Genomic DNA, 144,179 nt, shown 5'->3' with positions numbered 1-144,179 from the left:
AGAAGGTGGAGGAGAAGAAGAAGAAGAAGGTTGAGGAGAAGGAAAAGAAGGTGAAGGAGAAGACGAAGAAGGAGAAGAAGAAGGAGAAAAAGAAGAAGAAGAAGAAGAAGAAGATGAAAGTGGAGAAGAAGAAGAAGGAGAAGTGAAAGAGAGAAAGGGAGAGAGAGAGGACGTGTGTTCCAGTGTGAAAAGAGAGGAGATAGAGACAAGACGACGAAGTAGGGTGACTCCTGTCTCTAAGAAATATGACACCTCAGAGGTCCCATTAACTCCTCGTTTCCATTAGACACCTATTTTCCCCTTCCGCTTCCTTCCCCCCCACCTCCCCCTCCTCATCCTCCTGCTTCTCCTCCTCCTTCTCCTCTTCCTCCCCTTCCTCCCCCCTCCCTTCTTCCTCCTCTCCTCCTCACACAACGCCCCGTCCTAATTGAATAAAAGGTGGCCCGCACCATCATTGATTTTTACCTAGCAGTCGCCATTTTGTTCGAGCGGATTCATTTTTGCTGGTTTTTGGGAGGGTGGGGGACTGGGGGGGCTCCAGGGGATGGTTCCCCGCCGGAGATAAGCATAACATTATCATTATGTTACTTGTGTGTGTGTGTGTGCGTATGTGTGTGTATTTTTACACCGTTGCTGTATAGTCACTTCATGTGTATGCACGTTTATGTACGCATGCAACACGCACACATACTGTGTGTGTATATGTATGTATATTATATATATATATATATATATATATATATATATATATATATATATATATATATATACATATATATATACATATATATATATACTGTATATATATACAGTATATATTATGTAGAACATACACTGTATATAATCAATACGTAAACAAACACACATACGTATATATATTAAATATTTAATTACGTATATAAATATGTATATACATAAATATGTATATATATAATATATACTATATATATAAATGTATATATATATATATATATATATATATATTTTAAATGGCGTACATATAGACAGAGATGTGAAGGTATATAATCCTGCTCATTTCTTTGTAAAAATAAAAAATACGCAATATAGAAACCTTATGTAGTTTCATATTATTTCATATATAATTATTAGCATTATTATAGCTCAGAAGATGAACCCTATTCATTTGGAACAAACCCACAGGTTCCATTGACTTGAAATTCAAGGTTCCAAAGAATATGGTGTTCATTTGAAAGAAGTAACAGAAGGTAACAGGAAATACAGAAAGAAGAGATAAATTAATAGAAAAAAAATAAATTAGCACATTAATAAAAAGGCAGGTAAAAATGTAAGTAAATTTTGAAATATAAGGAGAATTGCATAAGGGTTAATGAATTGTATCTTCGCTTGAACTTCTGAAATTCCAATTGCACAGCATCCTCTGGGAGACTGTTCTACAGTCCAGCGGTGTGAGGAATAAAGGACCTCTGGAACTGAGACGTTCGACAGAGAGGCACATTTACTGCACATTGGTGCTGTTGTTCAGCAAATCTGGTAGCTGTCGACAGCTAAAGAGAATCAGGAATCAATTGTGAACGTGAAAGATCTCTGTTAAAACATAACTTATGAGAAACTGACAAACAAGTGACCATCCGTCGATGGTCCAGGCAATAACTGCTGATATTAGGAAACAGAAACTTACCACCAGGAACCACTCTGTCTAAAAGAGATAAATCTCTAGCAAAGGAAAGTCAAATGACCTAAAACAGGTTGCTTTGATTTTATCAGTTATAATATATAATGGCTTTACGTACAATACCGAAGGATTTCTATAAGTTTTTCCTGTAACCAATTTTCGTCAGCTTTTTTGGCAGGTCACCAGAATTTTCATTTTGATTGATCCTAATTAGTTTTCTGTACAAGAAAACTATTGTGCCGTCTTTGTCTGTCCGTCCGCACTTTTTTCTGTTCGCACTTTTCTGTCCGCCCTCAGATCTTCAAAATTACTGAGGCTAGAAGGCTGCAAATTAGTATGTTGATCATCCACCCTCCAATCATCAAACATACCAAATTGCAGCCCTTTAGCCTGAGTAGTTTTTATTATATCTGAGGTTAAATTTAGCCGTAATCGTGCTTCTGGCAACGATGTAGGGCAGGCCACCCACCAACGGGCCGTGGTTAAAGTTTCATGGTCCGCGGCTCATACAGCATTATACCGAGACCACTGAAAGATAGATCTATTTTCGGTGGCCTTGATTATACGTTGTACAGAAAACTCGATTGCGCCGATTTTTACTTTTTTTTTTTTTTTAGAAATTAATTAGCCATAAGAACCAGTTATTGTTCTGCCATTTGCTTTAGCTCATATTTTCTGGGATATGGGTACTCTAATATTGGAAAATCAGCTGTGAATAAATTCCTCGACTAAAGAAGGATTTCATGTTAAGTCTGTAAAGGATAACGCTCAGATTTCGGTTAAAGTTTTTTTTTTACTATAACAAAGTTAGAGTCCAGAAACAGATTTCAAAAATCATTTCCATGCACGAAAAAATGGAATATGACAACCTAGATAAGAACAATAACATTAAAATCCTCAAGCAGTGTCACAGGCTTTAAATCATGATCGAACAAAAAATATTTACTTAGTCTCAGAGAGCAAGAATATAAACTCCACTTCCGGTAGCTTCATTATCATAGGAACTATAGCGCCTTAGTGACGTAGAGCAACTCAACGAATCATGCCAGGTACCTCCTTGATATTGTTCATAATAGTTATGCAGGTTTCCCTTGGCTTCTTGCGACCCCCTCTCCACGCGATAGCCAATTGATTACGTCCTCATGACATACCCACATCCGTCTCCTTGAAAATGTAATCAACTTATCCTCAGTACTCAGACTCAAAGGTTCTCTACACCAATGCTGTTGCTGTACGCCACTGAACACCAAAGATATTTCTTCATGCCTTTGTCTCCCAAAAGCTATCCCTGTACATCATTGTTGAATCATGATTTTTTTTCTTTTTTGTCATAAACAAAGATGTAATATTACATCCACATTGCTGTGAGCATGCCCATGGACTATATCTATGACCTGTTGCGAGACAGTTTACATTAAGTTGAACGATGAACCGATCAGATTTAGTCTTTCACTGCTCTCTTGAATCTCGAGGATTGACGAGTCGATGCTAGCAATAACTTTTCCAGAATATTAAGATAATATCTGGATGGTAACTTCCCATTAACATATAAGCCTTCTAAGTCTAAACTTTTGTCGCATCTGTCTTCCTGTGAATGAGAGTAAGTTTTTTTTCACCTCATGTATAAACGTGTCAATCAGTTCCCACACCTCACCAGGTGCTGACATCAGCGATATATTATCCGCAGAATCCGCTTTGCGAACCTTCGTCCGTCCTTCCTTTCATCAATTTACTGCTTTCAGGGATGATAATAAAAAGATATAATCACGCTCAAGCAACCAAACGAGAAAGAATTACGTGGATTCTTGGCATAACGATTTATCAGAAGACTGAAATGAAAATATCAAGTCAAAAATTACATTGGAACATTCACCTCTCTCTCCCCTGTTCTGTAGCCGCCAGTGCAGAGAGAAAATGCAAGTAAATAGGTTAAGAGGTCCTTTCTGTCCAAAAAAAAACACCAAAAAAAAGATCCAGCCTTTTCAGAGATTCAGATAGATTTGTCTAGAGACCAAAGAACAGGTTGTCAATTTCAAAGACCAGGTGGAAGTTTCACCAGAAGAGGTCCTTTCTTTTGCCCTAACAGAAGTTTATTTTATAAACCAAAGTATTATAATATGTCCTTTTCGGAAATAATATGTCCTTTTCGGAAAAGAAAGTTAAGTATGCCTTAGTTTAGCCAGACCACTGAGCTGATTAACAGCTCTCTAGGTTGGTCCGAAGGATAGAGAGTTTTTGCCGTGGCTGAGAACCAGTTGGTTGCAAGTAACAGGACCACCACAGTTATTGTGGAATCGAACCACATTATACCAAGAAATGAATTTCTATCACAAGAAACAAATTCCTCCATTTCTTCAATGGTGGTGGGACTCCGCACGCGAGACCAGATACAAGATTATTAGACACCGGAGCAGCTAGGACTCTGCTGGCAGCGAGTTCGAATCTCCGACCGGCCAATGAATAATAAGAGGAAATCATTTCTGGTGATAGAAATTGTTTCTCGCTATAATGTGGTTCGATTCACAATAAGTTGTAGGTCCCGTTGCTAGGTAACCAATTGGTTCTTTAGCCACGTAAAATAATAAGTCTAATCTCCGGGCCCCCCTAGAGAGCTGTTAATCAGCTCAGTGGTCTGGTTAAACTAAGGTATACTTAACTTAAGCAGATGAGGTCCCTTTCCAGATACCAGGTGACAGACTTTTCTCCAAGAGACCGAAGCAGGAGAGACCAATTTCAGAGAGCGGGTTGAAGCATCTGGGGAAGACGAAATGAGAAGAAGTCCTTATAGACGTTACTTAAGGGTCTTTGCAGCGTCCCTTCGGCCCCTACCTGCAACTGCTTTCTTTCCTTTTACTGTACCTCCGTTCATATTCTCTTTCTTCGAACTTACTGTCCACCCTCTCCTAACAATTGATTCATTGTGCAACTACGAGGCTTTTTCCTCCTGTTACACCTTTCAAACTTTTACTGTCAGTTTCCGTTTCAGCGTTGAATGGCCTTAATTGCCCCAGTGCTTGCATGTATGCCAAAAATCTATAAATCAATCAACAATAAGGGACCATTTAAAGCTTCTTAAAGATCTCCTTAAAAAATCAGACATAAGTATAATCACAAGACCGAAGCACAGAGGGTCTTTTCAGTGATCAGGAAAGTGGTGACTACGCCGAAAGGAAGTAAAAGATCGTATATATGTATGTATGTATGTATATATATATATATAGATATATATATATATATATATATATATATATATATATATATATATATATATATATGTGTATATATATATATATATATATATATATATATATATATATATATATATATATATATACTGTATGTATATATATATATATATAAATATACGTATATACATATATATACATTGTTTTTTCCTTGCGGTAGTAGTAATTTAGGATTGGTTCACATAAGCTGCAAGATGGTGGTCACTTCAGGAAGCCGCTCAGTTATTTCAGCTAAAGTTACTTTGACATAAAGATGTTTTTTCGTGGACTTGTAGGGCTATATCTCCCAAGACCCAAATATTCACCGCATATAGCTAAAAAGTCCTACCATAAAGCAAAACTTCGACTACGACCCTTGGAATAATCTTCCTCATATGTATTTCATAATTCGACGTTATGGTAATTATTTTTTTTATTTGGCCACTGTTCGTGCTTCTTGTTGCTTTCACATTTAGATCTTTTATATTCTAATAAAACAAGTAAAAATGCACCGAAGTTTCTTCGGCTCAATCGAGTTTTCTGTACAGCCGATATAACGTATAATCGAGGCCACCGAAAACAGATCTATCTTTCGGTGGTATGGTATAATACTGTATGAGCCGTGGGCGAAGAAACTTTAATCACGGCCCGTGGTGGCCTATCCTATATCGTTGCCAAAAGCACGATTATGGTCAACTTTAACCTTAAATCAAATAAAAACTACTGTGGGTAGAGGGTGCAATTCAGTACGTTTGATAATTGGAGGGTGGATGATCAACATACCAATTTGCAGCCCTCTAGCCTCAGCAGTTTTTAAGATCTGAGGGCGGACAGAAAAAGTGCGGACAGAAGAAAGTGTGGACAGAAAAAGTGCGGACAGAAAAAAGTGTGGACAGAAAAACTGCGGACGGACAGACAAAGCCGGCACTATCGTTTTATTTTACAGAAAACTAAAAAAACGACGCTTAGCAGTAAAATAAGTGATCGACTTAATTTTTTAACTTTTCATACTTCTCTATTTTATTTTTCACAAGGAGCGTAAAAGTTGTGCTGTAGGTTAAACGAAGAGCTCAAAATTGAGTAGTCGTAAGACTGAGAAACTACCGGTTGACTAATATACAGAAGGAATTAAATTCTAGGGAAAAGTATTTTGGCAGCAGAGCGTGACGTCATCTGAGGACCAACGACCTCGCTTTCTGGCATCGTTTAATATCATTTTCAAACAAAGCTTCTCGATTTTGTATGTAGAGGTTATATGCAGAATTGTCTGGTTCACTCAAGAGAAAATTTAATTCAGTCGCAAATGTCGGGGAAAAAAAAGTCAAACAACACCTTCATGATAAAATCGAGATTATGAACCTGGAGATAAATCCAAATCTTTTTTAGTTTTCTGCAAAAGAAAAATGTTGAGAAAAATGTCTGTCCGTCCGCACTTTTTCTGTCCGCCCTCAGGTCTTAACAGCTGCTGAGGTTAGAGGACTGCAAATTGGTATGTTGATCATCCACCCTCCAATCATCAAACATACCAAATTGCAGCCCTCTAGCCTCAGTAGTTTTTATTTTATTTAAGGTTAAATTTAGCATGATCGTGTGTCTGGCAAAGCTATAGGACAGGCCACCACCGGGCAGTGGCTGAAAGTTTCATGGGCTGCGGCTCATACGCTGTACAGAAAACTCGATTGCGCCGAAGAGACTTTGGCGCATTATTTACTTGTTTTTAATTCAGATTCCGATGGGGCAGGCACCTCCAAGCCTTCAACTACCTCGGTATCGAAGAAACAAGAAAGAAAGGCGGGGGGCGGGGGGAAGAGTGATGTTTGACCTTAAAGGAAACGATTGAAGGATGTAATAATTCTTGTAAGTTTTGGAGAGTCTTCTGATCATGAATGACCTTCCTCGCTGGTTCATTTGACCAAAGGGATCAGATCCAGGTCACTGCATCCGGAACGAAACCCTTGAAATATACTTCAAGGTGGAAATATCCTCGAAGATTTGCCGAAGAATATACTTTATAAAGAAGTCATCACGTCTCCCTGGCAACAATGCCAAGGTATATTGGAAGCCACAAAGGAAACTGCACAGTTCAAGAAAACGACCAAATAAACCGTTCACATGACTTCACTCATTCAGCTGTATACTAGAAAGGAAAGAGCATTTCGCCAAAAGCTCATTATTATCAGACGGTAACGGTAACGAACGAACAGCAATTGCTTGAACGAGATGTTATCTCGGAATAGAGATTCGGACTCAAATCCTCGAACTTGTGGGCGAAGTCCATTAATGGACTTCCTTTTCAGGACGGGTCTCGTTTTGGATAGCATTGGCCGTCTAGGTCTGTAAAAAAAAAAAACGAAAAGTATCATATTTACTACCTGTTTACCTGTTTATTTGTTTGTTAGCCGGACTGCGCAGGAAAGTTAATGTAAAACTTTGTACGAAATTTCCTTGGGGTAGAGGGCTTTTAGGCTTCTGCACGGGGAGGGGGCAACGCGTTGTCGCTCTGTGTATCAGAAAATGAAAAGCCAAATACATTGCAAGACAAATTTTCTAATATCATGTACTCATTACCGTCATTATTATTATGATCACCATCGCCTCCAACGCCGTGTGACGCCAAGGACCTATGTATCACCGATTCAACAACCTAACTACTGTATTAGTGATTGGTAGCGGTAGCAGAAGTAGTGCAGTAATGATAGAAGTAGCAGTAAAATATAGAATTAACAGCAGCTACCATCCCAAGGAAAGCAACTTTTACGGAAGAAGAAAAATAGAGGTAAAGAATGTCCACAAAAAAGAAGTTTACCTTTCTTTTACTATTTTTTCTGAAACGAGCGATTACGGGAACCTTCCATGGCTATCAGGACCTACTGAAATCTACAGAGATCTTTGCAAAGGACAAGTGTCACGTATTACAAGTTTCTAGCACATTTACACACACAAAACACACATTTATACACTAACGTAAGCCTATTCTTGACCCTTGGATGAGCTTACGCCTAAAGGGCATAGCCTTCCTGTTCTCATCAAGTCTTTTGTTATAAGGTTTTTGCCCCATGCCCTTGATTTTTTCTTCTGTTTATTTTAATATTACCCTTTGTACTGTAGAGTATGCCGCAACGAACCTTTCAAAGTATTCCAGGTAGGACAAACTAGATGCGATCGCCACAGTCATATTGCTACAATCGACCTAACTAAGCGGTTAGGTCAATAGAACCTCAATGGGTTTTTAACAAAGCTCATCTCACCCCAAGTGTCTAACCTGGTACCCCTTGATTGCAAGGCGAGAATGTCATCGACACACTTGTGTGTGTGCGTGTGTGTGAAACCCGCAATGGTCTCTTAACTTCTCTACTAAGACTAAGATCAACATGAAGAACCAAATGAAGAAATTCTGACGCCCTTGGCATAATTCGAGGCGGCCCAGTACTTAACTGTAACCTAATTATGATAATACCTTGTGTGGGTTCGAACCCTGCCATGGGTTTCATATTTGGATCTTGGGCTTAGGCTCTGTAGTCCCACCGTATCCAAAAAGTGTAAAGCAATCGACAAGTTAAGAGGTCATTGTGATTATTAGAAACACGTATATATCTGATAAAAAAGTGATCAGGAGGCTCTGTACACATGCGCGCGCACACACACACTCAAATATATATACTTATATGTATGTATATATATATTTATATATTTATTTATATACGTATATGTATACATATATATATATGTAAAGTAAGTAAGTATACCTTAGTTTTACCAGACCACTGAGCTGATTAACATATGTAAATATATATATATATATATATATATATATATATATATATATATATATATATATATATATATATATATATATATATATATATGTGTGTATGTATATATGTAAATATATATATATATATATATATATATATATATATATATATACACACATATATATATATATGTATATATATATACACATTAGCTCGTACTGTATTTATCAGGTATGCATATACCGAGCTGGGAAGCACTGTGGCACCGTGTGTCTGAAACACGGAGAGGATGCGTACGAACGCGCAGGAGAGCGCGCTCGAGCGCTACTAATACCTTTGTTTGGCAGTGCCGGGGAGCTTTTCTGGGACATTAATCACCGATACAGATGAGACATTCATTTCCATTGTATGAGTTCAATAGATCTATTTACATTGCCGGTCGCAAACACCTGGACGCTTAATTAACTTTTGTCATTCATTCCGTTTATGCCGGCGATGATTTCGCATATTCATCGCTTTGATGCTTCATCTCTTTTATTTGTCTCTAATCCTGCTTTTTGGACGGTTTTTCCAGCTCTCCTTTTTTTTCCACATTTTTATTTTTTTTTTTTTTTATTTTTTATTTTAGCGGGCGCGGATGTTTACGGGTTCGACCCATTATCTCGTGCTTCGTTTATCTCTAATCCTGCTTTTTATCGGTTTTGTTCCAGGTTTATTTATTTTTATTTATTTTTATCTTTATTTATTTATTTATTTATTTATTTATTTATTTTAGAGGCGCGCGCGTGTTTACGAATGTCAAAGAACCCGAATTCCCGGGGCGGCGTGTTTTCTCGAAGTGACACGTTTTCAACTAAGGTCGAAAGAGTGAACAAAATCGAAAATTTATCCGAGTTTATGATAAATCAGTCTTCAAATATAGGAGTCAGTGATATTTCAACGCCATTTATTATTATTAGCGATTGGGGAAGTTTCGCCTTTTTTATATATATTTTTTCGTTTAGTTTTACTAACCGGTAACTTTTGTGACGCAGTGGGGGTGGGGGGGGGCGGGGAGGGGTGGAGCGACTTAACAGTTGTTTATATGATATGAAGTAAAAAAAATAGTTTATTGTTTATTGAAGTGGATTCAGGTGATAAATATACGGCTGTGTTCGTATGTATGCCCTAAGTAGTTATGAGTTTGTATAGATATCTAATTAACGATATGCACAAATATATATATATATATATATATATATATATATATATATATATATATATATGTATATGTATATATAATACATATGTGTGTGTGTACAGTAGTATGTATATATATATATATATATATATATATATATATATATGTATATATATATATGTGTGTGTGTGTGTGTTTGTAAAAGACATATCCCCTAATTATCAATCTTGAAACCTTATGCGGATATGCCCCCCATAAAGCTTCTATTTAAAGTCTTAGCTCATATCTGCACAGACTTTCCAAAATGATATAACATCTCACCTTTAATTCATATTTAGGTCCTTTCATTAATGTTCCCCGCAACGCCAGTCTGAGGTACACCAACTACTCAATCCGTCCAGTACAGTTCCCGAAGTTGAACTTGACTTTCTCTTCTCACGATCAGCGTCAATTCTTCTTCTGGCATTTCTGTATATTTCCATTCACTTCAGTCTGTCAAGAAAGAAAAAGTCATATAAAATGGCTCATGCTTCCTAAATATATCTTATGTACTCTATTTATATCATCTAAAATAGTTTGTAGGCATAGGATTTATAGGCCTCAAATTCTTAAGTACTGTTTACTATGCCTTGATTATAAGGTAATTTTGGATGGCGGAAAGATGATGCTCATGTAGGCCTATTACTGTAAACATGATTTTCAAGCAATTTTGAGCTATTAACGTCAAAACAACGTAAGAAGATGATTCATGCAGCCTTCTTTTTTACAAATATAGTTTGGTCTGAGTTCTGTTTAAAATGGCGGATGGCTTTCCAGTCATCTGTCATAGTGAATCGCGCTTATTTGTCAATATTCCTCCTGTCCAAACAAAGAGTTATTTTCCTGAAGTCGATTCCCTTGGTTAGCCAACGACGAAATTATGAATCATTTAGGAAATTGGCCGGAAATGCAAATAACAAGTTGCGGAAATTCAAGCATTGGTGGAGCCAGAAATTCTCGCTTGGAGACAATTTCGCGATGATTATTTTGTTTTTAAGGCTCTCTCTCTCTCTCTCTCTCTCTCTCTCTCTCTCTCTCTCTCTCTCTATATATATATATATATATATATATATATATATATATATATATATATATATATATATATATATATATATATATATGAAGTTTATAAACCTCTTCCTCTTCGAGGACTAGTTCTGAAACTGACTAAAGTTGACTAATAACCAATTGTAAGGACATAATTTACTGCTTAGATCTACAGAAACGTCCTTTTTGGTTGGGCTGAGTCCAGAGATCTACAGCAGGTCCCTTGCTCCCTTTCAAACCTCACCTCACCTCCAGGTTACCATCAACAGCAGTTCGTTTTAAACTGAATGTGGATCTCTGAACATCATGAGATTCTTAACATCTTACTATTTGGTGGTTCGGTGGTTAAAAGATAGTCAGCTAGCCTGGTTTGCAAACTATCTTTTAGGTACAGATAGAGTATTGACTATTATTTAACATAATCGGGGATATCACTAAGAATGAATATTGACCCTTATTTAATATATCATCGGAGATATCAACAAGAATGAGTAAAAATCGCAAGTAGAGTAAAGTCACTGAGTGCTTACGAAGTGACGAAATCTAATTCCCAAGGGCTGATTTGAACTCCGAATATCCGAACCGGTGCCAGAATTGCAAGCTCCTTGAAGAGGAGATTACATTATAAAACAGAAATTTAAAAAAGAAACGAGAGCTGGAATCGCAGCAGAGAAAGGAGAAGTGTTTGTGTTTTATAAAGCATGATAATTTTCCCTCGTCCCTTCTTGGTCCCACAACTGACGGAGGAGGTCATGCAGTCAGTTTGGTCCGTCCATTTAACTCTGTCTAGACAGAAGACGTGCCAAAAAGTTAATGATACTCTCCAGTGAAATTTTGTGAAGGATTTGGACAGATGCCAGGACACTGTCGCCTGAATTCCAAGAAGGATGAGAGCCCGCATTCAAAGCCGGCAATTTTTTGTGAACGTTTGCAATCCCCGCGTGTTTTCCAGTGATGCTTTATTTTATTGAATTGATTATAGAATCTAGGCCAACGGCCAAGCACTGGGACCTATGAGGACATTCAGCGCTGAAGCCGAAATTGACAGTAGAAGGTTTAAAAGATGTAGCAGGAGGAAAACCTCGCAGTTGCACTATGAATCAATTGTTAGGACAGGGTGGAAAGTAAGATGGAAAGAGAATGAGAAATTGCAGCAAAGGAAGGACGGGGTAACAGCTAGGGGCCGAAAGCACGCTGCAAAGAACCTTGAGTAATGCCTACAGTGCACCGCATGAGGTGCACTGGTGGCACTATCCCCCTACGGGGGCTTCATTTTATTAAGCGGGTATTATTTAATTTTCTTTTTCCCCTATCTGTCACTATTATCATCTTGTCTACATATCCTTGCTTGTTCTTCTCCATTGGGTATGCGGTACTCGTCTTTGATATGGACTGAGGAACTAAATCTCCATAAGCAGAAAAAATATTGAATTCTTCAAGCAGATTGATCATTTCTTCAAACTGAATAGACATTTCTTCAAAAAAAATTAAGCAACAATTTCTTCGAACATAATTACCATCCCTCTGAACAAACAACCATTTCTTCGAACAGTGATCACACACACACACACACACACACACACACACACACACACACACACACACACACACACACACACACACACACTAGCTGGTTTTGTAAACTGCATTGTGACCCAGCTAAGGTCATATTCCTAAAACATTCCCTAAGTTCTTCAACTGATTTTTCAGAGCCTTGTTGTTAGTGACAGCTAATTAGTGAATTAGTTATGATGAGTAGTTGAACCGGTGTCTTGTGCGACCGCAGAATCAAAATAAAAGTCAAAGGAAGAGTGTATAAGACAGTAGTGAGACCAGCTTTGATTGATGTATGGAGCAGAAACATGGCCGGTAAAGAGAGTGCAAGAGAAGAAATTAGATGCTGTAGAGATGAAAGTGCTCAGGTGGATGTGTGGAGTAACAAAAATGGACAGGATCAAAAATGAAAGAATAAGAGGAACTACTAAAGTCGTAGAACTATCAAAGAAGGCCCAGGAAAGAGGACTGCAGTGGTATGGCCATGTGATGAGAACGGGTGAGACATACGTAGGGAGGAGAGTGATGCAGATGGAGGTGCCTGGTGGGAGAGCAAGAGGAAGACCGAAGCGAAGGTGGACGGTTGTAGTTAGAGAAAAAGATGAAGAAGAAGAAGAAGTAGTTTAACCAGACCAGACCTTGAACCAGACAACAAGCCTAAGAATCTCGGCGTTATTGGTCATTCGGTAAAATGTGAACTCGTAGCTAAAGGAAACTTAAGAATGTATGGGGTGAGGGATCTAGAAAGTATGACCTGCGCCGCTCGCCTTTGGGCTTTGTAATAACCCATTACCTCTTGCACCAGTTCGCTAAAGTTTGTTACAAGTCTTATCGTCAACTTAGATTGACGTAATTTTACATAAGATCTCTTGCAAAGTAATAAATTAAAAGAATGGGTTAAAAGAGTGAGGGTAGAAGAAGAAGAAGAAGAAGAAGAAGAAGAAGAAGAAGAAGAAGAACGTAAAAAAAGAAGTCTTTGGAATTTGGAAACTTTCGTAAACAAGAACAATCGGAGACCACAAACCTCCACCAAAAGGCCCTCTCTCTCTCTCTCTCTCTCTCTCTCTCTCTCTCTCTCTCTCTCTCTCTCTCTCTCCCCAAAAAAAATGTCCTTTCCTATCACTCCCAAAGTCTAATCAGTTGGTGCCACTCACCAGACCCACATTGTGGTCAAATTTTCGTTAAAATACACACGTAGATTTTCGCGTAACCTTATTAACAGACAGACAAACAACTTAAACAAAGAGAACTAAAACCATAACCCCCGTGTCGGAGGTAATACAAAAGTAAAAGCAAAAAAAAATTCCGGCTTTTATTTCATATGACAAGAAAAAATCAGGAAAACGGAAAAGAGTTGCAGGAAGAGAAAAGGAAGGAAGGAAGGAAACGGAGAAGGAAGAATAATGGCTATAAGGAGGAGAAACTGTGGTAGGAGGAGGAGAGAAGGAAGAGGAGACGAAGGAAGAGGATAGAGAGGAGACAGGATGAAGAATTGTGGAAGGTGGAGAGAAGAGAAGAAATGGCTCCGAAGAAAAGGGAAGAGGAAAGATGAGGATGGAAAAGAAGATGAAAAAGAGAAATAACAGGGTGAGGAGAAGAAGAAGAAGAAGAAGAAGAGGGAGCAGCAGCTGGAGGAGGAGGAGGAGGAGGAGGAGGGGGAGGAGGGGAACCGAGATAAAAATGGAGAGGTGAGAGGGGAGATATTTGCATTAATTTCTTCCATTAATTAAAACGTGGCTTAACAGATCCCGTCTAGATTCAATCTGATAGAAAGAGAGAGAGAAAAAAAAGAGATAATTTTCTTCCATTTGATGAACTCTAATTACCTTCTTAGGAGAGGGAATTAGTGGTGAATAACGATTATCCATTTTCACTTTCATATCAGACTTGGGAGGTCGGGATTATGATTATTACTTTTTTTTTTAAGAGGGGGCTTAAAGGAACATATATATATTCTCTCTCTCTCTCTCTCTCTCTCTCTCCCTCTCTCTCTCTCTCTCCAGTATGCTCTTGCGTTTGTATGTCTGTCTTTTTACCCACTTTTCCACTTTATTCCTTTATTCTTGCAGATAAGCCAGTGCATAATATATATATATATATATATATATATATATATATATATATATATATATATATATACATACATACATACACACACATATATATATATATATATATATATATATATATATATATATATTTATGGATAGATCAGTAGATAGATAGATATATGCATATATGTCATTTAGAATGTTTTCTGCTAACACCTTCAGATATCGAAATAAGAAAGAGTGAATTGCGAGAAACAACTTTCCTCTCCTTTTCTATTTGTTATTCCCGTTAGATAAATTACTAAAGTCGTGTTTTTTATATATTAAGGTCATCGAGACTTTTCGTCTCATAACAGTAGTTAGGTCAAAAATGAACACGCAGAAATGCTGCCCTTACTAATTTTACTAGTAAGATAATGATAAAGATTATTATTATTATTATTATTATTATTATTATTATTATTATTATTATTATTATTATTATTATTATTATTATTATTATCCGTGGTTGTCGTGTGATCAGTAGTATTTGTAATAAAGACAACTTGAACTACTTATATCAGTTACGTTAGTAGTAATAATAGTAGCAGTAGTAGTAGCAATATTAGTACAACTAATAGTATACTACTGCCAGTCTTGTTGACATAATCATTATAGCCATGTTGTCAATAAACATAAAGGCAACATTTTCTTCTAGAAAGGACGAATCTTATTACAAGAATTGTAAACAATCCAAATATTCTATGAAATCTCCTCACTGCATATTTTCTTAGAAATTTTCACAACACTTCATAATCTTAGAAATTTCTAGACACCTTAATATCATCAGAAATCTACACAGACTTTAATATTCGTAGAAATCTTCGCATTCTGCATTATTCTTAGAGATTCTGCACTCCCTAATCATTTTAATAATCTCCAAACACTTTGATATTCATGGAAATCTCCGCATTTCTCATTGAAATTTCTGCACTCCTAATATTTTTGGTAATCACCACACACTAATATTCATAGCAATCTCCACATTCCCCATTGTCATTAGAAAATTTCTGCACTCCCTAATATTTCTGAAAATCTTCACACTCCTTAATTTTCACAGAAATCTCCAAACACTTTAATATTCATGGAAATCCCCGAATTCTGCATTGTCTTAGAAATTTATGCGATCCCTAATATATCTAGAAATCACACCCTTCAGTATTCATACAAATCTCCGCATATCATTGTTCTTTGAAATTTCTGCACTCCTTAATATTTTTAGTGATCAAAACACACTTTATTATTCACAGAAATCTCCGCATTTCCCACTTTCATAAAAATTTCTGCACTCCCTAATATTTCTAAATATCTTCACACTCTTTAATATTCATAGAAATCTCTAAATTCCTCATTATTCTTAGAAATTTCTGCACTCCCAAATATTTCTAGAACTCTTCACACTCTTCAATATTCATAGAAATCTCCGCACTTCTCATTGTTCTTAGAAATTTCTGCACTCCCTAATATTTCTAGAAATCTCCACACTCTTTAATATTCATAGAAGCCTCCGCATTTCTCAATTTCTTAGAAATGTCTGCACTCCCTAATATTTCTAGAAATCTCCACACTCTTTAATATTCATAGAAATCTCCGCATTTATCAATTTCTTAGAAATTTCTGCACTCCCTAATATTTCTAGAAATTTCCACACTCTTCAATATTCATAGATGTCTCCGCATTCTCATTGTTCTTAGAAATTTCTGCACTCCCTAATATTTCTAGAAATCACCACACTCTTCAATGTTTATAGAAATCTCCGCATTTCTCGTTTTTCTTAGAAATTTCTGCACTCCCTGACATTTCTAGAAATCTCTACACTCTTCAATATTCATAGAAATCCCCGCATTTCTCACTGTTCTTAGAAATTTCTGCACTCCCTAATATTTCTAGAAATCTCCACACTCTTTAATATTCACAGAAATCTCCGTATTTCTCATTGTTCTTAGGAATTTCTGCACTCACTAATATTTCTAGAAATCTCCACACTCTTCAGTATTCATAGAAATCTCCGTATTTCTCATTGTTCTTAGAAATTTCTGTACTCCCTCATATTACTAGAAATCTCCACTCTCCAATATTCATAGAAATCTCCGCATTTCTCATTGTTCTTAGAAATTTCTGCACTCATAATAATTCTAAAAATCACCACACTCTTTAATATTCATAGAAATCTCCGCATTTCTCGTTTTTCTTAGAAATTTCTGCACTCCCTAATATTTCTAGAAATCTCCACGGTCTGAAATATTCACAGAAATCTTCGTATTTCTCATTGTTCTTAGGAATTTATGCACTCACTAATATTTCTAGAAATCTCCACACTCTTCAATATTCATAGAAATCTCCACACTGTTCAATATTCAATGAAATCTCCGTATTTCTCATTGTTCTTAGAAATTTCTGATCTCCCTCATATTTCTAGAAATCTCCACTCTCCAATATTCATAGAAATTTCCGCATTCCTCATTGTTCTTAGAAATTTCTGCACTCCTAATATCTCTAGAAATCTCCACACCCTTCAGTATTCATAGAAATCTCCGCATTTCTCATTGTTCGTATAAATTTCTGCGCTCCTTAATATTTCTGGTAATCTCCACACTCTGCAATATTTATAGAAATCTCCGCATTTCTCAATGTTCTTAGAAATTCCTGCACTTCCTAATATTTCTAGAAATCTCCACACTCTTCACTATTCATAGAAACCTCTTCGTTTCTCATTGTTCTTAGAAATTTCTGTACTCCCTAATATTTCTAGAAATCTCCACACTCTTCAGTATTCATAGAAATCTCCGCATTTCTCATTGTTCTTAGAAATTTCTGCAGTCCCTAATATTTCTAGAAATTTCCACACTCTTCAGTATTCATAGAAATCTCCGCATTTCTCATTGTTCTTAGAAATTTCTGCACTCCCTAATATTTCTAGAAATCTCCACACTCGTCACTATTTATAGAAATCTCCGCATTTCTCATTGTTCTTAGAAATTTCTACATTCCCTAACATTTATAGAAATCTCCACACTCTTTAATATTCATAGAAATCTCCGTATATCTCATTGTTCTTAGAAATTTCTGTACTCCCTAATATTTCTAGTAATCTCCACACTCTTCAGTATTTATAGAAATCTCCGCATTTCTCATTGTCCTTAGAAATTCCTGCACTCCCTAATATTTCTTTGTTCTTAGAAATTTTTGTACTCCCTAATATTTCTAGAAATCTCCACACTCTTCAATATTCATAGAAATCTCCGCATTTATCAATTTCTTAGAAATTTCTGCACTCCCTAATATTTCTAGAAATCTCCACATTCTTTAATATTCATAGAAGTCTCCGCATTTCTCATTTTCTTAGAAATTTCTGCACTCCCGAATATTTCTGGCAATCTTCACACTCTTTAGTATTCATAAAAATCTCCAAACACTTTAATATTCATAGAAATCTCCGAATTCTACATTGTCTTAGAAATTTCTGCGCTCCCTGATATATTTAGAATCTCCACACCCTTTATCATTCATAGAAATCAACGCGTATCCCATTGTTCTTAGAAATTCCTGCACGCCTTAATATTTTTAGAAATCTACGCCCACTTTGATATTCGTAGAAATCTCGGCATTTGCAAAGTTCTTAGAAATTTCTGCACTCTCAAACATTTTTAGAAATCTCTACACTCTAATATTCATAGAAATCTCCGCATTCCTCTTTGTTCTTAGAAATTTCTGCACTTCCTAATATTTCTAGAAAATCTTCACACTCTAATATTCTTAGAAATCTCCGAATTGTATATTGTATTAGAAATTTCTGCACTCCCTAATATATTTAGAAATCTCCACACTCTAATATTCATAGAAATCTCCCCTTATCTCATTGTTCTTTGAATTTCTGCGCTCGTTATTTTTAGAAATATTCACATTCTTTAATGTTCATAGTAATCTTTGCATTCCTCATTGTTCTTAGAAAGAAATTTCTGCACTCCCAAATATTTTTAGAAATCTCCACATTATGTTTTGTTCTTAGAAATTTTCACACCTCTTAATATTCTTTTAAAATTCTGAATAACTTATTGTACTTAAAATTTCCACACTCAATATTCTCAGAAAAATCCGCACTTCTTACTAATCTTACAAATTTCTGCGCTCCTGAGTATTTTTCAAAATTTCTAGATTCATTAATATTCTGGGAAATCTCCGTACTTCCAATGTTCCTAGAAGTTTCCACACTTCTTAATATTCACAGAATCTCCACACTCCTTTTGTTCTTAGAAATTTCTACATTCCTTAATATTCTTAGAAATTTCCACATTCCTGAATATTCTTAGAAACTTCCACACTCCTAAATATTCTTAGAAATTCCCACACTCCTTAATATTCTTAGAAATTTCCTAACTCCTGTATTCTTAGAAATTTCCACACTCCTGAATATTCTCAGAAATTTGCACACTCCTGAATATTCTTAGAAATTTCTACACTCCTGAATATTCTCAGAAATTTCCACACTCCTGAATATTCTCAGAAATTTCCACACTCCTGAATATTCTTAGAAATTTCCACACTTCTGAATACTCTTAGAAATTTCCACACTCCTTAATATTCTTAGAAATTTCCAAATTCCTGAATATTCTTAGAAATTTCCACACCCTTAATATTCTTAGAAATTTCCACAGTCCTGAATATTCTTAGAAATTTCCACACTCTTTATTTCTCTTAGAAATTTCCACACTCCTGAATAGTCTTAGAAATTTCTACAGTCTTTAATATTCTTAGAAATCTCCACACGCCTTATTTCTCCTAGAAATTTCCGCACTCCGTAATATTCTTAGAAACTTCCGTATCCATAATATTCTCAGAAATCTCCGAACTCCTTAAGATTCATAGAAATCACAACACTTCTTGTTCCTCTTTGAAATTTATTCACTCCGAACACTTGGAAATTTCCAAAATCCTTAAATTCTCAGAAATCTCTGCACTCCCTAATATTCATAGAAATCTCCACACCCCTTATCGTTCTTAGAAATTTCCACACTCCTTAGATGTCTACACACTTTTGGATGTCTATACATTCTTAGATGTCTGTAAACTCTGCAATATTCTTAAAAAATTTCCCACACTCCTTAATATTCTTAGAAATCTCCACACTCCTAATTGTTCTCAGAAATTTCCTCGTTATTTAATTTCCATAGATTTCTTCACGCCCTTCGTTTTTAATGGAAATTTTCACACTCCATAAAATTCTTATTTAGCACTCGATAATATTCGTAGAAATCCAGCACTTTTTAATATTCATAGATATCTCCACACTCCTATTGCTCTTAGAAATTTCCACACTCCATATTCCTAGAAATTTACACACGCCTTAATATTCTTAAAAATTTCCACACTCTTCAATATCCTTAGAAATTTCCACAATCTTTAATATTCTTGGAAATTTCCTCACTATTTATTACTCTTAAACATTTCCACAGTCCTTAATATTCTTAGAAATTTCCACACTTTAATATTCTTAGATATTTCCACACTCCTGAATATTCGTACAAATTTCACACCTCTTAATATTCTTAGAAATTTCCACACTCCTTAATATTCTTACAAATTTCACACTCCTTAATATTCTTAGAAATTTCCACACTCTTTACTATTCTTAGAAATTTCCATACGCTTTAATATTCTTAGAAATTTCCACATCCCTTATTTCTCTTAGAAATTTCCACACTCCTTAGTATCCTTAGTAATTTCCACGCTCCTTAGTATTCTTAGAAGTTCCACTCTTTAATATCCTTAGAAATTTCACACTCCTTAATATTCTTAGAAATTTCCACATTCTTTAATATTCCTGGAAATTTCCACACTCCTGAATATTCTTAGAAATTTCTACACTCCTTAATATTCTTATAAATCCAGCACTTCTTAATATTCTTAGAAATCTCCACACGCCTTATTTCTCTAGGAAATTTCCACAAACTTTAATATTCTTAGAAATTTCCACACTTTTTAATATTCCTAGAAATTTCCACACTCTTTAATATTCTTAGAAATTTCACACTCCTTAATATTCTTAGGAATTTCCGCACTCCTTAATATTCTTAGAAATTTCCACACTCCATAAAATGTTCTTAGAAATTTCTACACTCTTTAACATTCTTAGAAATTTCTACACTTCTTAATATTCTTAGAAATTTCACACTCCTTAATATTTTTAGAAATTTCCACGTTCCTTGATATTTTTATAAATTTCCACGCTCCTTGATATTCTTATAAACCTTCGCACTCCATAACACTCATAAAATTGACACACCCCTTTTTGTTCTTAGAAATTTCCACACGCCGCTATATTCTCGTAAATCTCCTCACTCTTCAATATTCTGTAAAAAATCTCTGTGCTTTTTTATTTTTTGTAAATTTCCACACGCCTTAATGTTCTTAGATGTCTGTTGAATTGAAATTAATTGAGCTGAATCCTTTATTCCACCTATAAGTCATATGTTTATAAAGTATAATTTAACATTCATTAAAAAACTTTTTTTTAAGTCTTAGTAAATTACATAATATAAAATAATTATTATAAACTAGATATCTAATTGTTTACTTTTATGACTCGCTACAAATGAGATTACTCCGCAATATTCTTAAAAAATTTCCACACTCCTTAATAATCTTAGAAATCTCCACACTCCTAATTGTTCTTAGAAATTCCTCCGTCCTTTAATTTTCATAGAAATTTCCACACTTCTGTCACTCTCAGAAGTCTCTGTGCTCCTTAATATTCACAGAAGTCATCGTTATATTCTTATCTGTCGCCAGGTCTTTACTTGAGTTTTCAGAGAATACCGGGAGAATAACATCCTAACTTTTAAGACAACAAGTAAAAAATGCGCCGAAGTTTCTTCGGCGCAATCGACTTTTCTGTACGGCAGCTACACTGTATAATCAAGGCCACCGAAATCAGATCTCTCTTTCAGTGGTCTCGGTATAATGCTGTATGAGCCGCGGCCCGTGAAACCTTAACCTGGGCCCGGTGGTGGCCTGTCCTAAATCGTTGCCAGAAGCACGATTATGGCTAACTTTAACTGTAAATTAAATAAAAACTACTGAGGATAGAGGGCTGCAATTTGGTATGTTTGATTATTTGAGGGTGGTTGGTCAACATACCAATGTGCAGCCCTCTAGCGTCAGTAGTTTTTAAGACCTGAGGGCGGACAGAAAAAAAGTGCGGACGGGCAGACAAAGCCGGCACAACAGTTTTATTTTACAGAAAACTAAAAAAGTGTATAAATATGTTTTTTGTTTTTAATTCTGTCGCGTTTTGACCGATATGATAAGGCTCCCAAAATCAAGCCAGGGCTTCCATCAGAAGAGACGGGTCCAGTGATTAGTAAAATACAGAGAAAGGCAGAGAATTCTGAATTCTAGAAGTAATCATACCCGCTGAACCCGGATTTTACCACTTCCGTCTTCTTCTTCCCCTCTATTTTTTAATCTTTGTAATTCTCACTTTTTTTTCCGTTTGCCCAACAATTTTTCCCTTCCCATTTGTCTCCCCGTTTTATTCGGGCCTGGGCCAAAACGTCAGCAGGAAAATGGAAGTGATCCAAATTTCGGATAGGCCAAATAACATGATAAGCACTTTGGGAGTGAAAAGCTAATCAAACTTCAGCAGGAACTAATGCCTTCCAGATTAGGAAAAATGACCAGAAGTAATAGCCGAAAGTTAATGAGCCTCAGCAGGTAATGGAAGACTTCTGCATTTCGAATAACGTGCCAGAATTTTGAGAGGCGGAAAACGATCAAATATCAGCCTTCTGAATTCCGAGTGACTCAATCAAAGTTAAATGGAATTTAGGGAATCGAGTGTGTATGAAAGGAATGTCTTTCAGATTTGGGATAATTTAGTTAAAAACAGCAAGAATTTTGGAAGCCAATTATCTACATAACAAAAGCCTTGTAGTAGATTGGAACGACTGACTTAAAACTAACAAATAATTAGGATCTTCCTTTGATAATTACCCCCAAGGGTTTTCAGGGGTCGTTATCTAGGACTAATATTTCTTGGGGTTATTATCTTTATGATATTTACAGTCTTTCGTTTATGTTTTTACGGTCATCCCCAACGGGCTTGTACTAAACACGCGGCAAAGGTGGATGCATACCGGGTTAAAACCCTTGGGGGTCACTGTCTAGGAATGATCCAATAATTATGAAAGCCAGTTCATTCATAAAACAAATACCCTTCTCGTATGGAAGCACTACTAATAAGAAACCAGCCCTTATTGAGGGGGTCATTCAGAATGTGCCCTCAACAGGTAGCATACGGTCTTGGACCGATTTCACGCTGCAAGATTTTTATGAGATTCTTCGGTGCTCGCCCTTTCACAAACAAAAATCTGAAGGTCGGACGAATGGCTTCAAATGATACCTGCATTATACAGATATTGGTTCCTGGTTATTGTATTGGAGAATTCAGGAATTCAAGAAGGTTGTCCGGCTTTATTGTAGCCCAGTGTAACTCGCACTGTATTCCTTCGTGGATAATTGCATGTTTTTTTACTTGTATAATTGCATGTTTTCCTTAAATGCTGATAACATCTCTGGATAGTCTTATTCGATTCCTCTATATAGATATTATTATGTCCCACTTAGAGTGACATCATCAAAATTGTTTGGAAATGCGCGTATTAACTCTGGCACGAGAGTATATGCACTCTTGCTGGTCCCGACTCGGATGTAAGAATAAGGCTGAGCTTAGGGTTAACGCCGTTTCCCATAAAAAAAAATTAAATTTAACACGTTCTGAAGAACTAAGTAAGTCCATATTCAAATATTTAGAATAAGGCCCTTTGGCAAGACTCGACATACGTAAGTTGAATGTTGATTTATATCACTGATGGCATTCAGAACGATTTTATTGCCTTGTTAACATAATGACTAAATCATGGAGAATATAAACAAAACGGCTGACAGAGAGGAGAGTGAAAGATTGGTTAAAAACTTAATTTTGTAATGTTTAGGACGCACCGTATTTCCGATTGTAATAGATCTGTTTCTAGTGGGGAAAAAACGCAGACTTCTTTCTCCCTTTATTGTTTTGGTCACCACTAATTTATCGCGAAGACGAAGTCGCTTGATAATGTCACAAAATCGAGAAAATCTTGTCGTGACTAAAACAGTAAACAGAAGAAAGAAGTCTGTATATCTTTTACAGGCAACTGACCCATTAGAACTGGAAAACCATCCATACGAAAATTTATCAAAGAAAATAGAAAATTGTTGATGCCACTGGGGCACTTCGCCTTTCGTGAAAATACGCCGGCATTTTTGTAAAGCTGGAACGAAAGATGAATATATACTGAGAATGGTACACACAAACACACACACACACACACACACACACCTTACACATACACACAAAAACACATACACACACATATATGTATATATGTATATGTATATATATATATATATATATATATATATATATATATATATATATATATATATATATATATCTATATATGCATGTGTGTTTGTGATATATATATATATATGTGTGTCTGTATACGTATGTATATATCTATTGTAGCATGTATGCGTAAGCCAGCATAATAGCATACGAAAAAGTCTGAAATCTAGACTGACACTATTTGTTAATAATAAATGACGTTCACTCGTAAGTTACCTTACAAAAATAATTTTTTAAAAAAATATTTCAACGGAATTCTCAAGGAAGAATCCTTGAAACCCAATTAGCTTCCCTAGATGAGAAGACTCGCACGTAGAATAAATATAGAACAAAGAGACAAACGCAAAACAAACAACGAAAACAAACAACTCTCACCAACAACTCTCACCAACAAACAAAAGAACACGCTTTGGGAATCTGGAAGAAATATTAATCTGCGTTCGAATGGATCGTTTTACTTTAGGAGACGACGGATTGTCGTGCAACGCTTTCGTGAATAGTCAGTGATGGTTTGTTTAATTGAGTTGCGAAGAAAATCCCGCGAGAAATAAATTGTACATAGGTTTGGTGTTAGATTTATAAGTTCAATATTACAGAGGGGCGTGCGTGCAGTGCGTGTTCTTGGCCGATTAAGGAAGAAATATATATATATATATATATATATATATATATATATATATATATATATATATATATATATATATATATATATAGTATATATACAGTATACTCATATATATATATATATATATATATATATATATATATATATATATATATACACATATATAATATTATCACATTACCACAGGTGAAAAATACACACCGTCTATTTGTCACCTGTGGTAATGTGTGATAAATGAATCAATGTACAAAAGTGATTATAATCATACATATATATATATATACATATATATATATATATATATATATATATATATATATATATATATATATATATAGTTTCATTATTTAATTTAAAGCGTCTTAAATTAATAGATGAATAGGAAATATGTCAATTTTGAGATGCAAGGATTAGAAAATGCATAATCTCTGGAAACAGAAATCTCTCTCTCTCTCTCTCTCTCTCTCTCTCTCTCTCTCTCTCTCTCTCTCTCTCTCTCTCTCTCTCTCTCTCTCCTCTCTCTCTAAGCCCATTTATAGAAGCTTTTTTATTTAGATACAGAACCCAATTAGGTTAGCCCGAAGAAATTAAGGCAAAGATAGACTTGCCATTTGAATTATGGAAGGACATAAGAGCCGGGGAACACGTGATCAGTGAGAGAGTCCCAGATCTAGGAAGAAACTTGGCTTTGGCCTTTTTAAATAGGTCATTTCATCAACGCTTCAGAACATCAAAATTCGAATTCCATCTTACGAAGGAATGGTCTAAGCAATATTTAGATATTAAATTATACTCAGCCGGAAAAGTAGATCGAATAATTTTAGATTTTTAAATGACATAAGATTACAATTTTATTAAATTAAAAAAAACTGTCAGAAATATTAACAAATTATAAATAATTCCACGATACGTTTAGCGTGAAATGATGACTAAAATATTATATTTGTTAAATGCCTCGTAGTACATTTTGCTAATTATAACACAAATATTGAAATATTTAAAGTTCAAACGGTTGCATTTTTCTATGACGTTTCATTTGAAATACAGTATCTACATTTCTAAAAAAAAGAAAAATTATTAAATTTGCTAGAATAATCTACCAGTAATATTTAAGTATTTCAATAATGCGATGCTAAATTTTGATGAAAAAATATATAAATAAGAAATATTCACACGTTCAAATAGCTTTGCAATACATTTTGCTAAAATTTATATCATGAATACTTATGGTTTTGTATTTAAATAACTTTGTGTTAAGTTCTGCTAAAAATGAATTCAAAAGTATCTAAAAATTCAAATGTTAGGATCACTTCGCTTTGCATTTAGCCAAAAATAATAGATTTTGCTAAGAAATGATAGCAAAAAATATACAAATATTGAAATAACATCGCTTGAAATGTGCTGAAAAATGCTTTTAGGGAATATCTTAATATTTTGGAAAACATCGCCTTACGGCTTTTTTGGAAGTTCCGTCAAAAAATATTTAAGCGATTTCGTATGACACTGCTAAAGTATTATGTCAAAAAACATTTGAATGACGTCACGTTACGTCTCGATGTCGACGATCACAATGAAAATACCTCTTCACCCCCCGTATTACACCTGACAGAAATATCTAAACGTGCAGAGGAAACCTCTCATTAACTCTTCCTTCCTGCATCATTGCCTAAACAATCAAATGATATTGACAATCACGGCGAAAAAAAAAAAAAAAAAAAAACACTCCCGGCGACTATATCATGGAGGCCGACAAAGCACTAATTCGATTGTTATCTTAATTACACCTGTCGCCGAACTAATTACATCTGTTTTTTTTTTGCCAGAGAAGTAACTCGGCGATTTTAATTTCCGCGTCGCTTCGCCCAGGGAAATGATTGCGTGTTTTCTCTTCCCTTGCGGAGGTAAAATGGGCGAGAAATTTCTTCTTGACATTCTTCGGCCTGTCTGGACGGGAGGAGGAATTGGGGGGGGTGGGTGGGTGGGGAAAGGACAGAAATGTTGTCGCCCGTTGTGCTGAAATGATGTTTGTTGTTTGTTTGTGTATGTGTGTGTGAGAGAGAGAGAGTGTGTGTGTGTGTGTGTGTGTGTGTGTGCGTATGTGTGAGAGTGTGTGTATGTGTGTGAGTGTGTGTTTGTGAGAGAGTGTATGTGTGTGTGAGTGTGAGAGTGTGTGTGTGAGTGTGTGTGTGTATGTATGTGTGAGAGTGTGTGTATGTGTGTGTGTGTGTGTGAGAGAGAGAGAGAGGGAGTGTGTGTTTGTGTGAGAGTGTGTGTATGTATTAGAGTGTGTGTGTATGTGTGGGTGAGAGAGAGAGAAAGAGAGAGAGAGTGTGAGAGTGTGTGTATGTGTGAGAGTGTGTGTATGTGTGTGTGAGAGAGTGTGTGCATGTGTGTGTGTGTGTGTTTGTGTATTCTTGTTTTTATTTCTACAGCGAAGTGATGTGCTATCCGTCTGTCTCAAAATGCTATTGAAAAATTTTAATGAAATTTTGTCGAGGGGCGAGTGGAAGGCGAAGTTATGTTTACCAGAGCCTGTCTGCCTGTCTGCCTGTCTGCCTATCTGACTGTCTGACTGTCTGACTGTCTGACTGTCTGACTGTCTGACTGTCCATAAAATATATCAAAACTTACAGTGGTTGGTTGAAGAAACCTTTTGGACAGGTAAGGTAGGGGCCAAGGAGGAGTCAATTAGATTTTGAGATCATTTTAAATTAACGAAGTTTTTTTTTTGTGTAGATATATGCGTTCTGAGTGTTTATAATATTTTTTATTGTTTTATAAATCATCTCTCTGTATGACATTTTTTGCATAAATTGATCTTTTTTATTGCTGATTGAGAAAAAATATAAAATAAATCTTTTATGGTTATTTTTTCTTGTTCAAAATGCAAATACATATGTATATTATGCATATATATATATATATATATATATATATATATATATATATATATATATATATATATATACTTATATATATATATTTTTTTTTTTTTTTTTTAACTAGTTCCCACGGATTAAATACTAGTCCACGTCAACATTGTTCCTCTCTGTTATGTTTCTATACTCTTAAAAAATTTTTTCTCGTTTTAAAATCTGAGTCTACTTTTAATTCTGTTGTCTTTTTAATTTATAGCTACCAAACGGACCCTGAATGTCAGCATTAGCTTTTCCTTAACTAGCACACTTTGCAATCATTGTCTCTCTCTATGTTTCTTTATACTTTTATGTGTAAAAATTTTTTCTCGTATATATATATATATATATATATATATATATATATATATATATATATATATATATATATATATATATATATATATATATATATATATATATATATATATATTTTTAAAATCTGAGTATATATATATATATATATATAAAATATATTTATATTCTGTTGTATTTAATTTATAGCTCTGGAAAATGGGGATATAGGGTATATGAAACGTCAGCATAATAAATATACATTATATATATATATGAAATAAAAGGAATTATATATATATCCCTAACTCGATGCTATTTATATATATATATATATATATATATATATATATATATATATATATATATATATAACTCATGTGCGTCTGTCTGCGAACACCTACCACTGGATCTACGTATACATAAATGAGAAAATGGATTCTTTTTTCCAACACTTGAACTTTCACCATCAATTAGCATGAGAATAATTCATACGGCAGCTGGAGTCCTGCGATAAATCAGTCGACCAAAGCGCCCAGACAATGCGTCAGCTACTGAAGCCCATTTCTGCTCATATAAATAAATATTCTGAGTCATTCAATAACCCCCTGTCCAGCCTATGTGATTTAATCCTTTGACGTTTCATTAACCAAATAATAATAAGGGAACAAGTGTTTCAATATAGAAGTACAAATAGAAAGACAGTTTTTTTTTAAATTAGTCAATTTATGGAAACAATTCCAAAAACAAAAGAGAGGTCACGGAAATGTATTGCCGTTTTCAAACAGTTTCTTTTCATATAAATTGTTACAGCACTGACCATCGTTATAGCAACGCCAAAATGTAGAATTCCATTTACCAATCAATTTTAAATTTATTCATTTTATTAACATGCGTTAGAAATGAACAATGCCAAGCGTTTTCTAATTTTATTCCGTTTTGGCATTTTCAATTTACACTAATTATCTCTTTTATGCATAGACACATACACAGACATTTATATATATATATATATATATATATATATATATATATATATATATATATATATATATATATATATATATATATATATATATATATATATACGTGTATTTATATAAATAAATATATATATATATATATATATTGTATATACATATCTGATATATATACTTATGTATGTTGTATATACATACATGTCATATATATACATATACATATATATATATATATATATATATATATATATATATATATATATATATATATATATATATATATATATACAACTATATATATATATATATATATATATATTTATTTATTTACGCGTGCATACATGTATATACAAATCAACACTGCTAACTAATTCCAGTGCAATGCTCTGTATTCTAAAGTATCAATTTGTAAAGAATTCCAGACAAGATTCTTTGACGTTGAAACTAACGAGTTAATCGGCGCCATTTTAATAACTATGTTTTTCTGAGCATACGTTTTAGAGATCTGTATTTTCCTAACTCATCTTTGCGCAGTGTTTATCGGACATTATCTGACACTCCACCTGGCATAACTGACATTAGAATAAGATTAGTCTAAGTTGCAGGGGTGATAAAGACTCAAGGGCTGCACTTAGTGATTAAGATCGTATCTTTTTATTACATTAAGTCCCTGGTAAAAATTCATATCTATAAACTATAATCCATGATCTATTCTTACCCCAGGGTTGGCTTCAGCGAATGAAAAAAATAAAGGCCCTTGGTACATTTATACTGTGACTGATATATATGCATAATGTATACATACGTACACACACATATATAAATATATATATATACATCTATATATATATATATATATATATATATATATATATATATGTATTTAGATAACCTATATAGTATATAATTATATAAATAAATATATATATCTATATATATGTATATGTATATATATATATATATATATATATATATATATATATATATATATATATATATATATATATAGATTTATATATATGCATATAATTATATATATATATATATATATATATATATATATATATATATGTATGTATATATATATTTGTGTGTGTCTTTGTGTTTACAGTGCGAACACCCAATCGTCCATATATACCAGGAAAGCAGAGCAGAGCAGCAGCAACGCAAATGTAATTTAAATTCATGGGGCATTTTAGAATTTCCCAACATAATGCAAAAAAAGAGGTTTTGCCGGAGCTAATGTTAGCAACATACATTTAGACTCATTTATGAAAGCTGGGAAAAGCGTAATAGTTCCCCTCTAAATAAGTACGAGCTAGATGCAGAGAGAGAGAGAGAGAGAGAGAGAGAGAGAGAGAAGGGTGAAGGAAAAAAGGATAGAGAAAATGAAGGAGGAGAAAAGGATGGAGAGAGTGAGAGGAAGAGAAATAAGGATAGAGAGGAGTAGAGGAGGGGAACAAGGATAGAGATTGGAGGGACGGAGAGAGAGAGAGAGAGAGAGAGAGAGAGGAGAGAGAGAGAGAGAGACTAGAGAAAATATATAGATTGCCTGTAGATCGTTTCCACCCTTCGTCGAAGAGAGAGAGAGAGAGAGAGAGAGAGAGAGAGAGAGAGAGACTCCAATCAAAATGGCGTTCATTCCATAAGGCACTGCAGACGTAACTCGAAGCTATAAAAAAAAATCGCTTTTGGTTAAGACCAACCATTTTGTTATCACCGTTATCAACCTGTTTACTAATAGAGCCTGGATTATAATCTGCCAAGCATTAATTATAGCTCTTAATTGCGAATAATTATAAATCCTAATTGCAATTCAGCGCCGATAAGCAAAAACGCCCCTCGGCGGTTTCGAGCAAGGGAGGTAATTGAGGTAATATTATCGGGAAATCTCTTAATTGCCACTCGAAGCAGCCCGTTGAAATCTATAAGTTTTATCTTAATTAAACAATGTGGATTTTCTTACCGGCCAAAGGCGCCTACGGTGCATGATTACGCTTGTGATGGGTTTTTTGTTTTCAAAATGGGCTGTCAGATGGGAGCGATATACCTGTGAAGAGGTCATTTGGTGGCTTTTTTTCTTAGCAGCTTTTTCTGTGCTGGATTGAGGTTATGATGGTGATGATGATGAGAGAGAGAGAGAGAGAGAGAGAGAGAGAGAGAGAGAGAGAGAGAGGTGAAAAGCAGTGCTCTGTAAAAATTTAAAAGTAAAAATGTTCAGAGTGAAAGCCAGCTCTTCAAAAATAAGAAAGAAAAAGTGTTTGGGGAGAGAGAGAGAGAGAGAGAGAGAGAGAGAGAGAGAGAGAGAGCGGGTGGAAAGCAGTGCTCTGTAAAAATTTAAAAGTAAAAATGCTCAGAGAGTGAAAGCCAGCTCTTCAAAAATAAGAAAGAAAAAGTGTGGGGAGAGAGAGAGAGAGAGAGAGAGAGAGAGAGAGTCTGAGAGAGAGAAAGAGAGTTAAAAGAGAAAATTAAAAGAAAAGCTAAATGGTGTTAGACAGATAAACAGAGAGAAAGAGAGAGAACAGTTTCTCCTAAAGACATTAAGAGAGAGAGAGAGAGAGAGAGGGTGAACAGTTTCTGCCAAAGACATTAAAGAGAGAGAGAGAGAGAGAGAGAGGAGGAACAGCTTTTAGTAAAGGCCGAGGAAAAAAGCTAAAATCAATATCAACTGAATTTTGCCTCCAGTCAGGAAAAAAAAAGGCTCGGAATAACCTCCAAATATATTACCCCAATGTATGAGCAATGCCCTAACACCAGTAATATCCCGAGGGACATACATTTTAACGTCAATTTGATTGTTTGAATATTACATTTCATTTCATCCCGAAAAAAAAATGGCCTTTTTCCCGCCTTTATTTCCTGTCATCCCGAGAGAGAGAGAGAGAGAGAGAGACTGGGAGGCTAGGCTGATAACCGCCAGCAGTTGGCGGGAGTTTAGGAGCCTATTCAAACTTTCATGTCTCGCCTTCCTTATGTATTCTCTCGCTTCTGTTTCCCCTTATATTTTATTTCCGCATCAGGCATACTTCATACGGCTGCTAATTATGGGGCAGACCATAAAAAAAGGAAAGTCCCGGAAGGAAAACTTAATATAGTGGCGTCGTTTCTTTCTCCGATGGAGAGGGAGATGACTGTCTAATTGCGCACTTGATTTCCAGGGCGCCGAACGTCCATGCACTTTACAAACACACACACACACACACAGGCGCACGCAAGCACGCACAGGCAGGCACAAAATGCACCTGCTATTATCGCAGGAGACATGCGGCAATTCAGCAAAGTGCATGTATTCATGAGCTTTACATTCAAATACCCCGGGGTTTTTTTTTTATTTTAACACCCCCCGAGCATGCTCTAGCAGTCAACTTCATGCACACGGTCTTTGTTGGTATGCGAAGGGGAAGCATGCAGTAAAAACAGGCGCACATGCACAAGCTTATCATCGCCCTCCCCTTCCCTCCGCTACCTCCCTCCCTTCCTCCCTCCCTCCCTCCCTCCCTCCGTCCATCCCTCTGGCTGGCACCCTTTCCAGACCCCGCGCTCTCCCAACTCTCTCTCTCCTCCTCTCTCTCTCTCTCTCTCTCTCTCTCTCTCTCTCGTTCTTTCAGTTTGGGGCGTGTCATTTTAGATACACAAATTGTAATTGCTTTCGTTGTTACAATCTCTCTCTCTCTCTCTCTCTCTCTCTCTCTCTCTCTCTCTCTCTCTCTCTCTCTCTCTCTCTCTCTCAATCGCGCCTTCAGGATAGGGCGTGTTATTTTAGACAAGCAAATCATTATTTTCGTTATGATCACTGTCATTAGTGTTATTGGTGATGCTGTTATTTTGAAGACTCATCGCAATGACTGTTGTATTACCTAGAGTATTTTCATACAGAGGCCGACGGCACGGACAACCAGGAGAAGCAAGAGGAAAGCTTGAATATATAAATTGTTATTCTAAAAGAATTCAAAACAGCAACTCCGATCCCAGGGACGTTACGTACCGTCCTGATGCATAGATATATAGGAGCCAGGGTTTAAGAGATGCCTTAGGCTGGACATTGAAAGTCCAAAGTTGTTACACACAGAAAGAGAAATAAATGAACATATTTTGCTTTATTAATCGATGGAGATTGATATGCATTGTCTTCTAAGGCACTTTCAAAATGAACATTTTTATTTTTCCGAACTTCCTTTTTTTCGACATCTTTCAGTCAATCAATCAACTAATCAATGAATCAATCAGTCAGACAAGCAGATCATCAATCAGTTTTAGGTAGATACGCATCAATATTTTGATAACTGAAAAAATTTCAGTCAAGTAATTAAAAGACAATATAAATTTATGCCAGCTACTTAAAGTATTTAAACTACAGATGCAGGGTCTTGAATTTTTTGCTGACTTTGAATAAATTTTCCCTTAATTTTAAAGGACTACACTAGTTTTCCTATTTATTTAAATGCTCCGATTAAATTTGTCTTAGAAACTGAACTGGGATAGAGGTATGCAATAATGTATATATATATATATATATATATATATATATATATATATATATATATATATATATATATATATATATATGTATAATAATATATGTGTATATATATAATATATATATATATGTATATATATTATATATATATACATACCTCTATCCCAGTTCTTATCTAAGACAAATTTCAAAGAGCATTTAAATATATATATATATATATATATATATATATATATATATATATATATATATATATATATATATATATATATATATATATATACATACCTCTATCCCAGTTCATATTCTAAGACAAATTTCATGAGCATTTAAATGTGTGTATATATATATATATATATATATATATATATATATATATATATATATATATATATATATATATATATATATATATATATATATATATATATATATATATATATATATATATCTATACATACCTCTGTCCCAGTTCATATTCTAAAAGACAAATTTTATCGATCATTTAAAAATATATATATATATATATATATATATATATATATATATATATATATATATATATATATATATATATATATACTATTATATATTATATATGTATGTATATTTAGAATATATATATACATATATATACATATATATATAAAATATATATAAATATATGTAATTATATATAAATATATATACATATATGTGTGTGTGTATATATCGACAAGAGGTGTTCTCGGTGTTTGAATATTAAGAAGAAATTAACTCAATATTCAGTTATATAGGAATAAAAACTGGCGCAATATGAGACTTCTGTGTAGGCGTATGAAGTGGCTGTTTTGAAAGTTTCCTACAAAGTAGACACAACCACGAATTACCAGTTTATGTATGAAAGCAGCCGTCATCTTTGGCTTTATTTTTCGTCGATAAAAATATATATATGTATATAATACATATAGATACATGCATGTATACATGCATATATATATTCATAAATATATAAATATATATATATGTGTATGTATATATATATATATATATATATATATATATATATATATATATATATATATATATATATATATATATATATATATATATATGTATATCAGTTCCGAAGAACTGGTTTTTTTATGTAGGAAGTAAACGGAAAGTATACATATACACATATATGTGTGTATGCGTATGCGCGTGTGTACTTCCCTTGTACTTCCAGATAAATTCCCCGTTCTTTAGAATCGACACTGCAAGAATATCGACAGAAATTGATGATATTAACAATTGCGTCCTCATGAATTTTGCCTTTGCATTGTGCTTGCATGAGATTTATTGACTTCGGATTTTATTTGTAGTTAAACTTATTCTCTTGCTCTATATTTCTCAACTTTCGTTCCATCTCCCCTTTAAGGAGAAACTCTTAGTCTTGCCATCTTGGCTTCTCCAAAATGCATCGTACGCTCGCTCTAGACGGAATTTTGACAGTTTTAATCATTTTGATCAGTAGGTAAGTGAATAACAGCAGTGCCATTCATTTGCTTATTCACCAAGCAAAATTATAATGATACATTTTTAATATACTTTAACTCGAAGCATATCATTTGCAGCCAGTTTTACCTCGTTATCAGATTAGGATTCGAGGTTTTTTTCCACGTGTCTATAACCGAACTCTGTTGCAATGGTTAGAAAACAAATATATTTGAACACTTAACCCTCTTTCGTGAACTGCATGCTTGAAAGAACTTGTTAATGACGCAGTTAAGGAAACTACATCATTACATTGCTGATACAGTTGTAATATTATACACCAGATAGAAATCATTGAAAAAGGCCGCTCTACGTGGAGTTGAGCATTTTTAGCGTTATCGGATGTACGATGGAAAGATACGCGATAAAACAGTGAAACAATAAAAATCTATATTGTATATGCATCCGGATCTTTTTCCAAGGCACACGTACAAAAAATTACTATTTTGCTTCTGTAGTCATAAGCTAAAAGACGCAAGTTAATGTTCTCCGGAATAAAATTGAAACCCTACATTAATAAATGATATTCACTATAGATCTGGTCCACTAAATTACCTCAAATATAAGTAAATCAGAAAAAGCACATCGTAAGAGATAAGAAATAGCTTAGAAGGATAGAAAGAGAATGGAGAGAGAGAAAGGTCAATAATCATTTTGAAATATGTATAACTTCAATTCAAGTATTTTTTTCTTGTTTGAAGGTACTCAAAAATGGTTGTCATGGACAGAGCGGCGGAGAAATTTTAATATTTAGTGCCCAAAAGAATATCAAAGAAAACGTAGAGTTAACTAGGCTCATATCAATCTAATCTTATCCTGTGGACGGAAAAGTGAAAAATAAACCTAATGTATAATTTACAAGACTTCGGAAAGTGAGAGAGAGAGAGAGAGAGAGAGAGAGAGAGGCGCCGTAACCTTAATGTGATGAAGAGACTTCTTAAAAATTTTCCTATTTTCTATTCTTCTCTTCCTCCTCCTCCTCTTCTTTTGCTTTTCTTTTCTCTCTCTCTCTCTCTAAATAACTCATTAACACTGCAACAAAAATGTTCCAAACAACTGTCAAGAAGAAACGAGAAAATAATCTTAGGAATTAACCACACATTTCCTTCCAAATTGGCGGTTAATACACGACACGACTCGTAATTCACGGTAACTTGAAATGACAAAACTCAAAATAATTACTTAAAAAAAAAAAACAAGTAAAACATGCGCCAAAGTTTCTTCGGCGCAATCGAGTTTTCTGTACAGCGTATAATCAAGACCACCTAAAATATAGCTATGTTTCGGTGGTCTCGGTATAATGGTATAATGCTGTATGAGCCGCGGCTCATGAAATTTTAACCACGGTCCGGTGGTGGCCTATCCTACCGCATATTGTTGCCAGAAGCACGGTTATGGCTATATTTAACCTTAAATAAAATCAAAACTACTGAGGCTAGAGGGCTGCAATTTGGTATGTTTGATGATTGGAGGGTGGATGATGAACATATTAATTTGCAGCCCTCTAGCCTCAGTAGTTTTTAAGATCTGAGAGCAGATAGAAAAAAGTGCGGACAGAATAAAGTGCGGACGGACAGACAAAGCCGGCACGATAGTTTTCTTTTACAGAGAACTAATAAAAAGAGGGTAACTTGGACGAAAAATTCCAGCGAGAAACCTTTTAGCAGAAGAGTTCGTTAATGACATCACCTGCATTTTGCACCAGCTGTCGACTGCTCATCAAAAAACAATTTTGAAAATTCGTCACAGACTTTGCGTTATTCATCTGCGTTAGTCAGATTCATTCGGCCTAATTAATGAGTGATGTAGGATTATCTGGCGTGGCAATCATCCATCGCTACTTTCATTTCGGTTACCGAAGAGGGATAGGAGGTTTTTCGGAGTGCAAATGGCACGGACGAGGCACATTTTTTTTTTTTCTGGACTGATGAAGAATTTTTTTTTTTTTTTAAGTTTTTGAAATAATCCATTTTGTGATTTGCGTTTTCGTTGTTCTTTCCTCTAACCGGTGTAGGATGCCTTTGTTTTTTGTTTTTTTCTCAAGATAGAGTAAACTTTAGGTTTGTAAGCCATCTATAGAATTGAAAGGTATCTGAATTTTTTTTTTATCCTAATATTTGACAGAGCTTATTGATACTCTTCCCATACATCTAGAATTATTATCCATATTATTATTATTATTATTATTATTATTATTATTATTATTATTATTATTATTATACATACACAAACACACATTTATATATATACATATAGTATACATATATATACAGTATATATAAATATATATATGTCATATATATATATATTATTAAATATATGTTTAAATGTATATATATATATATATATATATATATATATATATATATATATATATATATATATATATATATATATATATATATATATAACAACATATATGCTTGCAAAACAAAGAAAAGTTAAATAAAACCCTAAATAAATAAAAAAAATTTAACACACGGATGAATAAAATCTAAATCATAAAGTCCAATCAAAATACAGAGATCAGTGTCATATCACTTCGATTCGTCACCACCTTCACAGGCTGCCCCTGGAACAAGAGCCTGTGTTGGCATAAGGCCGGCTTAACCTGAAATGCGCAATAGTCATTCATCGTTACCAGCTGATCTTAAAAAAGCACGATAACGATCATTAAGCTGTAGAAGGTCATAAGGTCATGGGTCAGGTGAAAAATCTGCAGATGAGAAAGCAAAAAAAAAAAGGGGGGGGAATTATTATTGTTGGTGATGATGTACATTAAAAAGCGAAAAACAACACAAGGAAATTATTATTATTATTATTATTATTATTATTATTATTATTATTATTATTATTGCACGAATTATTATTATTATTATTATTATTATTATTGCACGAATTATTATTATTAATCATTATTATTATTGTTATTGCATGAATTATTATTATTATTATTATTATTATTATTATTATTATTATTATTATTATTATTATTATTATTATTATTATTGCGCGTTAAACAGCAAAACCTAACGGCAATAAATTAATGTGTGTATTCTTGTACGTTAAAACTAGCGAAAGCAAGAAAGAATAAATGATAGATCAGTAACAAACAAACAGTTAACAGATAAATACACACAGACCTGACAGACAAAGAATGGCTTAACAATATAAAGTGAATTAAAAAATTAAGGAAAAATTACCTCTTGGGGCAATTTTGACAGAATAACTTTCAAAAAAAAAGAACCCTCGATAGCTATGAGAGTGAGCGCATACCTCCGCCAAGGCTTAAAGAAAGCTCCCAGGATCCGAAAGCAGATCGGGATCAATCTTTTTTGGACAATCAGGCACAGGTGAAAAGATTGACCCAGTCCACCTTTGATGGAGGTTACATAGAACATAATGTTCTACGTAACAGTCTGTCGGGTAAACACGTCAAAACATCTTGTCCGTTGTCAGTATATAATGATAATGATTAACTAAATATTCATATCATTATTATCACGGTGTCCTCTTTTGTTCCTTCATCGTTGTTATTCTTACTATTATGATAATCATTTGTGAAGTCTTCGGAAGTATTATTACGATCGTCATGCACATTTAGTTCGAAACTTTTCATCATAAGAATCGCCAACATAAACCTATAAGTCATAAGCTTTCCGCCTGCAACATTATCATAATTACAACGAATATTCTCTGAATATTTCCCATCCGTCACTCTCTTTTCCTCCTGAGCCTGACACACCAGTTCGTTGAAATATTTCCCGAACTCTCATCCGCATTGTGTTCATTCGTCTCAGTCAAATCACATAATGAAACATTTCAGCCTTACCCAAAGGCACTAGGGATTACTCTCAAATAATTATGTATGCTTGCGCAACTTTTTCTATAACTTATAACATCGTACAAGTAGGGAAAGGGTGAGAGAGAGAAAAATTGTAAACAAACTGATTCCGGAAAATGTGTCTGTTATGGCGCAATTAAGCAGAAATGTGTGACAATGATCAAGTTAAATTTAAGCGGTTTGTTTTCTATACATCTTAACTTGTGCAAAGCAAGTGGCCGTGTATGTAAAAATGTAATTTCTTACTATATATTTGTATATATACAGTATATAGTGTGTGTGTACATATATACTATGTATATGTATATGTATATATATATATATATATATATATATATATATATATATATATATATATATATATATATATATATAGTACATATATATATGTAAAATATGCTAAAATCTTTCATTTAACTGTGAGTCAAAATACACATATATGTCTATACACATGTGTATATGCATATATATGTATATATACACATATATATATATATATATATATATATATATATATATATGTGTATATTCATTACATGTATAGACATATGTGTATATTTTGCCTCACAATTAAATGAAAGATTTAGCATATTTTACATATAACTACATCACTATGCCATTTAGTCAGACCTTTCAAAAAAGCTTGGATCTTTGAATATACTTTACATCTGGACTTCAGAAGATATATTATATTACCTGCACACCTTCAAGACATTGGCACAATCTGAAACAGTCCTTTGCGCTGGAGGATGCGAAAATCCTTGGAAATATTATCCTTTAAGAACTTCCCGAAAGCTTCAAAATATCCTTCGCTTATGAAGAAGAAATCGCCGAAGGAGTCAAAAAAGGATTGAGATGACATCCTGACCGAAGTGAGAAGATCCTCGCTGTTCACACACCTAAGGCCGAGACTGTACTGTGGGTACGCCCTATGCCATCAGCACAGCCTAGCCTGCACTGAAGTCACGTAGGGCAAATCCTTACAGGCCGTTGCCACAACATGTTGCACAAAACTATTGCAAAAAGTTCCCCTTCACTCCCTGGGGCTACATTGTAAGCCTATCCTCAATAACCTCCAGCTCTGCCCACCATGCAGCTAAGCTGGGAGGGTCCTAGGGCTGCCCCCCATCCCCTGCCAAGCCCATGTCTTGGGAATGTTGCTGAGGGTTCACTTTTGGGCTTGGTTGAGGCATCATCGGCCTTAAATCTTTCTGGTACTCACGGAGACTCGACAGTGTTGACGTCAGGACAAAAAACACACCTGTTGCTGGGCATACCTGCTTAGGAGTGAGTTTTCACACAGTGTGCTTTAAAGAGAGAGAAAAAACAAGTTCAAGGAGGGACAGAAGAAGGTTTTGAGCGAATGAATAAATGAGAATTAGCTTAAAATTTCTTCACAGCTAATTCAAAACATCACCAGTCTCTGCCCAGCATTCTGTCTGGGTTCCAGTTTCAAAAGCTCTTTCGGTTGATACCGGACCCGGGTATGTTCACAACGGGAAAAAAAAGAGTGAGGTGGCCCTGATTTGCAATTTTTGGCGCACCGGCCACCCCCGGACAAAAGGATAATAAGGGCCTAACCTGCGACCCCACATGAATAATACCTTTGCGCTCCTGTTCGCGGCCGGATAATGAGCCTGGCCGTTTTTGTCTCCCAGGCCCGGGCGCGATGCAAAAACCGCCCGAATATTTAGCGAAAAGGTGATGATGAAAGTTTTCCCATCGCAGTTAGCTATACGCCCCAGCCTCCAGCCCACTCCCCACCGCCCACTTTTTCATCTGCAAGATTGTTGAGAGGTCCCATGACAAGAATGGGAAACACAGAAGCGATGGGGCCCGGGAGACAATGGCCGGAGTCTCCCATTGTGACCGTTATCAAGAGAGAACATCACTCAGACATCACCGAAAATGCCATCTATTGGCTGACCAGATTTTTACAGACAGCCACCGTGTCATTTGCAGCTGCTGTTGTCTACAGCGACTTCCACGTCATTATCACCATTATCATCGTAGCGGTGGTCTCTTTCATTGTCGCCGTCACTATACTGTAGTTATCATACTCTCTGGTAACCATTTCGATTTCATTGCCATAATGATCGTATAGTCATTATTGGCATTGTCATTTACATTGCCACTATCATCATCATCATCATCACCATCATCATCATCATCATCATAATTATTATATTAGATGTTTCCTTTATCATTATCAATGCCATCATAATAAACATCCCATTAACTAATCGTTTCACTTTGTTACCGTAATTAACATCACCAGTCCCATTAACTAAGCACCTACATCGTCATTATACATTTCATCATCATCATTATCATCGTGTAGGCCATCTCTTTAATTGCCACCATCACTATCATCAACTTTACTACAAATTTCTCTTTTATCATTATAATTATCATCAAGGTCATAGACATTTTCTCCTACTTCGTCATTATCATTTATCATTGTAGCCATCACGATAACCACCATTCTCTTCATTAAAGCTTCTATTTATATTACCATAATAACAAAGCTATTAACACCTTGATAAACAATGTCGATATTTTACCATGATGATATTCTACCATTATGATTATCAACTGCATAAACATTGTTTTAACCATAAACTTGTAAATTTTGCCACTGCATTTATTTCACCGTCACCTCTGACACCAGGAACCCCTACCAGGCTAAAAATGTGCCTTTTATATTATTGCGTCATCATTTCATTATGAAACACTCATTAAAAGGCTTTTACCATTACGGTAAGTGTCACTTCCATCAGTGAACATTTTGCTCTCAGGCTCGAAGTAATACGTTTATTTTTTTACGGCAGTTGAAAAAGTTATGCAGCAAGACCCAAAGTAATTCTGACCTACACAAACACGCACACACACACAATATATATATATATATATATATATATATATATATATATATATATATATATATATATATATATATATATATATATATATATATATAGTGTATGTGTGTGAGGTTGTGTACATATGTACATATACGTGTGTGTGTATTATAGAACACATGGAAAGCTATATAAGATACTACAGGAATGATAAATATTTCTCTTAAATATTATATATATAATATATATTTATACAATATCTTCTTGCCAATCGTATCATCATCATAATTAATAATAACAATGCCATCAAGATCACAGGGGAATAAAATGCCTTTCCTGAATGGACATTCTTATGTGAAAATACGTGAGTACCAATATTAGAAGTTCTAGAGAGTTAATTCAGTCATCTCATGCATCTTCCTTGTTTTCAGTCGCATGTAAACTGTTCAGAAGATTGTCTTTCCTTCAAAGGCTCTCCGGGAGATTGTTTTTTCATCAAAGACTATTCAGGATTGTCTTTCCCGCAAAGACTCTCTGGAACATTGCCTTATCATCAAAGACTGTTCAGGCGATTGTCATTCTATCAAAGATTCTCTGGAAGATTGTTTTATCATCAAAGATTGTCTGGAAGATTGTTTTATCATCAAAGATTCTCTGGAAGATTGTCTTATCATCAAGGACTCCATGGAAGATTGTCTTATCATCAAGGACTGTTCAGGAGATTGTCATTCTGTCAAAGACTGTTTAGGAGATTGTCATTCATTCAAAAATTCTCTGGAAGATTGTCTTATCATCAAAGACTGTTTGGAAGATTGTCTTATCATCAAAGACTCTTTGGAAGATTGTCTTATCACCAGAGACTCTCTGGAAGATTGACTTATCATCAAAGACTCTCTGGAAGATTGTCTTATCATCAAAGACTCTATGGAAGATTGATTTATCATCAAAGACTCTCTGAAAGATTGTCTTATCATCAAAGACTGTTCGGGTTATTGTCATCCTGTCAAAGACTCTCTAGAAGACTGCCTTATCACCGAAGACTCCCCGGAAGGTTGTCTCATCATCAAAGACTCTCTGGAAGATTGTCTTATCATCAGAGACTATTCAGGTTATTGTCATTCTATCAAAGACTCTCTGGAAGACTGCCTCATCACCAAAGACTCTCTGGAAGACCGTCTCATCATCAACGACTCTCTGGAAGATTGCCTTATCATCAAAGACAGTTCAGGAGATTGTCATTCTATCAAAGACTCTCTGAAAGACTGTCTCATCATCAAAGACTCTCTGGAAGACTGTCTTATCCTCAAAGACTGTTCAGGAGATTGCCATCCCATCAAAGGTTCTCTAGAAGACTACCTTTCCATCAAAGACTCTTTGGAATGTTTTCTTTCCGTCAAAGACTGTCAGGGAGATTATCTCCCTATCAAAAATTCTTCATTAGATCGTTTTTCCGTCAAAGTCTCCTACAGGGTCGCCCACTAGTACCCTGTCCACCGTAACATTGCAATTTAAGGCCCATATGCAAAAAAAATAAATGTAAGTAAAAATAAATCTTTCGAGCCAGCCCTGTGAGAGCTGATATTCAGATCACTGGTCTGGTAAAACTGCTTTACTAATAATAATAATAATAATAATAATAATAATAATAATAATAATAATAACATCCATTTGCAACCAAGCTATTGTGTCCCTCCTACTCAAAATATATAGGCTATTATTGCTATTATTTGATTATAAGCCATCTCTAGAATAATTAACATGGTAAAATTCATGCAGATATGGCAGTTGCTATAGTAGCGGCCAGGGAATCCAAAGGCCTCATTATCGTCCCCTGGCGACCTAACGGCCAACAGTGTGTCAGATTTCTTAACGGTAGGTTACCAGCGCGCGATAATGACACTTCCGGACTTGACCGTAGCTATAGGTATCATTGTATCACGTAACAAAGACATATCTATAACAGACCTCTAGAACATTTCTATTCAGGTTTTTGCAGACTTCTTATGGGTTCCCGTAAAGATACGTATCTATGAATATGCAGGGCATATCTTAGTGCGCATGTATGTGTGTGTATGTATGTATATATTAATACGCAGTTTTCTTCTGCTTATGAACAAAAAACAGATGTTCAAGATTGTAGTCCGTTCAGTTTTAGCAATACAAACTTTATGTCCTTAAGTAGATGTGCACATGTCACGAACACATGTTATTGTATGCATATAAGTATATAAGGCATGTCATTATTGGGAATTTCGGTCTTAGAATGGGCAAGAAAAAATACCATCCCTCATTCTAAGTAGTCAGAAGCATCGAAATATACCCTTGATACAAAGAATCAGGAGGATTTTTTTTTTTTCATCAAAGGCAAGTCTTCACTTTTATGTTGCAAACTGGCGTTGCAAATATCGTGGTCATGGTAAAAACACCGATTCCTACGGGGAGCCAAAAGGCCTCATAATCGCGTGCGTTTATGTTTATGTTTATTGAATTATTTTCCTTTTTAAGTTTTCTGTACAAGAAAACTATTGAGATGGCTGTGTCTGTCCGTCCGCACTTTTTCTGTCCTCCCCCAAAGCTTAAAAACTACTGAGGTTAGAGGGTTGCAAATTAATATGTTCATCATCCACCCTCCAATCATCAAACATACCAAATTGCAACCCTCTAGCCTCAGTAGTTTTTATTTTATTTAAGGTTAAAGTTAGCCATAATCGTGCGTCTGGCACCGCTATAGTTACCAACAACACAGGCCACCACCCGATCATGGCTGAAAGTTTCATGGGCTGCAGCTGAGAGTTTCATGGGCCGTGACTGAAAGTTTCATGGGCCGCTGCTGAAATTTTCATAGGCCGTGGCTGAGAGTTTCATACAGCATTATATGCTGTACAGAAGACTCGATTGCGCCGAAGAAACTTCGGCGCATTTTTTACTATTTTTATCTAGTTATTTATTACTAATTGATTGTTCTCTTGGTTTTGTATTCCTTCTTTCACATTAGATCATTCCTTTCCGATAATGATACTAATTATGATAATATTTAGGAAGAAGACCCTCTTGTACACGTGTCTCATTAACAATTGTAATCGGAGAGACGCTAATAATGATAATGCTGACGATAATAACTACGTTACAATAGTTTTGCATGAACTGTTAATATTCAAGTATAAACTACAACAGCGAACCTTATTTTTGGTAAAACGTCTTGCAAACACAAAAGTTAAACAGAAAATAGGTGAGAAGACGATTGAAGAGGTCTGGAGAGGAAACAAAATGAAAGGGAAATAAATAATGTTCCGTTCCAGTCGTTTCTGCGTTAAAAAAAAGTAATTTAACCTGTACTCACAAAGTTTCTTTTTTATATCTCTTCAATACAGGTGCGAGTGGGAGGAGCAACCCAAGAAAAACCAGAAAATGAAGGAAAAAGATTGCTGCTTCTTTCAGGTGATTTTAAAGGTAATTCATTTTGCACCTGTAATTATGTCACTTTCATATTTGTAACTTTTTTGTCTTATTAATATTGATTTCTTGCCCATCCGCCTACCAGTCGACCCAGCTGGGTGGAATCTATTCTCAATGACGATTTACGCGTCAGAGGATGAAACTCTACTTTTTCCTTTGAAAAAAAACACCAAACACCCCCGCCCTACCCGTCAAGCATCCTCTTCCTACATTTACTCTAAATGGCAAGACTTGGTGACCATTTATCTCTTTCTCCTGTCAAGTTTTTGAACTTGCCTCCTGCTTTTGTTATCCCTAATCCTTGTAACCTTCAATCCTCGAGCCACCAAGACGTGGGTCCTAGCAACCTGTTGGTAAGAAATCGGACTCACTGTTAACCATCGGCCTTTGTATTACAAAGAGAAATGACGTTGATAAAAGTAGCTACATTATTCAACGGCGGCTGAAGCAGTAGTAATAGTACGTAGTAGCAGTAGTAGGTAGTAGTAGTCGCAGCTGTATTAGTGAAGGCCTCTCCGAAGGCTATGTCAAAGTAGTAACAGTGGTAGTACAGCTGCAGTTGTTGTTGTAGCAGTAGTAGTATTATACGTTGTAGGAGTATTAGTAGCCGTTGTTGTTGTAGCAGTAGTAGTATTATACGTTGTAGGAGTAGTATTAGTAGTCTTTGTTGTTGTAGCAGAAGGGATGAATTCCACTGGAGAATATGGAGGTAACTGATGTAGCAGTTGTAGTACTTCTTACCATAACGATAGGAGTTTTCACTTGTGATAATCCGAGCAATTTTTAGCGAAACCTTTTGAAATAAATCTAATTCTAAAAAAAAAAAAAGCCGTGCAACATATACATCAATTTTGAAGGTATCAGACATTTCCAACACAAAATAGTACACTCCCTGACGTAGGGAACTAGTACAGTGTGGTAGAAACAGCTCAACCGTGGATAGAATTTCATTGAAATCGTTTGTAAACTTTTGAGATGCCGTGAGGAAACTTAAACACGTACACAACAAGCTAACTGACATAAGTGAATATATCAGCTACGTTCAACTTCCTGACGAAGGTAAACCGAAAGATAACTCTTGACAACGATGTAGAAATTATTCCTTTAATCGCCAGGAAGACTAAAATAGGCCTATGAGCCTCTTTAGCCTCCAGTGAGCCATTGAGTTGACCAATTGAGTTCAAACGATTTTGCCTATATAAGCAACAGTTTAGCGGTAAAATCAAGAGATAATGAAGAACCTGTACCAAAAATTCCATTGACTTCACATAAGGACAGACAGACTAGGAAAAAAAAGGCTTTTTTTATTTATCGGTGATTCTCTGGAGGTATAGCAAATTCCAGCGGATCTCATCAGGTTCCTTATCCCTTCAAACACCTTACCTTTTTTTTTTGGCCCCAAGATGGCTTAATCTAAACCAACCATTGTCGGTGAAGCTTAGTATTTTTTCAGTAACATCCGCACTTTGGAAAGAGAGGAAAATATTGGGCCCAAGCGCAGTTTTCCTTTGCGATTTGTTTTTTATTTTATCAGCAACCGTGATGTTGTACATGTTCGTGTCCGTGTATACAAGTAATTCTACATACCAGTAGCAATCTCAGCAGCAATATGCTAAATTTTACGAAGAAAACATACTTGTGTATATTATTATTATTATTATTGTGTGTGTGTGTGTGTATTATTATTATTATTATTATTGTTGTTGTTGTTGTTGTTCCAAATAAACCAGCATTAATATGGGAGAAGACAGTACCGCCACAACTCACAAAGATCGTTTTTGGGATTTTTTAAATGACCTGGATCTTACACATGAGTTAAACACAAGTAAAACGTCAAAAGAAAGAAAATAAATTGATGAAGACATGTGGATAAGTAGAGGAATCCTATTGTTTACAACGGAGTCCTAGAATAGCGGCTGCAAGGAAGAGATTCACACATTTTCTGGACATCCGTTTATACTTACGTCCTGAAAGTCAAACAGGTTGACGGAAGAACATGGAGTTTAAGAATAAAACGTCCGGATAATGAAACTTTTACCACTGAGAAAATAAAGAGTTGATAATACTAGTGATAACAGTAAGGCGAAGAACAACAAAAATCTAATAAAGAGTCCTGAGAAGCGGTTCCTTACCGATGGTGCAATACGTAACGAATGCACAAAGATTAAGAAGATTAAGGAAGAGAAGATGCAAGCAAAAGAAGAAGTTGAAAAAATCGAATAAAGATTTAAAAGCAAGACTCGAAAAAATAATCTCAGCGACCGACGGCGCCTTTGCAATACCCTCTGGAATGCGTCTTCAGGCGAGTCCGTTTTTCTACGAGGACAGGTCAGGGTTGAGCTCAAGTCTGCAGAAGAGGGATTGAACTCGAAAGGGGATTATTTTACTGCTTGGCTGAGAAAGGAGCCGGTTGTCCTTTTCATTGCCCGAATCTGCTTTTGCCTTGAAGAAAGGGGCAAGATAATCCGAGAGGTTCCTTGGGGATTGGAAGTCTCCTTGGAGGGTTGAAGTAGCAGCCAGCTGGAAAAGCAAAAAACAAAGATTTTTTTTTTTTTTGTTATGTCTGGGGCATGGTCTCTCGCAGTAGCTCCATGATATGAAGCTTTTCTGAAAGGAAATTTTATTTTTTTTACTGTTGCTATTTTCATTACCGTGGGTAAATACGCTAAACAGTTTAGTGTACACCCTAGTTTATTTTCCATGACTGTGTAAATCCAAATAATACCATAAGTGGTTAATTATGAGTTTCAATTAGATATTTTATAGAGTCATGCATTAGATCAAGACAGCGTCTGTGAGAAGTAAAAATGATAGCGCAGGTGAAAGAGTAGCAAGAACAGGTATGGTCATGTGGAAAGAATGGAAGAAACAAAGCTGGTGAAAAAGTTCATTGGTTAATTCAGAAATACTAGAAGTAGGAATGAAAGTGAGACGTAGGAAGATCTAGACAGACAGAGTGAAAAAGTGATCAAGAGAGAGAAAGTGTTTTCTGGAGGAAGAAATTAAATAGCACATTGTGTGTTGGGGAGAACGACGCACTGCTAATGAGTCCTTTGTACCTAAAATGTCTGATGTAGTGGATGCTTCCTGTAGAAAGAGGTCATCTACGACTCAGTTGTTAAAATATAAATGCGGCAGTGACCACTGTCTTGTTTCTCTCTCTCTCTCTCTCTCTCTCTCTCTCTCTCTATATATATATATATATATATATATATATATATATATATATATATATTTACAAGCAGGACCTCATTGAAACTGATGGTATCTAGCTGAATATTTAGTCAGGAAAAGTTACGAGCTTTCTAGGACTAACAGTCCTCATTGTTAGTCTTAGAAAGCTTGTAACTTTTCCTGATTAAATTATCTCCGTTAGATACCACCCAGTTTTAATGAGGTCCTGTTAGTAACTGTATTAATGCACAGAACAATTATGTAAATGATAAAGTTAATATATATATACGTGTATATATACATATATATACATTATATATATAATGTATATATAAATATATATATATATATATATATATATATATATATATATATATATATATATAAAACCGGTGTTCGATTCCCCAACGAGCTTCAAATCCTTGGACACCCTCGTGTGCCAGCAAGAAATTATGTATCCGACTGTATTGGGCAGCAGCTAGGCCGCGTAAAAGCATGAGGCTAGCAACCCCATCCCAGAAGACGAAGTGAGAACTAGAAAACTAATGCCTTTTGGAGCCACTTTCTGAAAAGGACTCGTGTGAGTGGTTAAGGGGTTCACGACGGAGAATGAATAAAAAAGGAAAATTAGAATTAAAGGAATGGAAAAGGAAAATAAGAATTAGCTCCTTATCAGTTAACAGTTATAAGTTTTGACAGAACTTCAAAACATAAATTTGAAAATTATTCAGAAAGTAAAAAATTATAAGGGACTTAATAAGAAAAAAAAGGCGAATGGAGAGAGAGAGAGAGAGAGAGAGAGAGAGAGAGAGAGAGAGAGAGAGAGAGAGAAGGAAGAAAGAAAAAAGAAGGTAAAAGCATGACGGGAAGAGAAAGAGATAGAATGAGAGAGATAGAGAGAAAAGGGGAGAGAGAGAGAGAGAGAGAGAGATAAGGAAGAAAGAAAAAAGGAAGGTAAAAGCACGACGGGAAGAGAAAGAGATAGAATGAAAGAGATAGAGAGAAAAGGAAAGAGAGAGAGAGAGGGGGGGCGGGGGGCATGTTAGAAAGAGAAAACGAGGCGTTACGATCAGATGAGGGTGAGGATGAATAGAAAAAAAAATGGACGAAATCCGTGTTTCTACGCCCCTACGCGTATGCGTGCGAGAGAAACAAACGAATGCATTGAGAGGAAAGAAACTAGGTAAAAAAAAAAAAAAAAAAAAAAGATGAGCAGATGTGAGGCGAAAAACGGCGGGAAAAAAATATGAAAATGATTCGGTACGCGAATATGCATCGCATGTTCCGTCCTCCATGACAGATCCCGCCCTTGTAATGTCAACCAAGCGTAATTACACTCTCTCTACTTTTCACACCTACGCGGTCCTGAGAGCCACCCGTGTCTTGGGGACGTCTACACTGTCATTTGGACGAAGGCAAACACGGCATTACGCCCTTTTCCGTGTCGACAAATGGCCGCCGGATTATGACACTTCGGTCCCTATCCACCCACACTGCAAAATAGCTGGCCACATTCACAAGAAAGAGCATTCTTGTACCCCTGTCAAAAATGCCGCTTTTTCACATTAAAGTTCCCCCCCAAAAAATTAACCTCACGTTTACAAGAAAGAAAATGTTTTTACCCCCGTCAAAAATGACGCTTTTCACATTAAAGTTCCAAATAAAAAATTAACCTCACGTTCACAAGAAAGATCATGTTTTTACCCCTGTCAAAAATGCCGTTTTTCACATTAAAGTTCCAAATAAAAAATTAACCTCACATTCACTAGAAAGATTATGTTTTTACCCCAGTGAAAAATGCCGCTTTTCACATTAAAGTTCCAAATAAAAAATTAACCTAACATTCACAAGAAAGATAATGTTTTTACCCCTGTTAAAAATGCCACTTTTTCACACTAAAGTTCCAAAAAAAAAAATAACCTCACATTTACTAGAAAGATAATGTTTTTACGCCTGACAAAAATGCCCCTTTTCACATTAAAGTTCCAAATAAAAAATTAACCTCACATTCACTACAAAGATAAAGTATTTACCCCTGTCAAAAATGCCGCTTTTCACATTAAAGTTCCAAATCAAAAATTAACCTCACATTCACAAGAAAGATAATGTTTTTACCCATGTCAAAAATGCCACTTTTTCACATTAAAGTTCCAAAAAAAAAATAACCTCATATTCACTAGAACGATAATGTTTTTACCTCTTTCAAAAATGCCGCTTTTCACATTAAAGTTCCACAAAAAATTAACCTCACATTCACAAGAAAGATAATGTTTTTACCCCTGTCAAAAATGCTACTTTTTCACATTAAAGTTCCAAAAAAAATTAACCTCACATTCACAAGAAAGATAACGTTTTTACCCCTCACAAAAATGCCATTTTTTTCACATTAAAGTTAAAAAAAAATAACCTCACATTCACTAGAAAGATAATGTTTTTACTACTCACAAAAATGCCACTTTTTCACGTTAAAGTTCCAAAAAATTAATCTCACATTCACAAGAAAGATAATGTTTTTACCCCTGTCAAAAATGCCGCTCTTCACATTAAAGCTCCACATAAAATTATTCTCACATTCACAAGAAAGATAAAGTATTTACCCCTGTCAAAAATGCCGCTTTTTCACATGAAAGTTCCAAAAAAATTAACCTCACATTCATAAGAAAGATAATGTTTTTACCCCTGTCAAAAATGCCACTTTTTCATTAAAGTTCCAAAAAAATTAACCTCCATTTCACAAGAAAATAACGTTTTTACCCTTCACAAATGCCATTTTTCACATTAAAAGTTAAAAAAATAACCTCACATTCACTAGAAAGATAATGTTTTTACTACTCACAAAAATGCCACTTTTTCACGTTAAAGTTCCAAAAAAATTAACCTCACATTCACAAGAAAGATAATGTTTTTACCCCTGTCAAAAATGCCGCTTTTCACATTAAAGCTCCACATAAAATTAACCTCACATTCACAAGACAGGTAATGTTGTTGCCCCTATCAAAAATGCCACTTTTTCACATTAAAGTTCCAAAAAAAATTAACCTCACATTCACAAGAAAGATAATGTTTTTACCCCTGTCAAAAATGCCACTTTTTCACATTAAAGTTCCAAAAAAAATTAACCTCACATTCACAAGAAAGATAATGTTTTTACTCCTGTCAAAAATGCCACTTTTTCACATTAAAGTTCCAAAAAAATTAACCTCACATTCACAAGAAAGATCATGTTTTTACCCCTGTCCAAAACTCCTATTTTCCACATTAAAGTTCCAAAAAAATTAACCTCACATTCACAAGAAAGAAAATGTTTTTACCCTTGTCAAAAATACCGCTTTTTCACACTAAAGTTCCAAGAAAAAATTAACCTCACATTCACAAGAAAGATCATGTTTTTACCCCTGTCAAAAATGCCACTTTTTCACATTTAAGTTCCCCAAAAAATTAATCTCACATTCATAAGAAAGAAAATGTTTTTACCCCCGTCAAAAATACCGCTTTTCACATTAAAGTTCCGAATAAAAAAATTAACCGCACCTTTACGTGGAAGATGAAGATTTTACCCCCGTCAAAAATGTTACTTTTCCAAGTTACAGTTCAAAATAAAAAAATTAACCTCAGACAGAAATAACTACTTTTAACAAAAAACAGGAAGATTCAAATTTCATCTCACAAATTACGAAAATATATGGATAGACAGATATTTAGATAGATTCCTGACCAGCCATATTGACGTGCGATATGAACATATTACCTCAGAAACGAAAAAAAAAAATTAGCATTTTATCTTAGAAACTTATGCAGAGATAAACAGGCAGACGGGGAGGATAAAAAAAAAGAAGGTAAACGGTCAAACGGATCTTTAAATAAGGTAACAGAGAGGAAAAGAGAGGCTCATAAAGACAGAGATAATCGGTTAAACAGACAGATTGCATCCATGTACTCATTACGTTCTCAAATGTAACAACATGGATAGTCAGGGCATTACTAAAGTAATATTTCGTAAACAGGATTGCCGTACCGACCATTACAAAAATCATTCTTTTAAGAAGAGAGGAGGCCTTAGGGATGGGCAACTCTTTACCCTTGTCTAGTCAAACCCCCAAGAACAGCTCAGCTCAACTCAGATTATAAGCAATTGACTTCTCAACTGCCTTTTTTTTAACAGTTAGGAAAAAATGCTAATTAGGAAAACGGGATGATTTTGTACACTGGAAAAAAAATGGTGGGTTTCAAAACGATAAGTTAATTACAGTCCTAAATGAGTTCTTATGTGAAAACCTAGACAAGACTGTAATATTTACCAAATGATTATTGGGTTTAATTGTTGATAAGTCTGTCACGATATTTTCTTTAGCTGTAATTTTCTTGCATAGACATGCGCTGTTGTTAGAGACATTTGCACGAAAATCTCATTTCTTTCATTCTTGAATTTGCGCTGCAATAATTATTATTTCCTCAAAAATCATAGATGATTATACAAAAATTACCAGTTAAGAGACTAGATTATAGATCCGCTCTGTTCTTTCATTATTTATCAGTTTAATGTTAAATTATTAATAGATGATTAAACAAAGATGGCCAACTAGGAAACTAGGTTATGGATGCCCTCCGTTCCTTCATCATTTATCGGCTTAATGTTATATTATATTGTTAATAGTCTTCATGGGTCCATCTCTGTTCGTCTGTCGTTTGTATATTCGGAGACCGTTTCATCAGCTCTCATTCACTGACCGGGACCCCAACCGCCCCCCCCCGCCTTTTTTTTTTTTTTTGTAGGTAACCCAAAACCTTTCTCTCAAATGACTGCCATTTCTGTTACAGCTTTTTTTTTTTTTTTTTTTTTTGTAAATTAAGTAAGCCCCACAATTCCATGTTCGTAAATTAAGATATCCAGTAGAATATTAAGGCTATGATGTTAAAAACATCCCTAATTGCAGTTAAAATCTTCAATTACAATACATTGAAGACTAAAGAACGCGCCAAACGAATATGTTCAGTTTTTTAGTCTCTATCTTATTAGCCATCAGTGATAACATACCAGTAAAGAAAAGTTCTGTCATTCAGAGCTGATTTTTATTATTTTTTGGTAGAGAACAATTTGAATAATGGATTTTTAGCCACCAGACAATAATATCCTTCCTGGACAGTGATCCCCACGGGTTTTAACCCGGAATGTATCCACCTTTGCGGCGTGTTTAGTACAAGCCCGTTGGGGATTACCGTAAAAACATAAACAAAAGACTGTAAATATCATAAAGATAATGACCCCCAAGAAATATTAGTCCTATATAACGACCCCCGAAAACCCTTGGGGTCACTATCCAGGAAAGATCCCCATAATATGTAGATGAAACTTGACAATAATGGCGCCGAGAGCACCACCATGCCCGCATTCGTGGAAACATTTTGAAAAATTCCGCTTGAAAGAAGTAGCATTTTAGATTATTAAAGCACTTCCTAGCATATAACTTTATGTTAATGATTCAAATAGCGACCCACATTAACTCAGAGGACAGATTAGTATTTTGGAGAATATTCAAAACAGTTAAACCTAATATCCAGTTTATCGCCTTAGCCAGTGGTTCTCAACCTGGGGGTCGTCAGCAATTTCGGGGGAGCCCTAGGGAAAAATAAAAATTCCTAATTATATTCGTTATTCTCTTAACAAGAGTCGCTAAGAAGCGGTTTCAAACATCTCACTGAATTATTCCCAAAATAATAAAAACCCCCTTCTCTTTCTCTCTTCTTTTTTTTTATTTTCCTTTAAATCTTGGAGTTGGGCGTGGAGGGAAGGATCAACTCTAGAGGGGGCGTGGTAATAAAAGGGTGAAGAACCAAACACACAAATAGGAAAGTCTCATTCTTGAAACTTTGGATGAAATTTTTTTTTTTTTTTTTTTTTTGTATTTACAGTTATTTCCACTGGAAAACAATGTTCAGAGGGAAGAAAATGGTTCATTAGGAACTCATATAAGGTGTCATGAGACGTAGTTACCTTTTTGGGGATGATTAATGGTAAATAAGATTTACCGCGTGCTGTTAAGCTTCATAACGTCAGTTTTAGTTACGGAATGGTCAAGTAGGATAGGTTAGGTTAAGTTTAGTTTCAGTATGGCCAGTAAAGTAATACCAGTTTAATAATTGATGATAGGTTACTTTAGGTAATGCAGAATTACTTCAGCTAAGATATGGTCAATTTCACAAAGTTTCTTTAGATTAGTCAAGTCCAGGTAAGGATCTGTAGTTAGGTATGTTATATTTGATAATGCAATGTTAGCTTAAGTAATTTATGTAGGACAAATTTATACTGAATTACTGCTTAGTATGGTTTGCTCAAGTAAAGCAATGTCAATTTAGCAAGGACAGAGTTCCTAAACTTAGCAGTTGGGGGAAGGAAACACTGATCAAACTGTTTGGTCTAAGGATAGCGGATTTCTGCAGCGAAAATATGAGAACAAATGGCCTGACAGGTGTTGAGACCGCATGAGAGGATTATGTAACACTGTAGTGTATGTCGCCCTTCTTATGCCCAGAAGTGGATTTAAGTTAAAACAAGTAAAAATGCGTCAAATTTTCTTCGGCGCAATCGAGTTTTCTGCGCAGCATATAATGCTGTATGAAACTCTTAGCCGCGACTCATGAAACTTTCAGTCACGGCCCGGTGGTGGCCTGTGTTGTTAGCACCTATAGCGGTGCCAGACACACGATCATGACTAACTTTAAACTTATATAAAATAAAAACTACTGAGGCTAGAGGGCTGCAAATTGTTATGTTTGATGACTGGAGGGTGGATGATCAACATACCAATTTGCAGCCCTCTAGCCTCATTAGTTTTTAAGACCTGAGGGCGGACAGAAAAAGTGCGGACGGACAGACAAATAGCCATCTCAACAGTTTTCTTTCACAGAGCACTGAAAATAAGCTTTTACTTTTAAATATGACACGAAGGAAACTGAAGCCCCCCTAAAAAGAACAAAAAAAAAGTTTAAGAGATTACGAGACTCGTCTGCTCAACAAAATGAAGATTAGTATCCGGCAAATTGTGTCAGAGACACTGTGTGGCAGTCGTGAACTTGAGAGTTAACTCACTTCATCAGTCTCACCCAAGCAACGTACCCTTCTCTTCTGAACTCCATGAATCACCTGAGCAGCCTCTTTTAAGGAGGCTTGCATAATGCCTAAATATAAAGTCGCCCTTATGCCAGCACCAGCTCTTATATGTGTGAGCAACCAGTGCCAATATGAAGAAGAAGCAACGTACCCTTCTCTCCTGAACTTCAGGAATCCTCTGAGCAGCCTCTTTTAAGAGGGCTTGTATAACTCCTAAACATTAAATCGGCCTTACCCCAGCACCAGCTCTTACATGTGTGAGCAACCAGTGCCAAAATGAAGAAGAAGAAGAAGAAGAAGAAGGAGGAGGAGGAGGAGGAGGAGAAGGAGAAGGAGGAGAAGAAGAAGTATCTCGTTAACTTTTACTTTTCTTCTTGTAACTGAGCGTGATTTGAGCAGTAATGCCCTCATCAGTCACTTCACAGTACAGTGGACTTTTTTCTGAGTATTTCGTGCTTCATCTGTACCTGCCACACGTTAGCCCATCGCGTCTTGCTTTTTTTCTAGAATTCAGTTTTTTCGTAGAATATTATTGCAGCAATAACCCTTTATATTTGTTTAATAATGTCTCCGTTTAGTGTGAGTTTGTTCGAACGCTAGCTTCATTCTCCTGAAATTCTTTCATTTATATGTTACTTTGAAGACATTAGTTTATTTATTTATGGTTAATTACTTTTATTATATTTCATCGCACTTCTGCTTGAGCTTCTCTCTCTCTCTCTCTCTCTCTCTCTCTCTCTCTCTCTCTCTCTCTCTCTCTCTCTCTCTCTCTCTCTCCTATTAATCTGTTAATTATCTCTTCAGCAGTCTATCCATCTGCCTCTATAGATATCTCAGCAAGACCTCCTAAGATCACCTTCTGCTGACTGTTCAAATTCCTTCGTTGGCGCCGGAGAAACCGATGGATTTCCAGCTTCGTTTGTTGATGCTATACAAGAAATATTATCGTTTTAAAGTTATATTAATTTTATTGTCAAAATTATTTACTGCATTAGTGTCATGCCATGACTTGATAGCCTCTCCGACAATCAAAATATTTAATTTAACTCAAGAAATCAGGAACAAACTCACAGGAGATTTTCCTTTAAAATACCCATGGCACTCAGCGACGTTAGAACATCAGAAGAACTTTCGAATAATTCTAGAGAATTTGTTAGCGTAATTTTCAAAATTCCTTGAATTGATTCCATAGAACTCTAGCTTTATATTTGCTGATTATATAAGCTTCTATAATTTTTCGTATAGAATTTATGGATATGTAATATAGACGCATTAGGCTTTCGAATTGCTTTTAATGAAGCCATTAAGGAATATGACTTTATTTGATAACTGGATACTCAGACAGTACTTATTCAGCTATACTCTATCCTTAATGGGTGGGTAAAGTGACTGAAGCTTACAAAAGGTGAGTGTTGTTGCAATTACAATTATTGCAATTTGCAGATGAAAAACAGTTAATGTAAAACTATAACTGGTAGATGGCTGGTATATGACCCAACCTACTCACGATTCGTATCTCTCTCTCTCTCTCTCTCTCTCTCTCTCTCTCTCTCTCTCTCTCTCTCTCTCTCTCATTATCCATAGGTTTATGTTCGGAGGCTATGATTTTGCATTCAGTATTATCTTTTATTATTTCTCCCTTAATATTAAAGTTTTATTTCTATTATTAATACATCCCTTTTGGCAGCTGCTCTCTCTCTCTCTCTCTCTCTCTCTCTCTCTCTCTCTCTCTCTCTCTCTCAAACTAATTTGCAGGCTGCTTTAAAGAACCAAACAACCTGGCGCATTGTTAACGTCTTGTAGGGTCACGAGTAGTAGTAGCCGCTTTGGCCTTTGGACTTTTAAGGAACTCAGACTTCTTGGACGAATGTTTCCATATACTAAGATAGCTGACTATGAAAGGTCCTCGTCGCCCCTTATGAACGAATATTGGTGGTTTTCCATTTTCCTTCAGTTTCACTCTTCTATCATGGTGGCTCAATATCCAGCATTTGTTGTTTATTGATGCTGGGTCCGATCAAGTTCTGTGTTGATGGATACCCATCGAGAAGTGCATTCAGCAAAAAGTGGCTGAATGCCCTGCTCACATAGGCGAAAGTGATCGATAGTTTGTAGTTTTCTGTTTTTTTTTTTTTTTTTTCTTGAGCGGTCAGGCATCTCATATTAAATTTTTGTGTGTTTGATGCATAGCGATGTCAGAAACTTATTGTTTTCTTGTTCAAGGTTATCGAAATATGGAAGACGTTTTTCATGCCCATCTCTGCCGGGAGCTGACACAGAATTGTGTATATATATATATATATATATATATATATATATATATATATATATATATATATATATATATATATATATATATATATATATATATATATATATATATATATATGATATATATATACATATATGTATACATCTTTTTATATAAATGTGGTGTAAGTTCGGTATATGTGTGCGTATATGTAAATATATATATACACATATACTTAAACACGCGCGAGCAGTATATACGGCTTATAGTGTGCTACCTCCTCTCACATTTACTCTACGAAATAAAGTAATCTTTAGGTTGCAAAGCGATTTATTTCTCCTACCGAAAATAATTGGAATTCACTTCCTACCCCTCTTTTCCTAACCCTTAAAACCTTCCTCCCCTTTCAAAAGGCCGAAGGACTATCTCTCCCACCTTTCCTCTTTTATTTTACCTTTTAGTTTTCCGTCCGCACTCTTTTCTGTCCGCACTTTTTTCTGTCCGCACTTTTTCTGTCCGCACTTTTTCTGTCCGCCCTCAGATCTTAAAAACTACTGAGGCTAGAGGGCTGCAAATTGGTATGTTGATCATCCACCCTCCAATCATCAAACATACGTAATTGCATCCATCTAGCCTGAGTAGTTTTTATTTTGCTTAGGGTTAAATTTAGCCATAATCGTGCTTCTGGCAGCGATATAAGACAGGCCACCACCGGGCAGGGGTTAAAGTTTCGTGGGCCGCGGCTCATGCAGCATTATACCGAGACCAACGAAAGATAGACTTATTTTCGGTGGCCTTGATTATACGCTGCGCCGAAGAAACTCCAGCGCATTTTTTACTTGTTTATTGTAGTTTCGCGCTAGGGCTAGAAAACACATACAGTAGATGCTTTTTAGATGATGTTCATTGATTGGCTGCACATTCGCATTCAGGACAAACAAAATTCCTTGTTACCTGTGTTCTCGAAAATTGGGCTGCGACGTGGATTTTGAGTTCTCTTACCTGAGCAGACCTTTCTTGTCATCTGATACGTTTATTCATTCGTAATAAACTACAAATGTTTAATTTTACTTTTAGCTATATATTTAGCTATACACACACACACACACACACACATATATATATATATATATATATATATATATATATATATATATATATATATACATATACATATATATATATATATATATATATATATATATATATATATATATATATATATAAAGGCGAATCCACAGGAAAATGATAGGCAGAAGTTCAGTACCAAGCGCTTCACGTTTATTAAGGCATCGTTTGTGCCTCAGACGATGCTAGTAAACGTGAAAGCTCTTGGTACTGAACTTCGCCTGTCATTTCCTGTGGGATTCTCATACACTGAAGTCACGTACATCTACTGTGATTTTTTAGCATACATATTATATATATATATATATATATATATATATATATATATATATATATATATATATATATATATATATATATATATATATATATATATATATATATATATATATATATATATATATATATGTATATATAGGCGTTGGGTCAGGTATGATACATGAACATACGCCACCGAGGGTCTAAGCGATGTCCGGCAGGCAGCCGATCGAGACTACAGGTCTACCCCAAAGCCAAATCCAAAGTCCTTCAAAGAAGGCATCGTGCTTACCCCATACAAAAATGGGGAAAATGCACGTTAAAAGAAGAAGAAGATATATATATATATATATATATATATATATTCAAAGGTCATGCGAAAAGAGCAGTCATCTTATCCATCAAAAGTTAATTAGCCAACGTTTCGCGATATTTTATCTGGTAGGATTTTCAAGGCTAATAGAATCTAAGACACTTTAACAGTACAACTTTACACTGAAAATTTAACGTATAATTACATTAAAGACACTAAATATAGAAATCTTATTCTTTTTACTATATTTATGATTATGATGTATTCAGTTTAATATATAGGCCTATGATTAAGTTTTCAGTGTTAAGTTGTATGGTTAAAGTGTTTCAAATTGTTTCAGCTTTGAAAATGCGACCTTTTTGTGATGATTATATATATATATATATATATATATATATATATATATATATATATATATATATATATATATATATATATATATATATATATATATATATATATACATTTATATATATATATATATATATATATATATATATGTATACATATGTATATATAATCTGTACATATATTAAACCACATACATACATACATACACACATATATATATATATGTGTACATACAGTATATATATATATATATATATATATATATATATATATATATATATATATATATATATATACGTATATGTATATGTATATTAACATTTATATGTTAGAAAAGCCTCAGCATCTAGGAATCGAGACAGTATGTGAAAGATAGAGGAGAATGGCGCAGTGTGTATGGGGTGTTCAACACGCTGCTGATAAGCTTTCTGTGTAGATGCATAAATCGGCTAATGCTGTGTGAGTTTTCTTCGCAAGGTGCTCATCCGATATCCATTCACCCCCTGTCAGGGAGAACGACTCCGAGTTTAAAAAATGTCTACGTTGAGGCATTGTTGTTTATATTGGTTATATGTAGCAATATCTATCAATTGCTACGTAATGTATTCAAATCTATTTCTAACCTTTTTTTTTCTGTGTTTTTTCTCTCTGTGGAAGCCAGCTGTGTGAGCTCATATCGTTTGGGCTTGCTCCGTAATGATAATATAATCATAATAATGGGAAATTAGTGGCAAGTAAGGCAAGCCCGTAATGATAATATAATGATAATAATGGGAAATTAGTGGCAAGTAAGATAAAAACTAGGTTATTTCCAAATTGGAAGGGAACATAAGAAGGCATATATAACCGTTTAATTTCAGCAGTAATCTGTACAATTCTGCTACATAGATATATTTAACTCTTCCGTGGCTTCTAAACAACCATCATTGAAAGATGACAGATCTAAGCACCTACCATTACTAGAGTTCGATTATGCCCCACAAGATTGACAGATTTTTCCAGGTCGAAACCTTTAAAACAACAATCATGATGTACAGCGCATAGCTGCATGCCCATGTTTATATGTACTCGTATATCTTTACGCATGCAGTATACACGTGCATGTGCGTGTCAACACGGACGGGAATCTGCGTGCGTGCAGGACGCAGGAACAGGAAGAGGTCACAAACGCCAGAGAGACACGACACCGTCCTCTAATTTGAAAAACATGTTCCTTACTCCTGACATTCGAGGGAACAAAAGAATCATACATTAAGGACAGTTCTGTCACACGCATAACAGGAAAGCTGTCAAAAAAGAAAAAAGAAAAAAAAAACGGGTCTCAATCGAGCAGGAAGAGGAAAAATAGATCGCTGAATGATTAGTTTTCACACAATCTTTTTCTCCGCAGTTTCTTTGCTATTATTGCACGCAGCGTATAATTATCTTCATTCAAAGCATGACGAATGTCGTCAAAGATGACAGGTGTGGAGTGTCCGAACTCCCGATGTGTCACCACCTTTCGAGCGAATGGCTCCCCGATGTCTTCGGATTCTTTTCCCTTGGGCGTTCGGCTCGGGAGGAAGAGAGGGACGCCCGCATCGTACCCATCCATCGCTGCGGCGAGTAATAGCAACTGGGGCGTCCGTAAGTGCTGTGCTTCTCGTTCGTGCTTCTTCAATTATCGCTTTGTCATGGAACGATAATGCTTTAATGACCGTAGGAAACCTCCCTTTGAAATTCGACGAATTTCCAGGGCCGCTGGAAAGAGCAAGGACCTTCCTTCGCTTACTTGGGGGGCATTTCGGGCCCCATTGTGACCCAAGGCCACTTCCGTTAGAGTCCCTGGATCTGTAACAAGTTGCATTTATGGTCACCGCACTTCTTGGACTAACTACGTCTTGCATGAGCTGGTGGTCACCCGTCCAAGTTCTTATCCGGGCTTGAATGGACAAACTTCTGTGGTAGAGTCGACAGCCTTCACTCGCGGCTTCATTATTCGGGCCTCTAACAGAGCCACTCTGTTTTAAATTATTCCAGCTATGTGTATCGTTTGCCAGAGCGGCTTTGTAGCTCGGGCTCTCGTCAAATTCCAATTGTAGAGCCGCTTTGTAAGTGAAGCTACATAAAAATTTATTTCGCAAAAGCGAATTACAAAGGATTTGTTCTATATTACGCGAATGGGAAATATATTGTAGAGGCCATAGCGGCAAAATAATGACGGGTCTGGTAATTAATTGCCTGTGATTACCTTCCTTGTATAGGTTTAGGTGCATATGCACGTATATATATATATATATATATATATATATATATATATATATATATATATATATATATATATATACTATATATATATATATATACATATATATATATATATATATATATATATATATATATATATATATATATATATATGTTTGTGCGTATATATGTGTGGGCATGTGTATGTGTTTGTATGTGCGTGTGAGTTGGTAAAAAGATAATGAGCATATATACACTTTTGAATAAAGATAAATAATAGGAGTCTAAGTAAGCTTAAAAATTCCACTTGGCAACTCCTGTTTCATATTGTATTTGTATAATTTGTATTAGACTCACTTAGGCGTTCAAGGCGAAGTCAGCATTTCATTGAGTACAAAGCTCTCTCTCTCTCTCTCTCTCTCTCTCTCTCTCTCTCTCTCTCTCTCTCTCTCATTTCTTTTATAATGATTAAATAGAAATCTTAGGTGGGGTACCAATCTTCAAAAAAGAGAAATTTTAACTACACCCACCTTCGTTTTTGAAGTGACGGTAATTTTTCACGAAACAAAGCAGTTGAGAAATTAAAACAAAGTCGCTAAGAAATGATAGGTCAAACAAGCCTTTACGAGTAAATCGCTCAACTTTTGTGTTTAGAGTCTTCTCACCAAACCGTTATTTTATCCAGACAACCAACTGACGAATATAAGGAAAACTCTCTGTAAAAACTGACTATTTCGGAATGCCGAGTAGGGGTCCATCTATGCCACAGATATAGGTTAAACAATTCTTTCATAGGTTTCAGATTAAATTGTACCTTGCGTGACAAATTCGTTCGGTCATTTAATCAACAAGTCAGAGATTACATTGAGACCTTTCTTTGTTACGTCGGTCAGTTTTTAGTTTTCTGTAAAAGAAAACTATTGTGCCGGCTTTCTCTGTCCGTCCGCACTTTTTTCTGTCCGCACTTTTTCTGTCCGCCCTCAGATCTTGAAAACTACTGAGGCTAGGGGGCTGCAAATTGGTATGTTGATCATCCACCTTCCAATCATCAAACCTACCAAATTGCAGCCCTCTAGCCTCAGTAGTTTTTATTTTATTTAAAGTTAAAGTTAGCTATAATCGTGCTTCTGGCAACGATATACGATAGGCCATCACCGGGCCGTGGTTAAAGTTTCATGGGCCGCGGCTCATACAGCATTATACCGAGATCACCGAAAGATACATCTATTTTCGGTTGCCTTGATTATACGCTGTAGCGGCTGTACAGAAAACTCGATTGCGCCGAAAAAAATTCGGCCCATTTTGACTTGTTTCTTTTTATAGTCGTAATGAAATTCCCTCTTGTGCTACATCGTAATTTTAGCAGAATTGTTAAGCATCTCTCTCTCTCTCTCTCTCTCTCTCTCTCTCTCTCTCTCTCTCTCTCTCTCTTGATGTATTCTTATTGTTCAATAGGTAATAGGTACCAAAAAAATATGGGGAACGTGACAACATAGCCCAGAGTCCGGGTTACGTTTCAAGCAAGATCTTAAATTCAGGGTAAATAATAATAATAATAATAATAATAATAATAATAATAATAATAATAATAATAACGACGGCTATTCCTTTACAAACAATCAAGCTATAAACTTCATAATTTAGTGACATTGTTCCGAAAAAAAATGTTGGCTTGGGCTTACAGTAGACTGACAGCTGTGATGGCCTGTCATAATTCGTATCGTGTGAATATATTATCAATATTCGGCATGAATCAGCTACGTCTTGACGGTAAGCTGTGTGTTGTATAGAGTGAATTGGCCCTACAAAGGGTCTGGTCCAGTGGTTCTCAAATTTTTTGGTACCGGTACCCCCAGCAATGATATGAGAGTTCTTACCATTGCCACTACCTACCCCATTCCTCTTCAGTTCTGTGAAGTTACAGTATAAAGGAGAGAAAAATAATGGAATGCTTAATTTCTGATGCATTTTATATGTCGGAAATTCATTTCACTTTTACTCAAGTCTTAAGAAATAAAGAATTTAGATTTCAGACATTATTCCTTTGACAAAAAATTAAAATTAAAGCTTGTTCCTTTTATTACAAATTGGAAGAACAACATTATTTCTTGGGTAATTAATAGAAAATAAAGACACTGTTGCTGCATTAATAATGGGAAACATGGGTATTGTTTGTCCTTTATTAAAATATCTGTATTATTTATTAATCAATTTATTTATTCATTCATTTATTGATTATTATTATTTATAAATTTACTGAATTTTACTCCAGAGAATTATTACTTTTAGAAAGTGCCTCGTTACTCCCCAGAAACGGCTCCATTACCCCACGGGGGTAATTCCCCCAGTTTGAGAACCACCGGTCTAGTCGATACTTGGATGGGTAACCACTGAAGAAACTCAAACTCGGGGGAATTCCCCCGAGTTGGAGAACCACCGGGGGTAAATGAACACCGAAGAATCTCTTAAAATATCGCAAGAAAGTTCCCGTGACTCCGCTTGGAAACCTTCGCGCCATTCTTAAGAAATTCGTCTCCGAGAAAGTCAAACCTCCTCGATTTAGTCCCCGTCTTCCGAAGACTTCGAAAACTCGTTTCTCCGGTTCGTCACGAAAGTCAGACGAGAGAACCCGAGGAACTGGAAAAGCGAAAAGGCGCGAGAGACGCCAGGACTCTTCTGAACCTGTAATAATCGGTTTCACGCTGATCAGTCACGTCGATACACGTCGTCTTCTTCTTCTTTAGCCGCAGGTATTTAAAACAACCCGACGTGACTAATCGAGATCCGTGCTGCTTTGTCGGACTCTGGGTGGTCCTCTTGGGGAGTCTCCTGCGAATTTCCGAACCTGAAATTACTTTTATCTTTCTCTCTGTGCATTATTGATGTTAATGATACTATCGTTTAGCACTAGAACCCATTCATATGTGACAAGGCAGGATTCCTTAATACCCAGAAGGGAATCCAAAATTGAAATGCCTTTTCTTTCTGTCTGTGCAATGTTACTATTAATATCATCATATAGCATCAGAACCCATTCACGTGTGGCAAGGCAGAGTGGGCGTTACCATACTAGGCAAGATTCCTTAATACCCATAAGGGAATCCGAACCTGGAATGGCTTTTATCTTTCTCTCTTTACAGTTATTAATATTAATATTATCATTTAACATCAGAACCTACTCACATGTGGCAAGGCAAAGTAGGGGTTAGCTTGCCAAGAAGATTCCATAATGCCCGTGAGTGAAAAGAATAGAAAAACATAGAATAGAAAAGTTAAAGCAACATACAACTGATAATAAATAAGTAAAAACAGATAATTAACCAAGCAAAACACATACATATGCAAGTGGATTTTGCTAATAATAATAATAGAAAAATGAAGGCAATGCATTGTAAAGCAGCTGCATTTGACATAGTTCAGTAAAATTCCACAGTTAGCCGACACTCGCTGGCATCGTAATTTTCTAAGTGTAGAGAATGCGCTAATTTTGCTTTAGCAAGCAATTACCGTCAGACTTTTGAACTAGACTACAATTTAGCGGCGTTAATGACAGCCTCATCTGTTAAACTAGTTTGTACCTAGCAGTAAATAATCAAGCTGCAGCTCGTCAGGCTTAATGGCGACGGAATTTGTTTGATCATGACAGCAGGGTGAGAAGTTTTAGTTTTCTGTAAAAGAAACTATTGTGCCGGCTTTGTCTGTCCGTCTTAAAAACTACAGAGGCTAGAGGACTGCAAATTGGTAGGTTGATCATCCACCCACCAATCATCAAACATACCAAATTGCAGCCCTCCAGCCTCAGTAGTTTTTATTTTATTTAAGGTTAAAGTTAGCCATAATCGTACTTCTGGCAGCTCCATAGGTACCTACAACATAGGCCACCACCGTGGCTGAGGCCACCACATGACAGAAAACTCGAATGCGCCGAAGAAACTTCGGTGCATTTTTTACTTGTTTTTAAATGCTCTCTGAAATCTGCCAAAAACATGCATTCTGTTACAGATTTATACGACTTTCTAACACGAACAGTTCAAGTAGCAACCTAACATGAATGACTGCAATGTTCGGTGACAATTTCTCGAAATCCAGCGTCTAGCTTCGGAATTCCATCCCAATTTTCTGTTTTCCACCTTCCGAGAATTAGGTATCATAAGTGAATCCGAATCTGACATAGCAAATATTATCTAGGTGATATCGTAATGTGCAATACGGTCACAAATAAGAGTATTTCTTTTCACCAGCTGCCAAGCCTAGGTTTTGTTAACAATAGCTTGCTTAAGATGAATGATTTTCGGATATTACAGTATGAAAGCAATAAAAACTACTAGAAATCAAAGGGGAGCCGACATCACTGGTATTAATAAGACTGCGGAAGTCAAAGAATGGTGGTCAGGTAGATCATCATCAGAGTTATAATGGACGTGAGAAACTAATTTTTGTCATGAATCCGGCAAGAACCGTGACCGGGAATCATAAAGAATACATTTATCTCCTAAATACTAATGATATTTATATATATGTATATATATATATATGTGTAATGGCGATGTATGTGAGTTTGTATGTATGTATATATATATATATATATATATATATATATATATATATATATATATATATATATATATATATATATATATATATATATATATACATATATATATATATATATATATATATATATATATACAAACTCTTTTCACATCCTCACACACAATATAAATATATTATCACACACACACACACACACACACACACACACACACACATATATATATATATATATATATATATATATATATATATATATATATATATATATATATATATAAATTTATATATAAATACATATATATACATATATTTATGTGTATATATATTATATGTATTCATGTATTTATATACATATATGTATATATATATTATATATATGTGTAAAGTTACATATAACCCGTTCATATCGAATATTTGACCTAAGGAATAATTTACCTTCAAAGCGAATTAAATAGGAAAAGACGTCTACCGTGACAAGAATTCGAACCTATGTTTCCTTGGTAGCGGCGTTTATACATGGTCGAGTTAGATGCACTTATCATACATAGTTCCCTTTGGGTGGAATTCATTCCAGTACTAATGGTATTTGCGGCTTAGTACTTGAAGGCATAAAAAATGTCGTGTAATATTGCCAACTTATGATAAATAAATAGATAAAGAAATATATATATATATATATATATATATATATATATATATATATATATTTGTATATTTTTTAAGTGTTTGTGGATGGGTGTGTGTATGTGTGTGTGGATGTGTGTGCGCGTGTGCTAACGTGTTTTCCACCGGTGAAGACCATAGGTACTGTAGAGCCAGTCTACACGTAATACGTTAATTGTTATGGGAGGAACAATAGGAAAGCCAAACGCCATAGCTACAAAAGCTCTCTTAACCATCTGTTCATGGGGGGCGGCGGGGGAAGTTTATCCCGAAAATCGATACTTAGGAAATTGCAACAGACTTTAGGATTCTGGCACGATCAGCAATCTGTCACAGCGATGAGCGGGAAATGAGCGAGAAAAGAGGGTAGGTCATTTACGTACTGAAGATGTTTGCTTTTATTAATTTAAGATTATTGTATAAAAAATGAATAATAATCACACTGTTTTAAATGTACTCGTGGAAATGTTGTAACAATACCAAACTGAGGATAAAATGCGACCCTTTTCATGAGTGTAATTCTTGTTGCATTACAAAAGACTTACTTAAGAATCCTCAAGTTTTACGAGAACTGCCGTCCTCATCGTCATTTTCAGTGTATCTTTGTAATACCTAAGATTAAGACTCAAGAAAGGGGGCCTGATTTTATCCCGATCCTTAAAGAACGTGCCTGTTCTTCATGTTCAATACCAATCTGTTCACGTCGGAAGGTTCACTCGTTTACTTGTTCACCGAAAAGAAATTTCACGTTTTCAAAAAAAAAGAAGAGAAAGAAGAAAAAAGATTGATAAACGCTATAGTTAGAAAAAGTCTGGGCAATAAATGTTATCTGTTGCTAATTGTATGCACTCAGTTATGTTGCTATTTATCATTACAGAAATCATATTCTGCTCAATTTTCCTTTACCCCGTCCAGTGTAAGACTGGTAGGAAACTTCATAACCTTCCGAATCAAATAAAAATAATAATAAAACGCAATTTGTATCCGTTGAATTATTTCGACTCGACCCTCTCTTGTAACTACCGTCATTTTTGACGGCGTAGGTACAAAAGTGGTGATGCTGATGTTGATGGCTTATTCATCAGTTTCTTAAGTTGCAACCAACCATCTCCTTGCTTAAGAGATGAATTCTTACAAGCATTCCTGCATATCCTCACTTTCATAAATACTTCAAAATTTCCCACACTCGTAAGCACTCCCACATTTCTCTGCCCTTGCTAGCACGCCCAGTTTTTTCCCAGCTTTGTAAACACCCACACTTTCCCTACGCAAATCCTGCATTCCCCCACTCTTGTAGCACTCCCACATGGTCACTCTGGCAAGCACTCCCACATTTCCCGTCCCATTCAGGCAACCCACATTCGCCACACTCACAGGTATTCCAACGTTTCAAGATCCTCCAAAGTACTCCCACAATTCCTTACGCTCACGAGAACTCTTGCATCTTCCCACCATTGCAAGCATTCCTGCATGTCCCCACGCTCGCAGTCACTCCCACATTCCCATCTTGCATTTCCCACCTCGCCGTACTCTCTCAAGCACTCCCACGTTGCCGCACTCTTGAGAGTACTCTCATATTTCTCGGGCCTCGTGAGCACTCCCACGTCGTCCAGCTCCTCCAAGCTAGCAAAGTACCCCTGGTTAAGGTAGTATATCACCCCTCCCCCTCCTCGCCACCCCTGACAACTGATGTACTCAACGTAATTTAGCTTAATACAACTTCTCCGGCAGACGAGATAAAAGCACTTTTTTCCTTTCTCTGTTTTTTTTTTTTTTTTTTTTTTTTGCTCTAGGGGGAAGGCAATTAGTTCCTTAATTGCAAGCATAATCACCCGCCTGACTTCCGCCATCGATCCTTGTCATCTTATCTCAATTGCTTCCGGAACAATGCTCTGCTTGTGGAGGCACTTTCGCTTGCAATGCCCAGGGAGAGGATGTGTCGCACCCGTTGTTGCCCCCAGGGCGGGAGGTACCCCCGGGGTCGTCAGACCTTCGTCCCGCACGCCCCAAGACCTGATCATAAATCTAAAATCAATCTATTTTCATTATGAAGTCCACTGGGACTGCCAACCAGACGCCTTTATGCAGCCCAGGCCTGACCAAAGTGAGGAAGAATGGCGGACGAAGGAGAGTGGGACTTGATCTCAGTGGACGAGCTGGACCTGCCTCTTTCAGGAGAAAAGTAAATAAGTTAAAGAAAAGATACTCTTAATGTATATAGGCAAAAGGTTCAAGTTTTTGCGGCTCGATTGCCCTGTCAGTCATTAACATTCTCTCTCTCTCTCTCTCTCTCTCTCTCTCTCTCTCTCTCTCTCTCTCTAGAGAAGACTTCAGACTTAATACATCCCGGTATCTATCAGATAACTCAAGTACCCCCTAGGAATCCTTCTAGCAGTCTTCAGGCTAAAAGTCCTCGTTCTGCGGTCGACTAACACAGCGTCGTCCCTTACTGTTCTTTCTACCTTTTTAGTTTTCTGTAAAAGAAAACTATTGAGATGGCTTTGTCTGTCCGTCCGAACTTTTTCCATCCTCGTTTTTTTCTGTCCGCCCTCAGATCTTAAAAACTACTGAGGCTAGACGGCTGCAAATTGGTATGTTGATCATCCACCCTCCAGTCATTCAAACATACCAAATTGCAGTCCTCTAGCCTCAGTAGTTTTGATTTGATTTAAGGTTAAAGTTAGCTATAATCGTGCGTCTGGCAACGATATAGGACAGGCCACCACCGGGCCGTGGTTAAAGTTACATGGGCCGCGGCTCATACAGCATTATACCGAGACCACCGAAAGATAGATATGTTTACGGTGGCCTTGACTATACGCTGTACAGAAAAAACTCGGTTGAGCCGGAGAAACATCGGTGCATTTTTTACTCATTCTCCTTATTTTTCACCGGACCATCCTCATTCCGTTCCTCTTCTTTTCCCGTCATGCTTCTCCCATACTTCATTCTTCTCCTCTGTCTGTCCTGGGGGGAGGACAATTCAAAAGTTGTCGGGAAGACAAATGCAAGACAGGTATGAGATGATTTTCTTTCTGTTTTCATGACCTTAATCCGTACTTATATGCTGACGAGTATTGTGTAAGCTTCACAATACGTTTCACTTTCTAGGTTTGTTTACAGTTTCACATTGTTATTCACACACGTTTGTAATATATATATATATATATATATATATATATATATATATATATATATATATATATATATATATATATATATACATATACATATAAATACATACATATATATATATATGATTTTGTGTGCACGTGTGCGAGATTATGTGTGTGTGTGTGTACGTGATGTTAAAATTAAAACTATTACGGGAAAACTGAAACGCTGGGCATGAATTCTGATCGGTTTCGCCTTCAAGATATCTGAACAAAGCAACGTGAAACCGGTCAGAATCTATACCCCGTGTTACATACGTACATACATACATAAATGCATACAGACATACATACATACATACATAAAGAGAAAAAACAAGCAGCAGAGGAATTTTCAAAAGCCGTGTAGAACTCAAACCAGTCTTTCTGTTTTCCAGAATTGCGCTTGACCCCGGAGGCTGAAAATGGCCTCTTTCAAATGTTAAAAAAAAAAAAGTAGTAAGATGATCACTTCACCGAGATTTAATGGCTGCGCTACATGTCATCCCAAAGATATTAAATTTCCGACAACATACTTGCAGCATTGACCACTTTTGTCATCAGAACAGGAAATGATTAGGATAAAATATGCGAGTGAACATCGAAAAAGTAATCCAGGCAGAGTAATTAACGATTAGATAAGTAATTGATAATTGACGAAATAAAGAGACTTAGGTAAGAAGTTAACTTTCGGGAGACGGAATACTCAAGTAAATGTTCCACTCCAGCTGCCACAATGGTCAACGCCATCAATATCAATAATTTTTTTTTTTTTTTTTTAAATCCGACGTATTTCGCCCCACCCACGAAAGCAAATCATTTTTAAGCACCCACCCAAAACGTAATCTCGACTTAAATTGCCTGATGTATCAGAGGTTGCCAGAGTTACGAAGAAGGAGAGGAAAATGAGCCATTTTAATTGTCCACTGATACGTAATCTCGACTGAAATTACACGATTGATAATGATCGGTCTAGGCAAGAAGAGGAAAACATCCAGAAAAAAAAGTGGCAATTCGTCTTTTAAATTCCGACATCTCTGCTATTACTTCGAAGCACCACGGCCCAAATCGCCATAGGCTTTCTCAGACAGCCGCAGCCTGCTCGGGCATATTTAAATGCGAACGATAATTTATTGCCGGTAATTCTGCCTCGCTCATATTAGCAGACGAGCGTTCGGTCATATTTCTTCCGAAAAGCCAGCGTCCTTAGACTCCACCGAGCAGCGGGAAAATTTATCATGTTTTCTTATTAATGTTTGAAGAAGGCGTTGTCTTTAGCTTGAAGGAAGAGCGCCGAATTTAACTCAGTCTCGCCAACAAAGTCTTAGTCCCTTACCTCGCCATTTTCTGTCTTAAACGTATACTCGCAAAAAGCACCGCTGCTGGAAGAGCTTGTGCCTTCATGCATGACCCAAGGCCGGATTAAAATAGGAGGGTTGAGCGTTGGGTTGACCTCCCCAACCATTAAAAGAAACCATTAACGTAACATACAGCATGCCTCAGTGGTCTGGTTCAAGCAGCAATGGCGGATAATGAGCCCTGGAAGCCATGAGTGCACATATTACCAACCAGCAAGACTTCTTCCAAATGTACTTGAGCACTGGGGACCTTTCCAAAACAACATGTCTCTCCCTGGAGTCGTCGAAAAACATTCCCTAAGGTTTAAAGTTGGTGTAAACCTAAAATGTTTTATGATTACAGTAAATTTTGATCACTTCTGGACAGACTGAAAACAATCATGCATTCATATGTGCATACAAACACGCACACACACATACCAAGTGCTTATATATATATATATATATATATATATATATATATATATATATATATATATATATATATATATATATATATATATATATATATATATAGGCCTATATATTATATATGTGTGTGTTTATGTATATATAAGTATATGTGTATATATATATATATATATATATATATATATATATATATATATATGTATATGTATGTACATATACAGTATACATATATATATGTTTGCGTATATATATGTATATATATATATATATATATATATATATATATATATATATATATATATATGTATGTATATATATCACACATTACAGGTGAAAAAAATAAGACAGCCTGTCTCTTATTTTCACCTGTGGTAATGTGTGATAAATGAATCACGTAAAAGTGATTATAATCATATATATATATATATATATATATATATATATATATATATATATATATATATATATATATTATATATATATATATATATATATACAGTTTATAAATATACGCTATGACCCATGTACAGGAAAGTCAAGGTTTGCATACTTACGCCATTAATACAATGTTTTATTATTGCAAATTCTCCTTAGACGGAAATAACACCGTCCACTTTCTGAATATAAAGACAAACTTAGATGTTGGGAAAGAACAACAAATTACTTTATTTGGGACCAAAAAAAACCCTGGAAAATGGGAATTTTATGGACTTCAATATTAACGGAAAATGTCATAACTTTACTTATCCGTACAGACGCATGATAGGATTTAAATTTGTATAATTCGCAAAGAAAAACAATGAAGGACTCCCGGACGTCCTTGAATATATTTCTTGAAAATGAAATCAGTAATTAAATTATTTCTGAACGAGATGAATAAAGACTCGTATTTAAAAAAAACTAGAGAGCGCATACCTAAGGCAGATACAAAAATATAATAGAAAACAAAGCAGAGATTCAGATCTCATTGCGAATCTAGATCCAGATTCCATACAAATCTAAGGAACATCCTTACTCGTATAATAATAATAATAATAATAATAATAATAATAATAATAATAATAATAATAATGATAATAATAATAATAATAATAATAATAATAATAATAATAAAACATTACCATATAAACAAACAAAGAAAGATATACGGTGAATAACATTCCCTTCAAAAGACTTTGTTGGTGGAGGTTATAAAATCATCATCATGTATAAAGTACATAAGCGACCATTAGGCCTATTTGAAAGCTGCACTCAATGCGATTATCATTGGCAGTACTGACAGTCAGCAATATGCCACAAATGTGTATGACCTTTTATAAGAAAATGGTATACCTTCTACTGTATTACGTTTTTGACAACGATATACATGTAGATATAATATAATATATAAAGCTATATTGGCAGATATTGTATCTATGTATTATCTATGTATTTATGTGTGTATGTATTCACGCAAATGAATAGTTGGACAGACGCATGCATGCATAAACAATTATATATATATATATATATATATATATATATATATATATATATATATATATATATATATATATATATATATATATATATATATATATATTATATAATATATATACAATATATGTATATATATAGATAGATATATATATACATAATTTATATATATACACACATATATATGTACATAAATATATATATATGAACGTATTTATGTATGTATTTATACTGATTTATTTGCTCGAATATAAAGGAATAAAATGGGTTAAAGCAAGCTCATACGTACAAAGCATGTGTTTAATTTAAGAGAGAGAGAGAGGGAGAGGGAATTTCTGTAAGGACATGCCCTCATGCCCAGCTGTTAGCACAGTCCCTTTTTTTCTCTTCCTTTTCTTCCCCCATACCCATTTTGGCAGGGCCATCCGGTCACCCTTATTTCCCCCTACACGCTGCCTCGGTAACCTGCAACAAAAACCAATGTTGCAGCGATTCTCGGGACCACGTCACGTTTTTGCCGTGGAAATTTGCATACGGTTGAATAAGCCCTATGGGATGCCCGGGCACGCAGGATGGGCCGGGAAAGAAGGTACGGCGAGGGAAAACAAAAGCGTAGGGGACAGCCCAGGGAAAAAGGGTTAGGGCCCCGTTTAGTGGGCGGTGTTCGGGTGGGGTGAGGCGGAGGGGACGGAAGGCAAGAAGTGGACTGCGTTGAATTTGCAAAGTCTCTCTCTCTCTCTCTCTAGAAAAGAGAAACAGGAGAGACTGGGCATCTCTCTCTCTCTCTCTCTCTCTCTCTCTCTCTCTCTCTCTCTTTAACGTATGCTAGAAAAGAGAAACGGGGAAACTTAGAATATCTCTCTCTCTCTCTCTCTCTCTCTCTCTCTCTCTCTCTCTCTCTCTCTCTCTCTCTCTCTCTCTCTGTTAACGTATGCTAGAAAGAGAGAAAGACGGGGAAACTTCTCTCTCTCTTTCTCTCTTTAACGTATGCTAGAAAAAGAGAAACGGGGAAACTTAGAATATCTCTCTCTCTCTCTCTCTCTCTCTCTCTCTCTCTCTCTCTCTCTCTCTCTCTCTCTCTCTCTGTTGGACGTATGCTAGAAAAGAGAAACCTTGGGGGGAAACTTAGAAATACTCTCTCTCTCTCTCTCTCTCTCTCTCTCTCTCTCTCTCTCTCTCTCTCTCTGTTGGACGTATGCTACAGAAAAGAGAAACAAAAGATCTCTCTCTCTCTCTCTCTCTCTCTCTCTCTCTCTCTCTCTCTCTCTCTACTCTCTCTCTGTTGGACGTAAGAGAAACAGAAAGACTGGGATCTCTCTCTCTCTCTCTCTCTCTCTCTCTCTCTCTCTCTCTGTTGGACGTATGCTAGAAAAGAGAAACAGAAAGACTGGGGATCTCTCTCTCTCTCTCTCTCTCTCTCTCTCTTTAACGTATGCTAGAAAAGAGAAACGGGGAAACTTAGAATATCTCTCTCTCTCTCTTCTCTCTCTCTCTCTCTCTCTCTCTCTCTCTCTCTCTCTCTCTAGAAAAGAAACGGGGATGCTAGAAAAAGAGAGCGTTAGAAAAGGGAAACTCTCTCTCTCTCTCTCTCTCTCTCTCTCTCTCTCTCTCTCTCTCTCTCTCTCTCTCTCTCTCTTTAACGTATGCTAGAAAAGAGGAACGGGGAAATTTAGAATCTCTCTCTCTCTCTCTCTCTCTCTCTCTCTCTCTCACTCTGCGTCGATGACCTCGGTAGTTGCAACGCCAATTAACAACATCAAATAAATCTCTCCATCGACGACCTGGGTAATTGCTAAGTCTATTACTAATATCAGATCAATATCTCTCTCTCTCTCTCTCTCTCTCTCTCTCTCTCTCTCTCTCAGCGTCGAAGACCTGGGTTAACTGCGACATCAGTTAACAATACCAAATCTCTCTCTCTCTCTCTCTCTCTCTCTCTCTCTCTCTCTCTCTCTCTCTCTCTCTCTCTCTCCGCGCGTTAACCTGGGTTAACTGCGACATCTATGTGTGTGCGTGTGTGTGTGTGTGTGTGTCTGTTTGTGACCCGTGCAACTGCAATGTCATTTTAGAAGTATCAGATCAATCTCTCTCTCTCTCTCTCTCTCTCTCTCTCTCTCTCTCTCTCTTTCCATCGATGACCTTGGTAACTGTGACACCAGGGAGCAATACCAAATCAATCTTTGTGTGTGTGTGTGTGTGTTTCGCAAGTCCTACAGAAAAGGGAAAATAGCAACATCGACCGAACACGATTCTCAGCGTATGGAAACAGAGCCGTAAGAGGAGAGCGAAATGTGGGACGTCCAGCGTGTGGTGAAAAGGAATTGCCCATACAAAAAGCATCTGTTTGCGAAGAGGAGGAGGAGGAGGAGGAGGGAAAAGGCTTGGCAATATGGTTAGCAAGAGCGTGGATGGACGCAGCAAAAGCCGGTACTGAGTGGGAAGAAACACTCGGTTGGGAAAGTTGCTTTCCATAGAGTAGGGTTGCAGAGGGCGCTCTCACCGGTCTTATGCAATAGAGATGATTAAAATAGATTTGTCCACTTGGTTGCGATGTATGGTTAGGATATTGTAGGATACAACGGGTAATTTTCCTTCCCTGCGCAAAGAATATTCAATAATCGAAGTCTGAGAGAGAGAGAGAGAGAGAGAGAGAGAGAGAGAGAGAGAGAGAGAGAGAGAGAGAGAGAGAGGCCTTCTGCAACATTTTCAAGGACCATTCAACCTGTGGGAATTTCTCACACGTAAAATAGTCACATTTTGAAACAGGCTGCCAGTTGAAGTTATGAAAAGTGTCACTACCGGATGGTATAAGAATAGATTTGAAGAAATGATATACACTCTTGCAATATATTGATTTCTGTTTATTTATCAGTGTCTCCTCGGATGGACCAGTAGGTCTTTGGGGCACCTCTGTCCACGTAACTTCACGCAGTCTCTCTTCTCTTCTCTCTCTCTCTCTCTCTCTCTCTCTCTCTCTCTCTCTCTGTATTGATGGTCATCTTTGCTCCGTAAATGGTAAACTCGTTACCGGGAGTTCTAGATAGGTTGGCTTTTTCTGCTCTGTCCAGCTGCTTATTTTTACTCCGTTTCGCCGAGCCGCTGAGCATATAACTCGCCCGGGCCTTTGTTGTCGTCGACGACGCATGTTCGTACTAGGGTGGAGTTTCCCAGGCTGAGAAAGCGGCGATTGATCTCGTAACTGGGGTAGATATTTTATTTTTTCTAAATCTCGACTGAGGACTAAATTTGAGAGGGACTGGCGAGGCATGTTGCCCTAATGTTGCATTTTCACAGGATGAGATAATAAGAGACTGATTTCGTAACTGGGGTAGGTTTTTGAAAGCTCAACCACAGGACTAGTTTTGAGAATGATTGACAACGCAAGTTCCTGTGATGGCAAATGTTCCAGGGATGAAAGCATAAAGACTGATTTCGCAATTGGGTTAGGTTTTTGAGATCTCTTAAAATGTTCCTACGCCGTTGTATTTCCCATGGCTCGGAGTATAAAACTTTCGTAATATGGTGAATTTCCCAGTCGCACCTTCGAGAGCGAAGGACATTTATGGTTTTATTTTTTTTTTTTTAGTTTTCTGTTAAAGAAAACTATTGAGATGACTATTTGTCTGTCCGTCCGATCTTTTTTCTGTCCGCCCTCAGATCTTAAAATCTAATGAGGCTAGAAGGTTGCAAATTGGTATGTTGATCATCGACCCTCCAATCATCAAACATACCAAACTGCAGCCCTCTAGCCTAAGTAGTTTTTATCTGATTTAAGGTTAAAGACCGCCATGATCGCGCGTCTGGCACCGCTTAGGTGCCAACAACACAGGCCACCACCGGGCCGTGGCTGAGAGTTTCATAGGCCGTGGCCGAGAGTTTCATACAACATTATACGCTGTACAGAAAACTCGATTGCGCCGAAGAAACTTCGGCGGATATTTTACTTGTTGTACTCTTACATGATTCTGTTGTTGATTATTTGTGCATCTATCCACTGATTTAAGTCTATAAAAGTGACACCAGACGAGTCACCAGAGTTTATCGCTTTCTGAACATAGGCGTCTGTCCGATTTTTCAGGGATTTTACAAAGTACCGTCATCTGTGAATGGCATACAGGCATAGAATTCATTGCAAGTTTATTAAGCACGTTACTATGGCCTCTGTGAATTTTTAATTTAAGATATTTCTGTTTAGTAATAATAATAATAATAATAATAATAATAATAATAATAATAATAATAATAATAATAATAATAATTATAATTATAATAGTTTAGCAATACAGTCATCAATATTAAAGTATTCACGGCATATGATGTCTTCATCTACACATGTTTACTTTTCTGGTCATATGTACTGTATATATAAGTGTGTGTGTGCGTGTGTGTGTGTATCTCTGTCTGTCTGTCTGTCTGTCTGTGTATGTGTGTGTGTACGCGCGAGTGCGCTCGTGTGCAAGGGATATTAAGAAAAGTTATGACAAGAACAGCACCTTAACAATTAACAACAGTTATTCATTGGGACTAATTCGCCGTCAAGATTAAGGGTACACACAACAGTGGTATTCAGAAAAAATATCCAGAATTTAACAAATTAAATACATGTAGCCTATCAGTGCATTGATAGTATATATATTCAGTGATATATATATATATATATATATTATATATATATATATATATATATATATATATATATATATATATATATATATATGAATAATTACATTAACTGAATTTCTGCTTTACTAACAACCGAGAATTGGTCAATGAGACATTGTTATTGATGAGTTTTTTGATTTTTCGTATTTATGAAAGCAGAAAAGATTATCGCAATCAGTTAGCAAGTCCTCAGCTAACTTCCGTTCAGCAAAAGCATCAGTACAGGAAAGACGTGGAAATCAATTTCCACTTCTTTCCCCGTATTGATGCTTTTGCTGTACGGAAGTTAGCTGGAGACTTGCTAACTGATTGCGTTAGTCTTTTTTCTGCTTTCGCAAAATACGAAATCAGAGCTTTCGGTATTTAAAGCAACAAATGCTTCCCGTATACCACTAGGAAAGTGGGTAGTAATTATGACAGCCACACAAAAGTGTTCCTCTTTTAACGTCAGGGATGCAATCTCATTCACTACATTCAGGACTGAGTCAGTGGGGTGTGCAGGTTCTAACATCCATGGGTCAAACGTGTGTATTCGAGAGACAACCCCTTTTTAAAAATTAACAATATCATAAACCTATATTAAGCCTGATCTGTTTTTAAAGTCTTGTTACTTTGTTATTTGGGTACCATTCTTAGAAATTTGTCATATATTAAAGTTGACGGGATTCTACATTGGTCTAGCCGTTGGTGACTCAGCTTTGGTTGTTCTCTTAGTGTCCTCATTTCCTTCGACGCCTACATAATCAAAGGTTAGGAATATTTTAATTGTCTTATGTAACTGTAGAATATATATTCCAAAGTTAAATAAGACATGTACATATATTAAATAGTCTGTAATAGAGAATGTTTAGGGCAGTAGTTCTGAAAAGCTGTTCTGGCGTTTCAAGTCACTGCAGATAATGACTCCCAGCGACAATGACACATTTTTAATCATTCCTGTCGTGCCATTACCTGCCACAATTCATGGCCATTTATATCTGTGCATGCTGTCTATGTGTATAGGGAAAACGTATACAATTACTGATAAACTTTTCACGATCCTGTAATTGATCAAAGCTGCAATGCTCTTCTGAGAATAGTCGTTATTAAAAAGAAACCAGCACACCTCTTACCACTGGTATTATATAGTAGCTCTACATCTACAGATTAATCTGAAATCTACAGATTTTTTTTTTTTGCGTGACTCAGATTTTCAGATTTTTTCTTTGAAATAGGCGAAATCTACAGATTTTTAGCAGTCTCGTCTCTAATTCCTGAAACTGACCTGCGAAATTGTAAAGTATTTAAAAACTGTTAAAATTGTGGCAATTCAAAGTAGCTTTCTTTTGTGTGTTCATCATTGCAAAGCGTAACGTAAATATTTTAGGAGTTGCGATTGACATTTCAGGCAATTTAAATACTCATGCTTCGTTGTTGTAAGGATTACAATCGAATATACAGTACATTGCTGGCAGAATGTACACAATTTCTTTAGTCAGAACAGACAACGAACTTTTAATATTCTTGTGTTATTGCGTGATGTATATCATGTAGTATGATATACATGTACGTCTATTTAGGAAGGCGAAAATCGATCCCAGAGCCTAGAAAGTCATTATGTGATTGGCTTACACGGGGTAAAAGATAAGCGCAGTGTTATGAGAGGCTGTACCAGTAATTTCATGTCTTCGAGACCACAGATCACGGACGTTTTCATTGGTTGCCTTTTTCCCAGAAATGAGTGTTTTGCGAATATGTTAATGAGGAAAGCCATCGATTCCTTTTTTTTTTTTTTCCTTACCAGTCATGCATATAACTCTGGCCTAGGACTTGCCCAACCAGGGTATAAAATGCTTTGGTAGAAGTATTTGTACTCTTCAATATCATTCTAGTTACGAATTTGATGTTTTGTGGCGAAAATGTTAACTTAAGACATAAAATTAATTATTTGCAAAGTTAAATTAGGTGGCCTAAAAACATTTTATAAAAAATGATCATTTGGAACCCAAGTCCTGCAGTTGAAAGAAGTTTTGCTGATAACAATAAAATTAATCACTAACAGGTATGCTTCATACAAAACAAATGATAAAAAATAAATAAAATTAATCACTAACAGGTATGCTTCATACAAAACAAATGGTAAAAAATAAATAAAATTAATCACTAACAGGTTTGCTTCTTACGAAACAAATGATAACATATAAATCGCGTTTTGTTTTAGGTGTAACAAACGATTTACGAAAAAGAGCAAGGTACTCTGGAAGTTGTAAGTATGACAGCAAAAAAATGAGGAGCTGCAATGCTGTTTAATGGGAAACCTTTATTTAAGCTGGGGATGTCCATGTGACAACCTCTTTAATTTTCCTAATTTGTTGTCCACAGGAATAATCTGCTTAGTACTGAATATGTTTAGTAAAGTAAAAATGGTTGCACGCTCCCTTAAATTTTCAAAATATAAAAGTAGCAGTATTGATTGAATGTTCTTTCATTTGTCCATATTGTGTGTAAAAACACGGACTATAGAGTTTATTAATTAACTGGATATCCTGCAGATTTTTTAAAGACTTGGTTTTCATTTCTTCAGATTTTTTAAAGAAAACGGTTAGATTTTTTTGGTGAAATGGTCTGGCAACACTGAACCTACTGAAGTCAGTTACCATTAACTCCTGGATGGCAGGAATTGGGACCTGGGACGTAAGTTGGAATTGGGAGTTGGAACGCAAGTTGGATTGACTATAGCAACTATTAGCAAGAACTTGAGGAATTTAGCCCAAAAGCCGTATCTGTGATGGACAGACTCTCCACTTACTGATTTTTGGATGAATGGTAAGTATAGATTTTACTGTAAGGAGGCTTAATTGATATTCTATCTCGGGAATTATTTTTGTTTTAACGAGGGGTGTGTTTACATAACCTATCGTAGTCATGGACTCCCATACTTTCCAATGCTTTATCATACTTCGCCTATTTGGAGACTGTTACGCAGGTTTTTATATTTATTATTATCATCATTAGGTATTAATCCAATTTACACATTTGTGCTCATAAGCCATTGTTTTATGCCAAAGTGGTCATTTTTTTTTTATTCGGAACTGGTCCTAGGGTGTCATGTCCTATGCATATCCCATGTTAAGGAAGTTGGTGCTATAGGGAAACTTCGTATATTTTTTTCTTTTTTTAATTTATGGATATACCCATGGTATATGCTAGTTGGATGTACGACAGATAAAAAGTAAGGTATTTTATTTGAAACCATATTAGCATTTTGGACTTGAAATACCATATACTAGTGTTTTAATGTGGGTTTTGGATGTTTCTGACATATTTCGTTAGCAGCTGAAAACCTCTAGAGATAGTGGACCCCACCTTTATACCGTAAATCCAAGAGCCCACAGCCAGCGAAAAAGTGGGGGGTGTTTTTTGGTGGGGATAGCACAAAACTAGGAAAATGCAGACATGGACCTTAATCGGATTGACAGTTCTTCTTCAGATTGAGGTAAGTTCATGGGATGTTTTCCAGCTAATATCATGCACAAGTGTAAGGCCCTGATACCCAAGATTAGGTTGGGTTAGGTGTGGTTGGCTGTCATTTACTAGTGAAAAGCGTCAGCAGTGTTCTAAGCACTCACTAAAACAGGAAAATGTTATTTTTCAGTCCAAAATTCAATTGTTTAAAGTAGAATTTTACTAGTAGTAAGTCTATTTTTGTAAGTTTTGTTGATTGCATGTGGTGTATGTAATTTTAACTTAATTTTTTGTGCAAACTGCACTCTTTTTTTTACTACTGTATCTATCTTAACGATTTTGGGAGAGGGCAATAGGAAACCTAGGGTTTTGGTATCAGGTTGGGAAAAACCGTGTTTAGTACCAGCCCTTTGGGAATGAATGCTAAAACATTAAACAAATGATAAAAGTCTTGATCTTAGTAAGATAATGGTATTAGGTATATTAAGGAGATTTAAAAGCAAAAGTATAAAAACTCCAACATCAAGTTGTGTTATTATTTTACCCAAAATTGAGGCAACTTTACCAACAAGAATTGTAAAATATACAAGGAAAAACTCAGGGGAAGCAGGTTGTAAAATAGATCTTAGGCTTTACCTGGGGGGTAGAGGACCTTTATCCCCCCCAGACCCCTTGAACTGTAGCCAAAATGTATGCCACTGGTATTTACAAGGGTTCATCCTAACCTTACCTAACTTGAGGTGCAAGATTGTGCCTGGCTGGTTAGGTTGTGGCTTTGCTTTGTTCCCCTTGGTACTGGGAATTTTATGTCTTGCTTCAGATCACTTACTTTAACAACTTTACCTTATTTTTTTTTATCTTTTGCCCACCCTTTGTTAGTGGGGCAGGTAGCATATTCTTCAGTTGATGATACAAGCCTGAAATATTTTTGTATTGTACTGTAATAAATGTGATAGCCACTTGAAATTCTAATATAACAACTAATATATGTATATACATACATACATATATTTTACATATGTATATATATGTGTAACAATTATTTACATGTATATATATAATGTATATGTATGTATATATATATATATATATATATATATATATATATATATATATATATATATATATATATATATATATATATATATATACTGTATTATATGTATATATATATATATATATATATATATATATATATATATATATATATATATATATGTATGCATGTGTGTATATATATATATATATATATATATATATATATATATATATATATATATATATATATATATATATATATATATATATATATATATATATATATATATATATATATATATATATACTAATATTATGTGTATATATATATATATATATATATATATATATATATATATATATATATATATATAATAATATATGTATGTGTATATATATATATATATATATATATGTATATATATATATATATATATATATTAGATTGTTATAATTAAATTTTAAATATTAATACATTTATACTGCATACGGCCACACACACACACACTTCTATTGTGTGCACCTACCACTGCTACAGTCTGTTTTGCATCCATTTTTTTTTTTTTTTTTTTTTTTTTTTTTTTTTTTAGCAACTTTTTGAAATACTGTAGTTCAACTACAGTCCAAATGATACTCCACTTATCTTCAATAACTATCTCTATTTAGAAGGAAACTGGTTCTGGCAAATAGATAACAAACTGGCTCAGATAGGCCCTGCTTGATAGGCTGCTCATTTGGTATGTTCCTTCAGTGTACTTTGTGTTAGGAGTATTAAAGTCATATGACTTCAGCTTTCATGCAGACATGAAGTCTTGCTTTATCTACAAAAGCTGTTTTACTTGACCTGTCATAAATCAGAACAACATATTTCTCTAGAAATTGTATATCATACTTCACAATTTCAGATAGTTGCAGGCCATTAGGCCATTTATGTAGGCATAAAGAAGTCATCTTCTTTACCACCCAGGCACAAGAAAGCTTTGTCATGAACAGGACAGTATTTGAATATACATATTTAGCAACTATCCCGTAAACTTTTAACCAGTTCCTTTCTCCCCCTTTTGGCTACTTCTTGGTGGTCTAGTCAGCCTGTGCACTAAATGAAACCAATAAATCAGTAAATGGAAAAAATTAACAATTAACATGGTTATTGTTGTTTTACCATGCACTAGTGGTCATCATACTGGGATTTTTTGTGGCTAGCACTTTTTCTTGAAAAAAAACATAGAAACAATTTTTTTTTTTTTACCAAATTTCATGCTTGTATCTAGCTGGGCAGTTCTGACCAAAAGTTAATATTTATGTGCTCCACTATGTCAGCAGCAACTTGGACTTTGTCAGCTTATTTGCATGGGGATCTTATAAGCTACTCAACTTTTACCCATATCATTGCTTCCTTTACAATCCAGTGCTTCAGTTGTGATGTAATTGAACCTCATTTCTTTCTACATTTTTGGTGTGCAGGTGTTGGAGAGATGAAAAAGTTAGTTATTAAAGCTTTTAAATTGTTCTCAATCAGGACAGGGTATACAAAATCAAACTGTTTTGTACAGTGAAGTTATAGAGCAGTACAAGTGATTGGCTGCTTCAGTACAGATGTGGTTACTGCACAAGATAGTGGTCACAAAGGGTATTTATGACAGTTATTGCAAAGGACATGAGAAAAAATACTCATCAAAGAGTAGACCTTCATATCCCTGTGTCTCCTATACACATAATCACATCTGTCTTGTCTTGCTTTCAACATGTGCTTGTAAATAGCACATATTTTGGCCATATTAGTTTGGTTCATAATTCTATCACACCTAAGTATGTCTGATGGAAAACTTATAAGGGGCCCATTATTGTTAGATTCTACTAATGCTACATGATCCAAGACAGACATCCAGAGTCCAGTTTCCATGTGTATATACAGTATGAGTAACAGCAAACCAAGGCCATGAATGGGAGTATAGTATATCAAACCATGAAGGAATCAGATTGTTATTAGAAGTTCCTCATCTGAACAGACATTTTGGGTGTCCATCTGTCTGATAAATAGCAGCCTGTCAAGTAACAAAGACCCTGCTGCGTATTATAGCCTGCACGTAAATATTTTCTATATGAAGTTACATCTAATGTTCTGTTTAAAAGATTTATTTTAAAAAAAGTATGACATATAAAATGGTAGCCAGTTAAAAAATTATGATAATGTAGCTGATAAGTACAGAAGTGCATTAAGTTGAGGTCCATTAGCAGTGGTTTTATTTTAATTGTATTAACATTGCTGAGTCATAGTTTTGATTTCTTTTGAGAAATACAAGGTTGTAGATACTGTACTGTAGTGAGAAGCAAAGCCTCTCCAAGGTGATTATCAATTATTTTTACACTATAGGGCTTGCCCAAAGGATAAGGTGAAAATTAATGCATGGTGAAATAAAAGAAGTTGAGTTGCCAGGTGGGAAAATGCCAAAGGGAACAAATAAAAAATACATGGCTGATAGCAATGCAGCTGAGGCCAAAGGGGTGCTGCAGAAAACCTGTAGCACCAAGTAGTGTTCCATACATTGTATACTGCAAGGCTTGCCTCCCTATAGGGGAACGAAATTGGGGCACACCCAAATTACATACGGGAGCATGGCATACAAATACCATTAATAGAGTGCATCACACCAAAACCTTAGTGGGAGCATGGCACACTGAGACGGGAGCAACGATGTACTGTTAACATTGGTCATGTGCATGTTCACCATAGCATGAACTTTATGCTTTGTGTACTATCATGAGTATGTAAAATATTTGCCAAATAAAACTCTCCTGGTAACTAGGATTACATATTTCAAGCTGTCCTCACTACACTCACAGAAGGCCTGTAGGATCTGAGGCTATCATAATCCTGTTAAGTGTCAAGAAATAACATCAAGTCTGTCAGGGTGAGTTGCATCAGTTAACAATCTCTGTGACCTGTGCAATAATGCCATATTGCAGACTCCCTTATCAGGTGTCCATCTCATAATACATGTGCTGGTGCCTTGACTTCTTGTATTGAGTCTATGTCTCAGGCTATTGTATCTGACGTGTCTTGTTGACTTGTGATGAATGTTTCTGTTTCAGGCTTCTGTTTGGGTGTTGTGTTTCTGTACCTGTAAGAGGTATTGTCACTCCCGTTTCAGTGTGCCATGCTCCCATTAAGGTATTGGTGTGATGTGCTCCCGCATGGAGCACAGATGTGGGTCATTGAAACACACCACCAGATCTGGAACACAAACACCCAGTCATGAGTCTTGGACAGTCATTCATCACAGGTTATCAAGAAACAAGATCTGTTATGAGTGGTCAAGAATTGGATGTCAGAACAGAACTGTACAAGAAATTAAAGAGACACTCAATACAAGAGCCAACACCTGCTATAGACAACCTGGGCACAGACACTTAATATGGGATGAGGCATATGGTCACCATGGATCACACATTGTCAACTGGTAAATCTTGCTGGGGTAGACATGATATTGTTTCGTATGATCCTTGAAAGGAACCTGGGAGCTAGAGATGCATTAGGTCTGTCATGAGAATCCGAGATAGCTAACACAACAAACCTAGTTGCTAAATAAGTTCCAGCTGGCATATGTATGACATATTTGTGACAAACAACAGCATGCAGAGCTCCAGCTATGTAGAACATCAATGGCCATTTGTTAACAGTAACAAAGTAGTTAGGTGAGTAGTACTTTTATTTGAATGCCTAGTGCCTGTGCAGCAAAGAGTTGTATACCATACCCCCCAAGGATATATCCATTCTGTCATCCCTTTTGGATTCACATACAGAGTAGCCTTTGATAAATTAATAGCAAACAGAGTAGACACTTAGGCTAGTGATCAGGGTATAAGTTCAAATGAGGATATAGTTAGACAAGCAGGACTTGAATCATGAGTAGAACTGTTATCATGAAGAGCCAGTTGGTGTACAGCATAGAAGGGGAAGTGAAGTGATAATACTTTCCAAGCAGATGGGAGCCTCATCACAGAACTAACCAAAGTATCCTTGACTTGTTGTTCATGATGAAGCTGGCATTATGCCAGCACAGGCTCTTGTTCATAGAGCAGCATGTAAATGTCCTTGACACTTCAGCCCATAGACCTTGTAAAGTTGTAGGAGCATTGTACCATCTCTGAGGATCTTCAGTTGAAAAAGATCAGATATCACTGTTCTTATTACTGCCTCCAGGCTTTACTTGAGCATGAGTGCCTCTTGCTGCTGCTAGTGTGACTGTCATTCTTGAGAGACATGGTTACCAGTCTTAAAACAGAGGAAGTGCAATACAGACACGAGGGTAACATCACAGTACATCATTATTAGTAATTGCCAAAAGTGTATGTTTGTATGGAAGTATAAAAAAAATTAGGTTCTGCATATACAGAAATCAGTCAGTTTTTTCTTAATGATCCACACAACTCTATCCTACACATTACGCCTCTACAGATGGTATCTTTTTCGTAAGAGTAAACAGAGATGGTCTCTGGTGATGGATACAGTTGCCATGAACCACAGCTGTATATTGTTACAAAGTACTTTACTGTGTTTCTCGCAGACTGAACAACATATTATACAGTATTTGGCTATTAGAGGTATCCAGATTAAAACAGTAACCTGTAATCAGTAAAAGCCCTGACCTTCATTATCTCTTCTCTACTGAAGTCTACACATAAAGTATATCATTATCAGTGGTCCTGTTTCCAGGAATATACAGTAACCTTCAAAAGCAGCCTCATACTATATATGGATACAAGTTATCTTGTTTTTCAGGAAGACCACGGAACAACACATCACATGACCTGATACATGTGTTGGCGCTGTGTTGGTCTGAATGCCTATTGGGGCGCATCTATACTCCAATCTGAATTCCCTTTACACTCTGTTAGGAAGAAGCCCATCAACGAGCACTTGCAATTATTGTTCAAGAAGCAAGACCTCACATTGAGTTGTATCATGGATTACAACAAATCATACCTGCTTCGTGAATGCACACATTATGTATTATACATACTAAATATGACCCAAGAGGCTGATTTTTTGCATCAAGAAAATGTATTCAAGTTTGGTTTAATTGTCTAAGACCCTCTTGCAAGGTGAATCAAATTGTTCATTATGAACAAGAAGCAATACTTATATGAGCACCAGAAAGTAACCAGTTTATTCTTTCCGTCATGAAAGTATTTTACAAATGATACAAGACAGAGTGAGTAGCTACTTACGAATACATCGGTGGATACAGACATGCTTCATGCTGTAGGCAACTTGACTGTGACAGATTATGTGTAGAACTAGTGAGGTCTAAATATTTAGGATCCCCAGGTGAGAAGATGAGAGAAGGGTTGGCTGCCTCCCTGAAATTTAACCAAGAAAGGAAATTTTCACAATGACAAAGGTCTAAATAATATGAAAAAAAAAAAAGCCTCAGTGAGAGAGGCATTGCATCCCAGTGCAAATTAGGGCTCGTAATGCTTAACTTAGGACTCTGTGCCTCCATAGGGCTTTATCACGGGCAGATAGGAAATATTCATATGCATAAACAATCCGCAAGTTTATGCAAATAGTCAAATTGCTACCCTTGAATCACTGTTCAGCAGAATTCAGCTGTAGGGCACAAGCATTGATACAAAGTACATCATAAACAGCAGAAGCACTTAGTCTCTAATATCTCGTGTGAGAAACATACAAGGAACTTTCCACCTTCCATATTGTACTTCTTTGGCATAAGTGCATTTGAGTGATGCTGTTATTTTTTAACTGCTGATCTTTCAAAGTAGTCCTGAGGATCAGTAGTTACACAGATCCTCCATATTTTGTTCAAAGTAATGATGGCAAGTTGCTCAAACTGTGTGACAGATCCTTAAGATACAGCCATGGCTCATTCCTTCTCCAAGATTTTCCGGAGAAATAATTTTACTCTACAAGATAATGGCTCCCCTTATCTTTTGGGCATAATCTGTTTTCATTTGTAAAAATTTGTATGCAAAAAAAGACCTGATGAGTACATCATTAACCAGGTGATCAGATGTGATTCTGGACATTTGGTGCACTTCAAGTTGATTCATTGGAAGCTGACTCCTCAAATACAAATAGTTCAGTACATGGGGTCTCTAGAAAAATTTTCTCAGTAGCTGATGAGTCACTTTCATAGGAGGACTGTTAAGTGTTCAGACTGAGACATAATCTTGTGTTCAGCTGTAAGACTAGTAAAGTTTTAAATATAGGTACCTATTATTATTTTAATAAGTAGTCTAACCAGATCATTGTGTTAATTTATTTACCTCTCACAGGGCTGGTCAGAGGATTTGTCATTATTAATTTTAGATTTTATTGATACAAGTACAACCAGAAATTTTATAAATGGGTTAATTGAAAACGGTGGAGAAGCTGCCAAAACTTCTGTAACTGATTTGTTTCCAAAACTTGACATTCATTTTCAGGCATATTATGAACATTCACACAATGAATGTTTGTTTTTGTTACTCTACAGTCTGTACATAGAGGCATTAATGAAGTGTGCTATTTATCAAATATCCACGAGTCAGTCAAGGGACTAATTCAGAGAAGTCAGAATTACTTGTATTTGTTCTAATTTTTGACTTGATTAATTTCACATTAGCCACACCACCTTCCTTTGAGTGACAGTTCCATTTAGTGTGGATTTGATAACTTTCAAATTTCTAGGTGATATACCAGAAGTTGCTCATAATATTGGTTAAGTGTCTCACAGATACCTCTACCAGAGACCCATAAAGCTACAGGTCTAACTCTGCCAACCTTATCACTCCCAGTCTAACAAGAGAACTGACTGGAGCATGTAGAGATATTAAATGTGACTCTGATTTAGCTCCCCTGCAGGGGCTGGGCTAGAAGGATTTATCTTAGATTAATGATAAAGTTTAGATTTTAAGCCAGAAGGATTTGTCTGTATTAATCATAGAGTTTAGATTTCAAGTTACGGCTTTGTAAAAAAAAAAAAAATTTCTATTTGGGAAAATTTAAAAATAGAGATTCCAACAGATTTGTTTAATGATTTGTTTAGAGACTATAGGACAGTACAGAATGGAGGGAAATCCATCAATGTTTAGCCCCTTGAGGGGAAAAATTGACATATGACCATGTATAATGATGAGTATTTCGGTTGTAAGAGGTGTACCCATCACTTTTTATTTTTTTTACATGCACTATACTACGTTACAGTAAACTTTTTTTTATTTCTTAGTAACCCCCCCAAAAAAACTTAATATGTAGCCTATGTGCCTATACTAACAGTACCCATATTAAAAATTAATACTGTTCTTTATTGTATGGGGTCATTATGTCCTCAAATACTGGTATACACCAGGGGCTATAAACCTATTCCCACATATACGGGGAGTTACTATACTTTTTTTTTTTTTGTAAACTTGCCTTAATTTTTGTATACTGTATATTGCTGAATTTACTATTTTCATAATTGTATCAATCCTCAGGGTTATTGCTCTATTGTTAGTTAGTTTAACCAAACCAAAGTGTGAAAAGACTCTACTCTTGGATGGCTGACCCAAGCAGTGCTTTAAAAATTTTATAATTGAAGAAATGAGATAAAAAATTTGATAACGGGATAAATAAAAATGAAGAACCTGGAAAAATTTTCCTTAAATGATTTTTCCAAAGCTTGATATTTCACTGTTGGTTAAAGTCTGGACATACATAATACTGTATAAGTTTTAATGTTTTGCACTGACCTGCCTTTCCAATACTGTATATATAATGTTTTGCACTGATCTGCCTTTCCTGCATGTTTAACCTTTAGTGTTGGCCTGCATTGGACATACACATGAAACTGTTTTTAAATGTTTACCATTGGTCTGCATTTTCTGTATGCTTAGCCTTTTAGTATTGACTTGCATTTTCTGCTTACACAAATTGGTTCACAAGGATTATTCAAGTATCCATAAGTCAAGTACAGGCATGATTTTAGCAATATATTAATACAAGTCTCTTTTCAGATTATCTGATTAATGGATTACTACATTTAATTCAATGTTCACATAAGTCTTCAAACCACTGTGACACTTCTTAGAAGGTAAGGGATTTGGAATATATTTATCAGTTGCATTAATATTCAAATGTTTGAGATGCATTACAGCATCTCTTGAGATCTAAGGATGCCCTGAAAGATTGTAGAGAGTAACTGCTTGTTTTGTATGTTAGGAATATTGGTTAATAATCTTTATAATCTATTAGGTAAGTAGTGTCATTTAAGTATTGGTTTCCTGGAATTCAGTGTTCATTTGAAACGATATATCACTACTTAACCAGACTATGGAGTCGTACATAGTTCTTGACTCACAGGAAGATTTATTCTTGGAGAGTAGAAGTTAGCTGGCTAGGTTAGAAGTGATCAAAGAATATAGGTGAAAAGTGGAAGGCAGAAAGTAACTGCGCCTTTGTAAGACACCAGGGTTCATGCAGACACCATGGTTCATGTAAGGTCTTTCAAGTCTGGTAGAGTATCGTACTAGCTTTTAAATTAAAACATTTTTGGTACTTATGTTTTCCCAGAATGTGTTTTACAATCAGAGGTTTGAAGAAAACTCATTAAGATAAAAAGTTTCCTGTATTCTCTTTAATTACAATTTCCCTGTAAGCTGTATACTAAGTGAATCAGTGACTGCAGATCTTTGGAAAAACAAAGTGAAGCTGTGACCTAACCTACAGGAAATTGTCAACATTCAGGGTATGTAAGAAAATTTTAAGTGTTTAAACTCCTGCACATCATTCTACAATTTATAACAGCATCATAATTGCCTTGTAAATTCCAAATAGGATCACATACACAACTAGAGTATCAAAATAGTTGCATTACTCAACTAGCAACTTGTAACAAATTCTCTATGTCTGCAAGAAAATGTTTCCCCATTTTATCTAATGCACAATTGTGATCCATCTTGGGATCCTCATTATATTTCCCCAATTACAGTCCATTAAAGAATTCAAGTTATGTCCAATAATTTTTACACGATAAAACAGTGAAGGAGCTAAAAAATAAAATTTTAAAATATGAGGATACGTGACCAACGTTTTAAAAAATATGAGGATACGTGACCAACAATGGAAAATGTACAGTAAAATCCAGTGTTCCCTATAAAAACTATTGGTCCTGTTATCACACAGATGCTGAAAAAGAGAAGAGGCCATTGGTATCGGAACCAAATAAGGAACTTAATCCTATGTCCGAATCTGTTTCTACTAGGCTTGGCTGCTTCGGTCTTGGTGCTTTGAACATGGGTGGTAGATTCTTTATGTGAACTTCTTTCTTCAGTGCCTGCCCAACATTTTGACCAACAATCTGAAAAGAATATTTTATTAACACCTTGTTTTCAGTAAACGGTTAGCCTCATCAATAACAGATTTGTATAACAGTTTAGTCCAACAATATCACAACGCCAAAGATAATCTTGGACAGTATCCCTTTCAGTGGAACAGGACCTATGCAGGGGTTTAAAGCATTTTGCATTCTGATTTTGTGAATACGTTCCCATATATTCAAACAGAAGTCACTTTCACCATATTGTGGTCATGTGGTTGCCAGCATCAAGATTACCTAGTCTTTTATTGTAACTTACCATACACATACCAGACAAACCTCAAACATAGTCACTTTCACCATATTGCAGTCATGTGGTTGCCAGCATCGTTACCTGCCTTTAGTAACTTGCCATACACATGCAGAACTCTAACTTATAGTCACTTTCACCATATTGCAGTCATGTGGTTGACAGCATTGTTACCTGCCTTTAGTAACTTGCCATACACATGCAGACCTCTATATAAGTTCCACGCCAGTGCCACCACCACAGGAGGAGTAATATAGCTTACAATGAGAACTGTTCCTGGCATGGCACAATTATGATGAAACATTCTGCATCTGCCCTTCAACCCTTCGCTGCATTGCTTTCCACTTAACTTTGATTTTTCACCATTTAACAAGAAGTCCTTCACATAAGGTTAATGAAATCTAGAAATTCAGAAAAGTGAATATAATCCATTCCATTCAATTCATCTTTTAAGAACAAGTCCTTCACATTAGGTTCAGGAAAATCTAGAAATTCAAAAAAGTGAAAATAATCCGTTCCACTCAACATCCATGGTTTGCAGGCTAAGAAACTGAAATCCTGCATTGCTTTCTACCTAACATAGCTTCACTTTTCACATTTTAAAAACAAGACCTTCACATAAGGCTCCTGATTACGAGCAAGTCCTTCACATTTGGCTCATGGGCATCTAGAAATCCAGAAAAGTGAAAATAATTCATTCCACTCAACATCAATGGTTTGCATGCTAAGAAACTAAAATTAAAAGTAAACATTTCATCTTCTGATGTAATAGTGCACTGTGAAGGGAAATTAACCTGGATCTTATGTCTGTCAAGTTTTCACAAATTTTTTTATATGTTTCAGAAGGAGCATCACAGAAACCTTTTATTGAGGAGCCAGCTTAGTTCATCACTGACTTTTAAAAAAGCAGGGAAGCCAGTTCTAGTTCACCGCAATAACTTTTAACAGGGAAGTTCATTTTATTTTTCCACACTAACTTTCAACTAGGAACCCAGTTCCACTTTGCTACATAATATTTCCAATGAAAATCAGATCTAAGTTTACCACAAAGTTTTTAACTGGGAAGCTAGTTTCAGGTTACCTCACAAACTTGAAACATAGAAGCAAGTTACACCTGAAATGCAGCTGTTGAGCATCTGTACTACAGACACTAAACAGGCTCTCTTGAGGAGCAAGCCCAGTTGTAGGGCTTTGGTTGTTTAGGTGACCCAATTGTTCAACAACTGGGATATGGTTCTTGGCTCTAGTTTTCAGATAACTGGCAGATGAAATGAAAATGCTTCAGTGTCAACATTGTGTTATGACTATTCATGAATATTGTGAGCAGTATTTCTCAAACACAGGTGAACTTGATCAGTCTATAGTGAAAGTTCCAAAATGAACACTATTAATAAGAATCCAGAGTAGCAAAGAACTGCAATAAAAAGGTGTGTTCATATAATACAAGCAGACTGAACAACTGGAACCTGAAGAGAACAGAGTCCTACAGTCACAACTTACCATAAAGCAATGAGTAAGTAAAGCCCAATTAGCCAAGATGGACAACCTGACAAAAGAAAACACCTGTTGCAACACTGAAAAATAGATTACAAACCTGTGCGCCTTCTCAGAAGAATGATTACAGAATATCAAACCCATCACAGCATCGGTAAATGCATGTCCACAGCAAATACCAGTCTCTACATGGTGCTGGATGATGAGAAATTCACAGAGATCATGCCAAGGACGAGAACTACAATGGCTAATCCTAGTTTGCTGATGTTGCAAAAATATGACATTATGTTGCTCAAACATGGAATACAGTTGCTGATGTTACAAGAATATGATATTACGTTGCTCATGAACATGGACTACAGGTTCCTGCCAAAGTAATAGAGCCGTTCAATAAATATCAATCAGCCTTTTAAAATAAGAGGCGTTACCAATCCATACGTATTATATACTCTGATGACAAGAAAGATGATGAAAAACAGCTAATTACACAGCCTTTTAAAATAAGGCTGTCTTAATATAAACCTCAACTGTGATAGGTCAGTTTGTACGGGTCAATAGTCAAGAGGCATATTTTATCATGAGAACTTCGATGATCAAAGATGAGGAAACTTCAAACTCTAGATTAAGACAGCCTTCAACAAATATTAACTATGATAACAGCAGTTCAGCTTATTAGTGTGTCTGATCCTGAACTATGATGACAGCAGTTCAGCTTATATTAGTGTGTCTGATCCTGGGACATTGAATACTGAAAGACCCTGATAACAAGATCATCTTTGCCCTGCAGTAAATATCAATTGTGATTACAGCAGCCCTGCTCAAAAGTGTCACCAATTTAGAGGTATTATACATCTGATGACAACAATCCCTTGGCCCTGCAATAAATATCAGTTGTGCACAGACATTATATATCAAGAGGACTGATGACAACAATAAGGAACAAGCCCTTGCCCCTACAGTAAATATCAGCTGTGCCAGCAACTTACCTAAAAAGGCATTATACATTAGAGGACTGACAACAACAAGGAAAAACAGCAGATTAAGATATTTCTACAATAAATTTCAACTGTGATAATGGTACAAGTAAGTGCCATCAATCCAGAGGTATTATATATCGAAGGACTGGTGACAACAAACCCTTGACCCTACAATAGATATCAGCTGTGCCAGCAATTTAGCTCACGAGATGCTATATATCAGAGGACTGATGACACTGGGCCACAAGGCACTATGATTACGCCAGCCCGGCGGTAAATTTCTAACCCGGAGGCACATCATCAAAAGTGTTAATGACAGCAAGACCACTCTGGAACAAATATCAAGCCCCTTCAATATATATCATAGTAATCCAACCCCGGAGTAAACCAATCCAGAGGCATTGACAACAAGCCCATTAGCCTTAAATATCAACTGTGATGATGATGACAGTTCTGCCCCACAAAAGTCACCAATCCAGAGGCATTATACTCTGGTGACAAGAAAGATTAACAAACAGCAAATTTAGAAAGCCTTTCAACACATATCTGTAACACAAACAGCCAGGCTTATACTCCCATGAGGGGAGGTGAGGAAAAGCATTCGACTGTGATAGCCCCTTAAATAAATATCAAGTAATAATTGGAGCAAAACTTTTTATTGCTTGATATATATCAAGTGTCACTGGTTCAGAGGTATCTATTACTGTAGTTCGATGCCTACAAAGATGAGATATAGGTAGATTTCAGTATGCTTCCAATCTTCAATAAATAGCTGAAAAAACAGCTGTTCGTAATGTGTCGCCCATCTAGAGGCATTATATAAATTGATCAAGAACAAAAAAAAAACCTGACGTCATGTCCATATCTACTCCTTTATCTCATTACCCAAAAGACTCATCTGACATATTCCTCAATTTTTTTAATATCTCATTACCCAAAAGACTCATCTGACATATTCCTCAATTTTTTTAATATCTCATTACCCAAAAGACTCATCTGAGGTATTCCTCAATTTTTTGAAGGCTGTTTTCATTACAACTGGAACCATCCATATGAAATTGTTCAGTGAATCTACAGTACTTCCAAAGAAAAACAAATCTCTAATCTTTGGTATAATGGATTATAAAATAAGTCTAATCCTTCGGGCCAGCCCTAGGAGAGCTGTTAATCACCTCAGTGGTCTGGTAAAACTAAGATATACTTACTTTATAACCATCCAATCATAGAGCAATTTTACCTTTCACTCTCTACTCTGGTATAATGAATCATAACCATCACACTTGAGACCAATGCCACTTGTACTATTTCCATGTCATGACTGGAAGCCTTCATCAAGTGAATCACATGGCCTGGGCGATTTGTTTTGAGAATTATTAGTTCATGATTATGGACCCTGGAAGATTGGTTACCATCTTCAGAATGACTGTGAACAGCTTGAGTCAATACTGACTGGATTTCCATCTACCCAAGTTGAAACCATACTGATTAGATTCCATGCCCAAGCTCACTCAAAGGGCACTTTATCTACAAAAGTAAGCACTGCTCAAGCCTCCATAGTCATGACAGCTTCCAACTGCTCACCTACATCATACCCTTCAGAAGAAGAAGAAAAATTTGCAGACAATAACCACATTCATCCCAAATGGTAACAGAACAACCAAGACTGTACTGGCTGGCTCCATGCAAACTGGTAGACAGAACTTCAGTTTGTTCCATGTACAATACTAGGGCTGTCTTCTTTTCCCAAGACAAATCCAGGTCAGACTAATAACAAGGTTGAAAATGATAAAATAAGCTGCTACTATTCTTTCAGAATCAATAGTTGATGCTGTAAACTCCTAGCAATGAGAATCTGTTTTGCAACACAGTACTAGCAACTCTGGATAGGCTAACCCTTCAGCTAATGAAGACATTTTGTCAGTCACTCCTTAAACACATTACAACATAAACTCCATGAAGAATGAACTAGGCAGTCTACCTGATGATGTCCTTGTATTGCTCAAACCATCTATAGAAATCTTCCACAACTTGTCAGTCACTCCTTAAACATGTTACAACAGAAACTCCATGAAGAATGAACTAGGCAATCTACCTGGCAATGTCTTTGAATTGCTCAAACCATCTATAGACAAAGCAAAGACTTTCGACAACCAAGTATTATAGAGAATTAAGTACCAAATTTGCTAAATGAGACAAGATCCCCTCTCGAGAGTTCAATAAATTGGTTCCAACCCACTTGCAAATATCAAATAAAATGTCCTTGAATATGCATAGGAGAAAACCACCACATAAAAAGCATGATTTTTATCAATTCAGGACTTCTAACTATTCACATAGGCAATTATGCATTGTAAAGCAGTGGTTTGGACTATTGTATTAGCATACTATTGTATACAAGGTGAAAATCATTAAAGTAAAGATGCCTCACAGTACAAGTATTAAGCTTACCAAAACACTAACATCAACCGACTGTTATACAAATAAATTTCTCATTACAAAAATCTTCCAGCAAAATATCAATAGTAACAATATTACCTCACTAACGAGTTTTCTAAAACCATCTTTCTTTGCCTTTTCAGCCTTCGTTGACTTCATGCCTGGGTTAAGATTCGACAGTCTCTCCTCAAACTTTTGTACACTTTCTTCAGTAACACCAGGAAGGCTTAGAACAACCTGTGTGAAGATACAGTGGAGTCAAATTTCTATTTCATTCAAATGTCCAAGACATGCAGATCCCTTGACAATTATAAGTCGAGTGTTATCGCTGAAATTCGTAGAACACATAAGCAAGCAGACAAGAGAAATGACATATATTGTTTTGGGTTATGAACTACTGTGGAAACAACAAGAGAGGCTGAGGTCCCATGCCTTTACAAAAGAAATTCCACATCAGTTAGTTGACCCAAATTACAGTCATTAATACAAGAGGGTCAGAATGACAACCTTTCTAAGCTCATTATGTTTCTTCCTTCATCCATTTTGTAAATTCTACTCTACAAATGCACCACATGTATAATCAATGTTTTCAATGTTTCAAATATTGTCATTACACTTAGCTTACTCATAATAACCGGATGTCTGGCGCCGGATAACCAGGGATCAGTGCTATTATCGCCAATTTTCGGGTAGCGGTTATTTTCAGTTATCGTCACACTGTCGGGAACTGAACCCCACCGATAACTGGGGACTGCCTGTATAAAGTAATCATCTAGATATTGCTAATGACATGAAAAAGTAATTACTAGTTGAAAAACTTATGAAAACATTTTCTATATCTAATTACAGATATATTGTACAATAAGTTTCTTCAATAAATAAAACTTTTATATAACTTGTATTCCATAGAGTATAAACCTTCCCTAATGAAATCTGATATATGTTTAGTCACTGAAAGAACTATACAAATATAAGTAAGGTATGAACAGTTAAACATATAATCTATGTACAGTATCCTGTACACCAAAGAGATTTGCATTATCAAATATAAATTATATGTAAAAATCCTTTACACCGCACCAGTCTATAAAGTACTTAAGATTTTCATGTTTATTTCTTTGTAATCACTAAACAGCTAAAAATAATCATGCCCTTATAAAATCTACAAGATTTAAACTGGAAACAATTTTTCCTCTTCTAAAACTTGTATCCAATGAAAACATCTTTACTACAGTAGGCTCTAAAAAATCAAATATCAAGAGTCCAAACTAGTTTGCAGGAACAAAATAAGCACCAGAATAAACCTGAAAACTTACCTCTCTTATAGTTGGAAACTGTGGTAGAAACATTTCATATACAGACAAACCAAGGGATAATAGAGCACTCTGATTAGCATCATGCTGCCCATGTCTCTGAAGTCCTTGTAGTATGGACATAAGCACTTGATTGACTGCTTGTGGGGATAGGAATTGACCTCATTGGCTTAAACTGCAATTTCATTACATAGTTAATAACTCTAAATAGACTTCAAACAGGCAACACTATCTTGCCACCATAAAGTTCTGAAGGTTATTAAAAAAAAATAATATACATTGGTTACCTTGAAAATGTTAAGGTCAACATATCTCAAACTAATAAATTTATTAACTTGGTTTTAACTTGGACTAACTCACATTAACAAACACTGGTTGCCTTAAATTTTTTGTCAGCATAACTCTGTCTAGTACTGAGTGAGAGGAATCATTAAAAACTATAGAGCTAACTCTAATAAGAAGAGAGTACACACACCCCGTGTGAATTTAGAGAGTTAACAGTAATTTCCATACAGCAATTAATTCAGTGGTCATGCTGACCTTCCTACTGTTAACAACAATACATAAATCTCAGTTCACTAGATACAAAGCACAAAAGCAAAAACCAAGTGCTTTTGAACATTCCCCATTGCTTTCAGATTCCTTAATATGAAATTCACTTCCTACTGTTTAATGATTTCAACGCTGATGGTGTTCAATGATGAGAACTTCCTCAAAGTGGCAGACAAAATTTAAGAAATAAAAAAAGTCCCTACACAAAAGTAAAATAAGAGGTTTCACTATTGTAATGTTAAGACACAACTGCACAAACTAAGGAAATTCTGACTTACTTTAAAAGTGTAGTTACAATGGATTGACAAATAGTATCACAGCCCAAGACTAGTTCACCTAATTCTGACAACATGTCATTGTTAGATGAAGATGATATTGCAATCTCCATGTCAGCATCCATTACTTCAGGAGCATCAAATGTCACTCCACGCTGTCCACTCATGAGAACAGCTTTCAATAACTGAAAATAAACATGAATTTACAACTAACATCAGCCCCACTATCTTGGAAAACTAATGAAGGGTTATTTCAAATGCACAGGACAATATGCCAACTATCAATAATAACATCATACTTAAGACTATTTAAAAAACGTAAGGGCAATTTCTTTTTCTCTTAGACAACAAGCATCAAATGGCTATCAGTAAAAATTACCTACGGTACCTATAGTTTCATTCTACTTAAACTATCTAATCTGTATTTATGGAAATATACTAATGTGCTCAATGATTATCATCATCAATATTACTAACTTCAAGAACACTGCCCCAAAATTCTGAGGTAGAGAAATCCACATCTACTGATGCACGACAACCATGATATTTACCCTAAGGTGAAGTGTGGTATTAAATTTGTCTTCATCAAAATGTTGAAGTTTTAAAGCAAATTTATGTTTTGTACAAACCACTGCCATAATTTACTGGTTCTGTTATCCTAACATGTTCGAGTTCTTTGTAAGGGTAGGACTCTCACATCTCTCACTATCCCACTTGTTATGAAACTTAAACTAAGAATAAGCAGCATCTGAACCTAATTAGAGGAGGGAAAAAAAGGATACTAATCTTAAAATTTAAATAAAGAAAGCATAATGTCAAGAATCACCAACTTACATCAACATATTCTCTTGTAAGCATTCGAATCAGCAAGTCCTCCAATATTTCTTGAACATCCTGATTCTCTTCCTGTGAATCACTTTCAACAACATTTGTTAGGTGATCCCAGCGACCACTAAGCCTTTCCAACACTGTTCAGAAAAACAAAGACAATCACCAGTCACAATAAACCAGATGATAGAATGGAATATGAATATAGAATTTAGGTCAAAGGCCAATTTCTGGGACCTATGAGGTCATTCAGTGGTCAAATGGAAATTGATAGTACAAAGGTTTGAAAGGTGTAACAAGTGGAAAACCTCGCAGTTGCACGATGAATCAATTGTTAGGAGAGAGTGGAAAGTAAGATGGAAGAAAGAGAATAGGAATGGAGGTACAGTTAAAGGAATGAAAGGGATTGCAGCTAAGGGCTGAAGGGGCGCAGCAAAGAACCCCATGAGATGCACTGACGGCACTAGCCCCCTATGGAGATAAACCACATGATAACTGAGAATATCTGTTAGAATTAAGCAAAAAATTACTAATTTTTAATCAATTTGTATTTTTCATAACCACAAACCTAAGGTCTTTATGAAGCGGAAAATCTCTTAGCGTTAGCTGGATCCGGTTAAAAACAGAACAAGGATTTGGTGGTAGCAGAATGATAGCCAATAGGGAGAGTAGGCGGAGTCCGACCTCTTTCCCCCCCCCCTCTTGCCTCGTGACGCAGCAGTTACCTTCCAGCCCAGGTATTTGTATGAGGGGTGGCATGAGGTGGGCCATTTACAAGACCTTAGGCTTGTAGTTATGAAAAATATATAATGATTGAAAATTTGTCATTTGTTCACACATGGTACATTCCTGGTCTTCACATAGGGGATATTTACTTTTGGTGGGAGGATAAAGTAAGCTTCAGAACCAACCAGAGGTTCGGTTCACCAGGGTGGACTTCCTGGTCAATGGTTAGAGCATAGGAAGGAGTTATATGCCTCTGATCTGTTAAATGAAAAATTATTTAACAGCCATACCTCTGGGCTTTGACACAATGGGAGCACCAGTCTGCACTGTGTCTAAGAAGCAGGAAAAGAACCTGTAATTGTTGGAGACAACACAATTAGGTAGCTGCCAACCATGTCCTTTTGTCAATTCCTCTCTCACCTTGTAAGAGAGAGGGTAGGATTAGCTTCTATTTCTAGAATTCGTATTGCGTAGGAGCAATCATTATAGAAATAGAATGGCTGCTCACTCACCTGTATCTAGCCAGTTCCAGCACATGATGGCTTACATCTCTCCCCTGCCCTCCAGAAGAGAAAGAAAAAAAGGAAAAGGAGGAGGCCAGTCACCCCATTCACTCTCACTTTCATAACCAACATCTTAGACAAGGGGCACTGGACGATCTACACAACTTGCTAAGCAGCCACCACCAGATCCAAGGAAAAAGTGTCCAAGGATCTATGGGACACATCCCGAAGGTAGAAGGAGGTGAAGGTCATTTGACGAACCCTTATACCAGCCTTCAGAACCCTATGAACCAACAGGTTCTTTTTGAAAGTGATGGAAGGGCCAAAGCCCCTAACATCATGAGCTCTTACATGCACTGCACTGGCATCTGCAATTGAAGAAGTACTGTATGCAAGTCTGATTACTTCATATAGCCAAGAGATGGTATTCTTGGACACTTCTTTCTTGTTCCAGCTTGTGCTAACAAGAAGTCTTCAACACTCAGGCCTGAGATGTCAAGTCCTTTTCAGATAGCTTCGCAGAACCGTAACAGGACATAGAAGTAATCCCTCTGGACTATTACTAACAAAGTTTGTCAGGGAGGGGATCGAGAAGGACCCAAACCTGTCATTGGGCACCGAGGGATTTTGAGTCTTAGCTATGAATTCTGGAACGAATCCGAAAGTTGCTGACCCCAACCCCTCGAGTGTTTAACACTAAAATAGAGGCCATGGAGTTCTCCTACTCTCTTTGATGAGACAACAGCCAACAAGAAGACCATCTTGAGAGTCAAATTCCTGTCTGATGAACCTAGTAAGGGTTCATAAGGTTCAGGCGAGGCTGTATGACCAATGTCAATCCCACTTAGAGGTTTTTAGCCTCTTTGGGACAAGAGGAGCATGGAGATTTCCCATGAGGAGGAAATATCTACCCATTTCAAACAGCAAACTATCCCTAGAGCAGCCTTGTAACCGTTAATGGCTGACACAGAAGGTAACTTCTCCCTACGAAGGAAAACAAGGAAGTCAGCTAATTGTTGAACAGAAGTTCCAACCGCAAAGAAGCCTTGTTGACGACACCAATCACAGTAGACAGCCCATCCCTTGGTAGACGGCTGAAGAAGATTTCCTGAGATAGTTAGACATCTCTGTTGCTGCTCCGCGAGAAAAGCCTCTCGCTCGGAGGAGATATTGGATAGTCTCCAACCGTGAAAAGATGGGGACCCTACCAACTGGTGAAACTTCTCAATGTGCGGTTGGCAAAGGAGGTTGCGCCAGGGGGGAATTTCTCTCGGTGCATCTGTCAGCATAGCCAGAAGATCGGGAATCACTCAGCATGTTGCCACTAGGGAGCCAACGCTTGACCCTGACAACTCAGCTTGTCTGTCAGCACATACCTCTTGCCTGGAATTATCTGGCTAAAAGGTCTACTGAGTGAGTCACCACCCACTGGTATAGTAGTATTGTCAATTAGCAAAGTTGAAGTAATACTAGTCCTCATTTGTTGACATATGCCACCACTGTGATACTGTCGGACATTAGAACCACAGAGTGCCCTGTCACCATTGCCTACTGTTGTCGACCAAAGATCGAGCCACAAAACTGCCCGGAAACACTGAAGACACTGTCAACTCCATTGAGGACGCCCATCGATGTGTAAAGGAGGGGCACCTCTGCCTTGATTTGATCTGACGCAAGACCTGGGACTAGACAATCCAAGTCCAGATCTACCTGTTTTGATTGTAATGTGACGTTAGAGGTTGCATAAAAGCATCCATGTCATGGAAGAGGAGGGAGAATCTTAAATGACCTGCCAGATCATGAGGATCATGAGGATCAGTATCGACAGAGGCTAAATAACGAAAGCAAGGATTGTTACCTACCACCAGACATCTGAGGCAAACCCTTCTTAGCTGAATCAAGCATTTGCATCCTTAATACAAAACACACAGACAAAACACAAAGTAACACAGAATAACACAAAAAAGACAGAAAATACCAGAACACCAAGGCGTAATAAACCGGCTTTTATGCGAGATAAAACAGCGCTCGTCTTGTGAGAAAAACAGTTAAGAGATGACTGGCGCGTCACAAGGCACAAGAGGGAAAGAGAGGTCGGACTCTGTCTACTCTCTCCCCATTGGCTATCACGCTGCTACCACCAAATCCTTGTTCTACTTTTAACCAGATCCAGCTAGCACTTAAGAGATTTTCCCCTACAAAAAGAACAGGTTTGTACCGTGTATGAACAAAGTAAAATATTTCCAGATTGGATGTATTAGAATAAATAAGAATATGTTCCATATAAGCATCAATGAGGAACTGAGTTAGAAGACATAAAAATATAAAAAATTCAAAACAAAGATGAATGATAAAATGTTAAAATATAGGTCAGACTTAAAATTTTCATTTGATAGAATGAACAAAGAATGTTCACATATGTATCAATGTAACACAGCAAACCACAAAAGCTTTTGGAATGTGTAAGAATAGCAAATACTCACACCAAGGACAACTTAAAAATATATATGAATGTCAAATATTTATAGCAAAGCTAAACAAACACTAAAGCTGTATACTCTTGAACCAAATCCTACAACATAAACAAATTTTAAAAAACAGTTTAACTTCAACTTTTAAAAAGTCATCTCATGTGTGAAAGAGTACGGTAATTTAACTCTTCTTAGGAGTTATTACAAGCAGTGTAAAGTGAAGATTACAAAGAATGATCTGATTCCTATTACACATCTGGATATGTTCATTTATTAATCTAACTCAAACACAGTCCACTCGCCTAATATGTGAGAAAACAGTTAAAAAAGAACCTCAAGTATTAAAAATTTCTTAGGGAATAATTGTACAGTAGAGCTGATGTATTACCAATTGTTATTCTTAAGCTGTCTAATTAAGATTAAAGTTTATTGGTAAAACAGGAAGTCTTACAAATCAACACACATCTTTCATACTAATCCATTTAATATCCTTACTTCTGTGTAAATGGCTCTCCAGTAACATTTACTTGTTAGATCCCATAAGATAACCCATTACCACAGATGCAAAGACCATCTACAATAATCCTTCAAGGCATCACACTTCCAAGCAACACCACTGTCATTGTATCCTCAGTTGCTCTTAGATTTACTTAGTCCTTTGCCTTCCTGGCAATTGGTATCTTTGCTGCAAAATGTTAGTCTGACCACTGTTTTTCTTTTGTTTCCATTAGTATACTTTTATTGTTTTGTCCATTCTGGGAATTTCTTATTTGAACTGCCATACTGGGTTCATTTTCTATGACCACATTCAATGTTATAGATTAATAAAAAAAATAATTAAAACAACCTTAACTAAGCAAACCCACTTCAATGTGAGGGAAGGGACACTTAGTGAATGGTTAGGTTTAGAACAATATTGAGAAGTTATTTTCGATTAAAAAATAAAAGTTGAATTTGGTCTTCTTTCATAGGTAATTTGTTATACATTAAAATTTAATATATTCAGGAAAATTTAAATTATAAAAGAACAAGTATGAAGGTCATAAAAAAAAAAGTTGCAAAAAATTTTCGCCACCACAAAATATGATTGTTTGTGAGCAAAATGACAAAATGAATATCTGATGCAATGAATTATATTACAAGCAATGGTTAAAATACTTTTCATAACAATAATAATAATTAGAATTTTGATGATGAACATATAATAATTATGATTATAATTCTACAGAGAGAGCATAGTAAGTGTATGGTACATCACAGGCTCAGACAAGATCAGCAAATGCACATGCAAATGCAGTTTTATTTATCAATGTCACTATGCACTACTGCAGTATCTTCATCATTTCCAACTGACATTATGTGCAAAACCAGTTTTTTTCTTAACACATTCGACTATTATTGGTTAACAAAGACTAGCAAAAAGATACACACACACATGCACATAAACACATAAACAAAGATTTCAAGAAAATGTATATTACATTTTAGCCTGGTTTCTTTAATTAGTACTGTGCTGGTCACTGCTTATTATAACAACATTTTTCAGAGATACAGACAGAGAGGAACTAATTGTGTAGCACATATTCATAGCTACAGGTTCAGTCAAGATCCCCAAACAAGCATAAATATATGGAAATTCAGGTGCATGCGTGTATTACAGTTGTCTGTATTGTTGCATTTATTTAATTTTTATGGGATCATATTTCAAGAGGTTTACACATTACGATTTCCATCATTTTCACCCCAAAACATTTCCAATAACTGATTTACATACTACAACCTTACTTCAAATAATTCTGACCCTGTCTTGCAAACTGGCAATTCACATATTACAAACTTCATATTACACAAGTGGACTGGTACTCCTATGTGGTTGATAATATATATCTACTATAAAACAATTATTACTTACTCTCCATCACTTTTTCAAAAATTTTGTGGTGTACTATTAAAGATAAAGAATTTAAACACCCACCATAAAAGATTACCAATGAAAATAATAAAAGTACTACAAAAGTAATCTAAGCACATAAAAACAGTACTGTATACTATGACTACTACAAAAGTAATCTAAGCATATAAAAACAGTATACTATTACTACACTTACTGTACGGACACACATGATTAAGGACTGGCAATAAGACAGGCCTGTAATATTCTGCAGGACACGACTGAATGAAAGGCTTCAAAAATGTTCGAATAATGGGTCGTATTCTATAATCAGGGATAAGGTGCAAGTTAGCAAACGAAGAATGGATCAAGTACTCCGCAAGATGAGGTTGCTGGTAAAATTCTGCACCTAAGGAAGCTCCTGCATTTCCCAGAATGTGATAGGAATGATCATGGACCATTGACAAAAAGTACTGCATTCGTTCAAGGGGATGTTGTACCTGTCCAGGGAGTAAAAATGAAGTAAATCTTTAAAATGAAGGTTTGTCAATTAGAGAAGAGAAAAATAATGCTAAATAATGAACAAACAGATCACACAACTGTCCTGTTATCCTTTGTTGCCTTTCCTCAGAGCTAAGAGTTAGCTTTCAACCCAATGGTCAGTTTACGTCTATACAAAAGCCCTCCCTTTAAAAGATGCTTACAGAGTTTGAAGGGGTCATCTGCGTACAGCCACTGTAAGTTTAAGCTAATGTAAGCTACTTGGCTGATAATAAACTTTATGATGTGCAATAAAACTTAGAATATAATGTAAACTTATGACAATCATTCTTTTATTTTAGTGATGCAGGAAATGCTAATTTGTCAATTAATCTCTCTGCCCTCTATACAACTGAATGTGAACAATTCTAGCTATAATCATGTCAATCAAACTCTATTTATAAAACAAAATGGAAAGCATACTATCATAAGATGAGAGGACAAAAAAACACTAAATGAAAAGGTTATCAGGAGAAAATATTCAGTCTTGGAGAAAACAAAATTATTTCATTTACTGAACAGTGCCATCACTACCCATCTATAGATGATTATTATTATCAAGTACTTTAGCCAGACCACTAGGTCACCCTTCTAATCTCTCATAATGGTAGCAAAAAGGAAAATTTGGGGAGGAGAAAGTTAAAAAAAGTTGGAACACTACGTGAGAAGACACAAAATAGACCGGAAAAATAGTAAAAGGCAGAAACCAAAGCTAGGTGTGAGGTAAAGGGACACTGCAAAGAACCTTTAGTATTACCTACAGTATGTTAAATAATGCACACTGCAGGAGGTAAACAACTTAGGGAATTCTTTGACAGGAGTTTGTTCCAATTATCTTAAGTTCTCTTTGACGATCCCTTAGCAAACAAGAGTAACCTCTGCCAACCAAAAGTGTGTTTAAATCTTTACAGGTACGAAACCATTCTGAACTCTGGAATCAAATGTTTGGCGTACTCCTTTTTGGCAAAATGGGAGAACAAGTACAATGGAACAATCTGTTTGTAAGATAAAAAAAAATTATGTTGCAAATTTCATATTCTACTTCATATGGATAACATTACTGGGAAGATGGTGTGCCCTACAATACAAAACAGCCTTACCTTTGGTAGATCACTATAAGGGTCTGATGGATTTACAGAATTAAGCCCTAATATGTTATTTTTTTCAGATTCTGGCAACATGTGAGCTTTAGCATACCCAGTGGAAACCCGCGCAAGGGCATCTGGATGCCACAAAGTATTGAATAGCCGCACCAGACAAAAGAGCTGCGGCAGCAGTGGCAGAATGTACGGAGTAGCTGGATTGCGACACATCACTGTCCCATTTTCTGTTCTCTTCAGAATGAATCCTCCTCGCTCTGCATGATCAGTGTCTGATGGGTACTCTGATCGCTTTATTACAGCTAATATGAGATTAACACTGAATATTATCTGAGCTCTATTTTGGCCATTAACATCATTTTCACTTGGTTCAACAGGGGCCTTGTCTAACCCTACAAAGGACATGAATTCCAAAGGAGAACTGAACTGCTGTTTTACACCAAGCCAAAAGTCTGATGCAGGCTTTAAAATCTTTCCAATGAAATGACTTTGTTTCTCAAAATTGATATACTGATTACTTATAAGTATTAACGCCTCACTTAGAGTGACTTTTTCCATTTGTGATAACTCTAGTGGGTCATGGCTCAAACTTTCAATGACACCATTGATAAAGTCAAATGCATTTATCAAAACATCTGGATAACTTCGAGCTATTTTCACCAAGAGTGAACAGCCATGTCTTCGAACATTTTTAACTGTCCTGCTGCGGGAATCTTTAGTCTGTCCAGGCAATGAGAAAGTTAGAGCAGAAAATATCTTGTTAAGAACTTCCATCAACATTGCAGGGACAGTCCTCACAAACACAAAAAGACCAGAGATACACGATAACAGCGTTGAGAGTATGAGTGGATCTACTGTCTCATACGCAAGACACTGTTGTAGCAGCTTTACCCCACTTTCGGCATTTGGTTTAGCTCGATCACTTTGTACTGTACGACCCATAACACTTTCCACTATCTGAAAAGAAAAAATTTATACTATTTATAAGTCATATAGTCCACAGTTTTGGATACACATTCACAATTTCCAAACAAGACTTTAAACATTGTGTGAAAAACAGATAAACCTTCTTTTACCTGTGAGACAGCATCCCATTGTAAGAAGGATGGTGAAAACAAATTGCATAGCTGCTTCTCCGCATTGGGTCCCGGGTCGATAGGTTTCTGTATCTGTTGTGCTAATAACTGTTCTACATACGAAAACATGGTGACGGGTGCTATGACGGACGCAGCTTTAATTACATCAAGACTTTCAGCTCGCACCTAAGAGAAAGACATGAACTTCTTTACTCCACTGTTTATGCTTCTGTCTTTAACCATTATGATTTCAAAATTCATCATTCAAAATTTTCAAACTACCGTTCCTATTTTTTCTTATGTTTATCTGACCCATTAAGAGCAAATCAACCAGCCTTCTTATGTCAGACAATGTTTATCTATTGACATGGTCATGGGGTAGTCAATCCAAAATTATAACTCTCCATCATCCAGTGGAACAATTAAAACATTGCAGCTTTTGTTATCAGGGGAATTTTGTGCACTTGCTGGCTGAGTAACATTACACAAAAACCTAAAAATAAACTTTTTTCACAATAACAATCTAAAAATAATAAACTTTTTTCACAATAACAATCCCCAAAATTACACAAGACTTAATACATAATGAAATTAAATGAATAATTCATTCCTTTCACAATATGCAAAGGACTGATTATTCAACTTACGAGATGGGGTTTCCCATATCAGAGGGGTCACCCATTGTTTACTAGTTTCCTGGTTTAAACAGTTATCCAGTACTCAAAATTGGGCTTACGTGAAACAAGACTTTTGTCATTTATTTGGTAAATTTTGTATTAATCTATTTCAAAACTCTAAAAAGTTACTGGTAAGGCCACAAAAATACTCTATAGCAAAGGGTCTCATTGCTTTTATGCATCCTTCAAATAACAAGGCATCATATGTCTAAAGCAATATGACCTAATTGCTTTTGTTTGAGAATCCCAAAAGGTACAACATTAAAACAATCTTACCTTATAAAAGAATTGAGAATAATCTTCATCCGAGTCAAAATCGAAGCGTGAATACTGGCAACTGTCTGAATCATTTTTCGAAGGGTAGCCATGCTTGACAACCTAGAGACAAAATTTTAAAAATATACAAAGCAATTTCATACAAATCAGGCTTGGAAATTATACAACAAAAGGAAATAAATTCATTCTGTAAAAGAAACAAACCAACCTTTCGAGAAACAATTTCTATCCACGATGGAATGACGGATTTAAAAGCTTCGCTTTCACATATACACTCATGGCGAAACATCTGGCCCCAAAGGCTATTCGTGTAGTTATAGATACTAAGGCTCGGATGACTGGAAAACGTCAGAATTACTTTAAGATATATATTAAAGTTTGCCGGCTCGGTAACATCAACTTCTTTCCCCCAAAGACCACAAAGCTGACTGCCTAACAGTAAGAAAGAACTCGTGGAAAGAAAATCATGGTTAAAAACATAATAAGTTAATTAACGACAAAAAAATCTATACCCAAGAGAAAACCACCATTACCTGAATATGTACCTTCAGAAATCTTTAATTATCCTCACTGAGAGGTCCATCAGCAGCACCAGCTGCAGCTTCATAATTTGTTACCTGAGTGAGTGTCTTCAAAAATCTGTAATTCCCCTCACTAAGAGGTCCATTAACAGCATGAACTGCAGCCTCAAAGATGGCTGACATAGGTTCCTTGTGAAAGAGTAACAGAACAGGGCGACGTTCGTCTGGTTTCCCCTTCCTGCTCACAATCTGTAAAAGAAAAGGTGTAAACCATATTTCTATAAAATCATGGTATAAATTGGAGCTTTAAATTCTTAGCTTTTATTTTTAAAATCACAGCACAGTAAGGCACATTTTTTACAAATCAATACAATTGGAACAACTAACCTCCTTTCAAAGATGAAATTCCCATTAGTGTTATGAGGAACATTAAATTCACAAATCTCAAGGTTTTATCCATATATCTCTCCCCCTGATTTCCCAAGAATAAACTTGACTCTAAAAATAAGCACTCTGTAAACAAGTAACAAAGAAAATATCACTTTCAAGTTTTTAAACCTTGTACATCTGAGAAACATAGCAAATAACATTACCTGTAAAAGACATTCTGAAGCTTCCATTTTCAAACTATCATGCTTTAAGAAAAGGCAGAGTGACTTCAAAAGTTTTGCATCTTGAGAAAATATATGTTGAACAGAGACCCACTCCACAAACACAGCTAGAGTCATAAGTACCACCTGGAATGTTCGAGAACATAACTCAGTGGAGTGGTTAAACTACCATTATAAAGAGGCACATAACAATTAGATTACCATATGAACACCTCCACTCCTAAAACCACAGTACTCAAAGAACAGATAACTGAAAAATAATTCAACACATGCAAAATAGAATACCATAAAAGGTTTACATTACACAAAAAAGTATTTGGTTCTAGAGGGACGAATAAACATTACATGCTCATGGTCTCCCCAGAGCTCCATAAGACAGACCAACCAATTACAAAGAATTCTCTTATAGTTGGTCTCAACCAGAATAGTGCTTGTTGGCACAGTGATAGAATATAAAGGACTCAGGAGAAAGAGGGTTCTATCTCCTGTCCTACCAAGACTACCGAACATCTTACTCACACAGATGTGGCAACAGCCTGTTCCGGCCAACTTTATTACATGCTAGGTCTGTACAAGATAAATGTTCATCCCAGTCCCATGCCCTTTCATCAGGGAAAGTGGGTGGGTCAGCGGCTACCAAAACCCAAAAATAAGTTTTTCCTAGATCAGAACCCATTTTTTGATAGCATAGCCACTGTTCATCTTCAACGGAGCTTACAAAAGAAATTGACAGGTGATGAAATGGCTTAGCTCCTAATGAATAAATCCCAACAACTCAGATAATTTATGGCCCAAGGTATAGTCACAGGTTATTAACTATTTTCTTCATTCCGGATACCCATAGGACTTGGCAGTAAAAAAAAAGGAAACAACACATGAACCAAATTCAGCCAAGTAATGTGAAACACATGGGAATCTCCTATATATGAACGTGTAGGGAGTATTCGTATTGGAACAAATATTTATCATTCTTATGGTTAGAAGATGGCTTACCTAATTATGCCAGGTCTGGCTGCAGTATTATAGCGCATTCCCCAACAAATCCTCAGCATGACCACCGCTCTCATGGCAATAGTGTTTCAGGAATTTTTTATTCAGGAATTTTTTATTCAAGGTAAAGTCACAGGTTATCAAAACTTTTCTTTATTCCAGATACCCATTCAGATTTGGCAATAAAGAACAGGAGATACACGAACCTATATATGTATTATCCATTGCAGTTCCACAGTGACTCGCCTAATTGTCGGGTATGGCTGCAGGATTATTGTGCCCATTACTTGGTCCCTGAATAAGGTTCTTAGACTACTATCATCCACTCAAAGGGCAGTCTTCTTGACTGTTTTGCATCAGAGCTTGGATTAGCATATCAGTCTCCTAGATAACACATTCTCTTACCACTCATACACCTAGTTATCATTTGCTGTTGTCTCCTGGGCTATCATTCCTGGTCAAGAATGACCTTTTAAAGGAAAACTCTTCTGATAAAAGGAACTCTGCATTTTCAAAATATGCCTGTTCAAGTATACAGTTTCACCTAGATGTCACAGCAAAACATCCCAGATGGTCCTGTTTTTTCCTAAGCACTTAAAGTACAAACAAACCACTTACATGGGCTGAGAATTATTTTAGTGGCCCTCATTAAAAAGGCAGACCCTCACTGCATGACATCCAAAAGGTCAGTACATTATCAACTTCAGAAATGTTTCCTTCAAAGAAGTCTTTGAGTGTACAGAGAGGTTATTAGAGACAGTATTCCTATACAGATTTCCCATCCCATCCTCCTCTGGTGGATTTGAACTGCTGAATGAGTCTGAATCTTTAACTATTCTTAGGTGTGTTTTTGACTCACAATGACTTTGAGAAACATCTAATGAAAGTTTCAGAAAATGCCGCATGTGCTAGGTATTGTCTGTAAGGCCTATGCATGTTTATAACTGATATAATCAATGCAAACCTGTTTTAGGTCATTTGTACTTCTTTTATTGGAATACTGTTCTATAGTGGATGTCTGGGCTTCCTCCCAGAGATTTATCTCTTTAGACAGTGGTTTGCGGTGGTAGTTTCTGTTTCCTATTATAGCATACTGGTGCAGTTTTCGGGCATAATAATACAGCAAACGGAATGATAATAATATACATGAAAGGTGACAATAATAGTGACTGAGATATTTGTATTAGTCTATATGAGAGAATTTGAGTTTCTCCCTCGATCACATGGTTTTCTCACATTTTATCACAAGGAGAAAGCAGATTTTGACTGAGGGCCTTCCCATGGGTAGCAGGCCAACTTAACAAAAATGTTTTCCCTAACATTATACAAAACAGCAATAAGCAAAGTGAGCTAAAACGCTTAAAGGAGAATGACACATCAACTTACATGAACAGGCATCAAACTTTTTTCAATGCAAACTTTTAAAACACAGCAAATTAAATAAAGAATAACAACTCATTTAACAGTACATCATGACTATACTAAACACAAAGTACTACCACCAAATTTAGTCAGTAAAGTTGTAAAATTAAGAGACGAAAGATACCAGCATTCCAAGCCAACACCACACTTCTGCATCATAAGATAGCTGGGACAGCAGTGACTTTCATTTCATAGTTACATAACACCTCCAGTGGGGAATATAAAGCCAAGCAGAAGATTCAAAACTTATTTACTGTATCTACCTGTGATTTTTCTTCTAATCCTGCCAAATCCCATACCAGAGCAGGAAACACCACAGGAGCATACCACTTACAGCATGTCACATACTGTAGATGGTACCTGTACCTGTTTCCCCAGACAATTTATTCTGCATGAAAATAATACTCAGCAAGGACCTGAAGAAAAGATAGAATAAATCATCCTTAATCTCTCAATTCTCACAACAGCACTGATGATCTGAGAGTGCAAACCACCTCACCTGGACAACCCTGCAGTGTTGCTGAGAAGCTTCTTTTTTGTCGAGTCTCACATCATTTTCATATTCGGTAAAATTTTCATCCAATAGCCCTAAAAAGAATCCAAATATTGACTCCATATTAGCAGCTAAAGCCTGATACAGGTCTCTGCGGCGCTGATTTGATTCCAAATTCTGCAAAAAGATTGAACGATGATTAAGCTTGATATAAACCAAAAACTTGACCAAATATAAAAAAAAATGTTATGAATAAAACGTGAATGTAGCAAAAAATAACATCCAGCAGAGCCCTGAGAAACCAAAAAATACAAACTATGAGACTAACTTCTAGACCAACTTCCCATAAAACTTCAAGCACAAAGCACAAATGTCTTCCAAAAAACAGAATATAGAATGCAACTACAGCACTCTCTACATGCTCTATGGCTTGCTATTAATAATTTATATCTTTAACATAACTCTACAGATCTGAAAGGCTTTTGTCAGAACTCAATTTATTGCTGTTTTCAAGAATATTATATTTCTGCTCTACCTTCAAAATATTTTGTGGAACTATACATCCATAAATCTTACAAATACTCTTATATTTCATTTACTATATAAACTTAGGTACTATATTTCTACTATCTATTATTCTTTAAAGAAAGTACAATTTACATTCTATTAAATTCAAGAACACTAAAAGAGTTCAGAAGTCTGGTTAAACAAATCATTTATAACTAACTAACATTCTATTAATCAACCCATTGCCTGATCAATAATTGCAAATATGTTTCTTATATACTAAAGACTCTTTTATATACTGGGTGGTAAGTAGCAAAGCTAAAGATTCATGATTATACAAGTTTCCTCTTAAATGGCATCAATTCATGGACTCACTCATCATTACCATACTCTGCCTGGAATCATCTTTTTTCATGTTACTAACTACATTCAAAATAAGTACTATAGATCTGTTATTAGCTGATCAAAGTTTTAGTTGGACCATCTACACATACACAAGTAACTTTTATCTGTTGTTCCTCTACAAGAAACAATACCAGCATAATTTTCCTGACAATACCCACCATAATTTTCCTGACAATACTTACTTTAAACTAAGAAGAATGTGTAAGCTTCCCCTAGGAAAACTTAGCAAATTAAAAGATATATTTTACAGACCAGAAACCACACCAATTCCATGAATTACCTGTAATGTGGCAACATCTTCTGCAATGCGAAGAAAAACTAATAGCACTAGTTCAGTTTGTGTTGGACCACGGCGAGAGAGCTGATGAAGTTCGTCTAAGAGCCCAGGCCACTGCTGAGGCCATTCTCGCTTTATCATCTCTACAACCAACCTTGAAACCTGTTAATGAACAATAACAACATCTCCATAAACAAAATACAATATATTAGTTAGTACTACATTCAAAATTCTGTATTAGCGCTTAAAATAACAAATCTCCCATTTGATAAAGTTATTTCAAAGACACCAACAATAAAATTTCTATCTCTAAACTCTCATACAGCTGGACTAAATGAGTAGGACAGCCATTTGAAAAAGAGGAAAGACAATGGATGAAGAAGAGGCTAGGAAACACCGCAAATAACCTACAGTACCTATGTACTGAGTACAGCATGCATGCAAAGCATGTTGTATGCAGTAGCCTTCTAAGGGCCAGTTTAATAATATACATAGAATGAAAAAAGAAATATGGCTTCTTAGCAAAAGTGCACCAAGAAGATCTTAACTACAAATAAAGTTGTTTACAGGTGTGATATATAAACTTAAAAATAAACTATGATCTCAAAACTTGAGATTGACTAATCATACATTATCTGGTATTACAATTACCAGGGTCACATATACTATAAATAAAAGATATAGAAAAAGTTTACTTAAAACACACTTTAATTACAATGCACTAAAAAGTACAAAAAAATTTTTTTTAGACATACTAGGATTTTCTTACAATTAATCATGTCTACAAAAATAAAAGCGTGGGTGGCCAACATGGAAGGAAATGCTACAAGCAATAAAAAAATGTATTTCTTTTCTTGTAGCACTTCCCTCCATGTGTTTGGTGCCCACACTTTTATTTTTGAAGACATGATTAATTGTAAGAAAATCCTGTCTCAAAAAAATTATTTTTACAGTGCAGCTATAACATGTTTAAAAATGATTTTTTTTATTTCATACTTTTTAGTTTTGACAGACACAGTAACCAATTTATGATCGTAGCTAACAAAATTGAACATGATATCTTGTCCAGCCAAAGGTGGTTTGAAAATCCATAGTTATTAACTTATCTACCGAGTCAAAGGAGGTATGAAAAATCCAAAGAATTATTCACTTAATACAAATCCCGAGAGACTGGGAGAGGTCATTGTATCGTCAATAGAGGTCACTGCTGACCTACTGACCATGTAAGGTTATACTGTCACCGAGATTGAGTGACCATGCAAATTTCAAGTCCATTGCAAGAAGGAAACAGGTCAAAAGCTGAGTTACAAGTTTTGGCCCAGACAGACAGACACAACAGTCAAGTTAAATAAAAGTGTGTAAAAATTAAATGATTTACGCATGCAATGAGAGGAGCAGTCAGTCAAAGCAGTAGGAGACAGAATCAGAAGGGTGAGAGAAAGGTCCATAAAATCAAGTAGCACACATGCACTCAGCTAAACAACAGCCAGCGAGAAACCCCAAAATATCAGGCAGAGGGCACAGATGAAGAACAAGATCATATGGGAATTCAGGCAGGATATGAACATGAAGAAGTGAGTGGAGATAACTCAATGAAAGTGTAACCAAGTAAAATGAAATCCAGACATGGCAAAACTTGGAATGCACATTACACACAAGTAGAGCCACTTCATGGCGTATACTGTATCTGAATTCCAGTCTGAGTGGCCAGTCATATCTTCAAATGGGTGTACGGCCAGTTGTATCTTCAAATGGGTGTACGTTGGACACATTAGTATACGTAGTAGTAAACACTATTTGGTCATTACAACCAATTAATCATATGATACCTTATTTTGCACTGAACTCATCTCTGTCACATCATAATTACAAAAACAAAATACCCACTAAGTTCTACTGATGTCCAACCACTGCTAAAATCTGCATTCATTCTGTTGTGTGCATCAACACATCTATAATGCTCTCCTACATCATCTTTGCATGCTCCAGCATTTGTACCTTCTTGCTCTCACACAAAACATTAAGCCAGTATGATGACACTTTCGCTCTTTATCATCATACTGGCTTAACGTCTTCTTCCTTCACTGGTGTGTATCTGTGCATTAATGGGAACCGACTTCTATTTATTTCCCCCGGCAGGATATGGCCAAATACCCTAATTGGTTCTTTTTGGGAATGACTTCATTTGCATACTGCCTTCTTTCCTACCTTTCTTGACTTTTTTACCCAAAATCAAAGCGTGGGGATCAATGTTCTGTTTTCTGTATTTTGCTCACTTAACTGACAAGAATTATCAGAAAATCATTTTCTGCTAATCATTCATGTTTGAACATTGAATAGTAAATATTGCTATGATTCATTTTGCTTATTCAAACTATATTTTCACTAGGAAATTGTGAAGATTCTGATGCTAAAGCAACACCTAAACTTAACAGAACTCAACTTAGCAGGCTTCTGTACCTATCAGCTACCAAATTATGATTATGTCTTTAAATAAATTTGAATGGTAAATGTAAGGTACAGGTTGGTTTAAGTCAGAAACTGGAATTGTTGTTAGCTGTAAGATTTCTCCAAAATAGTGTGTATGTTCAGTTGAAATTCTACGGTAGTTATAAAAACAATTATGGGCTTTTAAGAGTTTATGTCCAAATATCTATCTCACTGTCCTTCTGGAATGCAATGGGATAATAAAGTAGTGAGTATACCAAGTGCTGTTTTTTGGATTGGTGAAGTTTTAATACATTTTGACCTAGTTCTAATATGCCTAAGCACATTCATCAAGATCTGGCAAGTAACGCTTACAACTATTTTATGTCCTCCCTCGACCGGCCTTGACATACTGTGCTAGTCTTGTTGAAAACAAGAGTATGCAGTCACCACAGAACACATGTCCTCTCTGCATAGACTAGGACAAACTCCATAGGTAAAATTCACTCAACAGGTAACATGTAAAAGGCATGCCCTAGAATGTTGAAACTTCTAGCCAGAGTATAGTTGCAAGACCATATTACAAATGACAAATGGGTATATAGATATGGTACCAAGAGACTTGAAAAAAGACTGAGATCTCAAAAACTGAGATGGTTTAGACATGAAAAGGGATAAAGACCAGTTGGTCAGAAAAGCAGTATACAGAAGTAACAGGTCAAAAACCTGCAGAAAGGCAAGGAATCACAGAAAAAGAGGATAGATGACACTCAAGACCTAATAGGAGAGAATTCATTTCATGTTTAACCCCATGAAAGGAAAACCTCACATAAAAAGTTTATGGTGATGATAATGAAACAGGGGTCCCCATACAAAAGATAATTCATTAGCTTGTCTGTTAAACACTAACCCTTTGACATTTTTGAGAAGCTTAAAATATTGTGTTAAAGCACATCCGATTCCAGACTACCACTCATAGCTTCATAGTTTTCTTTAATTGCTTTCTGTGACTTATTCCTGAGATTTACATAACATTCCTATTCATGACAACTATTGCATAAAATATACAGAAAAATAAGAGAAATAAGAATTTATTTTAGATTCTACTTTGGATTAATTTAATGAATATTCTCTTTGAACATCCCTTACTTGCACTGGAAATATGGGTTAAAACACCACCCAACTCTCCAGATGTCATCTCAAAGCTTTCCAACATCAACATATTTATGGTTAATTTTTTGTTAATTTCTACAGATGACATCTTCGAACCTCAACGGATGAAATTTGCAGTCAAATTTGACATCATTAGAATCTCAAAGGGTTAAAGATAAAACAGATACATATCTTTCTTGTATACACTATATAATATACACTATATAACTATACTGTATCATTAAAAGTATTTCCTCCTTGGCAGATGAAAACTAAGCAACACCCACCTTATCTTTAACAAAAAGATGTTCAGACAGCAAGTCTAGTGAGCCCTCTGCAACAAGACGCATAACATTCTCCTGTGAAAATTTTGCAAAGTATATCAACAGTAATACAGTAAGATCTATCTAGGTTTATCAAATCAAATTGAAAAATAATCACTGTATACTCAAAGATAAATATATCATCTATATGCAAGCTTTCTTCTGCAACCATAGCAAAAACCATTACCACAATGGATTTATGCATGTAGAGACTATCCCTGGGGAAACACTCTCTCTCAATGGCACAAACACTTTTTGCCTGGACTTTGAAAGTTACAGATTACTCTGGTAACTGTTACCGTATGTTTAAATTTACCTTGGTCTGATTTTTAATTCTCATTCTCATTCAAGAACAAATCCTTCTGATGAGCCGTCTGAGAGCATGAAAACATAACTCAGTGGTCTCGCTTGGTGTAATTTGTAACAATAACAATAACTATAAGAGTTATTTATCATGGCAATTCAACTGTTAAAAATAGACTGACAACTCCAAGAATGATATGATTTGAATGTGATGAGAATGAGAGAGCAGCAACTAGAAAAGTACTAGATATGGAAGCACCATGTGGAAAATTGTACAATGGCTTGAAAAATTACTGATGATGATAATATTTGCTTTGTCATCTGCTCACACAATGAATTCATTTGGTGATGGCTTCCAATGTTTTTTCATGAGCATATAGCATTTGACATTTACTTAATTTTACGTTTTGTTTTCCTTCCTTTCTTTTGTGTGAGGCCCAATGAAGCCAGTTCACAACTGTATTTTCACTGAGCATTATCTAAGCATAACCTTGCTTTTACCATTATTCATACATAATTAGTTAAATGACAGTAAAATTTCTAACTATTACAAGACACACTCAAAAGGATTCGTTCTTGAATGCAAAGTGAAAAGTGGACCAAAGTATAAGTTAATGAAGTGGGACAGCTAGGAGGAAAGAGACCATATACCATTTACAGTGTGCTGTGCACTGTATACTGTAAGTTGTACCCTCCTGTACATAGCCATTCTTCCATGATTTAATAACATCCTGATATCAAGGAACATAATATGTAGGATACTCATGTTCCCTTCAATGAAGAAACCCCTACATCTTTTGCACTATATGTCATGATATAGAGTGGTACAGACCTGATGTATGCTGTGAAATCTAACTCTGGCCAAAGAATCACTGGAAACAATTCAAGCAGTAGTCCCAAATCCTGAAGTCTTCTATCCTTTGCTGTAGCAGCAGAACTTTGGCCCAATGCAAAATGACATGACTGCAAGATCTGAAGCAGATCAAGAAGTAGTGAAGTCAATAGGGTGGTATGTGGCTCAACTTCAGGAAAACCAAAACTTTGATTAGCCAATCTCATAGCACACCCATCAACAATGATTCACTGTGAGTAACACTGCAGTTCTTGACTCTAAATACTATACACATATGACAATAAATACCTCCAAGCTTTCCATTTCGTAGCAACAAAAACCATTCTGATGTTCCAAGAGCGCTAGTACTGTTCAAAAGGCTTTCAATACTGTTTCTACAAACAAGATTGTATTAATGCCACAAATTTCAGATCTGTTCTACCATTCTTTGAATAGTGTCCTGCCTGGATACTGGCAACATCCAGGGATCTCTAATCTTTGAGAAAAACTATTACAAATGCTGGTTTCCTAATTTCCAGCAATTCAAATTGGCATTTTGATCATTATAAAAAGGTATTCAGCTAGACCATCTTCCATGAGCTACATTTAAAAGGGAACTTCCACTATTCCCTCAATGCATGTGACATTTCTAAATCCTAGGGGTACACTACCTCCAGAATATCTTGCATGGCACACTGTAAACATGACTACAGGTTCTTTCCAGCATCTCTTCTGCCCACCCAGTTTCCTTTCTTCCTTTTATTTTTCACTCATTACATAATGATTTTCTGCTTCTTGAACTTTATATTCCTTTAACCAGACACCAGGCTCAAAAATCTCAACTCATAGTAATGGACAATTCCAATTTTCAGAAATAAATCTTTTGGACCAGCCCTGCAAGTCTACAAATGGCTTCATTCACAATTAAAGCAAGTTGCTTTTCTCATAAAATCAACCAGTAACCTGATGAGATGTCATAATGTTGTGCTACTAGACTTCAGAGAACTTTTACTCCCTCATTAGATTAGTAAACAATAAAATAGTAATCTTCACACAGTAAAGGCTCATGATACTCACAAGTTTAAGAAAGGATGTAATGCTGCTTCAAACCATCCAGTTACTATGCGTTAACTTTTCTTACTTATTTCTCCATTGTTTAAATGTTTTTCACTGAGTTACTGAAATCTGTATTCTGTTATAATTTCCTTTCATTCCCTTCATTTTCCACATATGGACATTTCTCAGCAAAGCATAATTATTTAATTCACTGGGACCACAACCCATTTTCCATTTTAGTGTACTTTATACAAGCTGTGCACTATCTACTAATCATATCATTGCTGTGCCCAAATCTTTTTTTGCCAGACACTTGACAATAACACTCCACAACGAGCTTGCAAAGACTTGGAGTCAAAAGACTAAACCAAGATTTTAAGAGTTCCAGAACTGTCTCTTTCATCCTACCAAAGTAGGTCCTCCTCTCAAACCAACCTGAAGCTTCCTCAGACCAAAAACACACTCTAAACTCGTACCCTCCCTCAAGCAATTTATCTCTCATACAATAAGGGCATTACGAGCAAGGATGCGAGTCTCTTGCAAGAAATGCTATGAAATAACTGCATTACTTCCCTTCAATACCTATACAAATGTAGACCTTATTATTTCTGCTTCCGTCAAAGAATTTCAGTAGAGCATTGTACACTCTTGCTTTGGGGGAAGAGCAGAATGAACCATGAACATGTTAACAACATGGAAAACAGAAGAAAACTTTTGTCAAGGCTCTTAGAGAGTGTAAGACAGCAATCAAAAATAGAAACACAATAAATTCACATTTAAATTTAAAGTAACTGAGAAAAAGAAAAAAAGCATTGAGTAAAAGGATCCCAAAAATATCCATAAAATACACAAAAGGAAGTTAAACATGTGTTTAGCAAATCAATTTCAAAAACTTTGTATTCCTGATTCTAACATAATTATGAAGGCAACTATTGGAAATCACTGCAATATTAGACTAATGATATTAAAAAAGTGTGAACTGTGAGAATAGTAATGAGTACCCACTACAAATTTTTGCTGCAACCAAAAACAAGTAATACACAGAGGGCTGAGGCATGTGAGAACACACCAGTAGAAGGAATTCTTCCACGCTTTTGCATCAAAACACTGTATTATTATGCCTATCTTCCCACTTGGCATTAGAGGTTGGTTTGTTGTACAGATAAAGGTTACATGTCAGATTAAAAATTCTTTCAGTAGCAATGAGCTATGCACTAGAAGATACCACACTGCATATCAGAAAATTGCTGAGTCAACATTTGTAGAACTGGCACAATCAGCTTTAAACATATATACAGAAATATACACACTGCAGGACATTACACAGGAATACTAAATATAACTAAAAAGACTTCTTATTTACATACCTTTATGTAAACTTTCTGTTCTACTGAGAGATCATTCCACTTGTACTTGATGGCATGTTCGAGCAACTGAAGTCCTAAATGACGGACCACAGGCTCCTTATCACGGTGTGCCATGAAAAATCCACATTCTACTGCTACCTCCAGATTTTCTTTAGCCTAGAGTTCAAAACAGAACAAGATTACTTCACATGATGAGACAGGCCATTGCATAAGTTTTTCCTAAAATCATTCATGTTTATTAGAGTATATGCTACCTGCAAGACCTAAAATTTTTCATTTAATCTACCAAAATACAGCACCAGAAATTCGTTAATCAACAAATTCGGAAAGTATCACTGCATTTTCCATGTAATTTTCCAGTACACCAAGCATGGCTACACCGTGCTTATACAACAGTAAAGAAAAGTTTCCCAACTTTACACAAAAAATAGAATACCATGTATCTTATGTTTAAAAAAAATTTTTCAAATATTTTAAAACATGCTTTTATTCAAATGCACTAAAAAGCAAGACATAATTTTTTTAGATATACCAGGATTTTCTTACAATTAATCGTGTCAACAAAAATAAAAGCATGGGTGCCAAACACATGGAAGAAAATGCTACAAGAAAAGAAACATATTTTTTTAATTCCTGTAGCGTTTTCTTCCAGGTTTAGCACCCATGCCTTTATTTTTGTAGACATGGTTAATTGTAAGAAAATCCTGGTATCTCAAAAAATAATTTTTTACTTTTTAGTGCATTTTAATAAAAGTGTGTTTTAACATTTTTTTTTATTTTATATATTTTTTAGTTTTGACAGAAACTGTAACCGATTTATGATTGTAGCTAACGAAATTGAATGTGATACCCTGTCGAGCCAAAGAAGGTTTAAAAAATCCATAGTTATTCACTTATTCTACCAAGTCAAAGAAGGTATGAAAAATCCAAAGATTTTCATACAAATCCTGAGATACTGGGAGAGGTCACTGTAGGGTCACTAGAGGTCCCTGGTGACCTACTGATCACTTAAGGTCGTATTGTCATCGGGATTGAGTAGCCATGCAAAATTTCAAGTCTACTGGGTGAAGAGAACATGTTGAAAATTGAGTTACAAGTTTTGACCCAAACAGACAGACAGCTTGCGCAGTAGTCAAGTTAAATAAAAGCATTAAAAAAGACACTTTCCTCCCTTTACCACACAAAACATCCATTAACACAACAAGCACAGAATAAAGTGTGATGATAAAAACAGAGGTGTCACAAAAGAAAAACTACCATTACAGTACTAAAACAGGTAAAGAAAAAACTACAGGGAACAGGAGATTGAATTACTGAATTTGGCAAGACTTAATAAGGAAAGATCTCTAAACACGGTAAGCTTAGTATATGACCAAGTGAAACCAACAAGGTGTTTTGGGGGGACATGAATAAGGAAATAATAAGAAGTCATCTGAAAAGCCTTTTTCATTTCTTTTCATTAAATAATACCTTTATAGGTTACCTTGATTTTATTATCTTTCTTTTTTTAACATTCATTCTCCTATCTTCAATTTCTTGTTTCAACTCGATATACAGTATACACCACACAGCAGTAATTCTGCTGGATTAAACAGTTAACAGTGTCAAAAAAGTTACGTAACTCACAACAATAATAAACATTTTAAATAATTCCCAATAACATTAAACAAGGTATGTAACTAAATAGCTATTGCATTCAGTCTGATAAGAAATCAATAAGCAAACAACGTGCAAATTTTCACAAACCTGTTCCAATAAATTATAAGCTTCAAGTCTGACTGAATGTGAAACCATAGGGTCTAGGGTAGTATTCATGGCATGGGCCAACCGGCTTGCCATATCCACTACAGGTTGTGGCACCCCAGCCATCTTCCTTCAACTTTACAGACTAATAAAAGCTTATGCCTTGCTGCAGTCAACCTGAAAAAAAAACATAAAAACAGAGATCACAAATTAAATCTAAAAAATTCAAATCTGTTTATAAGCATAAAACCCACAACAGAGTAATTACAAATCACATTACACACTACATGGAATACAGAAGCAGTAATTTTTGAACCTCAAAAGTAGGAGTTTTTCAAAGCCTAAATTACTAATATAGAGTTCATTATTAAGAAAGACCTTACTCAAAATACAGATGCTGACACTAAAGCTGAATATATCTGTACAGTATTTTTACGGATCCTGCAAAGAATTTCTCCCAACAGCTTGGCTAAGGTTAGGTTAGGTAAGGCTTGTCAGAGATAGCCAAATGAAACTACATGATGCACATCATACGCAGTCATTTCTACTCCCTAATTTTGCTGCGTTTATTAATATCCTTGAAACACAATTTTTATACTAGTAACAAGCTGGAGAATACTCTTGTTAGGCTACCTTTAGCTATGTGTGCAATGTAGTTATTGCAATCATACCCACTATATTTATTTATGAAGAACAACATACTAATCTGTAATTGCAATGTGGCTCCCAAAGCTACGTACTCTCCATTTAGCACTGATCCATTTGTGGGATGGAATAAGCAATCATGGTGTAAATGGCTCTAGTATAGCAATTTGACAAATTTTCAACAAAGGCCAAACAAAATTTTTTAGGCTATCTAATTATATCTAGGGTAGACAACTGCAGAAAAACACTTTGACAATAACTCAAGATTGGCTTAGAGTCTAACACCCCTGTAATTGCCATGACCACATTTCGTTCACTTTTTATTTTTCCCCATCTAAATCAACGTATCTGGTGAAACAAAAAATTAGCCTAGCATTGAAGAAAAATCCTGAACATTTTTACTTAAACCATAATTGCAATCTGGAGTTAAATATATGATTTTCCTAAGTTTTAATGTGTGCTTTGAACATTGATGACACTCATTTTGGTAGCAAATTAGTAGTTTTTAAATAGTGGACCACTTTATAACCTACAATTATCAGGAACCAATGTAAAAACATAGTTTTTGGGTAGAGAAAAACAAAAAAATACGAGAAATACAAGGATGCATCGAGCCTAACCTTACCTTAGCCAACCCTGGACCCCAACCCCTAACCTTACCTAACCTAACCTAAGGCACTATCAAAATTAATACAGTACAGTAATAGAGTTGCGACATAGCCTAAACTACCTAAGGTGATGGGTTCTTGCCTGGTCAAGGAGGGTTTTGCTCCACCATAATGTAACCTAAGAAAAAGTTTTTTTTTAACTTACTTAGTGTGTGTGAAGTCATTTTAAAAACATTCATTAAACCTTACTTAAACATAATCAGAACTTGAGGGAGTAGACTAGAGGGTTCCAGTATTTTTAAACTACTAAGTTTTTCCAAAACAGACGTCAAAACTGTTCAAACCACACAGGAAAAATTCAGATCTGTTGAAATAGGGTAACCCAAAAGCAAGAGTCATGCATCTTCATTAAAGGAGACATGACTTGGAAATTAAACCAGTTTTCTAAAGCCCAGAATTCCAAAACTGCACTCGGCTAATTGGTTACTCTTAGAACAAAAGAACCAATCCTGTCTCTGATTCTCCATAATTCTAGATGAAAAGAACACGAGACGTTCCAAATGGCCCTCGTTAGCCATCATTAGCCTACCTACAAAAGACTGGGACAAAACTCAATTGAGAGCCCCACTCCTATGAATGTCAGGTAATTCTATATATTAGCTCCGTGCCTGTTTTGACATTTTCAACTGGTTTTTTCTACACATTCAGGGATTCTGATACTGGCGGTGCATCTGTTTGTTGTCGGCCAAATCGAATATCCCTTCGCTGTGTTCAGTATTGGCCCAGGGGAGGGGGCTTGGGTACCCACACGTTAACAAGTTATTGCACTTGCCGGACAGGATATGAACTGTTCGAAACAGACGTATATACCCGTGTTCTGTCTTATGAATATCGTGTATGGCAACCCCTTGTTGGATGGACTTCAGGGGTTAATTACAGCTTAATTACACTCAACCGCCAAAAATTGAAGGTAAATTCATAATTAGCAACCAAAAAACTGTAGAAAAAGTTAAGTTAGAAGGCAGTTGCCGCCGCGGAGCTACTATATAGTTCTACCGAATGTCAAAACATGAAGAACTTACTAAAAAGTTCAAGTAGGTAACAACCTTGATCAGTAAATGTCTCAATAACAGTAAATTTATGACAGATTTTAGGAAGATTTTCATATCAAGCATATCAAGTAGACTTAGGAGCAAGAAAAAAAAACTCCAGTAGGCTATCAAGAACTGGCATTAGCCAACGCTGAAGTAAAAAAAAATATTCAAGCAGACTACATGCAATTTGTAAAATAAGGTAGAATGCAAGGTAAGAGGTCACTTTTACTCTACGGAAGTCTACGCTAGGCACAAACTTACAGACATATAGGCCTAGCCTAAGATTATAAGTCTAGGCGCACACTTACAGACATATAGCCAACGACTATAAATCTATAAGTTCACACCTAGCTAAAAACTTCCATATAGCCTAGTAAAAGCTAGCCTAGGCTAACCTTACAAAACTGGGAGCAGCGTTTAGCACAAACCCCTTAAGGATGAACGTAAAAACATAAACAAAAGACGTTAAATAACATAAACACAAACAAAACTCATAAACATAAACAAAAACATAGCCTTAGTAAAAGAGAGTCAGTAATTCTACGGCCGCAACTGGCGGGAACCGAGGCCGCGGTTGTCGTCTTCAGTTTTAACCATCAGCTCCTCTCTCAAAACTCATTTTATAATTTCTCTAAGTGAAGAATTCATTTCCAAAAACCTTCGCCGGGTCAGAACTAAGCCTGGCTGGCCAATGGCTGGTATTTAGCCAAGCCTAGACAATGTCACCGGAAAAAAATTTGCACGTTTGCCTACTCAATTTAACAAAAGAATATACAAGTTAGACCCTACTTCATTTACCGGTTACTTGTCTACGAAACTACTATAACGGGGCTAATTACTCACTCAATTGTGGTCTGATATTCGGCCTCTTTCACGTTAATTTGAAATGGAATTCTCGAAACATTTTTTTAAAACAAATAACCAAAACAAAACAAACGCGTCTGAGTCATGGGAGCTGGGAACAACAGACAGCCATTGGTTTAGTTGGTTGATTTGAAGACACTTGCTATTCTCTTTGCTTTCAAAGATATGTCAAGAACAACAAGTCTTCTAATTTTAAAAAAATGATATTCAAATTATTCATTTTTTAAATTTTTCCCTTTCCATCTTAATATAAATTTATTATTTGGCCCATGAGGCATTTATTTTGCAATGTGAAGTCTAATAGAAGCATTGTACCGTTGAGAACTTTACTTTATTTAACAAGAGAAATCCGCTTCATCACAATTTACAATTCAAATGAAATGGTAACCATGAAATAATTTTAGCTTAGATAAAAATAAGTGTAATATCAAACATATATTTCATATTTTGTTACCTCCGGCTACTAACCAAAAATAAAAATGAAGTCAAAGGCAACACATTCAAATAGCTCCCTTGTGCCTCACGTGTAGCCTTCTTCTGTCCAATACATAATTAGAAACTTTTGACGGTCCCCATGAAACAACATTTCGTCCAAACAGTTTCAAATCATGCATACGCAACGTTTCTTGTTTATAGTGATAGAGTACAAAACTGCTAATTATTTAATCCCATCATAAGATCATGCAGAATACTCGCAACAGCGATCTGCACAGCTGACAGAGTTGTTTTATCTCATTGTTCCTGATCTTGAGTATATCTAAGCGGGAAGGACGCAGTATTCTCATCTCTCTTTTTTTCTACATCCAAGGCTTAATTGTTTTTAAGTGCACTGCATTTTTTATGCACTGGACTATGTGATTGTGTTTTTCAAGTTTATCTGCTTATAATTTTCCTCAAAAACAAGTTTTATAGTAGCCTTGACTTTTTGCTGATCTTGTACTCTTGTACTCAATGTTACATATCCCAAGTCTAGTTTCAACTACGTTCACATGCAAATATATAACTTCTTAAAGTTTTCCATGCCGATGAAAAATTGTTAAAACTTCTGAGTTACTTTTATGTCCCACAGAAATGTATTCACCCCATAAGCTGCTTGTCTCATATTACTTGTATAAATTGCTTAAAACGCCTTTCCTAACCACGCTCTTGTGGCAATCTTCTATAAAGCCATTGTCCCCATAGAGGGCATAGAGAGCATATCTAATAAGACTAGGAAACGAGATGCTGTTCATTAGGTTCCCTGAGTCCACCAGCTACAATGTAGTCTGTAAAACAAAAAAAAGGGGCCCTAACATTAGAAAGATAAGCAATACACTTAATAGTGCTGCAGATATTCTCTGTTGCAATAAAGTTTATGGAGAATGGCAAAGCAGGATATGCTCCTATTATAGTTTACTTCATAATTAAGATTATTTGGAAAAAGGAAAATTATAGTTCCAGTACCCTGTCCAAGGGATAAACTTCCCGGAAGGCTTACAAGATTCAAGCACTTGAGAAATATTCAAAGTATGGCAGAACTAAGTATCTGCATTTTTTATCTTTTTTTTTTTTTAGTCTAACAGTGAATACCTGCAGCCAATATCACTGACAGCTTTGTTAGTCACGATTACCTCCAATGATACAGGCTACAGATACATACTGCCAGTTCAAAAAAAACTATAACACTATACAAAGCCTTGGAAAAAGGGGATACGTTATAACTAGACAGCAGTCTAAACATTATCAGCCGTTGTATTAAAGCATAAAATTTCTGTTTCACATGTAGCCTACGTGCTTCCTCAAATATCATTTCACTTTTATTCCTTGTTTCAAAAAGCAAATCAGTAGAGGGTTCCTGAATATGAGTGCTATGGGAAAACTAGCATGAAATTACTATTATTTTATTATTATTATTATTATTATTATTATTATTATTATTATTATTATTTTGGATGGCCCTAGAGCAAAAAAAATTAATATTATATATATATATATATATATATATATATATATATATATATATATATATATATATATATTGTATATATATATATATATATATATATATATATATATATATATATATATATATATATATATATATATGTATGTATGTATGTATGTATGTATGTATATATATATATATATATATATATATATATATATATATATATATATATATATATATATATATATATATATATTATGTATATATATATATATATATATATATATATTGTATATATATATATAAAATAAAAACATTCGTATCTTAACTGCAGAAAACTCCCACAACATTAACTACTTTAAGCACCCACACAGAAGGCTCGTCAGCAGCCTGATGAACCCCTGACTCACATCGTACTATTTATTGTTATCGTGTACACACTCTCACGCTTCCAGCAAATTATGACCTTTCCTTTCGAACACATCATCAGATCCATTCACACTGCCTATTGTAAGTATACCTCTCCCCCTTCCTTCTGACACTTCTGAATTATACACAGTTTTTACCAACCTATCGTCTTCATTCTTTCCACATGACCAAACCATCCCACTACACGCTGATACGTATACGGGTACATCCTTCCACCAGTGCTAATCTTTTTACCTGATACTCTTTATGCCCCGTATGCTATACAAATAATTATTCTAAACAGTTTCAATCTTTTTTTGTTTGTACTCACCACCCATATATCACCTTCATGAAGGAAAATTGGTCTAACTGTCCCCTCAAATATCCCTACCTTGATCTTTAGTCATTCCTAACCTATTCCAAAACCTTTTTACACACTCTGCCACCTTCTTTGCTTCGTCGACTTTGTGGCTCACTTATTCTCTTGTCCTACTATCATCTATGATATCTATTCCCAATTCCCTCTACAAATCAATTGCCCCCATTCCTCTGCCATCCGTAGTAATGTTCACTGCTTCATTTTCTTGATTTTTATTCAACTTCATGACCTTGCTTTTCCTCATATTCACTCCCAGTTTTCGCTCTTTGCAATCACTTTCAAACTCCTTCAATGTTTTTACGCAGTTCGTCTTTATTCTCAATGAGAGCCGTATCACCTGACAAAATCAGTCATTCTACACTCCATCGTGGCCCTTTTCCTCATTTCAACATACGCTACCGGGGTCTAAGCGATGTCAGGCCGATCGAGACTACGGTCTACCCCAAAGCCAAATCAAAAGTCCTTCAAAAGAAGGCATCGTGCTTACCCCATACAAAAATGGGAAAAAAGCACGTTAAAAGAAGAAGAAGACAAATTTGCATCTACATCCAATGGCTTTTCTCTGGTTTCTGGAATCATTCAAGCCATAACAATGTTAAATCCACGTTGACACCAAACCAGCCAGCTTCACATCCATACATTCTGAATGTTATCGACTCTATCATAAAAACTTATTACTCTAAGCAAATTATCGTCTACACCATGCATCCCAACACACTGCATTGCCTCCATATCGATTCTGCCGTCAGCTTTTTCTAGGTATTGTATGCCACTTACTGTTTTTAGTTTTCCGTAGAAGAAAACTATTGAGATGGCTTTGTCTGTCCGTCCGCGCTTTTTTCTGTCCGCACTTTTTCTGTCCGCCCTCAGTTCTTAAAAACTACTCTGGCTAGAGGGCTGCAAATTGCTATGTTGATTATCCACCTCCAGTCATCAAACATATCAAACTGCAGCCCTCTAGCCTCAGTAGTTTTTATTTTATTTAAGGTTAAAGTTAGCCATAACCGTGTTTCTGGTAACGATATAGGATAGTCCACCACAGGGCTGTGGCTAAAGTTTCATGGTCCGCGGCTCATACAGCATTATACCGAGACCACCGAAAGATAGATCTATTTTCGGTGGCCTTGATTATACCCTGTAGCAGCTGTACGGAAAACTCGATTGCCCCGAAGAAACTTCGGCGCATCATTTACTTGTTTCTCTTTACTTTCAAATTTCCCACATAAATGCACTGTAACAAACAACTGCTCCACACACCCATACCTTGTCTAAGCACACACTGTTCTACTCCTATTAACAATTCTGTCATTCCTACTTTCTCATTATACAAAGGAACAATGATTCCTCTCACCCAACCTTTCAGGACCATTCTCTCGCCCTGATTGCAGCATCTCACTCAAGATCTTTATAAACTCCTGATGTCTTTCCACTCTTCAGCCTCCAGTTGCGCCCTCTTTATTCAGCGATCACTTCCACAAGCATCCTTAAACTTATACTAACCCCTCTCAGTCTTATGTTATTTAGCTCTGCCTTGACTGTCTTCTTCATTCGGCAAAAAGGCGGTGAATGTTTGTAAGTATAAGAGGACAGAAAGAGGGAATCAAAACTGAAAGTGGTGGTATAAGTGAACGAAAGACTTGGTGATTAAAAAAGGAGATTATTTGAGGTGTAAATGTGTGGCAGAAGAGACAGTCATAAACGTGAGGATGAATAGGATAAACAAAAAAGGAAAGTGACGGAGATATAAAAGGAAGCAATAAAAAATAGATGGGAAAATGTGAGCAAGGACTCTAGCAACAGTAAGAAGTTGTTCAGGAAAACAAATGCAGAGAAAAAGAGTTAATGACTAAACTGATCTCAGAATAGATGATGCTGTCCAAAGTGAGAACGGTCCTGGGTCGAAATCTTCAAAATACCAAGGTTGGTATTTTCAAGATATGTTGAATGTGAATGACAGGGGGGAGCCAGGGCTGAAAAGGTTGGCAGAAGTTTGATTATGCATGAGGAGGCTACTACTGAGAACATGAGGAGGACATTTGAGAAACTGAAGTTGGGAAAGAAGACATCAGTGTTGATGGGTTTGAAAGTGTTATGCTTAGGTGTGGCGATAACTGATTAGTTGACCACGGTGTGTAAGGTAGGTCTGGATCAAGGAAAGGCTCTAAAAGAATAGGTGAGAAGAAAAATAGTTCCACTGTGTAAAAGTGATGGTGACAGAGGTAACTGTAATAATTACAGAGCCATAACACTGCTAAGTATACCACAGAAGGTGTTTATTAAGATTTCGGTTGAAAAAGACAGACGAACGAAGTGATGACAAGGGGAGGATGAACAGTGTTTTTCAGGCAAGGAAGGTTTGTTGATTGAGTGCTTGTTATGCCACAAGTAAGTGTGAAGTTTGAAAGTAAAGGGAAAAATCTTAGGACAAAGTTAACAGAGAGGTGATGTTGACGGTGCTGATGACGTATCATATGTAGACGATAGTTGCTGAAGGTGATCCAGAGTTCTTAAGTTGTACGTGTTAGAATCTATTTGTAGGAGAATGAATGGTATCATGTAAAATCGAGACAGAGACAAGTTTGTATGGCTGTTATTTCTCCATAACCGTTTTTATTATTATTATTATTATTATTATTATTATTATTATTATTATTATTATTATTATTATTATTATTATTATTACGAAAGGAGCGGTATGAAAGTCAGAAAAAGGACTGCAGATATAGGTACAAAGCTTAGGATAGGAAAGTGGGTCGCGAACGGAGAGTAGAATGGCAGATGTTTGCAGATGATACACTATTTTGCAGATGATACACTATCAATTAAGAATAGCGAGAAGAAAATCAAGAAACTCGTGAAACAGTTCGAAAATGTTAGCAAGATGAGAAAGCCGAGTGAAAATTGTTGATGTAGGCAGAAGTACAATTATAACGTGAATGAACATCACGAAGATGGAGCGACGGAAGTAATATTGACTGGACGAAAATAGAAGCAGCTGATTTATTGGGTAATTAAAAGGAAGGTGGCGTCGTGTGAAGGGTATGGTGAGCCAACACTCCTGAATCGAAGTGAAATGGGGATGTTGATTACAAGTAATTTAAGAAAAAAAATGGTTGAAACTGCTGAGATGAATTGATTGCGTTGTGTATGTGGCATTAGGAGAACTAAAAGGGATAAAAAGGTCAGCATAGGTAATTGGGTGGATCAGAGTGTTTAGGGAATTTTCATTCAAGTGTAAAGAATGGAGGACGATAGGTTAGTGAGTACTGCATAATCCAGAAGCATCAGGAGGGAAGAGAAGAGTGCTAGGGAGGTGCTGGCTAGATGCTTCACTTTGTTGGTTTCTATAATACAGCCCTCCAGGATAATTCCCTCTCTGGCGGGCCTGTATGCGTTTTTCAAAATAGGTGCTTCTTATATTTTATAATAGTCTCTCAGTGTTTTCTACGTCGGTATCATAGCTCCTGCAGTGATAAAGAAGTCTTCAGTTCTTGTTCAAGTGCTTTCTTCTTGCTTGTAAATTGCAGAAGATTATTAGTCAAAGCCATGATCTGTAATATTTTTCACCTTTGACACATATTCTTTATATACTGTGCACTTATTGCCATCATATGTTTTATGCTTAGTATCACTATGACCTTTCTTTGCACAGTTTTTACACTTGAAGATGTTGCTGGCACATTCATTTGATTTGATGCAGTGAGAGAGGTTTAGGAAAGCAAGGGCCGCAGTATCCGGGAAGCTCAAAAGTGTGTGCAAGTTGAAGGTGTGGCGCAGTGTATGTAGGGTATTTGATATACTGCTGATGAGCATTTCATTTAGGTGTGTGAGATGGTTATCACTGTGGGCGTACTATGCACAGAGGTTTCGCCCTTGATTCAGCAGTTACATTATGAATGTGGCAGTAACCATTCCATGTCTATCTATCAATCTATCTGTGTATCTATCTATATATATACAGTATATGTATATATATACATATATGTATATATATAATATATATATACATATATGTATATATATATATATATATATATATATATATAGATAGAGAGAGAGAGAGAGAGAGAGAGAGAGAGAGAGAGAGAAGAAGAAAGAGAGAGAGAGAGATAAGGTGTGGTCAGATAGCTGGCTCCAAAATAAAATAGAAGAATGGTTTACTGCCACATTCATGCACTATAACTGCTGAATCAACTGAATCAAAGGGCGATATATATATATATATATATATATATATATATATAGATATATATATATATATATATATATATATATATATATATATATATATTTATATATATATATTATATATATATATATATATATATATATATATATATAGTTAGCAATTGTCAGCAAAACGTCGACGGCATTGTATCGTGAGTGACTTGATTTACCAATCAATCTTCCGAACTGAAAACCGTCTTCAAGTATTTCTCAAGAAAGAAGGCAGGACCGCTTATTAACCTACCACTTATATTAAACAATGAGAGGCTAAATGGCTCAATATATTCTTCTTATCCTTCCCCTATCTTTTTATTACAGAAACCATTCAAGTTCTCGGTGTCATCACGTACGTTCCTCTGCCGTGCCAGATTCACTGAATATATGAAGCCTAAGTGTTTTGGTCAGGTCATGCTTACCTGACCACACCCTCCAGTGACTTTAACCCTGTGATCATTCAGCGGGTGTGAGGGTGTTCAACTCTGTCCCTTTAAAAGCTGTGTGTGAGTGCATGTGTCATCGTCAATGAATTATGATTCATGTATATTCTTTTAAAATTTGATACCAAAGAAAGTACCACGTATCATTTTGGGTGCAATTGCGTCTTATCTGGTGCTCCAACTTGACAAAGAGTCTTTAATGGGTTTTTAGTCGAGCTCTTTTACTTGCAGTAACATATTTCTTTCTATTAATTTAACTTAGAACATTGATCCCTGGCTTACAGCTTTAGAACAAATGAATGGTGAATTCACACCCGCTCCTTAGAATTATCCTTACAACGCGAAGCGAATGTCCAGCTTTACATTTTGTGTATTTCTATTTCATCGAATAAAATGTCTGCAAACTCCGTGTTGTTAGAAAATAAGCTCATTCCGAACACCTTGAGGGCAGGTGTATTGTGTGGATCTTCGTCCAGGTACCCAGGCTGTTTCAACCTCTGACTACCTGGATATGACATATCTGTAAATTCCTCAAATTCCAAAGATGATTTTAAGCAATGTATCCAACTTTGATGACCTGATGAGACTTTTTTGGAATGATATATTTTTAAATTGCTCACTTAGGAGATTTCATTGGGTGACACAGCATTTTAGAGAAACGCGAAAATAATCATTCGCAAAAATTCTCTCACCTTTACCCAGCTTTCAATATGGCGTCGTTTGTAAACTGTTGACACACTGGTGTCGACGTAAGAAGGCAAGTGTTTACCATCAAAGACCAATGAAACTTTGCGTTTCTTCACATAATCGAAAGACCGAAAGGTAAGTGATGGCGATGTGAATATCACTGTGTGACTCAAACCATCTGATAATAAACGTCTGGAGATTTTGTGGGACATTATGACGAATCTTAGGGAATTTCGTGGGGCATTATTGTGTAATGACATTCCCTGGGGTCCGTATTATTTTCCTTGTCAAATGTAGAATATCGTAGCGTTTGTATAGTGCGTCTGACGGCGAAAATGATCAGATTGTGAGTTTTTCTCGTTCACTGTGGGCGTTGAAGTCTCCAGAAGATGGAGGGAACTCAGGCTCTTTCGCGATAATTTGTGTGAATCGGGTCAGTGTTGTTTTGGGCGGCGCTGGTATGCCCTGTGTAGCCCACCTTAGTGTGTAGACAGTGTAGTGACTGCACAGTGTTGTGCTGCGTGTGACTGAATCAGGATATTCAAGCCAAGGTGATGTTCTACCCGTTTTAGAGTGCTGATAGGATTAGCATAATTGAGAAGTGAACTTGGATAACAATGGATAACCCTCAGCGGATACGTCATGCTCGGCATAGCCTATAGCACGTGAAATGGGTACCCTACGAAGCCTAGGCAGTGTTTTAAGACATATTTGGATAACGATTTTAATTATATATATGGAAAAGAATGGTAAGTTTGTATAGCTAATGCATATTGTAATGCATGTCAAATGGTAATTGTTAATTACAGCGAAGCAACTTCTCTATTGGTTAATGGTAACTGTAATTATGAAAACGGTGCCCGATTGACAGCAAGTCCTAATTTCTGCATCGTACCATATCCCAGCAATTAGCCTGTTATTTACTTTTGGACTTGATACTCATAGAATTAAGGTAATTTTGTTTCTTGTTTCTGGAAAAATAAGAATGTTTTTTTGTAATGTCACCGAGTATTTTGCCAGTTATTGGCAGGTTCTAGGCAGAACAGCAACAGTAGACTATTAGACTGATGTTTGCAATAGGCACTCTCTTTTTTCCACTTAAATGGGATTTTAAAAATACCAAAGGTTGGTTAACTCCAAAATAAAGCAGTCCACTGTAGAGTGAATACTGCTCCAAGAATTTTAATCTTCTGGGTGGAGGGCAATAATTGATACCCTCATCTTGATTTTAAAAATATTCAGATCTATGAAATATAAACAATAGTTTTTCATATTATATGTGAAACATTTTAAAAAGTTGTTTTTATCAAGGTTGCTTTATATTGTTATATTAATATTTTAGGTTTAAACTCATATGTTGCAGCTGGGATTTTTTTTTTTATATTATGGCACTTAGTATCAGACTTTGAAGATAAAATTGTTTTTATTTATTATTGAACATTGTCCTGTTAATATTTTCTTGGTTTTGTTTGTTATAGATTTAATGAACTTTGGTAGAAATTGGGTAGAGCAAAATGTAGCTTCGATATTGTTGTTATTTTTCCTGTAGTAACTCGGGAAAATCCTAATTACAAAGCTGGGTGCTTTGATAAGATAGTGATGGTGAGATAAGCCATAAACCTTAAGGCAAAGTAGGTTGATGTAGGTTTGGTTATTTTGGGTTGGGTGCCCGTGTTTGCAATTTACGGTAGCCTATATGATATAACTTTAAATTTTAATGTTACTTGTTTTGAAAAGACTTTCAAACATTCTTTAATTCCATACCCATACCAATCTTTGGTATTTTTAAAATCCCATTTAAGTGGAAAAAAGAGAGTGCCTATTGCAAACATCAGTCTAATAGTCTACTGTTGCTGTTCTGCCTAGAACCTGCCAATAACTGGCAAAATACTCGGTGACATTACAAAAAAACATTCTTATTTTTCCAGAAACAAGAAACAAAATTACCTTAATTCTATGAGTATCAAGTCCAAATGGTAGAATGATGATCATTTGAGTTTGTTTCCATTGGGAATACTGTAAAAAGTCATATGAATAATAATTTGTTTCTGATAACAGTTTGGCACTTGCATCGTATTCTATATCCAGTTTTATTTGTTTTGAAAGCACTATGTTGCTTCGTAGAAATTCTTTGGAAAGTGTTAGCCACGAGTAGCGCTTTTGCGATTTTCTACCCACTTTCATAATAAGTGACTTTTTTAGTCAATAAAAATTTAACTTCAGATGAAGTTGCCAGATGTTTTCTGACTCCTTCCAATTTTCAACACCTGACATATAAAGTTTACCAGTGGTTGCCTTGTGTGTAAGATTTGGTGATGTCGAAGCCACAAAGAGGATAACTTCCATGGCAGTTAGGACTGAGAGCACAATGTTAAGTTGGGATGAATTTACTTCTCTTTATGATATATGGTGTTCTAGTTCAGGATAGAATGGGGGTTTACTCCCCCTTTCAGGTAGGATGTAGTTCTTTACAATGGGTAGTATCCAGTGTATTCAGATGTATTAGTTCGGTCAGGTGAGGTTAGGATGCATTCTTGTAATTGGTCTTGGTGTTTGGATTTTGATACCAATTGTAAGCATAAACCATGTGTTTCCCTGACTGTTTATCTTGTAGTTTTTACATTATAGACCATTCCTGTTTGTTCTTCAAGTTTTGGTTTTCCCCACCCTAAGAGAACCAATCATCCTCTTGATTCCTAATTGAGGAACTGAGGAAACAAAAACTAATGGTTTTCAGTAACAATATTCATCAGAAACATTTGTTACGTAAAATAAAGTTTAAAAATGTGTTTAGTCGGTGATAAATTAAAAGTATTTTGAGTATTACCAAATTTTTAAAATCTGTGACACCTCTAATGACATCTATAAAAGAAAAATATTGATTCATTGTGGGCACATTGTATGGTAAATGGTAGATCAAGTGTTTGACTTGAATTATTGTTAATGGTTTGTTTCCTAGTACTGTATAGCTTTTGAGACCCTCGAAATCTGTCCATCTATTATGTTCTTTGTTGGTTCTCTATATGTACTGAACTATGAGTTGTTAAACATATATTGTAGTGAATTTTGAGTTGTTTGTACAAAATTACAATTACAATTAAAACACTTTCCTTTTTGTTTAGTGGAGCATCAGAGTTTCTCTTTACATGATTAGATCATAAACGAGTGCTCTCCAGTCTATTTTTTTATTTTTTATGTATATTCAGTTTTCTGCCAGAATTCTAGTCTGGTCTAGATCATCACCCATGCCCTTCCCATGTCCCGTTTGAATCTGACAGCAGTTGGGTATACAGTCAGCATTTCATGGCTGTGTTCAGTTGCAGAGTTGAATGTGGTTTTTCCCAAACATTCAGTCTTCACATGTTACATTAACAGCTGATGTATGAACACCCTGGTTCACATGTCACATTAACAACTGATGTATGAACACCCTGGTAGTTGACGTTGATCTGGCTATTTTGTCGTCGCTTTTTTAGTTTTAGATTTGTTTATGTAAGGCAGTGGCCCATTTTGTCTCACATCCAACGGGTCAAGACTACGCTTTCTGAAGGAAGCATAGCCCCAACAACTCCTTATGTTTGAATAATTTTTATCAATGCTCCTTATATGTGAATAATTTTTATCTATGCTCCATTGTAAGAAGAATGTTTTGGCTCCAGCAAAGGAAGATGAACCCCCTCTTGTTTTGAAGGAAGGGAGGGAGGGAGAAAAAGAGCGGTGGGATTAGGGAGACAGGCTTGCTTACTAATGTTTTTGTAATTTTGACAATGAAAATGGGGCCTCACTTGCCAGTATAGACCCATGTCTTATTACATGCAGTACCGGTATACATATTTACTCTGTGCTCTGGTTGTGGCTTTCAAATCCCCAATGTGCATTTGGCTTACAATTGTATTTTTAATTTTTACTGATAATTTTACATACTAGTGAGTTTATCGTTGTCACCGAAGAAAGATTATAGTTTAGTGTAAGGACGTAGTTTTATCCCATGTTTTTAATATTAAATGTAGTGTTATTGTTTGTATATCTTTTGATTAAATACCGTGGGAGTCGGAGATGATGTTACAACACCAAATCAGTGGAACATGTCAAGGGATCTTAACAGAATTTGTAAGTTCAGTTTAAATCTTCACCTCCTCGTGAGGTGGGGTTTGTTGGTGACCAGAAATGTGTTGTAATGGATATAAAGAGAACTTGAGAAGCGGACGAAGACGGCAATGCATTGTTCAGTGTGAACTTTTTTTTTTTTTTTTTGAAGGCGGGTTAGGTAGGGTTGCTCGATCGAAGACGCTTATCAGCGATAATTTCGTGTCACAACAATGACGCCGGAATGAGTAATGCGGAAAGAAAAACGAAATTGTAGTTCTGTAATTCCCTCTTTGACGGAAGTAGGTCGCTCTTGTTCGTTTGCTACGCAAGGTCGTAAATCGCTTAAAAACGCATCATTTGGGAACGAGCGCGGCTTTCGAGTCTTTCTCACCCATTACAGTTATTGGTTGTTTCCTCCCCTGCTTTCAGGAGTTTCCCATTCATTTGCTAGAGCTTGGAAGACAGAAGCTTTCTTTTCGCTCTTAAATTACGTAAATTATGGAAGTTGTTGAATGGGGGTCGAGTGTCGAATTATATGACAAGATTCGTCATTATCCGTCATGTTAATTCGCTTTGTGTAGCTAACCTAATGGTGACGTCTCGGTACGCTACAGCATTATTCTCTCTCTCTCTCTCTCTCTCTCTCTCTCTCTCTCTCTCTCTCTCTCTCTCTCTATATATATATATATATATATATATATATGTGTGTGTGTGTGTGTGTGTGTGTGTGTGTGTGTGTGTTGTGTGTGTGTGGAACGTGATGAATGTATAAATAAAGGCAAATGCCACGAAGTAAAATTGAAACAACGGAGTGGTTGCTAGTAAAGGGCCGTGTGTCGAAAGGCCTATAGCAACCACTCCGTTGTTTCGCTTTTCCGTTATGGCATTTGCCTTATATATATATATATATATATATATATATATATATATTGTGTGATTATATATACATAATGTATGTATGTATATACGCACCGAGAACTACCCTACTTGTAGGCCGGAGGGATTACCTCGTTGCGTCACATAAGAGGTTGAGAAGCGGAGTCTTCAGCGTGGAATGCAAGAGGTGGCGTGAAGAGGAAGGAAAGGGCCGCCAGGGAACGGGATCGATTTTTAGGGCCACGAGAAGGAAGAGGCGAGTCGTCGGAAGGAATCCACCATACCGGAGGATCCCCTAATGGCCCCCAAGGGCAGGAGAAGGAAGATTTTAACTTTCTCGTCCTGTACGGTGGCACCACGGCCTCTGGAGATCGTCCAAGGATCTGGAGGGAAAATGTGATCGCATTGGGGTTTTAACTAGCGAACTTTTTTAGACACGTGCAGTGATGGGCTGTTAATATTTTGTAATTAATCTTAATCATAGTTTCACTTTGAAATTAACAAAATCATGGTGATAGTTATTCCCACTCATATCATCATCGCCATCGTTGAGTTTATTTTTATAGTGAATGTAATTCATTTTTAATTTACAACGTCGTCATTTTTGTCACTAGTACCAACATAGTCATCGTCATTGATCATGTCTCATAGAATCAAATTGATCATTATTACTGTGACTTGAATGCCATCATAATTATAGTATAGTAAACATCATCTTAACCACCACTCTGGTTCCGTTTCTGGGGGTTCGGCAAGGCCATTTCTCATACCAAAAACTAGTGTTTTGGGGATGGAATTCAAAGAGATGACTCCCCATTCCTGGTGATTAACAAAGGGAAAAGTTTTATGAGTTTTGCTGGTTGATGTTAGTCTGTCACTGCCTTACGAGCGTATAGGACCAGTTTTCATTTCTAGGTTTCTGGAAAAGAAAACTATTGTGGCGGCTTTCTGTCCGTCCGCACTTTTTCTGTCCGCCCTCAGATCTTGAATAGTACTGGGGCTAGAGGGCTGCAGATTGGTATGTTGGTCATCCACCCTCCTATCATCAAACATAACAAATTGCAGCCCTGTAGCCTCGTTAGTTTTTATTTTATCTAAAGTTAAAGTCAGCCATAATCGTGCGTCTGACAACGCTTTAGGACAGGCAACCACCGGGCCGTGGCTGAAAGCTTAATGGGGCATGGCTCATACAGCATTATCCACTGTACAGAAAACTCGATTCGGCGCATATTTTACTTATTTTTTGTTAGTGTGGAATTTCAGTCATCTGAATATGTCACAGTTTCTTGCATTCCGGAAATGCAATCTTCAGGTCGTCATTACGGCTTGCATTCGGGAAATCCAGTCTTTCTGTCCCTCCCAACATTTGACAAGTCCAGGCTCCAGGTAGTCACCATTTCTTCTAGTCAGTAATCGATTTCCAGGTATCATGTATGGTAATATTTGTACATTCTGGAATTCCAGTGTTCCTGGTAATCACAAGATACGTGTACCTTCAGTAATTCTAGATAACTTTGTTTGGCGGTATTTTTACATTGTGAAATTATTCATGTATTCCTGGTGATCACAAGATACGTGTGCCCTTAGTAATCATAGGTATCTTTGTGTGACGATATTTTTACATTCTGGAATTCCCGTATTCCTGGTAATCACAAGATTCGTGTTCCCTTAGTAATTCTAGGTATCTGTTTGGCGGTATTTTTACATTCTGAAATTCCTTATTTTCTTGGTAGTCCCAATGATTCTGTGTCCAAGTTTCATTTGATTAACTGAGTCATAATTTTTTCCTAAGTCTTCCCAACGTCTCACAGGAGATTATTCGTCGTGGATTAGCGCAACGTAACATACTGAAAGCCCTGTAGATCAGGTTAAGTGGTTGTTTGGATAGTTTGAGAGGCCGCGCTCTGTTATAGCTTCTGGCTATAGCTGTTTACGCAAAGTACTCCGGGGTTTCGGTATGTTAGAATTTTTTTTTTCTCTCGTTACTCTTGTATGGAAAAGTAGTTCCTGCATGCCCCCCTCTCTCTCTCTCTCTCTCTCTCTCTCTCTCTCTCTCTCTCTCTCTCTCTCTCTCTCTCTCTCTCTATATATATATATATATATATATATATATAATATACATTATATATATATATATATAAATATATATATATAATATATATATAATGTATACATTATATATATATACTATCTACAGTTAAAATAGGTTCTGTTTTGATATATATATATATATATATATATATATATATATATATATATATATATATATATATATATATATATATATATATATATATATATATATATATATATGAACAGGCAGACATACAGTTGAAATAGGTTCTGTTTAACACTGTGTTAATGTGTTTTATTAATAATTTTATTAGAAGTCACTGTTTTGATGACTATATTGATATCTCCCTATTAATCAACAGAGTACAAGATGGGCATTAGATTAAAGGCGCCGAAATATAGAAACGATTCTCTTAATTGTCCACCACAGCCGATCACAACTTTCCAACGTACACGCGGGAGCTCATGCGATCTGCTAATTAGCCATCGCAGATGCTAATGCGATTGTCATCGTCGTGTTCACTAATTACTCGGGTGTGATTTGGTGAAAGGGAAAAACGGGTCAAAGCAATCCATATGCAAATAACATCGCCTTGGAAAAGGGTTTTCCGAGAGGTTAGCGCATCGTACAAATGCGTTTCAGGTTTATAGGGTCTGATGTTTAGTTGAAAACTGTTTTTAAGGTCGGGTATTTTGTAGAAAATTGTTTTGTAGCGGCCCCCGTGTGTCAGTCGGATCCAAGATGCGAACTGGTGGATGTTATTAAAAGAAAATTGAAGATTCGAGTTTCTGTTTTTGGTTTTAAAACAGCTTTTTCTCGACCGTTTTTCAGAAGATTCATATATATATATATATATATATATATATATATATATATATATATATATATATATATATATAATATATATATATATATATATATATATATAATATATATATATATATATATATATATATATATATATTATTGGCCATCTGTCTTCATTAATGTGACTGTATGCAATTGGTATAAATAAAGGCTAATATAAATTTCTCTCTCTCTCTCTCTCTCTCTCTCTCTCTCTCTCTCTCTCTCTCTCTCTCTCTCTCTCTCTCTCTCTCTCTCTCAAAACTTTTCGTCAGTCACACGAGTATCCGTTGGAAACCCTGTACCCAGTTAGGTTTCATTTCTGTGTTCGAGATTTGTTCAAATTGTTCAGCATCCTTTTAAGCACCTGATTTAGGAAGCAGTGTATCAGTGAAGCCAGAGTGGTTCACATCGTGAGTGAGTAACGGAAAAATTCTGTGAATTGGTGATTTCTACTCTAAACGGTTTTTTTGGGTCCCATTTTTTTTCTTACTATGGAGCAGGGATTGGTCAGCCTTGTAATTTGGCGCAAAATACGCCGAAAGGTCTACGACCTTTGAAGAAATAACTTAACCTAACGTAACATTCAGCTTGCTTTCTGTCTACTCGAGAGCAACACAATCTAAAAACTATATATTTTTCAAATACTGCAAAAATGTATTTTACTTGTTACTTGTTGACGGCTTATGTATGTCTCACACCACTTTCCCAAAGCGCCCGCGGGACCTCCATTATCAAATTAACAGTTTATTCATCAGATGTATTTGCTCACACTGCATATTCCACATTCACTGCTTGATATTCCTTATCATAGCATCGATTAAAAAAAAAAAAAAAAAGTCCCCGTAGGGGGTTAGTGCCGTCAGTGCACCTCATGCGGTGTAGTGTAGGCATTACTTAAGGGTCTTTGCAGCGTCCCTTCGGCCCCTAGCTGCAACCTTTTTCATTCCTTTTACTGTACCTTCGTACACATTTCTCTTTCTTCCACCTTACTGTCCACCCTCTCCTAACCATTGATTCATAGTGCAACTGCGAGGTTTTCCTCCTGTTACACCTTTCAAACCTTTTAACTCTCAATTTCCGTTTCAGCGCTGAATGGCCTTAGTTGCCCCAGTGCTTGGCATGTATGCCTAAAGTCTATAAATCTGTAAAAAAAAAAAGCTTTAAGTTTCTTTTTGAAAGACTTAAAATCCTCAATCTGCCTCAGCTCAAGAGGAAGCATGTTATATGATCTAGAAACTGCGTATTTAAAGGCTCTGGAGCCTTAGACTGAGGAACAACGCGGCTCTACCAGTCTGAAACCAGGTCGATTTATTGGTC

At 35.9% G+C, this 144,179-nt stretch overlaps 2 protein-coding genes and 1 long non-coding RNA gene across 4 annotated transcripts in view; 2 read left to right on the top strand and 1 right to left on the bottom strand.

The window, feature by feature from the left end:
* Nucleotides 1–44,607: 44,607 nt before the first annotated feature.
* Nucleotides 44,608–95,795, top strand: LOC136847191 (uncharacterized). The gene is made up of 4 exons (XR_010855646.1): nt 44,608–44,949; nt 80,604–80,845; nt 90,524–90,600; nt 92,978–95,795. It is a non-coding gene; the product is annotated as an uncharacterized lncRNA (long non-coding RNA).
* Ranbp21 (exportin-5-like protein Ranbp21) lies at nt 91,120–127,043 on the bottom strand. The gene is given in 19 exon segments (XM_067118627.1): nt 91,120–91,866; nt 97,141–97,278; nt 98,358–98,560; nt 98,563–98,603; nt 99,185–99,366; nt 100,016–100,149; nt 105,818–106,100; nt 107,241–108,197; nt 108,317–108,502; nt 109,270–109,371; nt 109,478–109,707; nt 109,877–110,039; nt 110,384–110,527; nt 113,313–113,483; nt 114,499–114,657; nt 118,362–118,433; nt 121,956–122,111; nt 123,702–123,875; nt 126,889–127,043. Coding segments are annotated over 18 exon segments (3,627 nt in total). The 5' UTR covers nt 123,825–123,875; nt 126,889–127,043; the 3' UTR covers nt 91,120–91,683.
* Nucleotides 127,044–134,740: 7,697 nt separating this feature from the next.
* LOC136847187 (uncharacterized) overlaps nt 134,741–144,179 on the top strand; it is a 22,821-nt gene continuing 13,382 nt past the window's right edge. The window contains exon 1 of one of the 2 annotated variants that reach the window (XM_067118624.1): nt 134,741–135,109. The gene's annotated coding sequence lies outside the window, so the exon portion shown is untranslated. Of the gene's footprint in view, nt 135,110–135,410; nt 135,724–144,179 lie in introns of those variants that run through there. The other variant, XM_067118625.1, reaches the window with a different exon arrangement.

Source organism: Macrobrachium rosenbergii, chromosome 16, assembly GCF_040412425.1.
Source record: "Macrobrachium rosenbergii isolate ZJJX-2024 chromosome 16, ASM4041242v1, whole genome shotgun sequence".
NCBI lineage: Eukaryota > Metazoa > Arthropoda > Malacostraca > Decapoda > Palaemonidae > Macrobrachium > Macrobrachium rosenbergii.
Note: the sequence above shows the minus strand (reverse complement) of the source record. Positions and strands in the feature narration are given on the sequence as shown.